The 144,179-nt window shown below is 43.0% G+C and overlaps 2 protein-coding genes across 4 annotated transcripts in view; both read right to left on the bottom strand.

The window, feature by feature from the left end:
* Nucleotides 1-64,598, bottom strand: part of gtf2ird1 (GTF2I repeat domain containing 1) — a 100,875-nt gene extending 36,277 nt beyond the window's left edge. For 2 of the 3 annotated variants that reach the window (XM_083635366.1, XM_083635368.1), the window contains exons 1-6: nt 64,397-64,598; nt 25,543-25,660; nt 23,598-23,739; nt 22,636-22,812; nt 22,150-22,333; nt 10,301-10,620 (exon numbers count right to left, since the gene is read on the bottom strand). In XM_083635366.1, the coding sequence (XP_083491492.1) occupies nt 10,301-10,620; nt 22,150-22,333; nt 22,636-22,812; nt 23,598-23,739; nt 25,543-25,656 (937 nt within the window). In that variant the 5' untranslated portion in view covers nt 25,657-25,660; nt 64,397-64,598. Of the gene's footprint in view, nt 1-10,300; nt 10,621-22,149; nt 22,334-22,635; nt 22,813-23,597; nt 23,740-25,542; nt 25,664-64,396 lie in introns of all 3 variants that reach the window. The other variant, XM_083635367.1, reaches the window with a different exon arrangement.
* A 6,029-nt stretch (nt 64,599-70,627) lies between these two features.
* Nucleotides 70,628-142,575, bottom strand: clip2 (CAP-GLY domain containing linker protein 2; the record flags this gene model as incomplete). The annotated part of the gene is made up of 18 exons (XM_083641112.1): nt 70,628-71,126; nt 71,254-71,313; nt 71,783-71,971; nt 73,615-73,774; nt 83,349-83,505; nt 84,368-84,451; nt 87,194-87,251; nt 87,351-87,932; nt 88,424-88,807; nt 90,891-90,941; nt 94,769-94,873; nt 100,148-100,208; nt 101,936-102,039; nt 103,790-103,987; nt 106,224-106,437; nt 110,190-110,314; nt 120,209-120,708; nt 142,461-142,575. 18 exons carry the CDS (start codon nt 142,573-142,575, stop codon nt 71,118-71,120), a joined length of 3,156 nt encoding a protein of 1,051 aa, XP_083497238.1. The 3' UTR covers nt 70,628-71,117.
* Between the last annotated feature and the right edge of the window lie 1,604 nt (nt 142,576-144,179).

Genomic DNA, 144,179 nt, shown 5'->3' with positions numbered 1-144,179 from the left:
CATGTTTCATTGGTTAATTTCTAGAATCAAGTGTCAAAACAAGCTTTTAAACAATGCATTGGAAACACGAAAGAAAATCTCAAACCACTGACTAACAGATTTGTTCTCACGTGCGCAGTTTGAATTAAGATGTGGTAGTAAGGCTATGTCTACATTAGGCCGTTTTGTATGGATTCACTCTTCATTTGCACACATTATCCACATTGCTCCTATTGTTTTGAGCCTCAAGGCGTTTGCCTAAATGAAGGCTCCGGTCCCCGTCGGCCTATCCCGTCTTCATCTCCAAAATCCCAGGTTGAATGGAAGTGTGGATACGCGCAAGGCAGAGAATAGATTTGACTGCACTCTCTCTCTGCTGCAATATGTCATGATCAACTCCAAGCAGTGTGAAGTCAGCCAGAATAAAACGGAAACTTCCGGTTAGAACTTTCACAATAATGGCTGTTAAATGAAGTAATGGCCTTATTGATGAACGTTGCGCAACATTTGTGTGTGTGTGTGTGTGTGTGTGATCTGAAATACACAGAACACATAGAACACAGACAAATTGGGAGGAATATCTGCTGCCTTCGAAAAGTCGATTTTAAACCTGTAGTGAGTGGACTGTTCTGTTTTTTATCTACCCAGTAATAAATTAGTGGTTTTGTTTTGAAGGTAAAATCACCTAGCTTCCGGGATTCTTCTGTTTATTTCTAGCGGGATTGAGTGTAGGTGAATGAGGTTTTCAGGGGAGCTGTATGGACGGAGAGATAAGGATGGAGACAGAGAGTGTGGACCGACTGCTCCGTTCATGCAAATGCTCTAGTGAGGATGTAGAGTAAATGACAAATAATAATCTGCAATAGTTTTACATAAATAGAAGTCTGCTTTGCTACTCTGTATCACCAAGTGATATACTGTAGGCAGCCTATATCTAGTTCATGAAAGCTTTTACATTTGCTGTTCTAAGCACTCGGTGTGCGTATGATTAGAATTGCTTTATCACTCCAGAGGGTTCTGAGGGTCGATCAGCCCATAACGGCTATCACCTGGAGAGAAACTAGTGAGCCGAGAGATGCTGGTTAATTTAACTTCCACTCAGTCAGTTGAAAAGGTCATTTAGCAGTGTGCCACGAGTCTCCAGCAACACCCTGGTTAAGATGCACGACCACACTGCCACTCTGCAGCATGACTCACTGAGGCGTGGCTCCCTGCTGGCCAGCGGTTGGCGTCACAGACAAATTGCTTGTTTATGTAGCGTTTGCAATGTAAATAAGGAAAGGCTTTTGGAGACAGTGCGTTGATGCGCATTGTGCAGTCTGTTGCTCACATGGTGTTTGACAGGCCAGCAATAGCATGGAAATCTCTTTTATCTGAGACGCTTCTACTGCGGTATATGAGAATTTGATGTATTACGGTGTCATCTGAATGATGCCATCCACCACCTTAGGGAGCAGGCTGGCTGTAATATGCTGGCCTGGTCGCCGGATCGCCCTGTCCTGAGATCAGACAGTGCAGTGCCGTGCCCGTGCTGGGACAGGTGTCCTGAGGGGATCAGACAGAGCAGTGTAGTGCAGTGCTGGGACAGGTGTCCTGAGGGGATCAGACAGAGCAGTGTAGTGCAGTGCTGGGACAAGTGTCCTGAGGAGATCAGACAGAGCAGTGTAGTGCAGTGCTGGGACAGGTGTCCTGAGGGGATCAGACAGAGCAGTGTAGTGCAGTGCTGGGACAGGTGTCCTGAGGAGATCAGACAGAGCAGTGTAGTGCAGTGCTGGGACAGGTGTCCTGAGGGGATCAGACAGAGCAGTGTAGTGCAGTGCTGGGACAAGTGTCCTGAGGAGATCAGACAGAGCAGTGTAGTGCAGTGCTGGGACAGGTGTCCTGAGGGGATCAGACAGAGCAGTGTAGTGCAGTGCTGGGACAAGTGTCCTGAGGAGATCAGACAGAGCAGTGTAGTGCAGTGCTGCGACAGGTGTCCTGAGGAGATCAGACAGAGCAGTGTAGTGCAGTGCTGGGACAGGTGTCCTGAGGGGATCAGACAGAGCAGTGTAGTGCAGTGCTGGGACAAGTGTCCTGAGGAGATCAGACAGAGCAGTGCAGTGCAGTGCTGGGACAGGTGTCCTGAGGAGATCAGACAGTGCAGTGCAGTGGTGGGACAGGTGTCCTGAGGAGATCAGACAGAGCAGTGCAGTGCAGTGCTGGGACAGGTGTCCTGATAGGCCGTGTTGGGACCCATGAAAAAGTGCTTAGAAAATGAGTTTCGTTCCCATGTCATGGGCACTACTCATTCAATGCATTTTTTCATAGACAATGCCCTTCTGGACTTTGGGTTAAAAGTTCTACTCATAATATCCTGCAGTATTTTGTCACCAGCCAGAAATGTATAAACAGTTTATAACCAAAAAACGAAAATCTTGTGCTGCTGTTTTTGCTTGTAAAATGTGTTTTTGGCAACACAAAATCTTTCTCAAATGTCATAAATGCTAAAATGCATATACTTAACATCTGAAACAAGTATTGGTGCCTTTAGTTTACTCATGTGAATTTAGATCATGAAATGTAGCATATTTGTTAAAGAATATGCTTCAACTTAAGTGTTTGCCACACAGTACAATGAAACCTCCACAGTAAATTGTGCCAAAAGCTTATGTTTCATACATAGAAAATGTCTCAACCTACTGTGTAATGAAAGGTAGAAAAGAAAATCAGGGCACCTTGGACCAAAATGGCAGAAAATCTATCAAAATGTTACCACGCCCCCTAAATTGGAATAATGCAAAAAATGGACAAGACTAAAAATTAAAGTACTAGAGGTCAGAATTATTACAACATATGGTATGAAACATTTATTCAAGTACCACAAAGTGTCACAGCATCTGTCATTTGTACACCCCCCCCCCCCCCCCGCCAAGGAAATATATGAAAATACAAAATAGCATACAAATGCATCACAATAAAACCTTCTGTTGGCTGTGTAAGTAGTCTGTGCTGTTTGCATTTATGCATTGCATTTAACTGGATGTAGGCAGTGTGGCAATTCTTTAACAATTTAACAATTTAACAATTAACATGGTCCAGTTCTAGCTGATCAGCAAGTTCAACACTTCGCTTCAGAATAGTGTTAACTGTTGACATCTCTGTCGGTGAAGCCTCAATGACTGGAAGATAATACAGTGCTGACTTAGGTAGAGTGGCATCACTTTGTAGCATTGTGTGGAAACCTGTCCAGCCTGGTACTGTACATGCTTCAGCATCTGTGTTCTTCACTAAAACATATGCCAGTTCTGTTTTGGCAGCAGACACAGTGTTCAACCTGTACGTTTCCACCTGCAATGGAACACTTTCATCCTGAAGCAAGTTCTGTGGCCCTTGTCTTTTAGTCTGTGGATAGTGTTGTAGCGGGATGCTAGGAGGTGCTTTGAATGTGTAAACTGACTTCGGCAGTGGCTGTCTGTCTGGTCTAGACATTGTTTCAACAACAGAACTTTGTACCATAATGCCATTTGTATGGTGAGTAGTTCCACGACCTGACAGTGTCTCCTCCCCAAAATCGATGTTATCCCACACCAGTATGGTTGGTGCCTTCTTTGAGAACCCCTTAGGGATTTTGTCTCTGCCCTCTAGAAGTTGTAGTGACGCTAGGCTAGTGTCTAGACTGACAACTGTGTTCCATGAAGCACAGTGTCCTAATCTGTTCAGTAGTGACAGAACATTGGATGAACCTGTTAAATGGCGAACAGTTAGACCAAGACACAGTGACTTAGGCGTCTGCTTCCGACCTTTAGAAGCAAGATACACAATGTCTTGACAAACAGATAAAACTTTTAGGTTCACATCTTCAGGAATATCAACATAATGGTCTAGTGTTGGTTCCTCTGTTGCACCTATAATCCAGGAAATCACATTGAATAGTTCAACTGGCACAACAGATTTTGCGTCAGAAACATTCAAATCCTCTGCTGTGGGAGGCCAGGGGCATTTCATCCCGTTTCATTCACAAGTCTCTTCAATATCAGTCCTGCACTGTACAGTGTCCTTGTGTGCTCTGTAGTTTGTCCAGATGTGTGTTCATTGTCACTTTCAGCTTGGCTTACCTCGGTTGACTCAGTTGTTGTCGTGTCTGATGGATGCGGTAGCCTGTCTAACAGTGTATCTGCTGATAATGTTTCAACAAAAACCAGTTCGGAGATGTTGCGCGTTGCAGGGCTGTGAAACACCAGCTGGGGGAAATCACGGGCCAACCGCTTTTTCAGTTTATCCTGCCTGCAAAATGAAAATATAGAAAAAGACGAGCACAAATGTATAAATAAAGGGATTTTTTTCACAATGAGAAACAAATACATTAAAACATACTGTCAGCCTTTCTTGTGAGCGAATAAATCAATAAAATGGAAACTTTTCAGTATGAAAGAGGTTCTTTTTTGTTTACTGAACTGTCAAGGACACAGTTACCTGTAGTCTGAAGCATCAATATCCTCATTCTTCTTAACGATGTCTATGAACTTCTTCCTTAGTTGGTTCATTTTCAGGATTTCTTGTTTATCGATAATCCTTTGACGGATGACTCGTTCGCAGAATATCTTGTAGCTGGCAGGAAAGGGTTGTTGTTCATTTCTGAAAACACACACACGCAGACAAAAAAATACTTAACATGTGCAAAGAGGTCTGCTGTCAACATTGTATCTAAAGACAGACAAAATAGTATTTGTTGTAGGTCAAAGCCTTACTTTTGAAATGTGCAGTGTTAATGCAATGTAATAACTCACACTTCATCTGTGGTTGCAGTAGCTATGTGTTGCCGTAGACTTTGACAAGGACCTTGTGTATTCTCTGTAACAGGACCTGTGGTAACGCACTTCCAGAGACACACAGTCTTTGTCTTTGATATGCAAAAGAACGCTAGAGTCTTCCTTCTTCTCAGCAGCCTTCCGCAACTGGCCTGAAAACAAAAAAAAGTTATAATCAGCTTTACTGTCAAATCACACATTTTATAATTAAAAAAAAAGTGGGTGACATTTGTTTTTGTATCTTTTATCCATTGTATTGTTATTACAAGAAAAAAGAGGGGGGGGGGGGGGGGGGCAAGGAGATCAAGGCAATAAAAGAAAATGCTCCCTCTCTCTGTGGGTGTGTGTGTGTGTGTGTGTGTGTGTGTGTGTGTGTGTGTGTGTGTGTGTGTGTGTGTGTGTGTGTGTGTGTGTGTGTGTGTGTGTGTGTGTGTGTGTGAGATAGAGAGAGAGAGGGGGGGGTCGCTTACCTGCAGACACTGTCTCTGCTTGTGAAAGTTGATCCTTCTTCCGTTTTCCACCAACAGTAATATATTTGTCCACCTTTTTACAAATGATGCAGATGGCTGGAAGGACAGGGCCAGCAGAACGGACGGGCAAACCTGTCCGAGACCGAAGTTTCTTTCGGGGGGTTTCAGACGTGGCTCCGTCGGGGCCGATGCTGTCCGAGGCTGCGGCTGCATCTGGTTCTTCTTCTTCTTCCCCCTGCACCATCTGTGTGCAGCGTTTCTCAGCCAAACCCAAACGTCTTTTACAAATAAAGCGACGGTAACGGTGAAATCCAGCGTCCTCGGGAACATGGTCAAAATCCACGTCCACGCAATGTTTAAAAGTTTCAGCGATAACTTTACTATCGCCGTCCAGACAAAGCCACTGTTTGACGACAGACCTGTAAGTGTCCCACCTTGTCTGGGTAAAATCCTGCACGTCCTCATTCTGTACTGACAAAAAGTGCATATAGCATCGTTTGGAGTCCTTTGATTCCCGGCTTTTACGCACTTTTTTCAGCTGTTTTGGTTTCTTTTTCCCCTCTTCGCTGCTTGAACTGGTGGTCGCCATGGCTCTAATGTTATTACGGCAAGGGAATAAAGCGGCTACGCGATTGGTCCACGTGACCAAAACCACACCACTCCCCTTGCACAGATTAGTACGCCTAGTAAGAAATAGTGCCGTCTTTGACCACTGATTATAAAAATACTGCAGGATAACACGAGTAGAACTTTTTTATTTGTACTTTCTACCTATAGATCTCTTTTATGGAGAAAAAAGTGTGTAGTGCCCCTGCCGTGGGAACGGAAGTAAACGAAAATGCTAGTCACAATATGGCCTATGAGGAGATCAGACAAAGCAGTGTAGTGCAGTGCAGTGCTGGGACAGGTGTCCTGAGGAGATCAGACAGTGAGTGCAGTGCTGGGACAGGTGTCCTGAGGAGATCAGACAGTGCAGTGCAGTGCTGGGACAGGTGTCCTGAGGAGATCAGACAGAGCAGTGTAGTGCAGTGCTGGGACAGGTGTCCTGAGGAGATCAGACAGAGCAGTGCAGTGCAGTGCTGGGACAGGTGTCCTGAGGAGATCAGACAGAGCAGTGCAGTACAGTGCTGGGACAGGTGTCCTGAGGAGATCAGACAGAGCAGTGCAGTGCCCGTGCTGGGACGGGTGTCCTGAGGAGATCAGACAGAGCAGTGCAGTGCAGTGCTGGGACAGGTGTCCTGAGGAGATCAGACAGTGCAGTGCATTGCTGGGACAGGTGTCCTGAGGAGATCAGACAGAGCAGTGCAGTGCAGTGCAGTGCAGTGCAGTGCTGGGACAGGTGGATCGACAGGGTGGGACCTTTATAATGTCCTGCTCAGTCATGGCTTCAGGGAGTTGCAGACGTCAAGGAGAATTGTCCTAGGTACTGTAGTCCAAATGTGCCATTCATCAAATGCATTGATACACATGTTAAAACGCTGTCTGCAACAACTTATTACAGTATACAGTATATAGACTGAAACATAAAGTAGAAAGTAGAAAACTTTTCAGCCCTAACCCATCTGCCGTCATGAATGCTTCCATGCCTTTCTGTGTGGAGCTCCCCTGGGGTTTCCTCCATATATGAACCCACATTAAAAACCAGCGACGATGACAGAAGATGGTCCCCGGGAGCTGTACGCTGAAAGCTACCCACTGCTCCTGGCTGCCCCCTGGAGGAAAGGACGTGCCTTGTCTGGGTTAAACAAGCAGAGACTGTATTTCACCAGTCACCGTCAGCATGGGTGTGTGTGTGGCCGGCAGCAGACACGCCTACATTTATTATTAGAATTTTATTTGGTAGCGGCAATGCAATGTTTCATAGTTGCAATATAGAGCAAGACACTGATGTGCTGCAAAGAGAGTTTATACCTGTTGTTTATTTTACAATAATTTTTCCTACGGGGAAGTGGTCCGCTTGCTACAGCGCTTCACAGTAGCAAGCGGACCACTTCCGGGTAGGTCATCAGCTGGCTCTGTAACGTTAGCCTCGGGAGTCGGGCTTATCGCTGGGGGAAAGACCTCTAGCCGCCGGGGCCAGATGAAACACGTCCTATTAACAGGTTATGTTTGTTTCTAAGTGATTAATATGTTTCTCCGCAAACGCGGCAATGTTTTTTTTTTTTTTTTTGCCTTTATTTAACCAGGTTTGTCCCATTGAGATCAAAGATCTCTTTTACAAGAGAGACCTGGCCAAGAAACAGCAGCAACACAAAGTTACAACAAACAAACACATAAACACATACAATTGAATAACATTAAAATGATCAAATAAAACATTTGCATACAGACAGCCTGTTCTCAAGAGATTTTACCATAGCCTTAAAACCATTTAGGGTTACTAAGCTATTAAGTTTAAGATCAGACTGCAGACTGTTCCATGCGGTGGGTGCAGAGAACCTAAAAGCTTTCTTCCCCAATTCAGTTCGGACTTTGGGAACAGAAAATTGTAGAGTGTCCTGAGAACGAAGATTGTAATTCCCACATTTGAAGCTTAAAAGTGACGACAGGTAGGTAGGAACTTTGCCAAGAATGGCTTTGTAAATTAAGACATACCATGGCAATGACTGAGGCGGCGTGTACATAAAGCAGGCCAATTCACTTTTGAATACAATGCACAATGATGAGTAAGAGATCCACAGTTTGTAATGAACCTCAAAGCCCCATGATACACACTGTCCAGCATGTGGAGACACTGAGCAGTGGCATTCATATATAGCACATCGCCATAGTCAAGAACAGGTAGAAAGGTAGACTCCACCAGTTTTCTCTTCACAAAAAAAGAAAAGCAAGACTTGTTTCTAAAGTAAAATCCTAATAAAACTTTCAGCTTCTTTGAAGCATACTGAATATGCGCCTTAAAAGACAAGCGGTCATCAATTAAAAACCCAAGGTAGGGAGACAGTTTTGTAGTTTTGCGAGACACCGGTTCTGCATGAGCGTCACTGCCCCCAGAAAGCAGGCCCGCCCACAACACTCATGATTGGCTCTCCGATGCAAGGCTTCCAACAGCACCACGTAACATTATGAAAAGATTTAAATAGTAATATTCTCAGTCTTACAGTAGTGAAACGGATTAAGACTGAGCGCTGAGTCTAATATTAACTCATTGAGTGCCAAGGACGTGTATGTTCGTCAATTCGTTTAGTAACGTAGAGTGCCAAGGACGAGTATGTTCGTCAATTGCGTTTTTTGACGGTGGGACGTGGATCAAAGCCTCAGGCATCTCCTGTACAAATATTGTAGCTATTGAAGGTGTATAACCTATTTTACGGACTCATTAGGTGGCGACAGTGCTCTCCAGATTAGAGAAAGGTCCGGAAAACAGCAGGAAAAAGCCCCATGATGAAAGAGAAACCGCTCATGCTGCAGCCAGAGCCATATAGATGGCTCTGTCTGCAGCTGACGTTGGCTGCGGACAGCAGTCAATCCGCGCCCACAACTGAGCCTCTCTGTCTCTGTCTGTCTGTCTGCATAGTTTCTCCACACGATTAGCCGCCAGAAAGGCAGCACCCGACGCCGAAGGGCCAAACCTTTCCCTGCAGTCCGGTTTGGCATTTCCGTGTCGCGCTGGGAGCCACCGCACAAAAACGGAGCGCTCCGAAAATAGACTGGGTGCGTGTTAGGCTGCGTGTTAGTGTGGGGAGGAGTTTGCAGCTGAGGGGGGGAGAGGGGGGTGGGGCACGCAGGGCACCACACAACTACACCACGTCACTACATCAGAAAATATTAGCTTCAGACTCAGTGAATGTGCTTGAAATGCTTCATTTCACAAAAGGCGGAATAACTCAGCTTCTAATTTGAAACGTGTCTTTTTGCTCAAAACAACCTATCTTCTCCGGCTCATAACTAAAGAACGGAAAATGGTATCAATAAACTTTTTTTTGCAGATGATAGAAGAGAGTCTCATCGTTCTTTGTGCGTGGTCGGTGTTTACATAGTAATATCACACAATATTCTGTGGGCCTCGAGAAATCACTGAAAACGCTCTGAAACTCTGGCAGTGGGAGCGTCCGTTCTCCAAAAGTGGCTGGCACTCAATGAGTTAATACAAGTTTTAAAGTAAGCAAGAGTCTATGCTTTAACCGTCCATTCTGTAGGTTCATAGAGACAAGACGCTGCTGCTGTGTAACTTATTAACGTTAGCCTGGACGCTCACAGTCATACATGGCTGCATCACAACTCATGGCTGCATCTGACTCGAGACAACTTTTCAGACGCCCGTGGAGACAATCTTTCTCAAAAGAAACTAACATTAGCGTCACATCTGGAGACTTTTTCTGACATGGGATTAACCATACCAGCAAGCAGCAGTAAGTAGGCACTGACTGAATGCTTGTAAGTCCTCCCTCCCGCTAGCATTGATGCTAAGTTAGCATCGACTTTTCGCTGTGGAAAAAAAAGCACATTTGCAGAGATGGCCCGCAGTGACAACAGAATGCACATGCAGGCTTAGCTAAGGGTCTTACCTACATGTGTATGAGGAGGGCATAATTTGTGTTCATAAGATGTATAGCGTTAACTAACGTTAGTTGCTGGTCTAACCAGAACAGTGGAGCCACACTGCAGCCCAGAGGGAGCGCTTGTAATTTACACCGGCGCACGCTGAAACTGCAGAGTTTTCCTTTCAATTCTTCCTCCATAAAAACAAAAGGTGTTACCGGTGGGCACGTTATGTAACCGGTGTATGTCTCGCCACCGGGTAACATCGGGTAACACCTACTACTGCTGCAAGCCTACAGCTGCCCACCCCCCCCCCCCCACACACACACACACACAGACACCCTCCACCCACCCCACACACAGACACCCCAACACCCCCCCTACATCGATATCGGTATTGATATCCATACGGATATCAAACCTTACAAACACAACCCAACACCACAAGGGGCCAGAGTCCCAACAAACTAGTTTTGAAGGCCGCTGATAATCTAGTGTTTAACACACACACACACACACACACACACACACACACACACACACACACACACACACACACACACACACACACACACACCTTACCATTGTTACCACAGTCATTGACAGATGTGCCCTTGTCTGATGCTGCTGTCCAGTTGGCCAGGCGGTCGTTGCCCAGGTTGAGGAGGGACATGGGTTTGAGGTCCAGCTTGCCATCAGGGTGTGGCTTGGAGGACATGGGCATGCCGTACAGGAAGCTCGACAGAACAGAGTTGCTGGAAGAGGCGGGGCTGGACGACGTGACCGCCTGGGCGGGAGGCTTACTCAGACAGTGGCTGCTCACTGTCATGTTTGCTGGAGAGGAGTTGGAGTGGTTGACGTCCGCGCTACACTTGGCCTCTCGTAACAAATCTTCTGTTGGCCTGCACACAGACAAATCCATCAAATGATAAATAAATAAAAAGTCTGAAATGGTTTAACTTTACTCTGACTGTAGCGTGGTGATGTATGAGCCCTGTTCAACCATTTGGGCAATGAATGGCTATTCTACGACAGCTCATGCTATTCAAAACTGTAATTACTGCAATGCTTCTAAAATCCCACTGTGCTTCTGGAAGTAATATCACGTATACTGCATCCAGATAGAGGGAGGGAGAGAGAGAGAGAGAGAGAGAGAGAGAGAGAGCAATGGCCCTCCATTTCCTGTTATAAAAGTGTACGGTGAATGAGGCTTTCAGTTCAGACTGACTGACACTGCCACCCTGCGCCACTTGACTTCTGCTTGTTTTTGCCTTGAATTGCCTCTGCTCTCCTGCTTGTTTTCCTTAGCTTGCAGTGTCTGCCTAACTTCCTCTTGTGTCTGTTGCTCATTTTCCTGCAGTGTCCCTGTCTACTCTCTTTTCCTCTAATATTCCCCTCCCTTAAAGCTTTTCCTTGTCTGTTTCCTTTTCTTGTTTCCCGAATATCAACAAATAATCGGTGATATATTAAATCATACACTTTGGAGGTAATATTTAATAGAAATAACCATGAGAAATACTTCACAAAGCTGCCCACTATTTGACAAATACTACTGAATAGGTCAAGTTCACTTTAGTAGTCAAATAGATAATTGCACCTACAATCCAAATTCTTTGTAAATACTTTATTACCAGCCACAAGAGGATGTAGATGTTATGGTTATCACCTTGTGAGTCTGTGTGTGTGTGTGTGTGTGTGTGTGTGTGTGTGTGTGTGTGTGTGTGTGTGTGTGTGTGTGTGCGCGCGTGTGTGTGTGTGTGTGTGTGTGTGTGTGTGTGTGTGTGTTAGTGATGCACGGGTCACCCAGAATCCGCCGGGTCCCGCGGGCTGGGCCGCCCCGCAGGCGGGCTGGGTTGGCAAATTATGAAAATATCGCGGGTGCGGGCGGGGCAGGCTCAGAACGTGACAAAGCAACATTATTAAATAATTTAGAGCAGTGAAACACGCAGAGTAATTAACCTTAAAGACGTTAACTCTCTCTCACACGTAGGTACACACAATCAGACAGACTCCTGCTGCACTCTCTATAGCCTACATGGAGTAAAGAAACGCTTCAATGAGGTAGCCTATGTGGTCTCAAAACAAACATTTTGGGAGGATTATTTGCTGTAATTATTATTTGAAGTGTCCATATAATGCCACCGCAGATTTTCTGTTGTGGACTCGACTGTGATCTATTTGTCAACTTTACTGCAACGTGAGTAGGCTGTGAACAATTGAGTGCGCATGAGGTAATTAAAAGAAATCAGACAGCGAGTCTGGCCGTATCTGCAAGCCGTGTGCGCACCTGCTGCACTACGTTTAGTAGCCTACTACTGCAACATGGCCAATTGAGAGCGCATGAGGTAATTAAAATAAATCAGACAGCGAGTCTGGCCGTATCTGCAAGCCGTGTGCGCACCTGCTGCACTACTACGTTTAGTAGCCTACTACTGCAACATGGCCAATTGAGAGCGCATGAGGTAATTAAAAGAAATGGGGAAGAATAAGAACCGTTTCTGTAGCCTGCCTAGTGCCTACCTCTACCTGCTACCTCCATTTGAAACACTGCGGTCACGCCATCCGCACTTTGGGTAAGCGTAGTCGGTCGCGCTATCTGAAGACCATGGATTAATTGAAGAAAGACCGACATGAAAGCAGCAGCGCAACTCATCCAGAGCAGTATAGTAGGCCTAGGCTACACAACTGTTGTCGCGCACGGCAGCATATGAGTGTCTGTGTGTGTGTGAGAGAGAGAGAGGGGGAGAGAGACAGAGTTATTAGCTACTTTGCACACCTTGGAAGCTCCACTGTGGTCCTCCTGAGTCCGGAGACATATTACATTAACACGTTCACTGCCGTTGAAGAGTCAACTCGTCAAGCAGAAACCAACGGTTGACTGCCAATGACGAGTCAACTCGTCAAAAAAAAAAAAAAAACAATTTTGACGGTGGGACGTGGATCAAACCCTTTTACATCTCCTATAAAAATATGGGAGCCACCGAACGTGTACAACCCATTCCACCGACCCACTAAGTGGCGACAGTGCTCTCCAGACTAGAGAAAGCGAGCCAAAACTGCAGGGAAAAGCGTGAGGAAACCATTCTCATACTGTAGAATGGTTTGGCGAAAACGCTTTCGCGCTGGCACACAACGGTGGCGCACAACGGTGGCGCACAACGGTGGCGCACAACGGTGGGGCGTTCCAAAAATAGACTGGGTGGAACACACTTTGAAACACGCAGCATAAAGCCCAGAATCGCAAAAGCTTCATCAAAGCTCTCAACCGAAACCCCAAGAAACGAGCGAGCCCCATCCAGGCTCGCCCGACGAGGGGCCGCCAGGCAGCAGACAGGCAGCAGAAACTCGCTTGTGACACACCCGCTGCAGAGCCAAGGAGGGAAGAGGAGAACGCCCACGGAGGGAGGAGTTTGAAGGAGAGGGGGGTGCGGGTGCTGTTATGGAGGAAAATACTGTTCAGAACAAATTGTTTAGATGTCTGATGTCTTTGATGCCAAAAATAAATGGTTAAAGTGACTGTTCTATCGAATTTCACAAAAAGGCATTTTTCTCACCTTCATTTTCAGACGCTGAAACCATGCTGTATTCAACTGCTAATGCCTACATAACTACTAACTCTACAAACTAACTCTTTTAGACAGAGAAAGCACACATTCTATTAGTTCTTTTGACATATTTTGTGTTCACAAAATCCTAACAGAAAAGAATCCTCGGCTCTTGAAAGATGAGCCAGAATCCTCAAAAAAAAACCTTGGCAGAAGCTACCTACAGTAAAAAAAAACTGTTGGCAGTGAATGTGTTAAATTGGCCGTTGCGGGCTGCTGGGTTGGGCTGGGTTGGGAATTTTCAGATATTTCAACGGCTGGGCGGGGCGGGCTGGCTTCAATGACGGGTTGGGTTGGGGCAGGCCTTAAAAAACCCTGACCCGCGCATCACTAGTGTGTGTGTGTGTGTGTGTGTGTGTGTGTGTGTGTGTGTGTGTGTGTGTGTGTGTGTGTGTGTGTGTGTGTGTGTGATTTATGTCTGTGGACAGATTTTGTCAATAGCGTCACAACCATGTAATATACAGTCACATAAGTTTAAAGGTGTGTAGTTGAGATTACAATCAAGGCCGAGTTTGAAGATGGATGTGGTCCGAGCAGGGGGGGCAGAATAGGGCCCGCTTACTTTACACCCCTGGGCTGGCGCACATTCATTTTAAGTTGCGGGCGTCACGGCTGCTGGTGGTGGGGCTGATCTCCAATGACGACAAGACGGCATACAGAAAAGAGGTGAGTGGCCTGGAACAGTGGTGCCAGGCCAGTCACCTCTCCCTGAACGTCTCTAAGACCAAGGAGATCATCGTGGACCACAGGAAGGGAGGCGGCACCACCGCCCCAGTCACCATCTATGAATGTGTTAAATTGGCCGTTGCGGGCTGCTGGGTTGGGCTGGGTTGGGAATTTTCAGATATTTCAACGGCTGGGCGGGGCGGGCTGGCTTCAATGACGGGTTGGGTTGGGGCAGGCCTTAAAAAACCCTGACCCGCGCATCACTAGTGTGTGTGTGTGTGTGTGTGTGTGTGTGTGTGTGTGTGTGTGTGTGTGTGTGTGTGTGTGTGTGTGTGTGTGTGTGTGTGATTTATGTCTGTGGACAGATTTTGTCAATAGCGTCACAACCATGTAATATACAGTCACATAAGTTTAAAGGTGTGTAGTTGAGATTACAATCAAGGCCGAGTTTGAAGATGGATGTGGTCCGAGCAGGGGGGGCAGAATAGGGCCCGCTTACTTTACACCCCTGGGCTGGCGCACATTCATTTTAAGTTGCGGGCGTCACGGCTGCTGGTGGTGGGGCTGATCTCCAATGACGACAAGACGGCATACAGAAAAGAGGTGAGTGGCCTGGAACAGTGGTGCCAGGCCAGTCACCTCTCCCTGAACGTCTCTAAGACCAAGGAGATCATCGTGGACCACAGGAAGGGAGGCGGCACCACCGCCCCAGTCACCATCTACGGGACAGTGGTGGAGAGGGTGGACCACTTCAAACACATGGGAGTTATAATGGTAAATTTTGCCCTCACAGAGTCACCATCCACCAGGACCTGACATGGGCCCACCTCCACCTTCATCAAAAAAGCCCAACAGTGTCTGTACAACCTCAGACTGCTAAAGAAGTGTGGAGTAGGGATGGGCATTTGAGTAAATTTCCATAATCGAAATTCCGCAAAATTAACGATCAATTATCGATTATCGCTACTAATATAATAATGTTGTGTTTTATGCAAAATGCCTATGGCAGAAAATACTAAAGACAACGTGTTTTCCTCAACTGAAATCTTTATTCCTGTTCCTGTCTTTATTCCTGTTCCTGTTCAAGTTTAATGTTTTAACTGTTAAACAAAAAAGATTTGTGTGCTTATGAAGGCAGCTGAGCCAAACCTCTTCAGTTGTGAGAGAGACAGCTGTGGCACTTTTCAATGCACCTGGTGATGCTAGGCTACTTGCTGAGGGAATGTAATATACTGGCTCACATTGATCAGGGTTTGAAAACCGTTGCCGTCCTCAACAATACATATCTGTATCTGGGCAGCATATCAACAATACATATCTGTATCTGGGCAGCATATCAACAATACATATCTGTATCTGGGCAGCATATCCGTCTCGACAAGGCTGCAGATCGCCTGGGTGATCCTGTCTGCTCGCTTTAATCCATTGCTCGCTCTTTCTAGTTATTTTCTCCCCATCCCGAACGTAACAGCAGCACGCATGGTTTCACTGCGACTCTGCATCGATGTAGGTAACCTTAATTGTTACTTTAAAAAGGACCCGCAGCAGTTAAACTGTATCACTGATGGATATAATCCACAGTTCACATGCGTGTGTGTTTGTGTCTGTCTGTCTGGGTGCACTCTTGCATATGGGGGAGGTGTGTGTGTGCGTGCAATGCATGCGTGCATGTGTGTGTGGAAAAAAAACTATAAAAATTCCACATGATCGAAGTGATTCAATTATCGACTTTCGATTATTGATGCACGTCCCTAGTATGGAGTAAGGCCACAAATCCACAGAGACTTCTACAGAGGCACCATAGAAAGCCGGCTGACAGGCAGCTTCACCACCAGTAGCCTGTACTACGAAGCTAGTTTAATGCCTTATCCGAGTAAGTTTGAGTTTAAACCTGGTTTAGCCGTACTACAAAGCAAGTTAACTTTCAATCACCATGGCAACTGACGCTGCAAAGCTAACCTGGTCGCGACCAGGTTAGCTTCAGAGGATAAGATCAAAATCCATGACAGACTCATATAATCGGCTCTCTGGAGTCACTCACCATTCATATAAGATCGCCATATGAAAAATAGATTGCAGTCAACTGAGAATAGAACAAGCAAAACATTCGTGGCTCTGTAGGCTACATAATTAAATTAAGCCTACTTACCACTTTATGTCTTAACAGCTCAACGATGCGTGGAGAAATCACTATTAATCACCGCGGCGCATATCATGAACGGACCCTCAAATGGAGTGAGGGTGATATTCTCCTACATGCCAGAAAAGCCTATACATATAATATACTGTAGATATGGGATAAATATGGGATAGCCCCAATACTAAATATGCAGGCTATTCTTGCATCTTTCAGCTGGAACTGTGTCCTGTAGGCTGTATGCCAATATATGAGCAAAAATAGGCTAGTTTTTATCAATGATAACTATGCCCGCATCGTCTCAATTCAGTTCAGCAGTTTTCTCTTTTATAGTAGGCTATTAGGCTTTATACTAGGCTATTTTATATATGAATTATTCGATCAGTGCAACCACACACATGAGTGATAGAGATCATTATTCATTGAGCATGCGTTTCTAAATCTATGGTCTAAATAGGCTTACAGATTGTGGAAATGTATAGACTGAGATTACACATTTACATTTGTTGCTGCTGTATCAATGCAGCTGTATCAGACAGAAATCGCTGATCAAAGTAAATCAAATGACTGATGTGAATACAAGCTGCTGCTTTAGACAGCCCTTCAGCAGACTATCCAACGCGGATTTTCATTCTGACAATAAATCGCGGATACATTAAATATCCGCTAAAACTCTGATCATGCACTGCGCTTTCATTGAACGAGGAAATGGGTGTGGAAATGGGTGTGGGCGTGGATCAACTCAGCTGTTCATAATGTGATTGGCTAGCGCACCTCTTTCGCGTGGACGCGCGCCTGTGCACGAGCGAAAAACGTGCGCGTGCACAGGCAGATCCCAGCTTCAGTTATCGACTAGAAAACCAGCGTCGTAGTATCCTTAAACTAGATAGCTTTGATCCTGTTCAGTCAAACCAGATCAAAGTGACAGATCGCGGGTCTGTTAAGACAGCTTCGTAGTACAGGGTACTGGTTCAGCAGCTACACCGTCAAGGACCGCAAGGCGGTGGAGAGAGTGGTGCGCTCGGCCGAGCACATCACTAGTGCAGACTGCCCAACCTGCAGGGAACGTCCAATCAGAGGTGCCACCAAAAGCATGCACCAACAGACTGAAGAATAGCTTCTTTCTCAGGCCACAAGACTCCTCAACAAATAAATAACACACAACACACACTCCCACACCCACACCACACTCCCAGTGCAATTAGTTCTGTTGTATTGTATTGCCATTTGCACATTACTGCTACACAACTTGCCTGACTGCACCTTCTACCGACAAACTGTGCTTTTTTTTAATTATTCTATCTTATTCTCTATTACTGTATCTTATTTGTATTCTATTGTGTTTTACACTGTTTACGTCCTTTACATGCATTTTATTGTTTACCTGTCTACTTGATTATGTACCTCCTTACTTGACTAAGTACCTACTGTTTCTTTTTACTTGCACTATGTCCTGTATTGGAGCCCCCTAGCATAAGAATTTCACACGTGCATACTTGTACAATGGAGAGACAATAAGTATCTTGAATCCTGGAGTGATCCCATCACAAGATGGTCTCTAGTTGCAATCTGCCACTATTACACAGAATTCCCATGATGGACCTACACATGTCAATTCATTATTTACCCTCATTATCTCCATGTACTGTTGCAGCTGACACGCTAAAGAATTCCATTTAGCTAAGCTGACAGACATCTTTGTCTTCGTTACCTTGTCAGTTGACCCATGGCTCATGCTAAATGAGCTTGTAGCCGAGCGCTTGCACCGTGTGCAGCTTTTTGACGTGCTCAATATTGGAGGCGCTGTAGCTGAATGAGAAACGAGCCGCATCCTACCTGTCTGAATGACTGTTGTGCCTAGAATGTGCCATGTGCCTGTGTTTACATTAGTTAAACCACAAATTAAATTGTGTGACTTGAATAAAGTCATATTTGTATTCACTTTTTTCTTTCTTTCTTTTTGCAAATACGTCGCAAAAGCCCCCCATTTAGTTGTAGGAGAGGACATGTGACAGCAGATATTAATGGAAGCATGGAGCACACGTGGAGCAGAGCGCCTTCAAACAACTCTGGTGTTCCAAAATGGACGGGGCTCAAATTGAAATAACCCTCAGTCTCTCGTGACTTAAGAGAAGAAGCAGATGGATGTTTGCTGGTTTCTTGGCGGCTAATAGAAGCTGATCCAATTAAGCCTTAATGAGCCGTTCACATCGCTCGGTTTCAAAAAGCCATTGTGCTCAGTCTGGCAGCACATTCTGATGAGCCTGACCAGCTGTAGTTAAATTTATAGACACAACAAACCTTAAATGCGTTCGTAAGTCACAAGACGATGAGACCAAAACTGTTCCCACAAACTAACATAATATCATAAGAGGATCTGTAGTAGCCTGTTGACAGGCTCAGAGTCTGCACTGAACACAGCAGGGGATAACAATATCCACTTGTTCATATAACCTTCTCACAGAACCAACAGGTACAGGAGGGGTATAGCATATAATCTTCTCACAGAACCAACAGGTACAGGAGAGGTATAGCTTATAACCTTCTCACAGAACCAACAGGTACAGGAGGGGTATAGCATATAACCTTCTCACAGAACCAACAGGTACAGGAGGGGTATAGCATATAACCTTCTCACAGAACCAACAGGTACAGGAGGGGTATAGCATATAACCTTCTCACAGAACCAACAGGTACAGGAGGGGTATAGCATATAACCTTCTCACAGAACCAACAGGTACAGGAGGGGTATAGCATATAACCTTCTCACAGAACCAACAGGTACAGGAGGGGTATAGCATATAACCTTCTCACAGAACCAACAGGTACAGGAGGGGTATAGCATATAACCTTCTCACAGAACCAACAGGTACAGGAGGGGTATAGCATATAACCTTCTCACAGAACCAACAGGTACAGGAGGGGTATAGCATATAACCTTCTCACAGAACCAACAGGTACAGGAGGGGTATAGCATATAACCTTCTCACAGAACCAACAGGTACAGGAGGGGTATAGCATATAACCTTCTCACAGAACCAACAGGTACAGGAGGGGTATAGCATATAACCTTCTCACAGAACCAACAGGTACAGGAGGGGTATAGCATATAACCTTCTCACAGAACCAACAGGTACAGGAGGGGTATAGCATATAACCTTCTCACAGAACCAACAGGTACAGGAGGGGTATAGCATATAACCTTCTCACAGAACCAACAGGTACAGGAGGGGTATAGCATATAACCTTCTCACAGAACCAACAGGTACAGGAGAGGTATAGCTTATAACCTTCTCACAGAACCAACAGGTACAGGAGGGGTATAGCATATAACCTTCTCACAGAACCAACAGGTACAGGAGGGGTATAGCATATAACCTTCTCACAGAACCAACAGGTACAGGAGGGGTATAGCATATAACCTTCTCACAGAACCAACAGGTACAGGAGGGGTATAGCATATAACCTTCTCACAGAACCAACAGGTACAGGAGGGATATAGCATATGACCTTCTCCCAGAACCAACAGGTACAGGAGGGGTATAGCATATAACCTTCTCACAGAACCAACAGGTACAGGAGGGATATAGCATATAACCTTCTCACAGAACCAACAGGTACAGGAGGGGTATAGCATATAACCTTCTCACAGAACCAACAGGTACAGGAGGGGTATAGCATATAACCTTCTCACAGAACCAACAGGTACAGGAGGGGTATAGCATATAACCTTCTCACAGAACCAACAGGTACAGGAGGGATATAGCATATGACCTTCTCACAGAACCAACAGGTACAGGAGGGGTATAGCATATAACCTTCTCACAGAACCAACAGGTACAGGAGGGATATAGCATATAACCTTCTCACAGAACCAACAGGTACAGGAGGGGTATAGCATATAACCTTCTCACAGAACCAACAGGTACAGGAGGGGTATAGCATATAACCTTCTCACAGAACCAACAGGTACAGGAGGGATATAGCATATAACCTTCTCACAGAACCAACAGGTACAGGAGGGGTATAGCATATAACCTTCTCACAGAACCAACAGGTACAGGAGGGGTATAGCATATAACCTTCTCACAGAACCAACAGGTACAGGAGGGATATAGCATATAACCTTCTCACAGAACCAACAGGTACAGGAGGGGTATAGCATATAACCTTCTCACAGAACCAACAGGTACAGGAGGGGTATAGCATATAACCTTCTCACAGAACCAACAGGTACAGGAGGGGTATAGCGAGGGGATTGTCCCCTGCTCTGCTCTGCTGCGGGAATCGCAGTGACGGACTTTTGATTACGTTTTTCATTGTAGACTACATCAGAGATATTTTTCAGAAAGCAATTCTTCACTCCATGAAAAAACCTTCAACACATTATTCTGGCGATAGGGTTAGAAAACGTGGGCGAAAATCTTGCGATGTACCAAAAGGTTTAGCACAGGTAACATTAATAGTTTGTAAAAGTGCCATTTAACAATATAACGGGACGCGCATCAGAAGCCATCCCAACGTCATCAACATGCCCACCTGCTCGCTCTGGACAAATGATATCCTGTAGTATTCAAACATGAGCCGCTCTGAGCAGCTTCACACATAAACCCCATCTGAGTAATGTGTGGATATCTTGATGTCTGAAAAGAGCTTTAGTGAGGTATAGCTTTAGTGAGGTATAGCTTTAGTGAGGTATAGCTTTAGTGAGGTATAGCTTTAGTGAGGTATAGCTTTCTGGCTGCACGGTGCCCTTCAGGCCAATCATGGTGCTTAAACATGGCAAACTCCACACTGCCGGGGTTTACTGTCGGGAGGAGCGGAACTGACAGTTTGTGTTGTGAAAAGGAGAAAGTACACATCCTTCCCTAATTTCACCCCAATATGAGTAACTTACAAAGGAATTCAACTCATTTGTTTATATGAAGTAGCAGCACTGAATCACTGCTGAATCCATCACCGCCAGTGGTGGATACACAGCTGACTTTGACGGGCTAGCTTGGTCCGAGAGCAGTAACTGTTATAAACAAGCAGCTAGAAATCCGCTAGATCATGACCACCCCACCTGAATAAATGAACTTTTCATGGGAAATATAATATCCACGCTCGGTGACTACCTTGAAGGCTGCGTCGACAACTGTGCCCACTAGGGTAGTGAACTTTTCGTGGACCAACCAACACACCAACCGACAGAGTGACCTATAGAGATGCTGGTCGCAGCTAAAAAGATATAAACTGACATGAGCACTAGGGCTGGGTTCAAAAAATCCATTCTCCGATTTTTAATCGATTTTTATTTTAATCCTCGATTATCGATTCATATGTCCAGAGATCGATTTTTTTTTTTTTTTTTTTTTAATAAACAGGCTAAAATATTATGCTGTGTGTGGTAGTTGAAACATAGTTTCAAGTTGACGTTTATTTATGTTTGTAGTTGAAACAAAAACATAAATACTGTAGGCTACATGAATGGAAATGTTTGATCATTAATATCTACTTTTAGAAATGATATAGGCTGAAATCAAATCACTGTGCATAATTGTGAAAGTGTCTTTATTGACAGATGAAAAGGCTGTTATTTACCCTTTGTCACCACCTGGTGAGTAAATATATGTGTAACTAAAACCATTAAAATTGACAACAGGTCTGCAACTTTGTTTCCCCATGTATCTACTTGGCGCAAAAAAGGTTGGGAACCCCCTGTGTTACATAACTGGACAGTCATGTAATTCAGGGTACAGCTCAAAAAACACGTTTTGGTATCACTAACCAAATCGATATTGAAATTAATCGAATCGGAATCGAATCGAAATTAATCGATTCGCAACCTTGTGAATCGGAATCAAATCGATTCTTGAAATTTGAACCAATACCCAGCTCTAATGAGCACTCCACAAATGACATGCAGGAAATTCATGATGCTTTTTTAAATAGCGCACACTTTGTTGCTTTTTTCCATTTCACTGCTTACTTGCGTCAGCTGTGGTGCTTCCTCGGGTGTGTTTGTGTTTTAAAAGACTCACCTTTTCACTGTGAACTGGATGCGGTGGCTCTGCTCCAGGATCTTCATTAGTGTCTTGGTGTCGTAGTCGGAGGGCTTCTTCAGGGCGACTCCCTCGGGCAAACCGTGGGCTACCACACAGCTGGGGTCCTTCTGGATCCACTCATAAGGCACAGGGACCAGGCTGCTCTTTCCCACAGCCTCACCTGCATATTGCACAGGAGTTATTAAGTACTTGGCTATACACATCATGTGAATGGCTGTAAATACATAATAATAATTATTCCACAAAATGAATGCTTGCTACACAATTCTAAGCTCTTTTTAGTAGCAGGACTTAGTCAAATATTAATTAATATCGGTTTTAGCACAGGTAGATTTGTCATCATTTGTGATAATAGTGAGTGGAGTAATGAGTGATGTGAGGATAATCATTTTGATAAAGGTACGTTTTTATGGGTTAACGAGGACTTCCTGGGAAAACACACTTTGTTTGGTGACCCCTTACTGTAAAGTACAGTGAAGACTTCCTCCACCATTTTCCTCAGGACGAAGATGTTTGATTGGGCTTCTGACGGAGCTCTCGGTTTCCCGTGCTCACCCTCCTTACTCAACTTGCTGAGCTCGACTTCCTGGACTTTGGTATGTGCATTCGCTGTGGTCAAACTTTGCAGACAGGGCGCCCCTGAAGCCAAAAGACAAAAGTCATATCCTGCCAATTCCAATAGCATTAATGATAAGGGACAATGCATTGTCAACAGAAAACTGAATAAGAGACTGCTTCACATTAAGTACGGTAATGAATATGCCACCTATTGAGAAATGTTGCCCCTTGAATTTGTTATGCCTAAAATGTGCCACTGCTGTACTGAATGGATAAATGTTAAGCATTTTCTAGAACAGGTTATTAAGTAGAAGTTAGTTATGATTTGAGATGGTCCTCCTAATCTCTTTAACTATGACAAATAACAAATTAAACTCTGGTGTAAGAGAAACTCTGGTGTAAGAGGATTTTATTTCCATTTTTTGGGTGAACTTATCCTTTTATTCCACTACAGGAGAGACTTGATGTTCTCTGAACTTAGGTGGGGAGAACGGTATTGGCATTGGCATATCGGATATCGGCAAAAAATCCAATATTGTGCAAAGTGCAAAATGTGTTTGAAGTCGCAACTTAGCACTTTGTTGATTTGATCATTAAGTGGAAATAATATGATAGTGAGCAAATCTGCAAGCTGCTGCAACTATTGAAGGTATGAGCTAAACGGGCGTTTGTGTGATCTTCACACAAATACAAAGTACTAGAGGGACAGCCTGACACATGAGCATAGCATTAAATCTGAGAAGTGTCTATCTAAACTAAGGAATCACTACTATAGCCTGTAGCTCTAATTACAGCCAACAATGCCATTTCAGGGATTAATAATAGAACACAACAGCTTCACCAAGTGCACAGGAGACAGAACTTACGGCAGAACTTGTAGAAGTCTGTTTGGATTTCCCTCCTCGAGTTAAGGAACACCCGTCCCTTTTCTGTGCCCACAGCAATCACACTGTCCTCGTGCACGGTGACACACGCCACCTCAGCGTTCAGCTTAGACATGGCCATGCACTGCAAACAGAAGATACGCTCATCATTTACTCAACAGTCGCTTACCGCAAAGTCTGCGAGCAACAGATGTGTGAAACAAAGGGATCTTATTGCATCGATTGCATTCTGAGTCTGTTGGTATGGGAAATGATACGTAAAGCTAGTCGCTAATTTTCTAAGAAGTCTTGAAGTTACCACAACATAAGCTGCTTAACAGGGTTCCCACACCTATTTAAACATAAAATGCAAGGACTTTAATGACTTTTCAGACACAATTCCCTCAGATTCAAGGAGCCAACACGGCATAGTTTGAAAAACGGATCAAGGTTAATTACCGTTACAACACTGAGAATTTTTATAATGAGAACTAGCAGCTTTACGGAAGCTCACAGACAACCATTAAAAAGAGAGGGAGGCTTGAATGTGTGAACACCTCTCGAGTGTGCTGTGTCAAATGTAACTTGCTGTGATGCTCCAGCAGCATGGCTCGTCACAGCAGCTTCGTCCATGGCGTGAACTTTGACTTGCTGCAGGCTCTGCATCGGGCCATATGGATGTCCCGCAGATCTTTAACAAGCCAGTCTTTTTAAATGTCTTTGGTGAGCTTCAGCTATGAGTCCTGGAATTTACATTTTCCAGACAAAGCTGATGCCGGTTCCCTTCACTTTAGCTTTTTCACTTGCCACTGTTCAACCTGCTGCATCATTCATCTTCAATCACTCATGCACGCAGGTGACCGTCACACTTTCTCTGTTTAACCTGCATCATTAGACTTCAATCCCTCATGCACGCAGGTAGGGCTGGGTTAAAAAAATCGATTCTCCGATTTAGAATCGATTTTTATTTTAATCCTTTGATATCGATTAATATGTCCAAAGATTTTTTTTTTTTTTTTATATATATATATATTTTTATAAACATAGGTTATAATATTATAGGCGTTATATAATATAGTGTGTGGTAGTTGAAACATAGTTTCAAGTTGACATTTATTTATGTTTGTAGTTGAAACAAAAACATAAATACTGTAGGCTACATAAATGGAAATGTTTGATCATTAATATCTACTTTTAGAAATTATATAGGCTGAAATCAAATCACTGTGCATAATTGTGAAAGTGTCTTTATTGACAGATGAAAAGGCTGTTATTTATGTGTAACTAAAACCATTAAAATTGACAACCGGTCCACAACTTTTTTCCCCCATGTACAGTATCTACCGGTCCTTGGCGCAAAAAAGGTTGGGAACCCCTGTGTTACATAACTGGACAGTCATGTAATTCAGGTTACAGCTCAAAAAACATGTTTTAGTATCACTAACCAAATCAATATTGAAATTAATCGAATCGGATCGAATCGGAACCTTGTGAATTCGGAATCGAATCGATTCTTGAAATTTGAACCAATACCCAGCCCTACACGCAGGTGACCGTCACACTTTCTCTGTTTAACCTGCATCATTCATCTTCAATCCCTCATGCACGCACGTGACGTCACACTTTTTCTAGAAGCAGATGGCATGTGAAACAAGATGCACAGACAGCAGGAGACACATGCAGACAGCCGAACATAGCCCATTTACTAATGTTAACCAAAATAAGTAACGAAAGAACTTCAATTTCTATTCTTGCACAAAATATATAAATTCAAGCACTTTCAATGACCCATGTCTATTTTCAAAATCTTTCAAGGCACCCCCCCTCTTAAATTCACAAACTTTGAAGTATTTCAAGGACCCGTGGGAACCCTGGCTTAAGCAACAGCCCTTTTCTCTACACAGTTGGTGTGTCCTTGCAAGTTGGAGAAGGCTGGAGTGGGACATACCACAGAGTCGAGGGCGGACACCAGGCTGGTGAGGATCTCCTGTCTGGCTGACACCAGCGGCACCTGGCAGTTTGTCCTGACGCCTTCACATGGCAGCTTCCTCATCTGAGCCATGCCTCTGCTGGGACCAAAACAACACCATTTAGTCTGCCCGCCAGCCACAGTGTGACAAAGACAACCCCTATGTGTTTGTGCACGGCACATTTAGCAGAGACTACAGGCTGTTTGGTTTGTTTGAGCAAATGATAAACCTGTATTCAGAATTCAGCATCAATGATATTATTGACGGCTAGAAGGAATGGGGCTTTTCTCACCTAAGAGGCTTTGAAAGTGTTGGTAATAGCCTTATTTGATATGCTAATACCCCATTACCCCAATCCCTGTGAAATCAGCTACTTATCATATGCCTTTGTTGGACAATTAAGGCTAAAATGCACTAAGATTATGTTATACAAGTCCCATTATCCTTCATTCACTCTCGCTGAAAGATGCAAAGACATGTAGAGGTGCTCTCAGGAAATGGCAAAAGAAAAAAGAAGAGGAAGAAAAAAAACGGAGGGACAATGACCTCATTTCCTTCCACAGCCATGGCGGGCACATACCATGGACCATACCATGGACCAACCGCATTGTGGATTAAAAAAATACTTCCTACCAAATTCAAATGGCGTTAACTAGAAATAAAGATGTAGCAAACAGATAAGAGTTGTAAAAAAATGAATTGCTAGCCTAAATCCAGGCACTGCGTTCTCATGGCAACTGAAAACCGTCTCCTTGGAAACTAATCTCGGGGCATTTGAACAATGCAGCTCTGGCCTTTAATCTCACCAGACACTGGGAGCCATTATACTAGCCTCCGGCAAGCCCAAACCGCTGCCTCAATAGCGAGAGGAGAGAGAGGTGGAGAGAGGTAGACAGCGAGTGAGTGAGAGAGAGAGGGAGGGAGGGAGATGGCCTGTCTAAATGTGCCTCCCCTAAGGCCACGGTAAACATTAGCCCCCTCCTAAATGATGATGGCCTCAAAATAGATGGCCTCTTTCCCTCACATCTTTTCCAAGCTAGAGGAAGTAGCAAAGAGGAGCAGGGTTGGGACAAATGAAGGCCCAATGCAATGCTGTGTCATTTGTATTCCTGTGATACTGGAGAGTCCAGCCTGGATTTGGGAACATGAGAAAGTCTCTAACAAAGGTAGACAAAAAAGGAGACCCGGGATTCATATGATGCCAGATCATTAAGACACAAATCCTGAAGCCACTCTAGTATTGATAGTCAATGACACGCCAATATACACAGTAGTATTCACTGTGATTTTTGGTGTTTATGGGATTATTACTTTTTTCTGTTTGTAGCTTTTAGCACTATGATGTCATGATTCCTTTTCACAACCAGTGTTGGGCAGTAACCTCAGTAATGCATTGTGTGTGTAAGGGTTTACTATTTCCAAAACAGTCATATTACAGTTACTAATCCAAGTAATTTAAAGTTACTGCATTACTTTGTCCAGCACTGGCACAAGGCTAAACCGAAGTGTGGAGATAGGTCTGGCTATGCGAGACTACTGTGTTGCCAGAATACGATTCATCTCTTGTCCTAGGTAGGCAAATAAATAAAAATGTATGCAGTTTGGCTGATTGTTGACTGCTCCTGTAAGGATAATTATTGTTCCAATAAAGTGGATTCAGTTCTAACAGGAGCTGGCTAAAGAGGATGTACGTCAGTTTTTTTGGTAGGGGGATAGCGAAAGTAATAGTACTGTAATGAGTAGCATAACTAATTAGTTTTGAGTAAAGACATTTTATTACTTTTTAAATTAGTAATAAGTAACTTATAAAAAGTACAAAAAAGGCACGCACATCCAGTGAGGGGTTAAAACCAGGTGCAGGACCGAAGTGCAGATAAGTAATAAAAATAGAGTCCGCACACTGGCAGCTGCTCCCAAATATTTATTTGACCACCAATAAGTAACTTATTACACTTCCATCCTGGGTGTGCCCAACACTGTTCACTTCACAAATAAACATTTTCTGAGCCCACAAAATCAGTCTCAATTTCTTTGTCAAAGTAGGAGTTAGAGGTTTTGTCTCTTGTAGACTTCATGGAGTTTGTCCTTTGGTTTCTGGCTTTGGGACAGAGTTGTTCATAGAGTACTGCACCGCAGGAATGAGTGATAAGACCTGCCTGAGACCCGGATGTTAGCACTTCTGGTTCCTTCATTTCACGTTTTCTGAAAATCGTGTTTTTTTTAAATCACATTTTTGCTTAAAAAATCATAAACATTTTCCTAATTTGCGAAGATTATCTTGCTGAACAGAAAGTTCACCATTTCATAAAAATGTTGTTAACCACAGACCTTATTTCAGGAATTTAACCGAAATTCCCATAATAAGGATATGAGCCACTGTGTGTCAGAAAATAAGCTATTTACAGGACGTAAATAAATACATGCATTACACATGCCCCGTATTCCTGGTTTCCAGGTCGCAGCTCAAACATAACGTTTTAGTGCAGCATGCCATCAATATAAAAACATAGCCTGGTAAACCAGCCCGTCACGTGAACTCACATTTCATTTGGTTCTGCGTGACGGTCTGGCCGTCACGCAGAACGCCACTAGCCACACGGAACGCCACTAGCACTGCACTAACAAAACAGTAATGGCCGCCTCCTTGCCTGATCGTCTCGAGGAGTCATGTCAGCGTTTGTCTAGTTTAAACAGCCATAAAGTGCAGTTATTGCAGAAATAGACTCAATAACAACAATTAAACAAGTACAGGAGTATCGCCGCAACCGCAGTTTCTCGGCGGAAAATAGGTTTTTGCCATTCTCCCGAGTGGATTTGGGTTTGATTGGATCTGACGCTGATTGGCTGAAGGAGTTGTCTGTCAGGCAACTACGCCCGCCCATGCTCCCGCCCCTGCTAAACCTCCCCCATGGCGTCGGGGCCAGACCGTCACGCAGAACCAAATGAAATGTGAGCTCACGTGACGGGCTGGTTTACCAGGCTAATAAAAACACACTTTTCAGGGTGAGTTAAACATCATAATTAAAGTTGGAAATAACATTTAACATTATAACATTATTACTAGGGCTGGGCGATATGACGATATATTTCGTCTAAACGATAGAAAATGTATTTCGTTTGATATGAAGCTCTATCGTTTATATCGCCGTGTCGCAAAACACAGGCTTTGCGGCAATAGTTTACGTCACAACGCTTTGTGTTCTTCCACACTGCACATGCGCAGCACGCACGCTGCTAAAGAACAGCAGAAACAAACATGGAGGGAGAAACTGAACCTCCGCCGGCGGCTCCGACACAACAAGATGACAACGAGAACCAGCCAACGCAAGACGAAGAGCTTGTACCTAAAAGGGGTGCTACTTCGATCGCATGGCTGTGGTTTGGATTTAAAAAGACCGACGTGGAGCAGAAAACCGTACTTTGTAGAGTATGCCGCAGCCCGGTCACAACAACGGACTCAAACACCACTAACCTATTTTACCACCTGCGCAAGAATCACGATAAAGAGTACGGAGAGAGCCAACGTCTGAAAGCCGCAAGACTCAGAGCACAGTCGAGTTCCGTTGTTAGTGTTAGTGCTCAAAAGAAAGAAAATAAGGTCCAGACGTTACAAGAGGCATTTGCCCGTGGCACACCATACAGCAAAGACTCCCGAAGATCCAAGCAGATCACTACTGCCATTGCAAAGCACATCTGCAAAGATATGGCTTCAATTTACACAGTAGAGAAACGGGGGTTTCGTGAGTTGGTGCAAACACTCGATCCAAGATACACAATGCCAAGCCGAAAACACTTCGGCCGAGTCGTCTTGCCTGGCTTATATGACGAGTGCCGGGCCAAAGTGGAGGATGAAATACACCAGGTGATGTACTATGCTACAACAACAGATATGTGGTCGAGCCGAACGACACATCCATATATGAGCCTGACGATCCACTTCATCGACCAGGAGTGGAACCTCCGCAGTCGGTGCTTACAGACTAGCTATTTCCCTGATGACCACACGGGAGAAATGCTGGCCAGAGGTCTCAGGGAAGCTCTCGAGTCGTGGGGACTGCATGAGGATCACATGGTCTGTGTCACCACCGATAACGCCTCCAACAACATCCTTGCCCTTCAGCTGAATGACTGGACACGCCTACAGTGCTTTGGTCACCGTCTTCATCTAGCCATTGGTGAGTGGTCTAACTCTAAACCAATGTAAAATAAATAAATATATATATAGTTTAATATTTATATTTATTTATTTCAGTACAGTAATACCTTAATGTAGTCTATGGAAACATTTTAGTTAGAGTAACAGCCATGCTAACAACAGCCATGAATGGCGAAATACTCCTCCAATTGAGTTTCATTCTGAGCTAAAAAAAAAAGCTAGAAATAAGAATATTCCACCTGCCTTTTTATCATGATTTTTCCCATCCCCTATAGTGTGCACCTCTATAAAAAATGCAATTTTCCCCATCATATACAGTATGTATTATATATATATATATATATATATATATATATATATATATATATATATATATATATATACTTTTTACCTGTCCTGTTGTACAGTGTAAAATATATAAATGTATAGATTAGACGTTACATTTACTTCTCGTTTATTTACACAGGGAAGAGTGTGAAACTAACACAAGTGGACCGAGCAGTCGGCGTCTGCAAGAAGACCGTGGCTGCCTTCTCCAATTCATGGAAGAGAAGACGGGAACTGGCCAAGGCTCAAGCAGAACAAACACCACCCTTGCCCCCTCATCAGCTGATCACAGAAACCCCTACCAGGTGGGGCTCGATGCAAGAGATGGTTGAAAGGGTCATCGAGCAGGAGAAAGCTATCTCACAGGTCCTCCGTGCCGACAAGAAAACACGTCATCTGGCCCTAACTTGGCAGGACATGGACGTTCTGGAGTCCATGAACAAGGCACTGAGTCCTCTCAAGGAGTTTACAGATGCCTTGTCTGGGGAGCTCTACCCAAGTGTTTCCTACCTGAAACCCGTCCTCCATCTGTTCAACAACCAGATACTCAAGCATCAGGATGAGGACACTGCGCTCACCACGACCATCAAAGAGGGCATACTAACCTACTATACCTAAATGAGAAGTATGATGACCAGGCAACCGAGGAGCTGCTCGACATGGCTTCTCTTGTTGACCCTCAGTTCAAAACCACATACATCAAAGAAGAGAGGATCGACTACATGAAGACGAGAGCTGCTGCAGAGATGCAGAGGCTGGTGGCTGAACAAGCAGAGGCTGTCCCCCCCCCCTGCCAACAGCCACAGCTGCCAGAGATGAGGATGAGCCAGAGGTGGTCCCTGCTAAGAAGAAAAAGAAGAGTTTGAGCAGCTACTTTAAACAAGCAGAGAAGCCAAGCCAAGCGGTCCCTCAGTCAAGCAGAGAGTCCATTGAAAAGGAGCTCAACCTCTACCTCCAACTAGATGCTGGTCCAGACACAGACCCACTGGAATGGTGGAGGCAGCATGAGGCACATTTCCCCCTAGTGGCCAAGCTAGCAAGGAAATACTTGTGCATCCCTGCCACAAGTTCCCCATCAGAGCGCGCATTCAGTGCAAGTGGGAACATTGTTACATGTCAGAGGTCAGCACTTAAACCAGCAAGTGTTGACCAGCTTGTATTCCTGGCACTCAACCTGTAGAAGCCTGAGCTTCAGCAACACAATGCTGCCAAGTGCCAAATGTCTTTTTTTTTTTTTGATCGTTGGATGTTTTCATATCCAGGCTACTTGAAGGACTTTTGTTATACTTATTGTATAGTGTATACTATATTGTGATCCTTCAGCTACACTTTAAACTTTGAAGGGATCTATCCATGTTTACATTTTGTATTTTATACAGCAATATTTTTTTTATGGGCTAGGCCTGTATTTATTTTCGTTTGCTCTGCTGCTACCATTCAAAAACTTGGAGTGTTTTTTTTTACTTGTTCTATTTTACATGTATATCATGATCCTGATTTGGCTGCTGCACTTTAAACTAGAAGTTTTACATTTGTATTTCAAACAGTGTTTTAGTTGACTTATATTGTAAGTGTTACTGTTTTCTATGCAGGCTACCTCAGTACCTCTAGACAAAAAAGAATATTTGGAAGTGAAGTACGGTAATGCATGCATATACTGAGAAGTCAGAGAGAGTGGTGTTGTTACCCAGTAGGCTACTGGCTACATGTTCAATCAGAATCAGAACAGAAGTTGTCGACATGACAGAAATGTTGAGCATTTAAAAGTTTGAAAATTTGCACTTTCTAAATAAAAGAAAAATAATCAAATATGAGACTAAGTACCGTAGCTTTATTTGTTGAGTACATCATTTCAAAATGCATTTCCATGAGGTAATTTTATATAAACCATTGAATTTACTGAAAATGTGCTGTATCGTGATATATATCGTAATCGGGATATAAAATGAGCTATATCGGGATATGGGATTTTGGTCATATCGCCCAGCCCTAATTATTACATAATGTTAAATAAATAATATAATACTGTTAAAATGTGCTAAATATGTACTGGGGAAGAGCAAGCGGAAAATAAGTAGTTTTATTTTTTGTAATAATTTTGCATCATCTATCTTGTCAGTAGCGGCCGCCATTGTTGTCATTACTTCTCCTAAGCTCTGGCGCACACCTTGGCAATGCTAGACAACAGCTTGACAATACATTCAGGCGGTGTCTCGTCATAGATGCGTGGTTAATGGGTCAGCGTGGGGGAAATCCTCCTGTTCTTCCCAGCCAGCATAGTTAGCATTTAGCTGCTAGCCCAGCCCAGGCAGACAGGATCGGGGATTCAACCACTGCAGTAAACGCATATCTGAACAGACGTCTATGTACCTGCTGTCGAATCCCCAATCCTGTAGTGTAGAGCCGCAGCACCGAGTCAGCCCATAGAGATGTATGGGTTTTTTCCCCCACCGTCTAGTGTCGCGCGCCAGCCGTAGTAACATTTTGTGCATGTTCCCACACAGACTAGAGATGCTCCGATCAGCTTTTTTGAGGCCGATCACCGATCACTGGAAGCAGTATCTGCCGATCCCGATATGGCCGATCACCGATCACCGCGTCAAATCCATCAATTCAAGCCTTCTATTTATTGTGTCGCATTATTCATATATTTAATTATTCTTAACAACATCGACATTGTATATTAAGTATTAAAATTAGGAGATGAGAAAGTATCATGAATTGACAACCGTTTTATTGCAGGCTAAGGCAACATGCAACTCTCTCTAGAGACACTCTCTTAGAGACAACTTGGAGCTTACAGAGTAGACTGTATACTGTAGCTTTCCTGTGGAAAAATAAATACAGAAAAAATATAATAGGCTACTATGTACACAACATGTGCACCAACACAGCTTGGAACATGTCTGTGAAAGCTGCAGCGATAGCCTCCGCGGTGTGTGACCCAGAAAACTCTTGTGAGTGAAGTACAACTTTGTTCAGGTCGAACTTTTCATCAATAAACTGCGCAGTTAGGCTCAGCATGGACATAGGACAGACACTCGAACTCCAAATGTCAGTCGTGAAGCTGATTTACGTGGTGTTGTCTTTCATAAGGCTCTCGATGTGCTTGTACACAATTTGGTATAATTCCAGCAGGCAAACGTCAGTTAAATATTTACGTCCTGGCAGCGTATAACGTGGATCCAAGCAGGACATGAGGCGTTTGAACCCGAGGTCTTCCACAACAGACAGCGGCTGCTGATCAAGACATATGAATTCCATTAGCTTTGCATTTCTTTTCGTTTCTTGCTGTCGTTGCTGTAGGGTTGCTGTCGTTTCAATGTCTCTGTTACAGTTAGCTGAGTGAGTGGCGTTTGGGTTGCTGCATGCTCTTTCGCTGCCTTAGCGCTCGCCAACTTTGTAAACTCCTCAAATTCCTTGACGTGGGAAACCTTCAAATGTCTTATGAGGTTCGTAGTGTTGAAACTCTTCTGCTGCGTTCCTCCACGCGGTATCTCATTTGAGCACACAATGCAAACGGCAAATTTGTTGTCCTTCTCCAACAAGTTGTAAAATTGCCAGACAGGCGACGCCATGTTAGCTGCTGTGCTGTTTGTTCTCGCCCAAGCTGCTTTCGCTATAGAGAGAGTGCAACTTCCAAACACTTTTTCGCCACTACCACCACGCCCCCTAAGGAAACTTGGGAGCCAATGAAGCTTCATGACACGGAGAGACAACCAATCACAAGCTGCCCTTTAGGAGACCGGAAGAATACTACTTGGCAGCCTGGGAGTGCACTATCTCTATATTGAAACGTCTCTGGTAGTAGTTCTTGCAGATTTTGTGTCATTCTGATCGGCCTTGTTTGATCGGCACTTTTGATAACTCCGATCAAAGCCGAAAAAGGCCAAATCGGCCGATTCCGATCAAGTGCCGATCGATCGGAGCAACTCTAACACAGACCGATTGTATCTATGGTGTTAGTCCTGCCTGTGGCGCTGATTGGCTAATCGTTAGTCCCCCCGGGCGCTCATTGGACCAATCGTCTTTCAACCGAGAACCCGCTGTTGCATGTCACGATGCCAGAGCAGAAGCAGTCAGAGTGGGCGGATTCAAAGGTCTGAACCCAGGCAAATAGGCTGCAGTATCTTCCATCACATCATTTGCTGTACAAAACCACATCAAAATGGCTCTGAAGTCTATTTTAATTTCTTCCAACAACAAAAAGTCACAATGTTGCCGACGTGTCCACCAGTCTTCACTACACACCTGGTATTTCAGTGATTGAACAATGGGTAATGTTTCACTTCCATTATCTGTGACAAAATACAGAAAAGTGCTCTGCGGGGGCATTCATTTTCTCCATAGACATTTGGAAAAATCCTTGCTCCAACTGAATGTTTTATGCTCACTCTATGGAGAAAATGAATGGGGAACTTACTTCCGGGGAAATGACGTCACGAAAAAGTCACATGGCCGTTGAGCTCTATACCGGACATGTATTGGAAATATTTTGTAAGTCTGCTTGTTACACAACACTGTGTTGTCCGATAGTGCTGACCAGCTGGTTACTGAGCTAACGCTAATAGCTGCTGCTGCGTGCTAATGCTAACGTTACAGGTGATGAGTCTCAGTCAGAGACTGCTAATTATTCACCTCCTGTGTGAAACAGGGGCAGTTTGATTAGGTTCAAAGTGAGCTACTGTGTTTCTAGCCTGTGTGTCATTGATCATGGGTAACAGGTCGGGGCGCGGGTCTTATATTAACAGGTCTGGGTGGGGCCGGTTTTGATTTTGAGATAATCACGGGTAATGGGGCGGGCACGGGTCTTATATTGACGGGTCTGGGTGGGCACGGGTTTGCAAAATTGGACCCGTGCAGGACTCTGCCTGGTAGAGCACATACGCATACAACAAAGGCTTAAGCCCCAGACACACCAAGTTGGCCGTCGGCCATGTCTGGGCGTCTGTTGCTCTAGTATTTGTGGTGTGTCCCGCACCGTTGGCTATAGTCTGCTTTGACAGCGGCTTGTCGGTATCTTTTCTGGCCGATTCAACATGTTGAATCACCGTCGGGTCGTTGGTGAGAGAAATCACTCTGATTGGCTGGTCAGGGGTAGTGAAATCACTGATTGGCTGGTCAGGGGTAGTGATGCAGGAGAGAGGGCACACAAAAAGCTCTTGCTCATTTTCCAACTTTCTCTCATCTGATAATTCCAAAACGCGGATATTTTCACGATGACGTGCCTTTGGGAAAGTCCCTTTAAGCTTCTCGCTGCATGATAAAAACCCATTTAATGGAGTTTCTCCTTATTTTTCCACCTCCGCCTCAAGGACCAGACAAGGGCTGACATACGCCAGTGTCATTTGCAACTTTTTATCAGACATATTCTCGATTAGAAGTAGCTGTATTACAAAACTGTTTAAGTGAGCGAAATGATAGACAAACACTACTTTCTATTGAATGTTTCATGAATCAGATCTGACGCAGGGGCAGAACGTACGTGCTACTTGCCGGCTGTCGTGTTTGTGGTGTGTTCAAATGCAACTTTTTGGAACCTACACAGGAGACGTGAGGTGACGTGTGGTCAGGAGACGTGAGGTGACGTGTGGTCAGGAGACGTGAGGTGACGTGTGGTCAGGAGACGTGAGGTGACGTGTGGTCAGGAGACGTGAGGTGACGTGTGGTCAGGAGACGTGAGGTGACGTGTGGTCAGGAGACGTGAGGTGACGTGTGGTCAGGAGACGTGAGGTGACGTGTGGTCAGGAGACGTGAGGTGACGTGTGGTCAGGAGACGTGAGGTGACGTGTGGTCAGGAGAAGTGAGGTGACGTGTGGTCAGGAGACGTGAGGTGACGTGTGGTCAGGAGACGTGAGGTGACGTGTGGTCGGCATCTAGTTGCCGAATAACGCAGTGCAAAGCCCTAATTGTGGGCGTGTCGGGCCGCTGCGCTTCACGTCATCTCAGCGCAAACCCCGAGGACAAAACAAAAAAAAAAGTTCGGTTCCGGTTTCCGACCGACCCGTCAATTTACGTGCGACCCAAATTTATTTTATGATCTTGTTGTTAAAAGGAAAATGGCAGGGAGCATGACGTACATGTGCTTTGTGTCGCTTCTCTGCCCATGCAGCACTAGCGTAGCCTGGGTAAACCCAGCCACTACAGGATATTATTAAGATTATCGGGAGGATAATCTTCTCTGCCCATGCAGCACTAGCGTAGCCTGGGTAAACCCAGCCACCTACAGGATATTATTAAGATTATCGGGAGGATAATCACTTTGACGACCGGCCATACTCTGAACCTGTTTCGATTTTGGAGCGTTTCGCATATGCTCCCCAAACAAATGAATCTCACGGCAGTTTAACAAGCGTGTAAACAACGCAATGTTGAATCACCGTCGGGTCGTTGGTGAGAGAAATCACTCTGATTGGCTGGTCAGGGGTAGTGAAATCACTGATTGGCTGGTCAGGGGTAGTGATGCAGGAGAGAGGGCACACAAAAAGCTCTTGCTCATTTTCCAACTTTCTCTCATCTGATAATTCCAAAACGCGGATATTTTCACGATGACGTGCCTTTGGGAAAGTCCCTTTAAGCTTCTCGCTGCATGATAAAAACCCATTTAATGGAGTTTCTCCTTATTTTTCCACCTCCGCCTCAAGGACCAGACAAGGGCTGACATACGCCAGTGTCATTTGCAACTTTTTATCAGACATATTCTCGATTAGAAGTAGCTGTATTACAAAACTGTTTAAGTGAGCGAAATGATAGACAAACACTACTTTCTATTGAATGTTTCATGAATCAGATCTGACGCAGGGGCAGAACGTACGTGCTACTTGCCGGCTGTCGTGTTTGTGGTGTGTTCAAATGCAACTTTTTGGAACCTACACAGGAGACGTGAGGTGACGTGTGGTCAGGAGACGTGAGGTGACGTGTGGTCAGGAGACGTGAGGTGACGTGTGGTCAGGAGACGTGAGGTGACGTGTGGTCAGGAGACGTGAGGTGACGTGTGGTCAGGAGACGTGAGGTGACGTGTGGTCAGGAGACGTGAGGTGACGTGTGGTCAGGAGACGTGAGGTGACGTGTGGTCGGCATCTAGTTGCCGAATAACGCAGTGCAAAGCCCTAATTGTGGGCGTGTCGGGCCGCTGCGCTTCACGTCATCTCAGCGCAAACCCCGAGGACAAAACAAAAAAAAAAGTTCGGTTCCGGTTTCCGACCGACCCGTCAATTTACGTGCGACCCAAATTTATTTTATGATCTTGTTGTTAAAAGGAAAATGGCAGGGAGCATGACGTACATGTGCTTTGTGTCGCTTCTCTGCCCATGCAGCACTAGCGTAGCCTGGGTAAACCCAGCCACTACAGGATATTATTAAGATTATCGGGAGGATAATCTTCTCTGCCCATGCAGCACTAGCGTAGCCTGGGTAAACCCAGCCACCTACAGGATATTATTAAGATTATCGGGAGGATAATCACTTTGACGACCGGCCATACTCTGAACCTGTTTCGATTTTGGAGCGTTTCGCATATGCTCCCCAAACAAATGAATCTCACGGCAGTTTAACAAGCGTGTAAACAACGCGACTCTATAGCAAGATTGTCTGGACAAGTGAGGACACAAACACATCGGCTACCAAAATATATTTCCCTGCTGCATGTCATGATGAGATCGGCAAAAGTTTTGATAAACTGGATTGCTTCATAGCAGCAATGCCTTTTCCCCCCACACTGCCTGATAGACAGGTAGGAGATTAACAGCCTCTGACTGGCAGGGGCTTTGAAACTACGGTAGGCTATAACAACTTTTTATTCATTGGTCATTCATTGTGATATAAATTAGTGACATTTTCCCCAAAATACTCATGGTTCTGTGCTGTTGGTAGCCTATCTGATGCCTGCAGTGCGGCACCGCGTCAATTAACGATAATGACGGGAGGCTTGCGCAGCAGCAGGATGATGTATTCGTGCAGATTTTCAGTCCTAAATATCAAACATGTTTGATATGAAAGCATTCATATTGACTTAAATATTTTGTTCATATAAAAACGTGTAGGTTATGTTATGAAAAAAGTATCCATCGCTGCTGTAATTTTAAGGAAAAAAAATATATATAGGCTATATATTTCCTATCTATCTAAAAAAAAATAAAAAAATAAAAATCCCTACCGACCATCACCTCAACTGACAACCAACAGGAACCAAACTTTATTTTTTTTAGGCCCGATAGGCATATTTATGCCCATATTAACAGGATTCACCACAAGTTGAGATCACTCCCCTTAACACATTCAGTGCCAGCGACGCCATATGGCGTCATTAGAAATTTACCGTACAGTGCCAGCGACGCCAAATGGCGTCAGTACCTCCAAATTGTTTTTTTGACGGGGGGGTGTCGATCTAAGCTTCTTACGTCGCCTCTAACAATATTGTAGCTATTGGAGGTCGATAACCTATTTTACAAACCCATTAGGTGGCGACAGCACTCTCCTGATCAGAGAAAAAGGAGCCAAACACACAGAAATAGTCACTGGGGAAAATGAGGAAATCGCATCGCATCCGTCCGTATGCATCGACGTGCCTCCATAAACGAGCACAACGCCAGCTGTGCCCCCAGCAGCAGCATCCGCTGTCACAACTGAGCACCTCCATGTACGCTGCAAACAGCACATTCACATAATCAGCCTTATTATTCCGAACTGGAAGCATGCCAGCCCGTGACAAACACACGCGGAACCAAAAAGCTGAATGTCGCGCACCATTCACTGTGTGTGCGCAGCAAACTCAGCAGAGACTGAGAGCCACCAGACACATAAGACACACCCAGGAGGCGTGTGCAGTTGAGGGGGGGGGGGGGGGGAGCACGCAGAGCAGCATACACTTCACCCAGACAGACCCAGACATCAGAAAATTAGCTTCAGAGTCAGTGATGTGCTTGAAATGTTTAATTTCACAAAAGGCTCATTATCTCAGCTCGTAGAAAAAAAGGGATGTTTTTGCTTCAATCAAGCTATCTTCTCCGGCTCATAACTAAAGAACGGAAAATGGGATCAATAAACTTTTTTTTGCAGGTGATAGAAGAGAGTCTCATCGTTATTTGTGCGTGTTCAGTGTTTACATAGTAATTATTAAAAAAATTATATGACTGTTTTAAAATGCATTGCGGCCTATGTGGCACAGCAAGCAACCTTTTGCCCAAGGGCCGTGGCACTGAAAGTGTTAAAAGCCACAGCGTCACCGCCTGCACGTCTGTGACAGGCAGGAGGCAGCAGCTTCTTTCTTGCTTAGTGCAAGCAGAGTGACAGAGTGACAGAGTGAGAGAGAGAAAAAGAAATGAATGATCGGTTTATTTTCGGTCAGAGGGGGGAGAGAACGAGAGAGGGAAGAGAGAATTGGAGGATGAACCAATTTGGATTCATAACGAAAATTGATGCTTTCGTAATTAGTAGCCTTTTAATTAGTCGTTTCGCTCATATAGGCTATAACATACACATTTAAAAATATTATTTTCTTTAATAGGGTAGGGATGTGTGAGATTTTATTTCAATAGCCTATACCAGAATTGTCCGCTCGGGTTAAGCTATTGTTGCATGGTGCAGGGAGAGAGGTTACTGTATACTATCAATGGTTACTTATAGCCTAAGCCTACTGGCCGGTGTTGTGTCAGAAAGTGATTTGCTGCCAGAAACTGATTTCGATCCGCGGGACCACGCACAGCGCAGTCTCGGTAGTGCCTCTATGTGCACCGACCCCCCCGGCCTGCCTACCCAGCCCAGCTCACAACTTATCCGGGGAGACCACAGAGCACCCCTCCCCGCGCTACACACAGACTACAACCCAGACGCTCGTTCCCCTGGTAAGTGTCCCTCCTGATGCACTGGACCTGGCTGCCTGGCTGCAGCTGAAGCGCATTGGCCAAACAATTCAAGCCCTTTTTGCAGCACTTGAGGAAACCGTGAGTTTGCTCGTTGATATACCGTAAATTCCGCACTATAAGCCGCACCGGAGTATAAGCCGCAGCAGCAAAATTGCCTGTTTGTTACATATATAAGCCGCACCGGACTATAAGCCGCAGGTGTTTTAATTTTTTTTTTTTTTTTTTTTTAATTGTGTTTTAATGTTTAATTACCATATGTAAGGGTTCATGCACAGAGGGGATTGTCGGGAAAGAGATGGCTGTTTGAGGAAGCTCCCATTTATTAACATTTCAACAAAACAACATAACACAACACCACCTGTGTTTTTTTTTACAGTGCACACAGTGTCCGTGGTGTGGTGAAAAGAGGGCAAGAGAGGAAATTAAAACAGAAGTGGATTTATAGTTAAAAAGAGTGCTAAAAAAGAGAGATTTTTTTTTTTTTTTTTTTTTGAAAAAATCCATAGATAAGCCGCACCGTTATATAAGCCGCAGGGCCAAAAAACGGGGAAAAAGCCGCGGCTTATAGTCCGAAATTTACGGTAAGCGATTGCCCGAACGATTCATTAATTAACACATTCACTGCCAGCCGTTTTTTCAATACTGTAGGTAAGTTAAGTTATCCTTTATTTATCCCCTTGGGGAAATTCATCCTCTGCATTTGACCCATCCTCTACTAGGAACCTTCCTAGAACTAGGAGCAGTGGGCAGCCACTGTGCAGCGCCCGGGGACCAACTCCAGTTCTTTTGCCAGTACCTTGGTCAGGGGCAGTGACAGGAGTATTAACCCTAACATACATGTCTTTCTTGATTGAGGTAGCTTCTGCCAAGGTTTTTTTTTGAGGATTCTGGCTCATCTTTCAAGAGCCGAGGATTCTTTTCTGCTAAGATTTTGTGAACACAAATTATCTCAAAAGAACTAATAGAATGTGTGCTTTCTCTGTCTAAAAGAGTTAGTTTGTAGAGTCAGTAGTTATGTAGGCATTAGCAGTAGAATACAGCATGGTTTCAGCGTCTGAAAATTTAAGCTGAGATAAATGGCTTTTTGTGAAATTCGATAGAACAGTCACTTTAACCATTTATTTTTGGCGTAAGACGTCAGACATCTAAACAATAGTACAGTAATTTCCTCCATAGCAGCAGGAAACCCCCCTCTCCTTCAAACTCCTCCCTCCATGTGTGTTCTCCTCCCTCCGTGGCTGCAGCGGTACAAGCGAGGCTCTGCCTGTCTGTGCTGCCTGGCTGCTGGCGGCTGCTCTTTGGGCGAGTCTGCATGGGGCTCGTTCGTTTCGGTTGTGAGCTCAGCTGGAATGAAGCTGCGTGCGATTGTGGGCTTTCTGCCGGTGTTTCAAAGTGTGTTGCACCCATAATCTATTATGCAAATTTGCAATCCCCCACCGCCAGCTCCCAGCGCGATAATGCGCGAAAGCGAAAGCGTTTTCGCCAATCCATTTTACAGTATGAGAATGGTTTCCTCGCGCGTTCCCCTGCAGTTTTGGCTCGGCTTTTTCTAGTCTGGAGAGCACTGTCGCCACTTAGTGGGTCGGTGGAATGGGTTGTACACGTTCGGTGGCTCCCATATTTATATAGGAGATGTAAAAGGTTTTTTTTTCTGGTTGCTGGCGGTGGGGGATTGCAAATTTGCATAATAGATTATGGGTGCAACACACTTTGAAACACGCAGCATAAATAAGACCAGAATCGCAAAAGCTTCATCAAAGCTCTCAACCCGAAACCCCAAGAAACGAGCGAGCCCATCCAGACTTGCCCAAAGAGCGGCCGCCAGCAGACAGGAGCAGCAGCAGCAGCAACTCGCTTGTGACACGCCCGCTGCAGCCAAGAAGAACACACACGGAGGGAGGAGTTTGAAAGAGAGGGGGGTTTCCTGCTGTTATGGAGGAAATTACTGTTCAAAACTATTGTTTAGATGTCTGACGTCTTACTGATGCCAAAGATGAATGGTTAAAGTGACTGTTCTATCGACTTTCACAAAAAGCTATTTATCTCAGCTTAAATTTTCAGACGCTGAAACCATGCTGTATTCAAGTGCTAATGCCTACATAACTACTAACTCTACAAACTAACTCTTTTAGACAGAGAAAGCACACATTCTATTAGTTCTTTTGAGATATTTTGTGTTCACAAAATCTTAGCAGAAAAGAATCCTCGGGTCTTGAAAGATGAGCCAGAATCCTCAAAAAAACCCTCTGGCAGAAGCTACCTACAGTAAAAAAAAAACGGCTGGCAGTGAATGTGTTAAGAAGTGGCTTTCGAAAGGGTCCGACGTTTAAAGAATCAAATTGTATATTATCAGCTTTATTTTAGCATTCAAATGTAGCGCGAGCCCCTTCCTGGCTATTCATTAGCTACTGAGTCATTCATTTTGGACCGCCTGCTCTATGACATCACTGATGACATCTTCACTGATGACATCACTGATGACATCATCACTGATGACATCCAGCCAGGAAGGATGACATCACGGTTGCAAGGTGATACCTAGGGAGAAGGATCGAAGGAGGAGGTTGGAGGACAGGGGGGCAGTCGAAGAGGAACAATGTAACAAATGTAATTAAAAAATCCACACAGCTGCTCTTTACACCCCCTGAAAGTTTCAGCCCGATCGCACGTAAAACGGCATAGCTGTGGCCGGACAAAATTCTGCTCACTCACACGCACACGGACACTTCTCAAATTATAATAAGAAGATAAGAAGATGGGAGAGGTGCAGATGGGTGGGGGGAGACTGTCCAGAAATCTCATGGTTTTATTGGGCTAGAAATGTATATTCTCTGCCTACTAGTGCAGCATGAGGTTATGATGGAAGATACTCTGTTTTCTGGTAAGTAAAAGCAATTGGAGTTCAATTCATGGAGACTTTATTTGTTATTGGTATGTTTATCATTATTATGTTTGTTATTAGTGACTCAAGCGAGATTTATTCAATATTTCTGTTCTTGTTTCCACTTTGCCTCATGCCTAACAATGCCTCTTAGTTGTTCTAAATATCACTGGGAAGAACGGCCTTTAAAGTGTAATGCATACACAATAAAACAAGCTCTACTGTATATTGCTTTTATGCAAACACTCACTTATCAAGGCAACATTAAATGGCACTCTTAGCTAACCAGGTTGCCATGTCGGAAGCAAGCTAGTAAAGGGAATAGCATGTTAAAGTACCTAACAAGGCTGCAAATCTTTGATCCTCTCTGTTTTGGCATTGTGTTAAATTCTTTGCCAATGACAAGTAAAACAATGGGGATAGTGACCGACTGTGACGAGATGAGACAACACAGATCTCTGTAATGAACATTTATTTCTCTGTCTACTGAATATTGAAAGTTAGCACAAAATATCTCAACGTTGGTGTTCAGAAGTCAGGGCAGGAATTATACCTACCCAGGCCAAAGGATCAGGGCCATGGATTAGGGCCATATGATTTCCGCAAAACGGAAAAAACGGACGGAATCATGGAATTTGGTAATAAAAATGGAATCAACTGTAAAAGATGGAATATTGCAGAATTTTCCATAATTTGGCGGAAATTGATAAAAGTAGGCCTAATTATCAAAATAAGAAGTAGATCTAATGATCGTAGTAACCTAAAATATTTCATAATTGTAAAATAGGCCTAGAGAAATGATTCAGTTTTCGATTGGGGTGTTTTGAGATGGGGGTCAGCCTGTCTGAGAGAGCCGAGTCGTCAAAAAAGAGAAAATATCGCTCCTAACCCCTAAATTAAAATTAAAATGGAAAAAAATGATTTCATATGGCTCTACCGTGGATGCCCCGGAGTGTGGCCGTAATGGCCCTTCTAACCACACAGCTAGTTTGGCATGCCCTGTTTTCAACTGGCCATTGTGCCTTTAAAAATTAAGTTGCAGATTTAATTTGCAGTCTCTGAGCAATCATTCGCCTTTTTCACTTCCCACGCAATTCACCCATTTTGTGTCTAAAAGGCAGGAAGTAACACAGGTGCAAGCAAAACATTAATGAGGGCTTCCAACTTCCAATCAATTTGGTGATCCAGTGCCAGGGCCCAAACTGCCCTCCCAACTGCCCCCCTTTTAGCCAATTGTCATGAACATAAACACACACCTTCTCTCTCTCACTCACACACACACACACACACACACACACAACCTCCAATGCCAAATTTCAGGCCCCGTTTACACGGCAACGCTCCCCGCATAAAACGCGTTATTGGTGCCTGAAGTGAAAACGCAAAAAAGTTAAAACAGGTCCCAGAGTGGAATTCTTGATAATGCAGCCCCTTACTGTTGCCGTGTAAAGTGGAGAAATGCAATTCAGGTGATGACACAGCCCCCCTTCACCATGGAAGACAATGGTAGGCAATAGGAGCATTGAACTAGCCCAATACTATACAGCAGCGATCTTCAAAGTCCGGACTCCGGTCCGCATCTGGACCCAGACGCCATCCTATCCGGACCGAGCCCTATAACCTACAAATCATTGAATACCGTAAATTCCGGACTATAAGCCGCACCTTTTTTCCCGTTTTTTGGCCTTTTTTGGCCCCTGCGGCTTATATAACGGTGCGGCTTATCTATGGATTTTTTCCAAAAAAAAAAAAAAAAAAGCAAAATCTCTCTTTTTTAGCACTCTTTCTAACTATAAATCCTATATAACTATAATAAGTTTTAATTTCCTCTCTTGCCCTCTTTTCACCACACTGTATGACACTGTATGACACTGTGTGCACTGTAAAAAACAACACAGGTGGTGTTGTGTTATGTTGTTTTGTTGAAATGTTAATAAATGGGAGCTTCCTCAAACAGCCATCTCTTTCCCGACAATCCCCTCTGTGCATGAACCCTTACATATGGTAATTAAACATTAAAACACAAAAAAAAAAAAAAAATACCATTAAAACACCCGCGGCTTATAGTCCGGTGCGGCTTATATAAGAAAAAAATAGTCAACTTTGCAGGTGCGGCTTATACACCGGTGCGGCTTATAGTCCGGAATTTACGGTAGTTAAATTTTCACTGAGCGTTTCTATTTTAACCGGCACATGCTTTTCTAGCCTTTACGGTACTGGTTTATCTGCCAGGATGCTCACAGTTGTCTGTGGAAGCGCCGACACATGAGCAAACACACACACTCAAATCCAGACGGAGGGCACACACACATTCACTGCCCAACGGCATGTGAAGTTTGCATTGTGAACGATTGAGATAGAAAGACAAGCAGGCGGGCAGATAGACAGACAGACAGACAGAGTGGGAGCTCACTTCTATCAAGAGAAAAGGAGGTTGTTTGTTGGCTGAGACTGATAAAATGTGACAAAAGGAAGAAAAGGGGAAACTTATTTTTCTCAAATTAAAGCACTTCATTTTAAGATGCAAACTTTTCCAAAGCACTGTTGTATGTTATTTTTAAAATGCAGTCATTATTTTACTTGAAATGAGAAAAGAACATGTATTTATTATTATAATAGGCTAGTTATTTATAATTAATCCAGTTAAATATGAAAACTATACATTTGTATTTAAATACTGAGAGAAGTACTGATGTGATTTGTTCAGTACCGACATATTTACTGTTATCATATAGATGACTCTGTATAGGTAACTGTTCATTAATGTGCACTGTCCTGACCAAATAAACAAATAAAGTAAAGTAAAGTTCAGTACCTATGAAGCACCACCTGAGAGACACTGCATAAGTAAAACCATAGTTTTGACACAATATGACACGATTCTGCAATAAAATAGGAAATTACAATGTTGTTAATCTGTTTATCAGAACAGGCTGGCTCTTGTGTTCGCTACTGTTGTATCCTTGGACCTGAAGGAGCCTCATTATTTGTGTTTGAGAGGGCTGGTGCCTAGGGACATTTAGTGTTTGACATGAGGCATGAGGTTTGAAGGGAGAGTGAGACACCTGCTGAGGCTCCTAAAAGTTTTGGGGAGAAAATACGAGTCACCGTTCGAGCTCATGACCTTTGAACCATCAGATTCCCATTGACCTCTCTCCCAACCATCCAGGAGACAGCACACAAACGCTGCATATCCAAAGCCCTGAACATCGCCAAAGACCCCACCCACCCCCTCAACAGTCTGTTCACCCTCCTGCCCTCCGGCAAGAGATATCGCAGCATCCGGAGCAGATCAGCCCGGTTCTGCAAGAGCTTTTTCCCATACGCCATCAGGCTCCTTAACCCCCTGTGACCCCCCCCCCCCTCTCTCTCTCTCAAACACACACACACACACACACTCGGACCTGGACTCTTTGATCCCTCACACACTACCATAGTTGGTAAACAGAGACTTTATTATGACCTTCTCTACCATCGTTGGTACTTTTTAATGTTTGTTTTTAATTTAGTTTTTAAATTAGAGTAGGCTATTTTTATTTATTTATGCTGTTTTTAAAAAGCTCTTTAGCATGTGCAATAATTTCCCTACAGCACTTTATTTTTAATTTACTACCTTTATTGTCGGTTGTCAGTACTTCTCTTGAAATTGCACTATTTGTGGGCTAGATGCAATCGTCATTTCGTTTCTGCCGTGCCTTGTGTATTGCTTTAATGACAATAAAGCTGAACTTGAACTTTAACTTTTCCCAGTTTTAAAGGAATGCCCCATTAGACCCAAGGAAACTATTTTATAGATTTATAAGCTAAAGCTGCTAAAGCTAACCAAATCTATTAACCAAAGCTTTGCCAACGAAGGCTGGTGACAGCTGTTGTCAGATCAAACGCGGCTTAACACAGCACAAATGCCTCGGTAGGCGGGAGGACTGGAGGTAACTTCTCCCTGCTCTACTCACCGTCACCGGCTCATTTGTGTGACTCAAAGAAGCAAGGGGCATGTTGACGGAGTCAGGTGCGGTGTGGAGGTGAGCGAAAAAACACGAAAGCAAAGCGTGTGATTTGCAACACAATGATATAAACAACGAATTTCGAATAATCGTTTTTATTATCAAGATCGACTTTTATTATTTAAAGTCGAAAATCGTTTTATTATTATTATTGTAAGAGACTGTTCTGTATGGTGTACTCTTATTGTGAAGTCCGGAAGAGGAAGTGGACTGTTGGTTCACGCTCTCTCTGTGTATCTCTCTTGCCCCTGACCAAGTAAATGGATGGCAGCAGCTCCCAACTAGAAGCGGTCTCCGTGTCATTCTTTCATCATAAATATCAATATAAAGAACCCAAAATGCTCGGTTACATTATTTATATATTTTTACCTGCGCCTGTCTCTTTAAAAATGACACCGTTTGCCATGTGACGTTGCCGTAGGAGCTGCACTGGAGCAGAATGGCTCTAGGCTCAGCTGACAGCAGTTGCAGCACCCAGTAGCTCTAGAAAGGCTAGAAATGGTCTTAAAATGTCTATATTACAGCAACACTCAGCCACAAGGAAAAGGTTTCAAGGCTTGTTACTGCATGAAGAAAAGCTGATATTCTGTCTACTGTTTTTTTTTGTTTTGTTTTTTTACAATTTATTTGGACTTTTCATTTACAACTGTAAGGCAATCATCACAAGTGTATATAACTTCGACAAGCATGAACAGACACATGGCAGCACATTCACACATAATACAGGACAGACAGGGGGAAACACGAAAATAAAAAAATGAAAATACAATTTAAAATAAATAAAACATAAGATGGCTAGAGACTTGTTAAAGATAAATAGAGGTCTTTGGCAAACTTCGATTTAATTAATTTCAGGGACTTCATGTAGAGTTGGGTTTCATTAAAGTAGCAGGTAAAGATGGGTGGAGTTTTGATAAATTTGGCCTTATGAATAAAGAATTTAGCTAAGATTAGTAACACATTGATCATTAGGTCCAATTTTTTGTCTTCTAATATTACACCAAAAACAATACTATTATAATCAAGAACAGGCATTACTGTGTTTTTTCCATTTAACCAATCGATGAATTGTTTCCAGAACAGTTGGGTGTGAGAACATGAAACAAAAAGATGCTCAGTTGTTTCAATATCACCTTTACAGAAAATACACTCATTGCTCTCAAATCCAAATCTTAATCTTAAAAATTCACTGGAAGGGTAGAAGTCATTCATTATTTTGTAATGAATTTCTTTTGTTTTGGGTGGAACTGGATATTTGAAGAATTTTGTTCTCAATCTACATACTGCTGGTTTGTCAAAAATATTCAAAATATTATTCCTACAAGAACAGGCAGTGTATAAATCATTTGTTAGAATAGACCTTGTGAATTGGTTTGAGCACCTTTTATCAAGAAAATGTATTCCATTGATAAAAAGAGTGCAGAGATGAGATGAGGACTGAGAGTGCAATGCTATACTTTTCGCTAGGTTAAGGAATGCTTTGGGAATGGCATTGATAAGCGATTTAAATTCTTTGAGGTTACAATCAAAATCATATTTACAGCAAAATTCGTTATGAGGTAGTAGATTTCCATTTGCATCTAATAGATCCATTACACACCAAATGTTTCTATCCATCCAGTGCTTATAGAACATGGATTTTCTTTTGTGAAGTATATATCGATTGTTCCATAGTGGAGTATTGTGAGGAGTGAAGTTGTGATTGTAAAATAATTTCCAAAAAAGTAAAACCTGTTGGTGATATTTAGAAAGCTTAAGAGGCAATTTGGTGACATTATAATCACATTTTAAAACAAATTCTAGTCCACCTATCTTGTTGAATATTTTTTGAGGGAATATGTGCCAGATACTGTCAGGGGATTTAACACACTGTTTCAACCAATTCACTTTAAGAGTTCCATTCATACATTCAAAGTCTATTGCTTTTAGTCCACCTTCACAAAGGTCTTGAACAGTTATAGCTTTTTTTATATAGTGAGTTCGATTCTTCCATATAAAATTAAAGTTGAGTTGATTTAAGGATTTAACAAAGTCTGAGCTAAGTGCTAAAGAAGATGCAGGATGGACACCTCTGGAGATGCTTTCCATTTTGGTGAGAAACGTTCTACCGAAAATGGATAAATCTCTTTGTAACCACATATTAAGTTTTCGTTTACATTCCACTACTTTGTTTGTCAAATTAAGCAGTTCACGTTCCTTCTGATCTTTTGTTATATAAATACCAAGGTATTTTACCACAGTTTTAACTGGTATGTTATAAATCACATTCTGGTCATGTTCATGAATAGACAGCAGATCACATTTTTGGATATTGAGAAATAGTCCAGAGGCCTTTGAAAAGAGTTCAATATTCTGTAAGGCGACAGGAATCTGATGTTCATCCTGGAGAAACAAGGTTGTGTCGTCCGCGAACTGACTAATTGCGAGCTCTGTTCCAAACATATTCAGTTTTTTTAAGTTCTCACAATTCTTAATCATAATAGCCAACATTTCTGCCGCTAAAATGAACAGTCCAGGGCTTGCCGGACAGCCTTGACGAATTCCTTTCTGTACGTCAAAACGAGGCGAGGTACCATGAGGTAATGAGACACAGCTGTTGATGTTCTTATATAAAGTCTCCATAGCCTTAATGAAAGAGTCCCCAAAACCAAAAGCCTTTAGAGTACGGAACATGAAGGGGTGTTCGATCATGTCGAAGGCTTTTTTGAAATCGAGAAATAGAATGAAACCCTTGTCCTCGATCATTTCACTGTAATCTAGTACATCTAGAATAAGACGGATGTTGTTGTATATAGATCTACCATTTAAAAAACCTGACTGCGTTTCACTTATCACTTGGGATATACCTTCTTTTAGACGAATTGTGTATATATGTGCTAATAATTTATAATCATTGTTCAACAATGTGATAGGTCTTAGATTGTCTATGACTTTGGGATTTTTGCCCGGTTTTGGAATTAACACTATGACCCCTTGCTTCATACTTGTTGGAAGATTATGTTCACCAAGAGCCTCAGTCAACACTTTATACAAGAATTCCTTGATATCACACCAAAAGTGTTTATAAAAGTTGGCTGTCAGACCGTCAGAGCCCGGGGATCTGTCCAAGTGTAAACGCTTAAGTGCATTGTCCATTTCTTCAAGTGTTATTTCTGCATCACAACTATTTTTGAATTCTTGTTCAATCGTGGGAATCTTATCTTTAATAAGCTCAAAAAACGTTGAGCAGTCGTGTTCAGAGTGTGACGTTCTATACAAATGGTTATAGAAGGAGTAGATTTCATTAGAAATTGCTTTAGGATCAGAGCATTCTTCATTTTCAATCAGCAATGTTTTGATTGCATTTCTCTCTTGACGGCTTTTTTCTAGTTTGCAAAAATAGGAAGTGTTCTGTTCTCCTTCTTCTATCCACTTAGCCTTTGAACGGATATAAGCACCCTTGGCTTTGTAAATAAAGATGGAGTCAAGCTTGTTATGTAATTCCATAATTTTCTGTTTGTCCTCCTCCGTGGGATTACTTTTATTACAGTGTGCATTTAACTCTTTAATTAAATCTTTTTCCTCTTTTCTAGCTGTAAGGGCCTTTTCTTTACTAAAGGATATTGAATATTTTCTAACCTTATATTTAAAGAATTCCCATTTGTTTACGTAAGATTGAATATCAGGGTCATTAAAAAACTCCTCCGTCATGGCTCTGATGGTCTGACAGTAACCCTCATCTCTCAAAAGATTTGCATTAAATTTCCAAAACCCTTTGTTATTTTGGCTAGTATTCATTGGCTTCAACTCCAGATGTATAAGACTGTGGTCAGTTAGAGGGGCAATATCCATTGATATATTAGAAACAAATTGTGATAAATTATATGAAAGTAACCAATAATCAATTCTGGACTTACATGTTCTGTCTGGTTTAAACCAAGAGTACTGTAATAACTCTGGATTATTAACTCTCCATACATCCTCTAGATTCAGTGTGTTACAAAAGTCCACCATGGTGTTGTTAAAGTGATGTGCATCAAACCTTGAAGGGCACCTGTCCTTCCATTCATCTGGGGCCATGTTAAAATCTCCTCCCACTAAAATGTTATCAGTAGGATATAACATTTTCATTTCCTCAATCAGAACACTGATATTTGACAGCAAACCCCTGTTTTGTGGGCTATTATTGTAACCATAAAGATTGCAAAGAATGAAAAAGGAATCCTCTATATTCACCACCAGCACAATCCAATGACCATTTTCATCTGCTTTGTAAGATATGACCTTTCCTGGGCAATTGTTGAAAAGAATAGCAACTCCACCTGAATGTGAAGAACCATGGCTAAATATAATTTTATCCCCCCACTGATTGGACCAGAATTTGGCATCATTTTCACTTGAATGTGTTTCTTGCAGAAAGGTGATCTGGGCTTTTTGTCCCTTACAAAATAAAAATATTGCTTTTCTCTTAATCTTGCTTTGTAGACCTCTAGTATTTAGACTATTGAGTGCTAGCTGACACATTAGGGAAGACATGACAATAACAGACAATAAATAAAATAAAAGATAAAGTACTTGTAGTGCTTGTAAACTAGTGTCTTTAACTTGACTAGTTTTGTAAAGGCAGTGTCCCTTAATGAAAAATTCTACTTAAGCTTCCTGAAAAAGAACCCTTTCATTTGTAGCCTAATAAGTAATACAATAAGCATCTTATTATAACAACCTGAGTAAACCAACTTTTGAACAAACAGTTCAATATAACAGTTGATGTAATAAACCAACATAAACACCTTGAGTGTATAATAAACCAGCATCTGACTGAACAGTCATTTAACAGTTGACGTGTGTGGTGGGAAAAGTGTGGCACTGTAGCCTCTTGCTTTTCCATGAATGTTCCATTGAAGAAGAAAAGAAAAAACACGTCTGAACGTTTTTAACAGTTTTCATCAGTAGCCATAGATTATTGTGAAAGTGCGTGGTAACATCTTAGTGAATGTAACCTGGGCTAGTTTTACCTGACGTTACCTATGGCACTGGAATAGGACGGTTGTCGATGAAACCAGTGGGCCCGCGGAAAAAAGCTTTTTTACCGAGTGCTCTGGCTTCTTTTATCTTCGGCCACACTGCGTCTCGCGCCTCCTTGTCAGCCTTCAGCAGATCCTCAGAAAAGCGCATCCCGTTCTCCTTGCAAGCAGCATGATTCTTGGAAGCTCGCCATATTGCATCTCGGTGGATCCTCATGGTGAATTGCAGGATGGTCTGTCGACTTTTGCCCTCCATCTGTCTTCCAAGGCGATGTGCTGAGTCAACGATGCCATCCATCTTCCCCGTCCACTGTGGCTCAATTTTGGTCAAAATCTTGATCACTCTCTCTCTGGTGTTCTCTCCCTCGTTTTCTTTCAGACCGTGGATGCGTAGATTCCAGCGCCGTTTGTATCTCTCGCTCTCCAGTACACGCTCTTTGAGGTCTTTGTTTTCAGCTGTGACTGCAGACACTTTCTTTTCCAAAGTTTTCACTTTATCTTTGCAATCCCCGATTTCTTTGAAGTTGAACTCCAAGCTTTTCGCCAAGTTGGAAATTGCAAGGGTGTTGTCGTTCAGCCGAGAGTTGAAGCTTTCTACCATTTTGGTAAGACTTTTCACCGCCTCGAAAATGGCGGCGTTGGATACTTCTTCCTCGACAGGAGAGGGAGTTTGCTTCGTCTTCAATATCTTACTTGGCACAGGAGGTTTTGTTGGCGAGTTTAGCCCCCGTTTGTTGTTCCCGGCGCTATCATCAGTCTCCATTGTTTCCACGTTTGAAATATCTTTGTTGTAGTCATGCACCGCGAGCGCCTGCTCCGCTCTTGTATTAGGCATTTCCGTGTATTTTTTTCCAGTTAGATAAAGCTCAAAAAGTTCGTAGTTGGTTTATACTCACTTCAAGTTATTTTTCGGTCAGGAAGGATAACTTTAGTTTACATTTTAGGGACTTTGCAAACAGAGCTGAGCGTAGTACGTCTGCTCAGGTCGCCATCTTGCCCCGCCTCCTATTCTGTCTACTGTTCCTTGAGCCATCTCGGTGCTACGCTAATGCTAATGTTGCTAACGGCTAATGTAGGTCTGGCTGCCTATTGACAATAAGAGTGCCAAAGTCACCTCCTCTCCCTGTCCATGGGATTTCATCCGCCATTCATTTTTCCATAGACCTTGCGTAAAATGCTTATAAAAATGTTTTACTTGGTCAAGCCAAGCGATTCAACTATACTTCAGGGGAGACCATGAAAATTGGACTCGCAATTTAAATTTAAAAATAAAATGGGCGAATTTCGACGAAAAGTCGACTTTGGCCCAGCGAATTTCGACTAGTGTTTTTGCTAGAAATGCCCATCCCTAATAAACAATAGAGCACAATATGAAAGTTAAACGATAGACATTTTCTGTCATCAAAATGTTTTTTTTACACCAATTAACTCTGTGGAGAAATGGGCTGTCTCATGTTTCTCACGTGCAGCATGATCGGCAACAATAAAGCAATATCTGCAATCTGCCAAAAGTATATTTGAGGTTAAAATCAACTACGAACCAAGGGACCACTCCACTGCAAAACATACAAAGGAACATTTCCCCATGAAATAAAATTTGCTGATTTAACCATGCAATAGCATCAGAAAGGCTAAATAACAACATAAGGCTACTGCACGCACGCACGCGCGCGCGCGCGCGCGCGCGCGCGCACGCACACACACACACACACACACACACACACACACACACACACACACACACACACACACGCCAACAGTAAGCTGTGAAAAAGAGCATTTTTGCCACCTTCCTGACAAGGATCCTTACATACATACAAGTTAATTTGTCAACTACTGGAACATACTAAAAATAATATATAAGGCTGTCTGAATGATTTGAGTAAAAACCATAACATGATATATCATATCATGTAAATAAAGGAGCTATGATTAAAATAGACAGTCTGTAGTTAATGGGCTTTTCATATGCTCCATATCATTTGTATGTCAGCCAAGAGGTCATTTGTATCTTTACAGAATGTAAACATGTTATCTGTGTGGTGTAAAGGTCAAAGCATCTTTACAGAATGTAAACATGGTCATCTGTGTGGTGTAAAGGTCAAAGCATCTTTACAGAATGTAAACGTGTTATCTGTGTGGTGTAAAGGTCAAAGCATCTTTACAGAATGTAAACATGTTAATCTGTGTGGTGTAAAGGTCAAAGCATTTTACAGAATGTAAACATGTTATCTGTGTGGTGTAAAGGTCAAAGCATCTTTACAGAATGTAAACATGTTAATCTGTGTGGTGTAAAGGTCTTTTGGGTTTGTATGCATTTTTGGTCACATCCTCGATGCATGGCCATTTTTATCAAAGTTTGTTGTTGTTTTAGTGAGCTTTTTCGTAAAACACTGACTCTCAATGTTGTCATACAGGAAGGAACAGCCTAGACACAGCCTACAATATTCTGGGGAAAATATGTTTTTGGGGAAAAGGGAGCTAAGGAAAGGGAAAAGGCTGGTTTAGTTACAGTACTAAGACTTCCTGGCAGAACGTTTTGCTTTCTGGCTAATCATGAATGTCCTGGGACTAGACAAAAACACTGCTATCATTTTGTTGGAATAATAGGTAACATTCCTATTGCATGATAATCTCATGTCATTTATGGGATGGTGATAGTGATGTTCCAGGTTAGTTAGTGGTCCATTACAGGGATTATTTTCAAGATGCATGTCACCGTAAAGCTCACTCCCCGACGCTCTAGTGACAGATGCAGATGCCCATGAGTGTCTACCTCCCATGCCAAAGGTTTCTGGTTCGATTCCCAGCTGCGGGGGTAGTACAGAACGCAGGTTACAAATGGAACACTTTTGTTTTTGTTCTTATTTTTCATGAGTTAAAATAAAAGATCGAAGTCTTTTTCTATGCACACAAAAGGCTTATTTCTCTCAAATTTAGTTCACAAATTAGTTTAAATCCGTGTTAGTGAGCACTTCTCCTTTGACAAGATAATCCATCCATGCTGACTAAACAGCGTAATTATTGCACCAACTGCACTAAAGGCCACTCTAAAATGTGCAGCTTCCACACAATAGTTGGGTTTCATCCAAAAGTATTGCAGATTTTAACTGAATTTTGGTTAAAGTCGGCAAAAGAATATGCAAAATGCGCATTTCCATCCAATGCTATTATGCGAATTATAGAGCTGTCAATCAATCACCTGGTGTTTGAGCCTGTCTGCCTCTGCCGATCTGCTGCAAGGCCCGATACATGTGTCTTCATCTTGCAGGCAAGCAACCAAGCTCTATTAAACACATCTACGTTATTAATTTAAAGTTTCTTGATGATCTACAAAGGTACAGACCATAAAATGCAATTTCTGGATTACCAGGTGCCACTCTTCAACTCGGCAAGCACGTTATAATCCACGGAGCAATTCTAGAATGCTAGATGCTACCATTATGTATGTCTAATGTTTAATTGTATGTTTAATTAGGTATATGCTATTTGCACCTGTAGGTCAAATACGTCGAATTTAAAATGTTTAAGTACGTCCAAAGTATGCACATGACATGTGCACCTATGTGCAGTGAATATGCCACTGTCTCTGACTTGTCTTATCACTCTACTGCCTTATTGCTTGTTGTGTCTCTTGTTGTTTTTGCACTCATATGCCCTGTTATATTTGTACTATGTTGTAAACGGAGTCCACAGCACAAGAATTTCACACGTGATACTTGTACTACAGAGTGACAATAAAAATCTTGAATCTTGAACCTAGAAGTGAGTCGCATTAACATCAATCCCAGCCTTCTTCTGTTTAAACACACCACGATATTTTACTGCTTATTTAGTAGGGGTGGGGGAAAAAATCGATTCACCTAAGTATCGCGATTTTTAATGTCACGATTTTTTGGATCGATCTTTTATTCCAGAATCGATAATCGCAAATTTAAAAAAAAAAAAAAAAAAAAAAAAAAAAAAATTTTTTTTGGGTGCTTGCAGTCAGGCCACTCACTGAACAGCAGGCCAGGCGCCGCCTACTGGTTTACTAGTGGTTTTATTACTTTATTAGTTAGTCTGAAGTAATAATTACACTTCAGGGTTAAAGTGGGTGCATCTCATTGTAAAATTGGACCCAAATCTGGCTTCAAACGGCCCAAATTTCACGCGCATTGGCCCATATCGGCCTGGCCTGCTTGGTATCTAATGCCCGGCCTGAATTATGATCCCAGTCCGCCCCTGTTTTTAACTATATCGCCCAGCCCTACTCATGATATATAATATACAGTCTCTAGTGTATGATTCAACTTTTCCCATGTTCTAATCTAGTGTAAAAAAGCAAACAAACTGAAAAAATAAAAGAAAAAAATAAACAAAAATCGCAATAAATCGTAATATCGAATCGCAATAATCGTAGAATCGCAATAATCGTGAATCGCAATATATATCGAATCGGCACCAAAGTATCGTGATAGTATCGAATCGGGAGATAAGTGAATCGGCACAGCCCTATTATTTAGTTTACCATTACAAGTGTAGCCCTATTTAGTGTAGGCTGTGCAGCAGACATGTCAACATGAAACTGTGTGGTTTTTGAATGCAGAGACGACGGACGATTCACTTAATCTGTTTCCACTGCATTTATCGCAATTTCCTTTTATCGATAAACCCAACTTTTCCACCTCCCCCAAACGTGAACACTTTTTTGCAATATTTTGAGGGTTTTTTGCAGCGTTTCCACTCAGGTTTTTTATGCACAAATTTTAAATTAGCTGTTGCCCATTTATTGACTGTTCATTTCACTACCATAAGCCACTTCCATGTGTTATGCTGCCTTCAAATGGAACTTGTGAGCTTGTGGTTATGACGTGGTAAGTCGTGTACACGATATTGTGAACTTGGAGCTTTCAGAAAATTTCTACTTCCAAATTTGTGAATACCACAGGGTGTGTTCATACGGACTCTTCCCGTGAACACAGTAAACATGACCCCATTTGAAGGCAGCATTATTGTAACCAGCCCAAGGCACACCAGAGGCCTATACCACGAAGCAAGATGAGTTGCTTAGCAAGGTAACTTCAGGTTTAACCCTGGGTTTGCCGTGCTACGACGCTAGTTAACTTCTTACCGAGATATATTTCCATAGCAACTTATGCTTCACATTTAACCTGGTCGAGAGCAGGTTAAGTTGCAAAGATAAGATTAAACCTTAAAAGGCACCGCCCAAGAACCAATGAGCTTCCTGGAAAAGGAGAGAAGAGTCTTTTGCGACCACCAAGACCCAAGATCCTCATGGTGAATTGCAGGATGGTCTGTCGACTTTTGCCCTCCATCTGTCTTCCAAGGCGATGTGCTGAGTCAACGATGCCATCCATCTTCCCCGTCCACTGTGGCTCAATTTTGGTCAAAATCTTGATCACTCTCTCTCTGGTGTTCTCTCCCTCGTTTTCTTTCAGACCGTGGATGCGTAGATTCCAGCGCCGTTTGTATCTCTCGCTCTCCAGTACACGCTCTTTGAGGTCTTTGTTTTCAGCTGTGACTGCAGACACTTTCTTTTCCAAAGTTTTCACTTTATCTTTGCAATCCCCGATTTCTTTGAAGTTGAACTCCAAGCTTTTCGCCAAGTTGGAAATTGCAAGGGTGTTGTCGTTCAGCCGAGAGTTGAAGCTTTCTACCATTTTGGTAAGACTTTTCACCGCCTCGAAAATGGCGGCGTTGGATACTTCTTCCTCGACAGGAGAGGGAGTTTGCTTCGTCTTCAATATCTTACTTGGCACAGGAGGTTTTGTTGGCGAGTTTAGCCCCCGTTTGTTGTTCCCGGCGCTATCATCAGTCTCCATTGTTTCCACGTTTGAAATATCTTTGTTGTAGTCATGCACCGCGAGCGCCTGCTCCGCTCTTGTATTAGGCATTTCCGTGTATTTTTTTCCAGTTAGATAAAGCTCAAAAAGTTCGTAGTTGGTTTATACTCACTTCAAGTTATTTTTCGGTCAGGAAGGATAACTTTAGTTTACATTTTAGGGACTTTGCAAACAGAGCTGAGCGTAGTACGTCTGCTCAGGTCGCCATCTTGCCCCGCCTCCTATTCTGTCTACTGTTCCTTGAGCCATCTCGGTGCTACGCTAATGCTAATGTTGCTAACGGCTAATGTAGGTCTGGCTGCCTATTGACAATAAGAGTGCCAAAGTCACCTCCTCTCCCTGTCCATGGGATTTCATCCGCCATTCATTTTTCCATAGACCTTGCGTAAAATGCTTATAAAAATGTTTTACTTGGTCAAGCCAAGCGATTCAACTATACTTCAGGGGAGACCATGAAAATTGGACTCGCAATTTAAATTTAAAAATAAAATGGGCGAATTTCGACGAAAAGTCGACTTTGGCCCAGCGAATTTCGACTAGTGTTTTTGCTAGAAATGCCCATCCCTAATAAACAATAGAGCACAATATGAAAGTTAAACGATAGACATTTTCTGTCATCAAAATGTTTTTTTTACACCAATTAACTCTGTGGAGAAATGGGCTGTCTCATGTTTCTCACGTGCAGCATGATCGGCAACAATAAAGCAATATCTGCAATCTGCCAAAAGTATATTTGAGGTTAAAATCAACTACGAACCAAGGGACCACTCCACTGCAAAACATACAAAGGAACATTTCCCCATGAAATAAAATTTGCTGATTTAACCATGCAATAGCATCAGAAAGGCTAAATAACAACATAAGGCTACTGCACGCACGCACGCGCGCGCGCGCGCGCACGCACACACACACACACACACACACACACACACACACACACACACACACACACACACGCCAACAGTAAGCTGTGAAAAAGAGCATTTTTGCCACCTTCCTGACAAGGATCCTTACATACATACAAGTTAATTTGTCAACTACTGGAACATACTAAAAATAATATATAAGGCTGTCTGAATGATTTGAGTAAAAACCATAACATGATATATCATATCATGTAAATAAAGGAGCTATGATTAAAATAGACAGTCTGTAGTTAATGGGCTTTTCATATGCTCCATATCATTTGTATGTCAGCCAAGAGGTCATTTGTATCTTTACAGAATGTAAACGTGTTATCTGTGTGGTGTAAAGGTCAAAGCATCTTTACAGAATGTAAACATGGTCATCTGTGTGGTGTAAAGGTCAAAGCATCTTTACAGAATGTAAACGTGTTATCTGTGTGGTGTAAAGGTCAAAGCATCTTTACAGAATGTAAACATGTTAATCTGTGTGGTGTAAAGGTCAAAGCATTTTACAGAATGTAAACATGTTATCTGTGTGGTGTAAAGGTCAAAGCATCTTTACAGAATGTAAACATGTTAATCTGTGTGGTGTAAAGGTCTTTTGGGTTTGTATGCATTTTTGGTCACATCCTCGATGCATGGCCATTTTTATCAAAGTTTGTTGTTGTTTTAGTGAGCTTTTTCGTAAAACACTGACTCTCAATGTTGTCATACAGGAAGGAACAGCCTAGACACAGCCTACAATATTCTGGGGAAAATATGTTTTTGGGGAAAAGGGAGCTAAGGAAAGGGAAAAGGCTGGTTTAGTTACAGTACTAAGACTTCCTGGCAGAACGTTTTGCTTTCTGGCTAATCATGAATGTCCTGGGACTAGACAAAAACACTGCTATCATTTTGTTGGAATAATAGGTAACATTCCTATTGCATGATAATCTCATGTCATTTATGGGATGGTGATAGTGATGTTCCAGGTTAGTTAGTGGTCCATTACAGGGATTATTTTCAAGATGCATGTCACCGTAAAGCTCACTCCCCGACGCTCTAGTGACAGATGCAGATGCCCATGAGTGTCTACCTCCCATGCCAAAGGTTTCTGGTTCGATTCCCAGCTGCGGGGGTAGTACAGAACGCAGGTTACAAATGGAACACTTTTGTTTTTGTTCTTATTTTTCATGAGTTAAAATAAAAGATCGAAGTCTTTTTCTATGCACACAAAAGGCTTATTTCTCTCAAATTTAGTTCACAAATTAGTTTAAATCCGTGTTAGTGAGCACTTCTCCTTTGACAAGATAATCCATCCATGCTGACTAAACAGCGTAATTATTGCACCAACTGCACTAAAGGCCACTCTAAAATGTGCAGCTTCCACACAATAGTTGGGTTTCATCCAAAAGTATTGCAGATTTTAACTGAATTTTGGTTAAAGTCGGCAAAAGAATATGCAAAATGCGCATTTCCATCCAATGCTATTATGCGAATTATAGAGCTGTCAATCAATCACCTGGTGTTTGAGCCTGTCTGCCTCTGCCGATCTGCTGCAAGGCCCGATACATGTGTCTTCATCTTGCAGGCAAGCAACCAAGCTCTATTAAACACATCTACGTTATTAATTTAAAGTTTCTTGATGATCTACAAAGGTACAGACCATAAAATGCAATTTCTGGATTACCAGGTGCCACTCTTCAACTCGGCAAGCACGTTATAATCCACGGAGCAATTCTAGAATGCTAGATGCTACCATTATGTATGTCTAATGTTTAATTGTATGTTTAATTAGGTATATGCTATTTGCACCTGTAGGTCAAATACGTCGAATTTAAAATGTTTAAGTACGTCCAAAGTATGCACATGACATGTGCACCTATGTGCAGTGAATATGCCACTGTCTCTGACTTGTCTTATCACTCTACTGCCTTATTGCTTGTTGTGTCTCTTGTTGTTTTTGCACTCATATGCCCTGTTATATTTGTACTATGTTGTAAACGGAGTCCACAGCACAAGAATTTCACACGTGATACTTGTACTACAGAGTGACAATAAAAATCTTGAATCTTGAACCTAGAAGTGAGTCGCATTAACATCAATCCCAGCCTTCTTCTGTTTAAACACACCACGATATTTTACTGCTTATTTAGTAGGGGTGGGGGAAAAAATCGATTCACCTAAGTATCGCGATTTTTAATGTCACGATTTTTTGGATCGATCTTTTATTCCAGAATCGATAATCGCAAATTTAAAAAAAAAAAAAAAAAAAAAAAAAAAAATTTTTTTTTTTTTTTTTTTTTTTGGGTGCTTGCAGTCAGGCCACTCACTGAACAGCAGGCCAGGCGCCGCCTACTGGTTTACTAGTGGTTTTATTACTTTATTAGTTAGTCTGAAGTAATAATTACACTTCAGGGTTAAAGTGGGTGCATCTCATTGTAAAATTGGACCCAAATCTGGCTTCAAACGGCCCAAATTTCACGCGCATTGGCCCATATCGGCCTGGCCTGCTTGGTATCTAATGCCCGGCCTGAATTATGATCCCAGTCCGCCCCTGTTTTTAACTATATCGCCCAGCCCTACTCATGATATATAATATACAGTCTCTAGTGTATGATTCAACTTTTCCCATGTTCTAATCTAGTGTAAAAAAGCAAACAAACTGAAAAAATAAAAGAAAAAAATAAACAAAAATCGCAATAAATCGTAATATCGAATCGCAATAATCGTAGAATCGCAATAATCGTGAATCGCAATATATATCGAATCGGCACCAAAGTATCGTGATAGTATCGAATCGGGAGATAAGTGAATCGGCACAGCCCTATTATTTAGTTTACCATTACAAGTGTAGCCCTATTTAGTGTAGGCTGTGCAGCAGACATGTCAACATGAAACTGTGTGGTTTTTGAATGCAGAGACGACGGACGATTCACTTAATCTGTTTCCACTGCATTTATCGCAATTTCCTTTTATCGATAAACCCAACTTTTCCACCTCCCCCAAACGTGAACACTTTTTTGCAATATTTTGAGGGTTTTTTGCAGCGTTTCCACTCAGGTTTTTTATGCACAAATTTTAAATTAGCTGTTGCCCATTTATTGACTGTTCATTTCACTACCATAAGCCACTTCCATGTGTTATGCTGCCTTCAAATGGAACTTGTGAGCTTGTGGTTATGACGTGGTAAGTCGTGTACACGATATTGTGAACTTGGAGCTTTCAGAAAATTTCTACTTCCAAATTTGTGAATACCACAGGGTGTGTTCATACGGACTCTTCCCGTGAACACAGTAAACATGACCCCATTTGAAGGCAGCATTATTGTAACCAGCCCAAGGCACACCAGAGGCCTATACCACGAAGCAAGATGAGTTGCTTAGCAAGGTAACTTCAGGTTTAACCCTGGGTTTGCCGTGCTACGACGCTAGTTAACTTCTTACCGAGATATATTTCCATAGCAACTTATGCTTCACATTTAACCTGGTCGAGAGCAGGTTAAGTTGCAAAGATAAGATTAAACCTTAAAAGGCACCGCCCAAGAACCAATGAGCTTCCTGGAAAAGGAGAGAAGAGTCTTTTGCGACCACCAAGACCCATTTAATCATACGTCTCCAAAGCGCACCGTGTGCGCTACGGAGATGCTGAACTTCGGTGGTGAAATCAAGCAAGCTGAATAACTTACGCAACAATCTGCAATTTTTTACAAGCCCTCCTTTCTGTGATTATTATGTGCAGCAGTGTTGCCTTTGGTTTTTATTACATATTTGAATTCTTAAGATTATGGTTTGCTCCTCCAGCGTGAAGTATTCATTTTTATTTGCTCCCAAGCACGTTTGACGCTGTAAAATCTGGAGCTGTCCATATTGCATTGTGATTGGCTAGTTGTTACAAACCACGCCTCTTTTGTGGGCACAAGCTCCTGTTCACGAGCATTTTCAGGTGCACGAGCTCAGAGCTGGATAAAGAAATCCCAAATTGACAGACACAGCTGATAACCGTAACGAATAGCTTGATTGCTTTGATCTGGTTAACCCAAACCAGATCAAGAGACAGATCCTCGATCTGTTTATCCTCCATTTGTGGTATGGGCCTCTGTGCAATAATAATGCTTTTTAATCTGCATCTTGATATGCCACACCTGTCAGGTGGATGGATTATCTTGGCAAAGGAGAAGTGCTCACTAACATGGATTTAATCAAATGTATGCACAACATTTGAGAGAAGCCTAGGAAAAGTCTTAGATATTTTATTTCAACTCGTGACAAAAATGGGAGCAAAAACAAAAGTGTTGTGTTTATATTTTTGGTCAGTATTACATGTTTTCTAGCGGTGGGGGAAATGTCCAGCTGTGTATGTGTTCTGGTCCTGTGACATTCATTAAAAATCCTCAGAAAAGATGCTCAGCATAGACACTGGCATTCTATAATGACATTATCCAAACTTAATCAAGACCAGCCCTGCTGCTCCAAAAGGACAGTGATGATCCAACAAAGAGTAGATCAAGACCATCAAGACCTGTAGAAAGGCTGTGTGTGTGTGTGTGTGTGTGTGTGTGTGTGTGTGTGTGTGTGTGTGCGTGTGCGTGCGTGTGTGTCGATTTAAAAAAATCTGACAACTTTAATTTTGTTTTGCTTTGTTAATCTGAAGACATATTTAACATGTAGAAACAAATCTTTTATGAATAGTTATTATGGTCTTCTGTTAAATCTGTGCATACAGTGAAAGACTGGGAAATACACACACGGGCGCGCGCGCGCACACACACACGCGCACACACACACACACACACACACACACACACACACTTAAAAATAATACGTGCAATTTACCAGTAGAACCTAACGATTCGTAAAAGGTGAACTTTTGCAACATTACAGATTTCTGAATGGAGTTTGGTGTAATGATCTCTCCACACAAGAGCTTTTCCAAAGGAAACGAGCATGTCAGTGTATGTCTATGTGCGTCCATTTCAGAGCTCTGCATCGCCTTGCTGAAGCCAATCTGTCAGGCTGTTACAGCAGGCATGCAGTTATATCCCTGTCAGCTGTTTCCAAACTTTGACGCTACAAATAGTTGTTACTATTAACTTAGCCGAAAGCCAAGTAGAAGACAGCACACTAACGTTATCTGGCTTCAGACTCCGACATTTAGCATTTTTAAATTCGTCTTAATTAGCTATCTGTCAGTATGCCGACACACTTGTCTGATTGTGCTCGTTTGTTTAGTAACGCTACAGGATTAGAATTAGTTGGCAGCCCATTAGTTCGTTAACGTTGAAGGTAGCGTTAGCTTGGTGTTATAGCACGACTGTTGTTGTTCCAAAGCAAGTGTTTTGCTGGACTTGAACAGTGCTCTCTTTTACCGCAGACTGATTCCAGTTAATTTAGCTAATAAGCTAAACGTTAGCCAGCTTTGTTGTACAAGCTAGGTAGCTATAGCTAATGCTAGCAATTTTGTAGCAACTGCAGGGCTAAATTAGCTAGCAGACAAATACTGTATCCCAAACAAAAAATAACCTCGCAATCCACTCGCAAGGTTAAAAGGGAAGAGTCCCTATGGGCAAAGTCATTGTCTTTGTTACGGTCGTAAACATGACACTGTTTAACTATCTAACGCTAGCTAATTAACGTTATTTATTTAACAACGTGTACCTAACTAACGTTAGCTATCTTAAATTGGTTAGCTGTCTCGCGTTAGCAATCTTGCTAGCTAGCATTAGCACTTTGCTTTCATCTCCTCCCCCAGTCCAGAATTAGGTTATAATCTGTAATTTCTAAATGTACAGCCACAAAAAGTCACACGCTCTACGAACGCATACTGCTTCACTGTTCACGAATATAAAAACAAACAGGGAAATCTCACCTTAATTAACGACTAAATATCCTTGTTGCTGCTGTCAATCCCGGAATAGGTTTATTCCCCCGTTTTAATCCATCAGAAACACTCACAATTCCCATCCACGATGTAGCTGTGCCGTCTGCTCAAACATCGTAATCTGAAACATCACAGTGCTAATTTCGATCGCCCGTTTAATTCTCTGTTATTTGTGTGTAATTTCTCAATTTCTTTTGCTCTTTTTGCCTTAACAGAGCAGGGTGTCCCTTTCCCCTTTCTTTGTTCTGTAATCCAGTAAAATTGAAACTCATTCGCCTCCTGCTAATCCCAGCCCAACTCAACAACAGCATCTATTGGCTGCAATTTACATATAGGATTAAGTGAGGAACCTCTGGAAAACCCACAGGGAGGACATTTACCTGGAAAGGAAATATTCCGAGCGGGATTTTTTGTTTTTACAGTATTCCAGCTGTGACTGTTTAAATCACTGTCTGTCACTTGCATGAATAAATCTGTGTGTAGATTTAGCGAAAATAACTATTCCAATAGTGTGTCTGTGGCATTGTGGCATTTTGTTATTATCACCCTATTCCTGTAGGGATTTACAGTCTGTGGTGCGCAATAAATGATTACCTTAGTTTATGGTATTTTGTTTATTGTATGATATCAATAGGATTATACATAATATAACTCATACTTTGCTCATAGTATCCCTGCAAAGTTATTAGATTTGTTATTTTTCCTTAATAGGGTATGACCTCTGGCCTATTAACCAGACATAAACTGTGAACTGTTTTAGTCAATCACATGAGCTGGGCCATAATTGTCACTGCATGTCTATGACATCATGCCTAGCAATCCTGTAATGAATTTTAGATTATTACAACTGAACTATCACACCAAAACCATACACTTTCATACCCTTTAAGTTGATAAGAATATGATAGTGAATGTGATACCATAGATTAAAAAAACAAAGAAAAAAATCGTAAGCAAGATGATATTCACTATAAACTCACTACGGGGGCGGGGCACAACGTCATACATCCTCATAGAGGGGTCCAGGGACCCCCAGGGGTCCTTGAGGGGGTTCCTGGGGGTCCCCAGCAAAAAGGGTAATAATTTATTTTCACTAGAATTCCAACCATAAGTAACACAGTGACAGAATGTATGACTATTTTGGTCATGGGTTTCATATAATTTCTCTAATAAAAGAGAAAGTGGTCTGAAGGTAAAGTCCAATGAGTGCACAGGCCAGGCTCCTGCAAGACAGGGTGATGACTCAGGAGACTGGGAGGGTCATCACAAAAGCTAAAATATTATCAGATGAGGGAGCTTGGGACAAAATATTGTCCCAAATGGGGGGTGGGTCAGTGGTCTAATATGTATCAGTTTAGGGGTCCTTGACGTGAACAAAATTTGAGAACCACATAGGAATATGATGCTGTTTGTTACTTTTGGACTACTTTGCCTTCAAAAGCACTCCAACATATCACATCATCATCATCATCATCATTAAAATTGCCTAGAGCGGGCGGTGTCTGTTAGTCACGATTCTTTTTCATTGTTCAGTGATATCGGTAAGTAGAGAAAGAGTTATGACATCACTGTTGATGTCACTCATGCACAATTTTGGCCACGTTTTCATTGTGACCTCGTCAGTGATGTCACAATGGGTAAGTAGAGAAAGAGTTAAGACATCACTGATGATGTCCCTTATGTATTGATTTATGACATCACTGATGATGTCACAATTGATTTATGAGAATGCTTAAGTAGAGGAGTTATGACATCACTGATAATGTTCCTCATGTCGATTTATGACATCACTGAACATGTCACAATTGATTTATGACATCACGGATGTCACAATGAAAACATCACAATAGGTAAGTAGAGAAAAGAGTTATGACATCACTGATGATGTCACTCGTAACAATGTGACATCATCAGTGACATCATAAATCACACATGTTGCGCCCATGGCGAATCATCTCCAGTCTCCACCCCAGAAATCGAGCGCACGAGATTGCCATCTTCTTAGTTAAAATTGGCTAGGTGGGTGGGCGGCATCCCGGTGTCTGTCTGTCTTCACAATTAGCGGCGGAATTACCTGATTGGTTTTACCGACAATTTGGCAACCATGACAGGAACGTCAAAATTCTCGAAAGTGACGGAAGCGGTGTGGTAAATGGTAAAAATGGACTGCATTTATATAGCGCTTTTATCCAAAGCGCTTTACAATGTGCCTACATTCACCCATTCGCACACCAACCCTCTGATTAGTGGACGACCCGCTCTACCTCCTGAGCTACAACTTGACCGGTGTAAGTCACGTTTTGTGTCACAAAAGTGACAGAAGGGACATCATCACTTCCTGGGCAAAAGTTGGCGGCGCACAGTTGCCAACTGTGATGTCACTCACAGTTGTGATGTCATCAGTGATGTCACTTGAGCAACCGTGATGTAGTATGAGCCGATGGCACACAGTTAGCCAACTTTGAATTGCACAACTGTGATGTCACTCGGACAGTTGTGATGTCATGAGTGATGTCACTCCATCAACTGTGATTGAAGGGCGATGGCGCACAATTGCTGAATTATGGTCACTCGGGCAGTTGTGCAGTTTAGTCATTGCATGCCAATAGAGCAGGTGAGGTCGTGCAGAGGGTGAGTTGTGGGCGGGGCTGCGCATGCGACCGGGCAAGCACGCGTAGCATGCGAGATGCGTCTGCGAGCCCGCGGAGCTTTCTATTTGCTATGGCTGGTTTGCTATGGCTGGTTTATCTTTGATGTGTGATAGCTGCCCCTTTATAAGGAAAAACGGTGCATACGGGGCTGCCGTAGGCATACTTAAAATGGTTGCCGCACCGGCGTCCTAGAGAGCTCAGAGGAGCCAGTGGTGCTCACACAGAAGATGGGGCCATGGCCCCGCTTGGCAGCTTGACAGCCTATGCTAGTTTATACTTTTGTTGTGCACTGTTTACCGTTTTATGTTTTGTCCCGCTTATGGGACTATGTGAGCGCTAGAGGACAATCTAGGATTCCTCACGCGTACAACCGACTAGAGCTGGCCAAGTGTCGGGATGCTTCCGGACTGGAAGGCCACGTCAGCTAAAGACTGAGTGAGCAGTTTACTTGCATGTCAATGGATAAACCAGCCTTTCAGTGTTTATTACTTCATGTTCCAATTATCGCGTGGTAGTGGAAACCCCTAGATAACGAACAATGCCAAGTTGATTAATGAAAATGAATGCCTTCATGCCGACCTGTAACATTAGGTTAGCCCGCCGGTATTGAGCTAATGAACGCCGCTGTGGCTGGATTGCAACAAATGAGGGCTCATGTCCGAGAGATGAACTGTGGCCTAATGCGAATTGTAACAACTGTAACAGGTTACTTACTAGGGCTGGGCAATATAATCGATACGGCTATATATGGCGATATTTTATTTCCCGATACTGTATCGATACTTGGACGCCAAATATCAATATACATTTTATTTTTTTTGCATCTGGTGATTCCCACCCCTAATCGATACTGTATCGATATTTCCCATATCGATGCGTTCAGTAACACACTCAACACTCATTATTCACTCACACATATTATTACACTACCTGGGTGGTACACAGTGTGTTGTATCTTTAGCTCTATTATTTAATTTTGAGTAAATTGTCTAGAGTATTGCAATATATCGTAATATGTATTGTATCGCAATGTATCGTGATACAATCATATCGCGACCCATGTATCGTGATACATATCGTATCGTGAGGTCTTTGCCAATACCCAGCCCTATTACTTACTACTGTATCACACACAGTGACAATGTTTGCATTGTTTCTATTATGGGAGTAAATGGCAAACATAACTATTCTCTGACCTCGGCAAGAAAAATTGGCTTGTATCAGATGTGGAATTTGTCCCCCCCCCCCCCCCCCCACCACATCAGGAAATCATTGTCTGCCATTCAGGTGGTTGCATTGGTTAACACTACAACCTTCCCCCTCCAAAATAAAAGCACAGACTACATGAGTTTAAGGATGGCATCAAATCAACGTAATGGCTTATGTTTGCCTGAGTTGAGTATATTATCGACAAAACAGTTTTGTTGGACCTTGTGTCACTGTGTGTATGTGGGGCCCCGGGCCGGAGAATGGCTATGCACCAATTACTTTATCACATTTCAATTCTATAAGAATAAACTCCACCGCAGCTGTGTAGTCAACCTAATTTACTGTGCTTTGCTCCAAAAACAGACAAGTGTGAAATAAAACACCACAAGTCCTTGCCTACATTGTTAATATTTAATGACTCAATCTCTGAAATCATTGCAGCAATAATCCAAAGAGTATGAATCCTCCAGCTGAAAAGGCCATGTACAATATCCAATTGAAAATTTTCCTTTCATCTTAGCTGACCAGGGCCTGCCCTACACATCTTTGTTCAGGAAACATCACTCTGAGCTATATTTCCACACCACTCACCTCTGTGTAACATCTCCTCTAAAGCAATAGTAACATAGTACTGACTACAGTTAGGAATCTCCTAGTTCAGTTGACAAATGGATAAAACAATATTTGGAAGACTACATACAGTATCAATTCTGTACGTTGGGATAACGTTTTTTTGAAGTGAAGTCCAGATGGTGTCAACCCGAGGGCAGGAGTGGAACATCCGTTGTTTGGGTTTTATCTCCTGTAACAGCCCTTAAGTAGCCCCAATTAAGAAAAGGTCAAAGTAATCCTTGATGCAGCTGTTTCAACATCAAGTCAGGCTGCGATGTCGTACCATATAGGAGTTAATATTAGTGTATGAATGGAGTTTTTGTACCGATTCTTTGCCCACATCAAATAAAATAGTCAATCAGTACTGCTAGGATAAGAAGTGCAATGGCACACAGTTGGACTCACTGAGTATTAGAGAATGCATAAGTCTGGAATAATTCATCATATTCGTTCTATAGACACAACAGCAGTCTGAGCTGAATTCAGCAGGCCTCCCGGTTCATTAATATCAATATTTAGTCTTAGCAAGGAGTCCGATGATGTGGAGTGGCTTAAGGACCCCTCTGACTTTTTGGGGGTTTGGCCCATTGGTCTCCTTACCAAATATGTGACAAGGCGACTGGCATGAAAATCATCTCCGAGTCGGGTGCACAGCTCTTTCCTGTGCACATGCTAACGCTTTAGCACACAGTATGTCAAGTCATTGTTGGAGACTAGCAGTATCCTACAAGTGAGAAAATGTCTAAACCTGTCAGGCTTATTTAATGGATTGATAAATAGACATAGGCCTACAATTTGACAAAAGTAATGAACTTCCAATGGCAGAATTCTCTTCTCTCGATACTTCAAGCATAACTTTTATCGACACAGAAAGTGAGTGAAGTTAGCCAGACAGCTAAAGCTTTTTTCCCTCGTTTCATAATGGACTTCACTAATAATGAAGATTCAGATTTTGTTTTCAAAAGTTCTGAATCTATATAACGGATTTGGATCTAATTCCGGACACTCAGTCACTCATACATAAGGTATTTCAGGAGCTAGGTATAAAATTTCATACATATCTATCCACATTTAAGCATATAAAACACTAAGTTAGGAACTTAGTCACAATCAAGCAGGAAACTTTTGGCGACAATTACTTCATGTAGAGAATGGGTATTGGCTTATAAATGGGAAAATAAGAGCTTTGAGTACATAGCCTGCACTTCTTACAAGTATCTACAACATTGTAAAGGTACAGGAAGGGTTAATATTGAGTATATGAATACACCTACAGTATGGATGAAATGAAGTGTCTGGAATTGGATAGGAATTTTGAATCTATCATCTACGTAATCATCCATTTGTAGGGACTATAAGAAAATCACTTACAAGTTAAGGTAAAAATGATATTAAACTTTAAAAAAGAGATGGAGGATTGTTAATTTTTTAGAAACCTCAGCGATAACAGTACAGGATGAAATATATTGGTATATGATTGTGATTTTTTTGGTCATATGCTGTCCGGAATTGGATACGCTGACGCTAGGTCACAGAATAAAATTAAAAACCAATGACAATTTTGGATTACTAAAAGGTTTATCTGCATACTTTATATAATGCTAACAGCCTACGATTATTTAGCATACTATATGCTAAACTTAGCATGTATACCGGACAGAGTTATCTACTGGAGACATAGATGTGGTTTTGGTGCAAATCCTCTCATCACATTGGGTAAGGAGACCAATGGGCTTAACTCCCAAACAGTTGGAGTAGCCCCTTAAGAGTTGCTCAGAACATCACTGGCCAAGACAGCTCACCCAAAGAGGATTATTACAAAGCGGAGTAGCAAAGTAAAAGCAATAAATAAAACAAAAACAAGGCAGCTGAGACCCAATTCTTCAGTTCTTCAAGGCATCGTCCGCCAGCCGTTTGGCCCTCTGGGTCAAAATTCAAAATTGTCAATAAGTTGCAGTTTGTTCTCAAGAGTCTTACTGATAATATCTCTTCACCTCCAAGTCCCATTTCTCAGTCTGTATTTTTATAATACTTTGAGCTGTCTTTATGATTGGCTAATAGGTGTTTTCTGCGACACATAAATTCACTTGAGATAGAGAATTGTTGTTTTGGTTTTAATTGTAAACTGAAAATTTCTTCAGGAGTCCATCGCAGCATCAGGTGAAATGTCATACTGGCTTTTCCTTTGAAGATGTACCTCTGCATGTCCCAATTCAAGCTTCTCTTTTCTTCTCATATCAGTGTTCCTGGAAGGCCACAGAAAGAGAATTATTTCGCAGCACTGAATGGCATTGTTGTATTATATATCACTAATTTGTGATATATAAGTGGTATAAAAATACAGAGCTATTATTGCAATGAAAGAATACGAACATTTTGAGTACTGTCTGGCTCCTGCTGGTGAATTCCATTGGCTGAATTTGCACCATGCGCCTGAAAAACACCATCACCAAAACATCAATGTTGCTTTCCTCAGTAACTACCCTTCAACGCATACAGTACCCAGTAGTCGATTTGTACGCACATTCCAAGGGGGGTGGCAGGTTCTTTTGGAGACAAACAATTTGATAGTGGTGAAGACGGCATGCACGGTAGGGGATCAGCTGTTTAACATTTTGTTTATATTGTAACAGCACAAATTTAATTCCATATTCAAAAGACTTGCAAGTTAGGGATGTTAGGTTTCAGATACTCCTGCCAATGCTGCAGGTTAAATACAGCTAATACAAACAAAGTGCAACTTAACAAGAGCACATACTACAGCAATTGTGCTGTAAGTCCACTATGTCCTTAGTCATAAAGGGCATTACATAGACAGCGATAGCAATGTATGTATATATATATATATATATATATATATATATATATATATATATACATATATATATATATAAAAATTTACCAGGCTTTTATCTGGACGCTTGCGCATGGCCTGGACCAGCTGGTCCACTTGTTGGTTGTGTTCCATTGCATTCCTCAGGGCTTCTTCAGTGCCGAGCAGCCGCTGGCGCAGGCGGTTCACTTCTGAGTCCAGGGTGGAGGGATCCATCATGGAGTACCGCCGGTGGTCTGGGGAAGAGCGCTCCCGACCCTGAACGCATTCCCAAATAAGGAGTACATTTTAAGTTTCTATGTTTATGAAATTAAGTTCATGAAATGTTTATGAAAATAGTATCCTTTGTAAAAAAAAAAAAAAAAAAAGGCTGTCGTTAATTAAAGATACCGCACTGTGCATGTTGGGTATCTTACCTGAGAACCTAATCATACTCCGGTGACAGGAATTGTGGTGTCGTTAGTGGACGTCAACAATGTTCCCCACGTTTGAGCATTGGCTAGAGCTTAATGTCTAATACTGCTACTTACAATTTTAAAACTGTAAACTGTTTCCATGTATAGCTATTAGCTATGGTCAAGCCTTTTTTTATTATTATTTTTTCTTTATTTCTATGTTTATGCAGATGTGCGTGTGTATCTGTGTATATGAATATATGCATATAGGGATATGTCTTTATGTTTATATGCATTAGGGGTGTGCATCAATAATTGAAAATCGATAATTGATCGTTAAGGAATCACGATCATGTGGAATTTTGATCGAATTATTATTATTATTATTATTGTTTTTTGTGTGGACTAGGGTTGGGGATGGATGATGGAATTCTTTCCTCCTCTCCTCCTCTCCCCTCTCCATGTGCACAGCCAACTAAAGTGAGGTGTAGCTCGTGAGACAGTCTACTGTTTCTAACACAGGGAACTCACACCAGCATGCGCCGTGAGCACAAACGCACCCAGCAGCCAGGCAGCACACATAGACGGTGAGCTGCGGTGTGCGGACCTGATTGATGCCGTCTTGTAAACATGAAACTTCGTACACTTCTTTCCTAATTTTCAACCAAGTGTGAGTAACGTTACAAGTGTTCAAGTGAATTCAATCATTTAATTTGTTTATAACATTATGAAGTAGCAGCAGTCACAGATACACAGCTCTCATTGACAGCGGGTGGGCTCAGCATAACGTTTAACGTTAAGCTGAGCCCACCTGAATCAATTCACATCTCGTGGCAAATAATAATATCCACACGTCAGACTGAGTCTGGAAGTCTGTCTGGAAGAAATTTTAGCCGCGGACGGTGAGCTGAGTCCTACTTTCAAAATGGGAGTACAGTAGCCTACATGTTTGTTCCTCTGTTTGGCTGCATTGTGTTAGTCACAGCGCTACTGTTGTCTGATATTCTTCGAGCCACTACACAGCGGCATCGCCACAGCCGGCCGAGAACGCACAAAGTTATTACCAGAGTTATATATATATGTATGTATGTATCTATGTATGTAAATATATATATATATATATAAATAATCGATAATTGATTGTTAATCTTCCCGAATTTCTATTATGGAAATGTATTCAAATGCACATCCCTAATATGCATGGATGCATGCATATTTGTATGCTAGTTTGTGGTAGCCTGGGTAAACCCAGCCTTCAACGTGAGGTCACAGGCTATGCCTGGAGTGTAAGTCTTCATGACTGATAGTACATAGAGGTCACGTGGAGGCTCGGTTTACCCAGGCTAATTTATAGGTAGTGGGATGGAGGGTATGAGGGAGGGGGGTTTGGCCTTTGTGTACAAATGAAAAAAATATATATATAAAATGTATGAAAACATATTATTATTATTTTTTAATTTAGCTGCCATGTGACACAGATTCTAAATGTATCTGTGTAATCCTCACCAGTAGGAGCAGTTTATCTCGCAGGGTCTTGATGTCATCCTGGAGTTTCTGCTCCTTGACCTTCCACTCGGCCTTGTGCACCTCTCGGCTCAGGTCCCGCTCCATGTCCCGCGAATGGCGATGTGAGTCCAGGAGCAACACCCTCAGCTCATTCAGACTCCTAGCATAAGAAAGATAATACAGCAAATAAAAGGAAAACTGAAAGGATAAGCCACCAGGAAACTAGAATGACCGCACCACAGATTTATGCCTCCGCCATTAGTTCATTCTTGAGTCCAAATCGCCATTTGAGGCAAATTGGAAGAAATACCGTCAAGGCGCTCCTGAGATGTTGTAGTTTGGAAATTGGGTGTATGAGGTCACAGTGACCTTGAACTTTGACCTTTAACCATCAAAGTCTAATCAGTTTATCCTTGAGTGCAAGTGGAGGTTTGAGGCATGATTAAATTAAATTGTGTCAAGGTGTTACTGAGATATGGCGTTACAGAGCTTGAAAATGGCATTTGTTAGGTCACAGTGACCTTGACCAAGTGGACGTTTGAGGCAAATTAGATGAGACTCTGTTAAGGCATTCCTGAGATCTCACGTTAACGAGCATGAAACGAGCGGTCGTGATGTCACAGTAACCTTGAACTTTGACCACCAAAATCGAATCAGTTTATCCTTGAGTCCAAGTGACGTTTGATTCAAGATTCAAGATTTTTATTGTCACTCCGTGGTACAAGTATCACGTGTGAAATTCTTGTGCTGTGGACTCCGTTTACAACATAGTACAAATATAACAGGGCATATGAGTGCAAAAACAACAAGAGACACAACAAGCAATAAGGCAGTAGAGTGATAAGACAAGTCAGAGACAGTGGCATATTCACTGCACATAGGTGCACATCTCATGTGCATACTTTAGACGTGCTTAAACATTTTATATTCGACGTATTTGACGTACAGGTGCAAATAGCATATACCTAATTAAACATACAATTAAACATTAGACATACATAATGGTAGGAGCTACAGTACGCTACAGTACAGCTACTACACTATTTGTGTATGTTAAGGAGTCTCGTGGCTGCGGGAAGAAACTGTCCCTCAAGCGATTTGTGCGTGCTTTTGGGACCCTGTATCTCCTCCCTGAGGGTAACAGGGAGAACAGGCTGTTGTGGGGATGGTTTGTGTCTTTGATGATCTTCAGGGACCTCCTGAGGCACCGCTGGTTATACAGTTCCTGCAGTTCTGGCAGCTCACATCCTGTTACGTGCTGGGCCGCGCCTCTCACTCTCCGTAGCGCCCTGCGGTCCATGGTGGTACAGTTCCCATACCAGGTGGTGAAGCAGCCAGTCAGCAGGCTTTCAATTGTGCCTCTGTAGAAGTCCCTAAGGATTTCTGGCCTTAGCCCAAATGAGGTGGTGGGGAGGAGGAGGGTGGTGGGGGGGGAGGAGGAGAGGAGGAGGGGTGGTGGGGGGATGGAGAGGAGGGGTGATGGGGGGGAGAGGTGGCGGGGGGAGGAGAGGAGGGGGGGAGTGGGGGTGGAGGAGAGAAGGAGGGGTGATGGGGGAGCAGAGGAGGGGGGGTGATGGAGGGGAGGAGAGGAGGAGGGGTGAGGTGGCGGGGAGGGAGGAGAGGAGGTGGAGGGGGGTGGTGGGGAGGAGAGGTGGTGGAGAGGGGGGGGGGGGGGGTGGTGGGGGGAGAGGTGGCGGAGAGGGGTAGGAGAGGAGGGGGGGCGCTCTGGCAGAGGGGTCAAACCTAGCGTAGAACGCGTTGAGTTCGTCCGGCAGGGAGGGTGATGTGTGGGGGGATTGCTGTTTCTCCCCCTTGAAGTCAGTGGCAGCATGGAGTCCTCTCCATAGATGCCTGGGTCCAGTTTGGACTCTAGCATATTGCCATATTCTCTCCGTGCTCTTTTTATAGTGGTTCGGAGGGCATATCTTGTCTGCTTGTATTCCTCTGGTGTTCCAGAGTTGAAGGCGGTGGTCCTGGCGTGGAGGGCAGCCCGGACATCACTGTTGATCCAGGGTTTCTGGTTTGGCATTAGTTTGATTATTTTTGTTGGGATTATATCCTCTGTGCATTTTTTTATGAAGCCTGTTACCGTTTCTGCATAATCGTCCAGGTCCCCTGCAGCCCTGGCCTGAACTCTTCCCATGCTGTTTGGTCGAAGCAGTCCCTCAGGATGTCCTCTGATTGGTTTGACCAGCAGTGGGCGGTTCGGAAGGCCGGGGGATGTTGCTTGAGCTTTTGATGGTACCTGGGAACGAGCAGGATGGAGGCGTGGTCCGATCTGCCGAAGGGGGGGGCGGGGTGTAGCCTTGTAACAGTATCGGATGTTCGAGTGGCACTGGTCCAGTGTGCGTTTTCCCCGTGTGTGGAAATTGATGTGCTGGTGGAGTGTAGGCAATCTCTTCCTCAGGTTAACCCTGTTGAAGTCGCCTGCTAGTATCAGTGCTGTTTCAGGTTGTTTAAGCTCCTGTGCGCTGATCGCGCGGTGCAGTTCCTTGACTGCGTTTGTGGCGTTGGCCTGGGGGGGGATATACACTGCAGCAAGGGTGACTGACATAAATTCTCTCGGCCTGTAATACGGTACACATTGAAGCATTTAGGCATTGCATTGAGGCAAATTCTAAGAAATTCCATCAAGACATTCCTGAGATATCGCGTTAACAAGCTTGAAAATGGCATTAGAGAGGTCAGTGACCTTGACCTTTGTCCTTTGATAACCAAAATGGAATCAGTTCATCCTTGCATCCAAGTCAATGCTTGAGCCAAATCAGAAGAAATTCCATCGAGCCATTCTTGAGATATTGCGTTAACGAATTTGGGAATGGCGTTCGTGAGGTCACAGTGACCTTGAACTTTGACCACCAAAATGTAATCAGTTCATCATTGAGGCCAAGTTAATGTTTCAGGCAAATTTGATGAAATTCTGTCAAGGCATTCCTGAGATATGAATGAATGAATGAATGAATGAATGAATGAAAAAAATGTATTGGTCACCACCAAGCATGTACACTTAGGTCACAACCAAAGGTTAGGGGCAGAAGCATACGCTTATGAAAGGACCCCCCTTTTCTTACGGTTAAAAATGTTCATTCGTCTGACATTTTTGGACATTGTCCTTACTTGCCTTCAAATGTACAACAAAGGATTTCAAGGAGAAATATCCTAAAACAAGAAACAAAGAAAGTAAATAAATAATACAACAGAGACAAAAACAAAAAACTACAATAAGTGAGTAGCAAATAACAAAACAAAAACAATACAATCCATACATGCATATTCCTGCGCATACATTTTTACACATCATTCAGTTACCTGCGAACCAGTCTGTAATTATCCATCATCATGTCTTTGTACCTTTTTTTAAAGGTCAACACATTCTTACTGTATTTTAATTCTTCCGGTAAAGCATTCCACAACTTCACACCACAGACAGATATGCACCTGCTTTTCATAACTGTGTTACTGTGTTATATCGCGTTAACGAACTTGGGAATGGCATTCGTGAGGTCACAGTGACCTTTGACCACGAAAATCAAATCAGTTCATCCTTGAGTCCAAGTCGATGTTTGAGGCAAATTTGATGAAATTCCAGCAAAGCATTCCTGAGATATCGCGTTAACAAGCTTGAAAATGGCGTTCGAGAGGTCACAGTGACCTTGGCCTTTGACCACCAAAATCTAATCAGTTCATCCTTGAGTCCAAGTCGATGTTTGAGGCAAATTTGATGAAATTCCGTCACGGCATTCTTGAGATCTCGCGTTAACAAGCTTGAAAATGGAGTTCGAGAGGTCACAGTGACCTTGACCTTTGACCACCAAAATCAAATCAGTTCATCCTTGAGTCTAAGTCGATGTTTGAGGCAAATTTGATGAAATTCCGTCAAGGCGTTCCTCAGATATCGCGTTAACGAACATCGGACGTACGTACGGACAACCCGGAGGCATAAAAAAGGATTTCATTGTGTCTTTTTTGTGTTGGACTCTGTTATTGTTTGCCTCCTAAAAGTCACCATTAGTAACCCTCCAACTGGAGGCGGAACTCGCCATCTTCGGCTGCTCGGAGTCCTCTTTGCTCCTCCCAACGGCCGTGCAGCAATCTCTGACACAGGGGATGACTGTTGCCAAGAAACTAATTCTGAAGGAATGGAAGTCCTCCTCTCCACCTTTTTTTCAGCTTTGGCTGACAGATATGGGGCCCTATCTTCCCAAAAGCGCTAATTTAGCGTTTGTGCTCATTTAACGCCGTGCGCAATGCAAATTGGGGGCGGGCACAAGTGCATGCCTGTTATAATTGTACTGGCCATAGGCGTGCCACATGCCAAAGCAGGCGTTTCAGCGCTAAAATGTGGGGATAGATGGCATTATCCTATCGTCAGCAGCGCGCAACTATTTCGCGCTAAGAGCTTTGAAAAGGACCTCTTACGTGCAAATACCTCGCCGGGAGCGCACCGTAATCTCCGTGCAGCGCAGCACAGTGCAAAGTAAAATTAATTTTGGATATGTCATTACGCACAGCCTTGCCACGCCAGAACATCAAATTTTGCTGCTAAAATTGGGTATTAGCAGATCATTCAGTGAGGCAATCAACTATAACTCACTGAGAAACTTTTATCACATCGCAAAGAGGGAAATGAATTGAGAAAACTTGTTGGACAATGGACATATGGAGGCTATTTACCTTCATAACCCGGAGGGTCGTTGGCACCACAGACGATCTGTCAATAAGCTTGCACGAGTGAGTACACTCTATTACGCATGGAGAGAATTACAGCCTATTGCATGCCTCATGCAAACAGCCATTGTGAGGCGGCAATCTGATTGGTTTTGATTGACGTAATGCCCAGCATTGCCTGGCCACACCCGTGAATAATTCTGGTACTTAAGACCGCCCAAATGTCGTTTGCGCTGACATTTTGGGGCGCAGATGATTTTGGCACGGCTCGAATCTGCGGCTGCGACGCGTGCCGTGATCGCTTCCGCATCCCCGCCGAGAATTGCATCCCCAACATATTTCGGGGCTATTTTAACTTCATGGCGGTCACGTCTACCAGACAATTATATCACTTTTAAACAGTTACATTTCTGCATAAATCATTACAATATGCTCCCGTGAGGTGGGGATGCTGCCGGCGCTGGGGTGCAAAACTCGGCATAACACCTGGACAGTGGACTGCAATCTTCCCTGCTTTAAGGCACGCACAAACAGGTGCGCAAGCGCAAATAGGGGATATCGCCTGTCGGAAGATAGGGCCCATGCTCTCAATTCTACGTATGGAGAGACTCAGGTTCCAGAGGACCAATTCATTGAGGAAAGTTTTTGTTATCTGGGACCCGTTCCTGATCTATTTTGATCAGGCTAAAAACGATAATTGAGTTTCTTTTGGACCACTTGTAGTGGATCCCTTGCACATGCACAGTATTGTATTTTTTATTTTTGTAAGCACACAAGCATTTTATATGACTGGTAGCACCACTTTGTAGCATTGTAATGTTGAATGTATGTACAGTATACAGCAGGGGTCGGCAACCTATGACACATGTGCCACCTCTGGCACGCGAAGGGTTAGCCAGTGACACGCCAGTGCACAGCAGCATTTGAGTGTTTTTGTAGAAATGTTGACACGCCTTGCAAAATTACCTATTTCACAACCATTTGCAGTTGCGCAGCCTGTTATTTAGGGTCTTTACGGTAGCGCCACAGCCTCTGATTGGCAGGTTGCCTCCTTGCATTCCATACATTCCAGATACACAGCTGACCAGCAGCAGAACTCAGATAGTGCTACGCGCTAAAGACAAACAATGGCAGGTCCTCTGGCTAAAAGATCCAGGCCTTTCTAGCCATCGTGGACAGAGGACAAGGGGTTTGTGCATACAGTATGAATGACCGTGCTGTGTGCACCTTATGTCTGGAAAGTGTTGTGTGCCGAACGCCAAGTGTTAAACGCCACTTTGACACGAAACACGAGAACGTCTCCAAGGATGAGACAGACAGGGCTGAATCTGTAAAACGCTCCGTGTCCAGGTACGGGAAACAAACACCCTCAAAACCTTTGTCACTGCTAAAAACCACCACTGCTCATTGCATTGCAAAACATGACAAACTGTTCACCGATGGCGAATACATTAAGGAGGTTTTTCCGTCCGAAATTGACGCACGAAAAAAAAAGAATACGACCTCATTTGTGTCAATCATCATTGACACAGCGAGTCCGACAATTACGTCCGTCATTTAGGTTTTCGGACGAGGTTCGATTTTCTGCATTTTGTGTGTGTGTGCGTGTGTGTGTGTGTGTGTGTGTTTGGGGGGGGGGACACTTTGTAAGAGAGTGGATTTCATTGAAAAACTGTATGGGAGCTGTGCATATATTCTATCTACTTTTGTTTTAGGTTACAGTTGAAGATCAATAATTCAGTACAGTTTTGACCTTTGCTGGTATTTGCAAACACTCTGCAATGGCAACTGTGTATATAATCTTTTGAATATATATTTTTTAGATTATTACTGAAGTTCAAGTCAGATGTGACATTTGAATGTCCTGATTTTTTGGATGGAATAAAATTGCAAATCTGTTGGCAATTTAAATGTTGATGTGTGAGTCATTAATCTTGGTGTGGCACACTGATGGACAAGACATTTTGAAAGTGGCACTTCATACCAAAAAGGTTGCTGACCCCTGGTATACAGTATATGTATTTTTTTCTTCTTTTTTTCCTGTTCTTGTTTTTTTTATGTTCTGAAAATGTAAAATAAAATATTGGAAAAAAATAAAAAGTCGCCATAGTAGGTTCTTCTTGTGATATGGCTTTTCTTCATTATCTTGTAAAGTTCCTGAGCTGGAAAGGTGTAAAAATAGTCAAAGTTGACTAAAAACCTTATTTGAATATATTTAGATGGTTGTCCAATCAAACTAACTCAAGGTAAGACACTACATTTTTTAATGTATGGTATATACTTTTACTGTATATTAAATTACTGTTGCACTGATCCCGCATAGGAGAAGAGTGTGTTATGTTCAAAGGTATTCATTCACATTGAGTTGTCATTCATTAATACTCACTATTAGTGAATAACCCTAGTAATAATAACCTGATAATAACCCTCAACAATATAAGATCTGCACACAAATTAACTGTTAGACAGGCATAAAAGTAAAAGTCAGCCAATAATGTAATGAAACAAGTCTGATCTGTAGAGTAACTACAGGAAAATACATTGTGTGAATGTGTGCAATTTGTGAAACGGGGTCAGTGACAACTTTGCCTTTCTCTTTTACCCTGTGTGGGGAAAATGATGACTTTAATTATTATCAGTTTTATTGAATTGGTAAACTCTTATACCGTAGCCAGATTTGGCAGCTTAAGCAATAGAGTTAGTGGTGTGAATCGGCCACAGCGAGCTGAAATCACAGGTGTGTGGTGAGGAAGGCCAATGACATTCTTCACTGGTCACCAACTCAGAGGGCAGTTTGAGCTGCAGCTCTCTGGGTGCAACTTTAGAGTACTTAACACTCCAGGGGAAAACACCCAGGGACTCATTCATCCCAGCTACAATTACATTTCTTAATTAGCACATGAAATCATGCAGTATCTTATGCCTGGGCCAGAAGCTTTCATTTTGTACTAATGAGCAGCATTTTACTGCACTCTATCAACCTATTGACTCCTTGTCTGGTCGTAACAACTCATGCTTATCTATATGGGGATATGTCATGGTGATTTATGTGTTGTACTGCGTTTTTATGTTAAGTGCTTTGATTTTTTAATGTGTTTTGTTACACGGCAAACCCTGTATGCAGACCAAATTTCTCTTAAGGGCAATGGCGGATTCAGGCTGTTGGAAGGGCAGGGGCGAAAAAATAAAAAGGTCACCTACTGCTGATCATGGGGCCCTGCCAGCGCTGGAAAAGCTATGATGCATCATGTATGATGCAGGGCTTTCCACAAGGATATGGCGTAGCCAGGCACTGAGAAAGAATTTATAACTAGGGGGGTCCGGGGGCATGCTGCCCCAGAGATTTTTTTGTTGTTGCCTTAAAAGCACAAATTTGGTGGCCTCTGGCACATTCTAGCCACTATTCCATCATATGCACTGATCTTAATTATTGCATATTTTAATGAGTTTCCCTCCCTGATTGTAAACGTATAGTGAATTATTGTAAAGGTCAATTAAAAATCTTATTAAAGTGAGGTGAGGGCCTGTGTCCACCTAGCGTCTTTTCATCAGCTCCGGCGTCTATTTTCAATTGTTTCCAATGCGGGGAGAGCGTATGCGAGCGCACACGGACGTGTAGAGAAAGTGCAGAGCGCCCAGCGTCTTTTTTCGGCGTTTTTGTGCGCCGACTCCCAGCGCTTCCAGCTGAAAATATTTTAACTTTTCAGAAAGACGCTGGTGTCGGCTGCTCCTTTTCTGGTAACTAATCATATGGAAAAACTATCGCAACAGAGACAGAACGGCTCAATTGTGGGAGCAGATCGGCTAGACACTTAATATTTCTGGTGAGTGTTGTGCTTACTGCTTTTAATAGCGTAGCCTACCTGTGTTGTTAGCTTGCTAGCTGTCAGCTATCAAGCTGAACTAACGTTACTTGCAGACTGCTTCCTTGTATATTGTGCGCTGGGATCAGCATTCCCCAGCGCATTCCCAGCGTTTAACGTCGGAAAAAAACGCTAGGTGGACACAGGCCCTAAGGCAAAGTTTACTTGTATAGCACATTTAAAACAACCGCAGTTGACCAAAGTGCTCAACATGTGAGCACAAATATAAAATAGCACAATTAATAAATGGTAAAACAATAAACATAGAGATAAACACAATAAGATCGAAATGACAACTCAGCTCGAGTTGAAAGCCAGAGAGTAAAGGTGAGTCTTTAGTAGCGAAAGACTCTATGGACTCAGCAGTTCGTATGTGGACAGGTAAATTGTTCCACAGATTAGGGGCAGCCACCATGAACTGAAAAGGGCACCCTTTCAGACACTGACATGTAGGGGTGGCATAGAGGGCACTTCATAACGGCACCCTTTTCCATTGTAAGGGCACCTTATAGGGCACTGTATCACATCTCCACTAGAAGGGCACTGATTAAGACATCAAATTTTCTTGGTCTAGAGGGCGCATCATCATAATTTATTGTATGAAGTGGGACCCTAGGGTGTACAAAAAAAATCCCATGTGAATGGCAGCCAATAGGGCACTTCCTCTCGTTTTCACCAATCTAGAGGACACTTTACCAATGCTTTTTCAACCATGGGGGCACCAGCTCACCCCTGAATCCGCCATTTGGGAACTAATCTCTACATGTACTATATATATATATACATATATATATGAAGAGTTCATTTGCAAAAACAGGTAAACGCCATGTTTTAGTTATGATTGACAATAACAATTTCCCCAAAATAAATAAATTACAGTATAAATACATCAATATATAAAATAAAATGATAAAAAAATCCAATACCTGTTTTTGCAAATGAACTCTTCATATATATATATATATATATATATATATATATATATATATATATATATAGTACTAGTATCTAAACCATATAATAGTATACAGTATACATACACAGAATATATGTGCCAAACATCAGATCATAAACAAATCCACAGCCTTTCTTTTTAACACCAGCGTGTGTGGTGGTGATATCATTTTTCATCCTCGTTACCCAATAGAAGCACTGAGACAAGTCAGAAAATCAATATGGGCTTTTGTTTCCATGTGCAATTACCTCTCTTTCTTCAGCAGTTCCTGACTGATGATGACCAGCTGCCCAGAGGCATCATGGGACTTCCTGGTCATAGACTCCAAGTCTGCCTCCACACGGATCTTCTCCCTGGCGAGGGCTTCTGCTTTCTTTTCCCCTGAGCGAACCTTGCCCTCCAACCCTGGTGTGAGAATCAGAAGCAATACTTTTAATGTGAGTTTTAACGAATAATCTGGAATACATCAAGTTCTTGTATTAGTGTACTTAGGCCCCAATCAAATTGGATTAGTTGTGCTCGGGGAGGTCATGTATGGCATCTGTAATTTCAATCGAATAAAAATCTGCTATGTTCAAACTGTGCGTTTGCACTTTATTCTCCTGCTTCATTTTCACTTGTGTTTTATAATCTAAAACTGTGTACAAGTTTCTGTGATGAGGTCTTCGCCATATGAATTGCATTTATTCTAATTCCCTTGCTGCTAATTATAATACTGCTTTCCACTGGCATATTCCATCATGTTTTCTGCTGCTTTTGAGATGTAACTTACATATCTACTACATTCATTATTAAGTAAATGAAAACTATCAAATTCGACCATAACTAGTGTCTCTGAAAATTAGTCTAGGGACCCCCCCCATGTTAGAATGTTCTAATTTCACAAAAATATACTAAAGAGAAAATCAAAAATAGAATAATACATTCGTTTTTTCTTTGGCTCTTAGTTCCATCACTACATGTGCATTCTGCATGGCCTACGGTCCATTTTTCATTTCATTTTGATGTGCTGGACGTTATGGTCTTCAGAAGACAGCGACTCAACACATTTCATGCTGAAGACCAAAGGACAATATGGCATATCAAACAATCCACTGCATGGGGAAATCAGAGTAAGAGAACAAGGCTGCAGTCCTTCAGTCACCAATCACTTTATTGTCATTTGGAACATGCATGTGCTGCTTTCATCATAGGTCATGAAAAAGGGGGTGCAGCCACTGAAGTAGTACACTGAGTGCTGTCAGAGATGCTCCTTTAAGACACTTACCTGTGATCTGTGATTTGAGGGTGTCAACCTGTGACGTGAGAGTAGAGACCTCTTTTTCCCTTTTCAACAACTTCTCCATTGTTTCTAAAGAAAAAACACAACCACAGTTAGTGTCTTTTTCACTTTCAAAACAGATGCGGTCAATGCTCCAACCGCAGAAGTGTCTTGATAAACATTTGACAGAATTAACAGAATCCACCTAGCACTTTGGAAAGTAATAGTAGTCTGAAATTGTATTGTAGGTGAAGAGTTGGGTGAATGAACAGAAAACAGAAAATACAAACAAAAACAATTACTGTACATATGAAATGACATCTCAAAGGGTTAATCCTAATAAAAATTTGAACTTAAACAGGAATGCAATTCATGAATTTTTCATTCTTGTGTGTGATAAACAGCAAAAAAAATATTTTTTGTTTGTTTTTCAAATTTTCAGAACAGAACAGAACAGGCTCAAACAAAGACAAAAACAAAAACATACATATATCAACTTTTCAACATGCATGGTGATACCAGCCACGTAAAGTGTCAATGTGCACACTCAGCTAAAAAAAGGGTGTACATGACATCTTTTCAAGTCAACTTGGCATCTCAGGGCTTGTGGAGACTTGGATTATGCCAGGTGAGCAGTATGGAAGCACTTCATGTATTTTTTCTGTTGTTTTTTACGTTTTTGCTCATGGCCCCCTTCACACTCAGCAGACAGCTCTCTGTGCCTGCCGCAGCTGGAGTGCAGTTCTCCTATCTCGGTGCGTGATGCGTCCAGAGTGCTTTACCCAGTGCACTGACTGTATGAGAGTACCTCATAGGACCCAACTTCAAACAAACAGAACTATCCCTTTAAGCTATCGTCTCCCTCCACCGTCCAGTTTTGCGCTGGAATGACACCGGTGTAGGCGTGGCCCAGGCGTGTCCGTGGGCCTCTAGCCTATCATGTGTCTCGCGCAAGTGTCATTTAGAGGTTTGGGCGTTGCCCGTTCCAAAATAGGCGTTCCAGCGCAATGTGGTAGAAAAAGGGGCCTTGGGTCCTCTCAATTTTAACGCCAGCAAATAGCTGGTCTTAGCGCAAACAACCCCACTACACCAGGCGTATGCCTGAGCACAGACAGTATTCTCCGTGCAGTGCAGGAAATCCTCGCTTGGATAGGCCCATTACGCACGGCTCGCACGCGGACACACTTCCCTCCTCAGAATGCCACATTGATTTTCAACTAACCTACACTGCAGAAATAAACACACCTTGATTTAACAATGAGAATTCGTTTGTCATGGTTTTGTGCGAAAAAGTGATTTGTGTTTTGAATTGGATTACCAGGGGAACGAGGGTCTGGCGGGGCGGGAGTCTGTGTGTAGCGCGGGGAGAGGTGCTTTGTGTTCGGCTAGTGTGCCATGTCCTGAAGGGGGGTTTTCCCGGAGTAGGTGTGAGCTGGGCCGGGTAGGCAGGCCGGGGGGGTTGGTGCACAGGGTGGGTAGAGGCACTGCCGAGGCAGCGCTGTGCATGGTCCCGCGGATTGAAATCACTTTCTGACACAACACCGGCCAGTAGGCTATACAGTAACCATTGATAGTATACAGTAACCTCTCTCCCTGCACCATTGCACCATGCAACAATAGCTTAATCCGAGTGGACAATTCTGGTATAGGCTATTGAAATAACATCTCACACATCCCTACCCTATTAAAGAAACAAATATTTTTAAATGTGTATGTTATAGCCTATATGAGCGAAATGACTAATTAAAAGGCTACTAATTACAAAAGCATACATTTTCGTTACAAATCCGAACTGGTTCATCCTCCAATTATCTCTTCCCTCTCTCGTTCTCTCCCCCCTCTCTCTCTCTCCCTCTCTCTTTTATCTCTCTCTCTCACTCTGTCACTCTGCTTGCACTGAGCAAGAAAGAAGCTGCTGCCTGTCACAGACGTGATGGCGATGACGCTGTGGCTTTTAAGGGGAGTGATCTCACCTTGTGAATCCTGTTAATATGGCCATAAACACGCCTATCGGGGTTTGCGCTGAGATGACGTGAAGCGCAGAGGCCCGACACTCCCACAATTAGGGCTTTGCACGGCGCTATTCCAGCGCAAAACGTGCGCTAATGCAAAATTACCGCCATTGGGAAGATAGGGCCCTAAGTCTCTTGGCGACAGTCGTCCCCTGTGTCAGGGACTGCTGCACAGCCATAGGGAGGAACAGCGAGGATTCTGAGCAGCCGAAGATGGCGACTTCTGCCTCTGGCTGAAGGGCTACTTTGTAGGCCTTAGAATACCAGTCAAATATCTTGGCCCAGAATCCGGAAAGTAAAGGGCAAAACCAAAAAGCATGGGATAGTGTACCCTCTAACACCTGACACCTGTCACATAGTTGCGAGACGGAAGGATAGATCTTATGCAGTCTAGCCTTGGAATAATGAAGACGATGAGTGACTTTAAATTGGATCAGCTGGTGTCTGCTGTTAACCGAGCAGAGTTGGACCAAAGACAAACTCCTGTCCCATATAATTCCAGACAAGTCAACACCAAGCTCCTCCTGCCACGCCTCTCTAATCCTCTCAGTGGGGACCTTGATGTGATCATCAAACAGACACACACATCTGGAAATAAGATGCCTAGAGTGAGGGGGGCTTAACAAAACATAAAAAAAAACATGTTCACTTCGGAGAGCCTCAAAATCCCGAATCTTGGATCTAATGTAGTGTCTGACTTGTAGGTATCTAAGCCAGTGTGTGTTGGGCAACTCAAATTTCCTTCTCAGAAGATCAAAGGATGCAAAATTACCATCTATGTACAGGAAACAGCAAATATTCAACTTGTGAAATGTGATACCTTCAATGTTCTGTTTTAGCTTCATCTTTTCATCTGAAATGTCATTATCTTCTATTACCTAAGAAAGGGACATGATAGAGGATTTGTTTGTTACTTGTTTGCCACATGAAAGCACAAAAATACAGCTGCATGACATGCACAAATCCCCTCTCCTCACGTTTGCATCATGGGATGTGTAGCGGTCTGCCTGGATGGCCTGTAGCCGGTTTGCCGTCACCCTCAGCTTCTCCTCCAGGGTCTGGATCTCCTCTCTGCTCTCTGCCTGGGCCTTCTGCAGGGCCTGGTAGTCCGTTATCTTCTTCTCAGACAGCTCCAGCCTCTCTCTCAGCTCCTCCCTGTTTCTGTCCTGGTCCAGCCGGAGCTTCTCCGACTCGGCCAGCCTCTGCTCGGCTCTCTGCAGCTTCTCGGCGGCCTCCTTCAGCTCCAGGGCCTGCACGTTGCTCTTGGCCTCGACCTGGCTCCTCCACGTCTGGCTGCCCTCGGCCAGCTGCTCTCTGGCCTCCTGCAGGCGAGCACCCAGGTCCTCGTGCTCCTTGGTCAGGATGGCCGCCTCGATCTTGTGCTTGGCCTTCAGGTTCTCTACCTCCAGTTGGTGCTCCATCTTCAGGCTCTCCAGAGTGCTTCTCAGCTCATGGGGGTCTGGCTCTTGGCCTGCCGGAGCAGTGTGCTCACTAATCAACGAGGCTTTCAGCTCCCCCAAAGAACGCTGGTGGTTGCTGGCTAAAGTGTCCAATTTAGCCTGCAGAAAATAATTAAATTATCCATTTACACAATTACACAAATATATAGGGCCAATATCTGCCTTTTTTTAAGAAAAAGAAAAGAAGAAGATATTTGCCAGCCATTGTCCTCCATCTTCGATGCAGTTTGATTGATTACATGTTTATTGTAGCACTGATCAGCACCACAATGGTTGTCTATGGGAAATCCTTAACCTTGAGTGATTCTATTGTGGCCTTTTGATTGAATTCCACATCTTTTTGGACTTTTTTGGCATGAAAATGGTCAAATCAAAAAAGATTCATGAATATGCCAGTAATTGGCAGCTTCAATCCAAAATTACTGCTAATTGGCCTTCAAAAGCCCATATTGGTTGAAATGACACTTGCACTACTCACATACAGAGAATTAAGAGAAGAGAACAGAAAATGACCCCATTGTCTTCATTGAAGTTCTTTGATATCCAACTCTTTTGGATAAAACGGATTCTATTTGGATCAAACAGAATACCTTCCAGGTGTCCATCATCTCCATGTTCTCCTTGGTGGCCTGTTGGACCTTCTGCTTCAGATCACTGATCTCCTGGTTCTGTTTGTCCATGGTGGCCTTCAGCGAGTCCGTCTCCTGCTGGTTCGCCGCTAGGGCCACCTCGTACTTCTCCTTCAGCTCGCTGCTCTCCCTGTAGTGCTCATGGCCCACCGACATCAGCTGCTCCCGGAGCAGGAGGGTCTCAGGCTGGGCGCCCTGCCCGGCGTGTGCCTCGGCATCACCGGCTCGCTGCGAGTCGGAGTCGGGCCCTCTGAGCTGAGCCTGCAGGTTCTGGATCTCGGCTCGCCTGAGGCCAAGCTCCTCCTCCAGCTGCACGATACGACTCTGCTCTTCCACTGTGGTTTGCTGATGAGAAAGATGGAACAGCTGTCATTTGACTCACGGGTTCGACAGCTGAAATATGCCCGCCTTCCAAATGAATGACCTTATTTCCCTAACAAAGTGAGCTCCTGCAACAGAATGTCATTCGAAAGAAAAGCCGTCATCGACAAAGCGTCACACACAATGATTGAGTGCTTATGTGCAGAAATCAGGCCTCGGGGAACAACTCACAAGCACTAAAGCTGTGCCTGTAAACCATTAAGCATTCAAACTCACAAGCACTAAAGCTGTGCCTGTAAACCATTAAGCATTCAAAGAGAAATCCTAAATTAACAGGTCCGCTGCAATCCACGGTGAGATCCCCAAGCATCCAGACAGCCACACATTGCTTACTGTTTTATCACAGATGAGTCCAGACTGTCTGCTTTGATTTCAGGGCATTTTTAAATACTATCAGATGAAATGATTAGAGAACTAAAAATATTTTTCTTTGTGGTCACCTAATATCACGGTACACAAGAACATTTGGGCAGACTAAGATTATTTTGATAAAGTAGACATTTCAGTTATGTACTCCAAAAAATGTTCATGGTACTTTTATTTTTTAAGTAGATTTGATATCCCATCACCAATTTACAGTATGTTCTCAGATTAATTTATAGTCAGTGTAATTACAGCTAAATCCTCATAGACATGAATGTAGTGGAGGGTAAATCCACAGAAACAAATGAGGTGGCCAAATACTTTTGGCCACCTTGAAAAGGGGGGGCATGAGTAGGGTTTGTTTTGTTGGATTTGTTGACTCTAGGGCTCCAGTTAGTCTTTTTCTACTAGTCCTACAATGCCATGTGAATCATATTGATACATGGGCCTCTAGAACAGCGTGATGTTTTTTTCCTGAACCAAAACAACAAAACAAAAAACAACAACAACAAAAACAATTAGAGTCAGCCGTGTCTAATCCTATCCATCAGGGGGCAGAAGGCACGCACCAGAAGACCTTCAATTGAGACATCCAAAATGGACGTTGTCAATCATGTGACCAATATGTGGTTTTGCATGGATGTTTATGAATATTTTTGCCAATTTTGAAAAAGTCAAGGTAAAAAAATATATTCAAATTGTTTGATAATTCAGTAGAAATATACTTGATTGATGCGATGTATAAATACTTAATATGTTGTAACTTATTGTATAGTAAAATCGTGTTGAAAATGTGTGTATCAGATTATATAGATAATTGTAAAAAGTGTAATTTATAAGGTAATCCACTATTAAATCTGCCACTGACAATCGGCCATTGTTTTTTTGTTAATTTGTCATCTAGGTCCAATAAACACTCCAGTTTCCTTTTTTTATTATTATTATTTCTGGTAATTATTTGATTGTTCAGGCTTTACAGGGCTAGGAGGAGGCCAAAGGTATCATTTTAATTGGAGAACTCTCAATGTATTGAGAGCGCTCAGAGTGAGTAATTCACAAGACCTAGAGTCAAAAAGTCCAAACAAACCATTATACTGACACTGTCCATCATATAGTGTTTCCCTCATATTAAAGCTGACAGTCAGCACTTGCATATTACAGTTGTGTCATTTCTCATCCAAAGTAATAACGGTAAGGAGCAGAAGGATCAAACAACGTGACACTGTCCAAACATTTGTGCAGCTCACTATATGTGCAAAGAAGTGGAAGATGAGAGCATAGGACAGCCATTCTTTGTCTAGAAGCAGCCAAGCAAATAGAGTAAAGCCAATAGCAAATCTCATGACATAGTGACACTACATACAGACATCTGCAAACACCCGACCCGCCACATATCCATCCCATTGCAATCAAATGGAGATTAAGAAAGAGGACCTGTTGCGCAGTGCGTAGATGTTAATTTCAACCATCTGGGCAAACAATCTACCAGACGTCAGAAATGATAGTTGATTGATATAAAAGAAAATAAGAAATTGCCTCAGATTATGGCAAAACACACAAGAGTCAAATATTTTCTATGCGAGGTTAATGTCCTTGACAGAATCTGAAGTCAAACTGAAGTCAAGAATTGACGTAGATAGCTTAGCAGAGGATCAAAGCCAAAACAAGATCATATCTTTTTCACCTTGGTTCTCTTACCCAACCTCAAGGACACTGCATCATGTGTGCATCTTCCCTGTTGGCAAAAGCAGACCTTACTGCATATAGGAATCCAACATTGTAAAGCCTTGCGCTGCCTTAAAATCAAGCACATGTCTGTACGTACTAATGTACCGATTTTTGTTAGCCTGGTCTATTATTTAGGTGTCTCTGGTGTGTAAGAGGCGTGAAATGCATATTTCCGTCCTTTAGTCTATAGTCAAGCATTGCCACAATTGTTTATCTGAAAACTATTAACTTCAAACATGCAGGTACAAAAATTTGGTCTATTAATCTAGCAAGTTGTCTAAAAATAATCGATAAATGGTTACGTATATACATTAATCAGTGATTAATAATGCATGACTGTTTACTTTCTCATGGAATGGAAAGTAATCTAAAAATAAATCAATGAGTGATTCCATTGAAATTACGGCGATTGCTAATTTTGTTACTGATTATACTGTACACGAAAGACTATTGATGTTACCAACAAAAGAGACGTGAAAAGCTTCCGGTGCCAAGACAATATTACTATTATCGAGGGGCAAATATAAAAAGTAATAAACATAACCATCATGTCATGTATGTATGTGATGTCAGACAGTGTGAAGTGGCACAAATCAGAAATGTTTATGTGATCCGCAAATGTAAATGTTGTTGGCATTTCTGCCCTTCTGCCTACCACAACACATTCTGTAGGACTTTGAAAAGGGTTCCTTCCTGGAGTCACCTGTTGCTAAGTCAATAGATAAACACAAGAACAAGAACATGTGCACCTACTATATATCTGAAATATATTTCAAATTAGTCATATTTTGTATATTCAAGATTTAAGATTCATTTTAATAGCCATAGTGAGTAATTAGATTACAAACGAGGAATTTGACTTAGTTCAAGTATGCAGTGCAGCGATCACATCAACAGCAGAATATGGAGCAAAACAGAAAACAATCTCAAATGATAAATTATAACCTCAAATTATAACTTAAAAAGTGCAAAGTAAAAGTCCTTTAAAGTGACATATCATGGGGGGAGGGTGGGGGGGAGGGAGGTTAGTGTCCATGGGGAAATGTCCATGGGGGGACCCCAGCCCGTTGCAGAGCCGGTTGTGCTCCGGGGGCATCAGGGGGTTATTGTGAAACATGTGAAATGTGTATTCATTCTATACAGGGTTGATGGTGGTTTTTCATGGTTGATAATTCATTTTCATGGTGTGCTACAAGTCAGGGTTTTTCCTGGCTCAAAATGAGGCGGGGATGGTAGTAGAGGCCGACCGATATGGGATGTGGGACACAGATACAGATTTTTGTGGGGAAAATTCATTGCGGCCGGTATGATTATTTTGAGTTGGAATGAAAAGAGACATTGTCTATGTTGATGTAATGCTGCAATTACAAATGACAGAAATCCACCGAGAACAACGCTTGGTAGAAAAGAGTGTTTTCCATTAAGACACCTGTCAGAGTTTTGTCAAGAGCTGGATGTGGCATGAAATTTGATGGAGGTGGCTGCCTCCGAATACTCTATGCAGGAAAAACTCTGCAAGTGTTATACCAAAATGAAACACTGTCTTGAACTTGATTCTGAAAGTTGAGATGGGCATCGTTTTAAGTGGGTTTTCCCAAGCTTGTCCCCATGCAGCACATGCCTGACAGCCAGGCAGCCTGACACCCAGGGCAGACTGACAGCCAGGGCAGACTGACAGCCAGGGCAGACTGACAGCCAGGGCAGACTGACAGCCAGGGCAGACTGACAGCCAGACGAGACTGACACCCAGGGCAGACTGACACCCAGGGCAGACTGACAGCCAGACGAGACTGACACCCAGGGCAGACTGACACCCAGGGCAGACTGACAGCCAGACGAGACTGACACCCAGAGCAGACTGACAGCCAGGGCAGACTGACAGCCAGGCCAGACTGACAGCCAGGCCAGACTGACAGCCAGGCCAGACTGACAGCCAGGCCAGACTGACACCCAGGGCAGACTGACAGCCAGACGAGACTGACACCCAGAGCAGACTGACAGCCAGGGCAGACTGACAGCCAGGGCAGACTGACAGCCAGACGAGACTGACAGCCAGGCCAGACTGACAGCCAGGCCAGACTGACAGCCAGGCCAGACTGACAGCCAGGCCAGACTGACAGCCAGGCCAGACTGACAGCCAGGCCAGACTGACAGCCAGGCCAGACTGACAGCCAGGCCAGACTGACAGCCAGACGAGACTGACAGCCAGGCCAGACTGACAGCCAGGGCAGACTGACAGCCAGACGAGACTGACACCCAGGGCAGACTGACAGCCAGGCCAGACTGACAGCCAGGCCAGACTGACAGCCAGACGAGACTGACAGCCAGGCCAGACTGACAGCCAGGGCAGACTGACAGCCAGGCCAGACTGACAGCCAGGGCAGACTGACAGCCAGGGCAGACTGACAGCCAGGCCAGACTGACAGCCAGGCCAGACTGACAGCCAGGCCAGACTGACAGCCAGGGCAGACTGACAGCCAGGCCAGACTGACAGCCAGGGCAGACTGACAGCCAGGCCAGACTGACAGCCAGACGAGACTGACAGCCAGGGCAGACTGACAGCCAGGGCAGACCTTAAAGCACACAGGCTGAACCTGAATCTCACCAGCTGCAACTCAAACCTTTTCTCACTTCTGTAGCTTAAACATGGGTTTGATCTTTCCATGTTGTTGTCTTGATGAATCTTCCCAAAAGACATAATACTAAAGGGATAGTTCTGATTTTTGGATATTTGCTACTTACCAATGCTGATGTTGATTGGTAGATTACTTTCTCAGCACAATCCATGCTGTTCCTCATACTAGCTCCAGATAGTTGGCCACAAACCAATACAAGGTCAATGGGGTCACGCTCCTGTCTTTGCAAGCTGACTGAGAGGCTCACTGAAATGTACTATGTGTGAAGTGTGTGTGTGTGTGTGTGTGTGTGTGTGTGTGTGTGTGTGTGTGTGTGTGTGTGAAGTGTGGAGGACATTTCAGTGAGCCTCAGTCATATATATATATATATAAATGTACTATGTGTGAAGTGTGGAGGACATTTCAGTGAGCCTCAGTGAGCCTCAGTCATATATATATATATATATATATATATATAAATGTACTATGTGTGAAGTGTGGAGGACATTTCAGTGAGCCTCAGTCAGCTTGCACCGACAGGAGCGTGACCCCATTGACCTTGTATTGGTTTGTAGCTATTACTATCTGGAGCTACTATGAGGAACAGCATGGATCGTGCTGAGAAAGGAATCTACCAATCAACATAATCATTGGTAAGTAGCAAATAGGGCTAGGGTTAAAAAAAATCTGAACTAAACCTTTAAATTTTGAGTTAAGAGAGATGCACTGATAGCAGCTGTAGTATTGTGATTGCTGTTGCTCTAGCTAGCTCGTTTCCAACTTCTTTGACCAGAGTTAATAAAAAGAGAAATGTGACATCCTCTAGCCTAAGTTATGTAGCCTATTTTCAATTTTATAATGATATATATTAAATTTTTATGTATCACTATTGTATTTTTTATTTATATTTCTTAGGATGAAATAAATGCAGTTGATGCACTTGTAACTGCCTTATAATAGGTGGACAATAAATTGAGTGCTAGTCAAATCAGTACTCATATTGATCAAGTAGTCACTCATATCAATTCTGAAGTATTGCTATCGGTGCACCTCTAATCTGAGTGAATGCAAGTTTGGACACTGAAAACAGGTGGAGTATGACTGAGACTTGTGCAGCCGTGAGTCCCACTGCCATCAACCACAAGCATAACAGGCGGAGAACCACACAAAACAGCGGCTACAGGCAAAAAGGGCTCGCCATTTGATTTGATTTTTTTACCCTCTTCTTCTCTAAGTCTTTGTGAAGCGCCTCTGCTCTCGACTTTTCGAGGAGCAGGCTCTGCTCAAGCTGACGAATATGAGCATGTTCCAATTTTGTCTGAGTCTACGGAAAGAGAGAGTGAGAGAGACAGGAAAAAGGACAAAATGGTCGTAGAGAAGGGAGAAACAGCAAGACTGGCAGGGGGAAGAGAGACCCAGAGCCACAGGCAGAAGGGGAATTGATCATAAAAAGCAGTGAACAGATACAGTATGTAGACAGCGGCACTGAAAAGTTCTGAAAAGTGAGTTGATGAGTGGATCACATGATGGCGAGCCACGAGGAGGAGGGGGCTGGGGATTTAGGACAGACGTCCCCGCAATAGTTTACATATTAGGCCGTTATTCTCAATGCTGATGTTGGGACTAAGCTTGCAGAAAAGTATTTTTTAGACAGACAGATGGATACAGATAGATAGATAGTTAAACTTTATTAGGTACACCTGTCTTGTAGCGTCTGGCCATCTGCTGCTATAGCCCATTTATCATATGGGACAATGACTTGTGTGTGTCCTAAGACAGCTGCTATTGGAGCATTTGTGGCCTTTCTGATAGCTTGAACAAGTCAGCCCATTCTCATCCAACAAGGCGTTTTCACTCACTGGATGCGTTTAGTTTCTCGCAGCGTTCTCTGTGAATTCTACTGTGTGAAAATTCACATGATTTGCTGTGTTGAGGAGCGGGCTGTTTGCGTTAATGAGCAGGTGCACCTAATAAAGTGGCCGGCGAGTGTATAGGCTATTCTCAATAGTTTTCCACTGCAATTCAAATAAATGTATTCTCATCAAGGAATATTTGTTTCTGAAAGCTGAAAATATGTCTTCTTAGTTATGCAATAGTCTACTACTATTATGATGTAAACGATCATCGCGCATTAATTTGGTCAAGCGAGGATGGCTTTATTTTGAGTCAGAATTAAGTGGGCTTACTGTAGTGTAGAGCTGTGGCTTTACAGGCAATGTACACCAGATACGTTACGGCTGCGTTGCAGATCCGGCAAAACTGCTGGATCGACTCTCACCCATGTTAATTGATGGGCGATACATGCAGTACGGAAAAATTACGCACCTGTTCTATTTTTGTCGGATCTCGCATACGTCTGACAGATTACATGAGTGTGGGTCTGTTCGCAGCCGTACCGGAGCCATACCGCATCTGTTCTGGAGGCAGTGTACATTAGCCCTTAGACTAGAGTTTGCCCGAAAATTCCAAAATTCGACCACTAGGAGGTGCTGGTGTGCATAACTGCATGCTCAGACAATATCATACGATAAATGTTTAGACATCATGTTAACACATTCACTGCCAGACGTTTTTTTTTTACTGTAGGTAGGTTCTGCCAGAGGGTTTTTTTGAGGATTCTGGCTCATCTTTCAAGACCCGAGGATTCTTTTCTGCTAAGATTTTGTGAACACACAATATCTCAAAAGAACTAATAGAATGTGTGCTTTCTCTGTCTAAAAGAGTTAGTTTGTAGAGTTAGTAGTTATGTAAGCATTAGCAGTTGAATACAGCATGGTTTCAGCGTCAGAAAAATTATTCAGAGATAAACGGCTTTTTGTGAAATTCGATAGAACAGTCACTTTAACCATTCATTTTTGGCATCAGTAAGACGTCAGACATCTAAACAATAGTTTTGAACAGTAATTTCCTCCATAACAGCAGGAAACCCCCCTCTGCTTCCAACTCCTCCCTCCGTGGGCGTTCTTCTTGGCTGCAGCGGCCGTGTCACAAGCTTGTCACCAGTCTCACTGCTTTGCTGCTGCTGCTGCCTGTCTGCGCGGCCGCTGTTTGAGGAAGTCTGGATGGACTCGCTCGCTTCTTGGAGTTTTGGTTGAGAGCTTTGATGAAGCTTTTGCGATTCGGGTCATATTTATGCTGCGTGTTTCAAAGTGTGTTCCACCTGTAATCTATTATGCAAATTTGCAATCCCGCATCGCCAGCAATCAGCGCGAAAACGAAAGCGTTTTCGCCAATCCATTTTCATGAGAATGGCTGCTTTTTGCTTGCCTTCCTCTAGTCAGGAGAGCACTGTCGCCACTTAGTGGGTCGGTGGAATGGGTTGTAAACGTTCGGTGGCTCCAATAATTATATAAGAGATGTAAAAGGGTTAGATGCACATCCCACGGTCAAAAAAAAAAAAATCATTTTTTTGACGGAGTAATACGTCAGTGGCAGTCAACCGTTGGATTTTTTTTGACGGAGTAATACGTCGTTGGCAGTGAACGTGTTAAAGAGGAGAATGTGTACTTTCAGATAGGATAAATCATGTTATACTTAGTTGTAGTCAATCTTTTACACTAATAGAAAACCTCTAAAATGTTAAGTGAAAAAAATTGTCACCATACGCCAAAGCAACGCTCAAGCAATGCTGAAGCTACGCTGAAGCCACAAGTTTCATTCCGGCGTCCTTGTTAACAGTTAACAGCCGTTCACACCAGCTGCGCGGATGCCACGCTCAAGCCACGTTGAAGCTGCGCTGAAGCGATCGTTCAGGATTCAGTTCTATTTTCCAAGCGTGTTGTGGGCGGGGTCAAGGAGTGCCGAGCGAGGCGCTGAGGAAAAGAGAGTGCTTCTTGTGTGACCGGTTTAGCGTGAGCTCAGCTTCAGCGTGGCTTTAGCTTCAGCTGGTGTGAACAAACGCTTAAAGTGTAACTAACCCCCAAAACACTTTTTTTCAGCTTTTAACCAATATATATGGCTTTTAGGGTGGTGTGTGAAGGATTCTGGTCAAAATTTCCACATTTGAGACCAAACTGTTACATATTGTACAAAATGCATCATTTTCACCAGGAAAAGTGTCCTCTAAAATGGCTGATTTGGTTGCATCCTATGCCTAGGCCAACTCCCGCCTTTCCCACTCATGTGAAAAATGTTTTTTTCATGTGATTATTATTACTGTAGTTCACGCCAGGAGATTTGCAACATCTCCATTCACTCCAATGGACCCGGTTTTAGCGCCAGCCCTTTAACAACGCAAGGCATCATGGGTAATTGCTACTTACTGTGGCTAATGTTAGCGGCTAGTTAGTTATGTTACATGGCAGTAAAACGCCACTGAATGACCAAATTGATATATAACTTTTAACCATTTCGAGTAATACTGTTTCCATATGGATCACCAGCGTTAGTTAGTTGTGTATAACGTGGCTATATTTTGGACGTTCTCTATCTGATACACTGAAAATACTGCAGAAAGAGGGGTTGGGAAGCGGGCCATAGCGTCTGTCGATGATTTTATTTGACAGTTTTGGGCACTGGCGTTGGCCAATCCTGGCGTGTTCCGCCCCCAAATCGAGTGTGTTCTGGCTCAAAGCGAGTGGGCTCTGGGACAACCAGCCTCTCTGAGCCACCCGCCAGTTATGCTAACTTTAGAAGCATTGCAGTAAATACAATATTCCTGGAATGCGAGTTTAACGAACCAGTTACATGTCCTCTGCATTCTACATCAAATGAAGACATTACGGTTTGTTTTATTTTGTATGTTACATACTTATTGGCCAAGTTAGTTAGTTTATGGGCTAGGAATTCTGCCAGGGTACAGGGGACTATAGGCGACCATCTTGCCTGCAGAGTTTTCAAATCAAGTAGAATATCGTTTTGCCAGAAATCTGGGGGGGTAAGTCCCCCTTTAAAGTCAGTTCTCTCAGAAAGACTTGCCTTTTTCACCATTTTATGTTCAAATTAGAGAGAAACCTCGAGTGTATGAACTCTCCAACATGTTGTGGGCAATACAGAACAGAAATCAGAATGGATCATTTTCTGTCCAAAAGCTAAAAAAGCGAGGTCCTGAGCATGAGCTGTGTGCTGGTGTTTTGTGTCTCCGCTCCTCCAGTATTGTGCTGCCTTCAAAAGGGCTCGTGTTTACCGTGAATACGAGACCGGAAGTCGTGTACACGACATGCTTAGCATTCAAAGGGTCACCTCCTGAACATGCGCAGTTGACTAGAAGCCACCGATGCTAACAATTTAGCTACCACTAGCTAGCGAGTGGCTAACTACGTTAATGCAGGAAATGCAAAGGCATAATGACAGAGGAAACAATATGAGACTGTTGAGAATATCAACATGTTCCTCAGACATATTATAAAATGACTATGAAAAGCTCTATACAGCTAAAATGTCAATATATTTACTTTCCATCAACGTCCATGGCCGTCATTTTGTGAAAACGAGCGTCACAAGTCGTGAGCTTCGAAGCTTTCAGAAAATTTCCACATACCAAGTCGTGAATAGCACATGAGGTGGGCGTTCAAGTGGATTTATGTCATATTCACGGTAAACACGAGACCTCTTGAACGCACCATTAGAACGTTTCTCCTTGGTTCCTTTTATCAGCGTTTTCAGGAAAGAGGCGATGACGTCATCTACATGCGATCATGTGAAACGCTCCTTGTCTTTAAATAGAATTGAGGATTTCCCTGGGGTTGGAACATTGTTGGAAACATTTAAGATAATGTAAGTAGACAACAACAAAAGTATGACATAGGTCTACTCATTTTTAGATAATTGAATGTAATAATCTTACAGAAGTTTACATATTGTAAGGCTGGCACATAAGTTTCCATCGCTGTCAATTACTGCTCTGCACACCCAGGGAGATTAACTGATATGAGCTTTGACAAACTCATATTTAGAGTTGGCCTTTCCTAGTAGATACCCTTTTAATTGCACTGTCTTATCCTATTAGACATTAAGCCTATTGTCTTCTTATCCTCTTTGCGTCAATATGGCTTCCATGCAGCATCGGAACATTATGTTGGAATATTATAAAGTTAGGCGACATTTGCACAAAGATTGGCGCATAGAGATTAAGAATGTGATTGTGGTATTATACGACTTTTTAAAAACCAGTATCCTCAAGTCTGTTTGGAGTCTGTCATCTCAAACCGTACATCCCACAGTTATTTATCTCATTTTAGAGCTGTAGGGTGAAAGATTAAAGAAAAATAACACTTCAGTCATCCGTGTAATTACAAATGTGTTTCTACGTGTTTCCGTTTGGAGTGTGAGTGCAGGGTCAGTCAGCAGCGCTGTCATATTCACTCATGTGTGACTATGCACTATGCAGAATGGGAATATATTAGATTTCCCTACCATTCAGGTTCAAATACAAAACATTCTCAAGTTTGCTTGTATAGATCCCAAACTTTGTGTGGACATATACACAAATACGCGTCCATGAGGATTAAAGGTACACTGAATATCAATATTCGGCTGGCTTTCATACTTTTCTGTTGCTCAAACGTCACAGATAACTCTGGTTTGTACATCCAAACAAACTGCTCGTACATTTTATGATTCATACAAGATGAGAGTATTGATATGTGCTGATAGATACCTCCAGGTCTCCTTTGGTGATGGATTCCTCCTCCACTCTGAACTGGAGGTCCTCCACTTTCCTGTAGGAACAAAGTTGTATGGGATGTGGTGTAGAAGAAAAAACATCAAAGGAACATGGACCCACCAGTGAATAGTATTTGAGTTGCTCTAAGAATGATCGTGATGGTAAATGGCCTGCATTTATACAGCGCTTTTATCCAAAGCGCTTTACAGTCAGTAGGTACATTCACCCATTCACACACCGATGGCGGCAGGTTACCACGCAGGGTGCTGGCACACCAATGGGAGCAATTTGGGGTTCATTATCTTGCCCAAGGACACTTCGACATGCAGACTGGAGGAGCCGGGAATCGAACCACCGACCTCTTTTATCCAAAGCGATTAGTGGACGACCCGCTCTACCTCCTGAGCTACAGCCGCCCCGGCGTGATGAGCAAAGCATTTGTGACTACTACAGCAGAATAAAATGTAACTAATATCATGAATAATTTTTCTGCATCACTATTAGGGTCAGGTACTGAAACTCGGTAGCAATATGACACTGGTTCCTTTATGACAGCCAGGTACCTACTGTATCAAACAAAATTGCAACGCAGATTTCGGTGCCTAATTTCAGTGCCGTGCCCAAGCTTAAAATCATTTGGAGCATGCCGCTTCTGTATGTTCCAACAATTTCTCTTCTAAATGGAATTTTAGAAGAATGAATTCTTTTCTGTTTTGCTTTCAGTATGACTTTAACACATTCAGTGCCACAGCGCTTCAGTAAAATTGTCTGGAGCCTGTGCCAGATTCACTTCCATTCAGTTGAAAACAGCTATAGAATTTTTTCTATTATGGCTATATTAACGGGGCTGGACTTTAATGAAAGATTGAACACTCCTGCTTCTTCCAAAGAAGAAATTTTGTTTCTAGACAGTTCCATTATGAAATTACAGCCTCTCAAAAAAGTGCACTTTCATGGGTTTTCTGTCGTTTTTTTTTTCTTTCCAAGTTATAGCCCCTTTTATGAATACCTTTTGCACTCTAATTTCGAGCACAGATCGGGTGGACTCTGGCTGGTGTTTTCTGATGTGGTGGCGTGTGGTGTGGTTTCTGTGCAGCCTGTGTGTGTCACACACCCCTCTCCCCCCCCCCCCCCCCCCCCTCCCCCTCTCCACCTCTGAGCTGCGGGCTCCTCCCACACGCAGAGTTTGCTTTCTCGACTCGTTTTTGCCCCGGACAGATCCCAGCTTTGCTGCGCGCATCATTTCCTTGATGGGCATCAAGGAAATGATGCGCGCTGGCAAACGCGACTGAACGAAAAGGCTTGGCCCGTTCGGCTTCGGATGCTGCCTTTCTAGGAAATCGTGTGGAGATAGATAGAAGCATAAGAGCTCAGTTGTGAGCGCGGATGCAGCCGAGCCCACTCTCGCTGTAGACGGAGCAATATATAGGCTCTGGCAGAAAGCATGCATCGGTTTCCACGGCTTTCTCCGCTGTCTCCTGTACAAAGTAAAGGATCTGAGGTGGGTGGAGCAGCTCCTGTGACGATGTTTAAGGTGGCGCCGTGTGATCCCTTGAAGGGATTCATGCTCACTGGCTGGGTACGACCTTAAACAGCAGAATTATGGAATAATATGAATTATGATTTTAGGACGTCCACAGACGTCCTTGGCACTGAACGTTACTTTTTTTTAGGACGTGCACAGACGTCCTTGGCACTGAATGTGTTAACAGAGGCGTGCTCTCATCTTGCATGAACAAATGTGTAAATAATATGTAATAAAGTAGTGACAAGTGACATTACCTTTTCTCTTCTTCAAGCTGATTGGCCAGTTCCACTTTATCTTTCTGTGTGCTGGCCAACATGGTCTTGACTTGCTGCAGGGTGTCCTCATTCTCCGATATGTACTGCGGTCAGCAATAAAAAAGGTGCTTGTGTGAGAAGATTCGACCAAATGTACTCAACAGCAGTTCATTGTTGCATTCCATGATTGCTGCTTTAACAGATGCTGGTTTATGTTGAACAGCATATAAACAATATACATGTATAATGGTGACCTTTAAATGCATGAGCAGTCCAGCTTTTGGCCATACTCTGGCTAACCTTTCAATATGAATAATCGATAGCCTGTGATTGCCCGGAGTTATTGTATTATGATGATGGTTGTTATTGTCGGTGTCTTTTGTCCTGTTGTGTCCTAATGCCTGGTGCAAACCAAATTTCCTTCGGGATATCAATAAAGTTGAAGTTGATTGAGTCTCCCTAATGCCATGAATAAACCAACTTCTAATACAGGGAAACAATATTATGATTCCAATAGTAATAAATAATTGGCGGAAACTTTACCCTTAAAGGGACAGCTCACCCTAAAATCCAAAATACATTCTTCCTCTCACCTATAGTGCTATTTATCCGTTTAGATTGTTTTGTGTTAGTAGTTTACATTTTGGAGATATCAGCCGTAGAGATTTCTGCCTTCTCTCCAATACAATGGAACCAGATGGCACTTGGCTTGTGATGCTCAAAGCGCCCAAAAAAATACAATTGAAAAACTCAACAGTAGACGTCTCTTTCCAGAAATCATGACCCGATTACTCAAGATAACCCACAGACTTGTTATGAGCAGTTTTATGTAGGACCTATTTTCGACCGAACTACACCTGCTAGCTAGCTGCTGCTAGTTTCAAGTAGCAACTAGCTAGCAGCTAGTGAGTGTAGTTTGGTTGAAAGTAGTAACAGATGCGGAAAAGCAAAGCGGAAGTGACGGAAGAGCCACCGTCACTTCCTTTTCCGCGTCCATTTCGGCTATTTGCTAATAACGTTAACGCAGAAATACACTGCATAGAAGACGTCAACTCGTCTTACAACAACAGTGGAAAATTACTGGAAAGTTGCGGTGCAAGTTGCTATTTAGACTGTAAACAGTGGAGCACGGACGCGGAAAAGGAAGTGACGGTGGCAGGAGAGGTGCGCTGTACAGGAAGCTGGGAAAAACGGTAGGGCTGTCCCAGAGTCTATTTTTCAAATAAAAATAGACTCTGGGTTCCCAGATTGCTCATAATCAAACTATGACATACTGTTGACCCAAAACCAGGCTGCAGTTAATCACACACTCAGAACCACACAGAATCAGGTCTGGAGTCACTAATACAGTATAATTTCATTTATAGATGACAGGAGAATTTCTCCTGCACTGCCTGAAGCATACAGGGTTCCTACACATTTTCAATTTAAAAAAGTCAATACTTTTCCCAGACCTTGATTTGTTTTGAAGATTTTGTCTGGCATTCGATATGATTTACGCAGATAGCCATATTGCCCCTGCTAACTAGGTCATATCACTGTATAGATGAAGATTGTTCTTCACACCCACAAATCTCAGAATAGACGAAAATCTCTGGTACAGTGCTGAAGCAGGAAGTGACATACCACTTTGCCTCTCTATAATTATGCGTGTATCGGACCTGAACCACAACATTTTGCATACTTTTCCAGACTTTTTTTTTAAATTCCCAAACAATTCCAGACCTGGAATGGATCAAATTAACTTTTTCTAGACTTTCGAGACCTGTGTAGGAACCCTGAATAAGATATTGCCATCTATTTAGCCTACCATTTGACAGATCATCACTTTGTTTGCTTGTGTCCATATTATACCTGCATGTGCTGGGCCTTGAAGGCGTCGAGATCCTTCTCCACCTCACAGATGTGACTGTTGGCTTTGGCCATCTCGGCCCGCTCCATGTCCCTCTCGGTCAGCAGCTGCTCGATGTGCTGCTGCTTCTCCTTCAGTGCCTCCTGCAGCGCAGTGGTGCCCGAGATCTTACGAGCGTAGCGTGACGACGTCTCCGTTAGCTTTCAGACGGGAGGAAAGAAATATCCGGAGTAAACGGTAAGAGATGAGATGGAGGAGCAGCCTGGTCGCAAGATTTGTCTTTGGCATTGTATGTTTCTGCAGTCAACGAATACCTAGAATATCAACGTTTCTGAACCAAAAATATGCTGCATATCACATTTCTAGATACGTGTATCAATGTAATAGAGTCTGCCCCTGAAATAGCGTGGTAGCCAAGGGCGCTGTGGTCAGGGTGGGTGGAGGGCGTAAACACTTGCCTTTCACACCGGAGGGCTGCGTTTATGTCCCATGTTATTTAAGCCTAAACCAAAACCATACTCCTAACTTTACCAAGTTGTTTTACTTGCCTGAACATAACCAAAGTTGTTTTTGAGTATCCCGTGATCTCAATGAGGCTTTTCCATCCTGACATGACTAGAAATTCAGGGGGAATCAGTGAATCCTTGTCACTGTGGGGATTCTGTTGGCATGAAACTGATCAAATTTGATGGCATTCAATACTGGCACAAACCATTGGCTAATGGTAGGTTAAAAAAATATCTGTATCAGCCTTCAAAATTCCATATAACTCTAACTCTAACTCTACATAAGATGTTTTTTTTTTATATTTACATTGGAAATGTGACTGCATTTCCAAAAGTACCATCAACCTTCAGATCATAAATGTATTACCGGAATGTAAGAAAAGACTGTGGGATGCTGTCAAACAAGTTCTGACTGCTGCAAAATTAGTGGAAAATGCACCATTTTCTTTGACCACTAGAGTGTGCTCTAGGAAAGGATTCCTTCCCTGCCTATGAATTCAATTCAATAAGCTTACAGTACAGGGTAACACTGAGAAGAATGGAGCTCTCTCTAACAGGGACATGCTGGAGTGGATACAAGGCCAAAAAGCTGCAAGTAGCATTGAGGATGGGAAATTAGATGGTTGAGATGACAATACAATAGATAAATAGAAAAAGCGGACAAAAAAATAGATTATTGTTATGACAGTAACGGCAGCAACCTAAGATCAACTGACAGAGATGACAGTGACACAGGACTTGAATGCAGTCTCAGATGTTTAGCTTTATATGGTATCTGTAAGGCATTGGATGATTACTGAAGGTCACCAAGGTCTTGCATTCATGGTTAAATTTGGTTTAGACCCAGTATTGCATCAAGGACTGCAGTCATTCGCCAGGTGTTCAATGATCACACCTTGATGGATTGGCATTGTATGGGTTCTGCAGAGAAACCCTCAATGTACAAACATCTCTCATGACAAAATCTCTCACTATCTTTGTTTTTACAGCCATATATTGATATATATCACACCTATGCATTGCCTCATTGACTGAGGGGTTACGCTGTGTTAAGTGTGTGCACTACACCTCTGAACTGACCACATTTGAATGACAGGTTATTCACAAACCATGCATGAATAATAGCGATGTGAAGGGGAAAAACATACAGTCATATTTTGCATTTGTGCTTGGGATGCTAGTGCACATACTAATTTACCTATTACAGAGGCTATGCAAATGAGGCAGTACCCATGTGCTACCACTTAGCCAAATTAATTGTGGCACACCTGATCAGCACGGAAATTCAGAGTGGCCGCCATCCTTGGTGTCAGACGCAGGCACTGTTGCCAACAATTTAGCAAATTAACAGAGAGGGTATTCCATCCAAGATCTTGCTCCCAATTACCAAAAGCTGAAATCACTGAAATACCCTAACGTCCCATTCATTTGAGTCTGTTGCCAGCAATCCAGTAAACTAGTCTTATAGATTCAGAGAATATTGATAGGGGCTGTTTGGGTGGGTGGGAGCACCAGTCTGTGGCAGTTTGATTTGCAACAGAGGAGCGAAATGCACTCTCATTGAATCATGTCCTCAGTGTATACACTAACAACTAAATTAAAATTACTAACGGCTTAGTAAGACAATCTAACTCAACATTCAATTCAATTTAAATCATTTTACACACTTTAACAAACTTAGATTCCAAACCAAGATGCGGGGATTGAGGTTGTAAAACTGTATAGGTGTAACTTGTGATATTATTGTTCACACACAAAAAACAAGCTTGCTTAGCATTTCAGAGAACTTGACAGGTCTCTTAAAGTTTGGGGCATTACTTTTCCTGGTTTTAGAACACATTCATGCCATTTCAAGCCACTTCTCTTTATTCTACATATGAACACTCTCCCTGAGTGTATTCAGGATGTCACGCTAGAGTTTCTGTCTTACCAGGCCAGCTCGGCTCGGTCGTCCGCCCACGGAGGAGGCCACGGAGCTGACTGAGCTGATGGAGGAGCTGCTGGGGCTGTGGACCAGGGAGGAAACCCCCATGGCCATCCGCTTGCTCTTCTTAGCCTTGGCCGGGCTGGTGGAGGGGAAGCCGATGCGGATCACCTTGTGGATGGGGGCAAACAGGCCAAACTTTGGAAGACACTGAAAGTATCTACAGGAAGGATGGGAGAAGGATAAGGTTAGGAATTCTACTTAGCAGTTACAGATGACGTTCCCCAAGCCCCGGTAGCCAGTGATTTCTCCGCCTACTGGCCTCTGGCCTACCGGTTACTTTATGGATTGATAAAAAAAAAAAAAACTTTTACAGTGCACGATACAAGATACCTGCTGAATAAGTGTCCAAATGTTCATGTCATTCTGGCCAATACTCCACTTCTGTTATAACATTTCAGTCTGGAATATGGAATATCTTTCAATAATCTTTATGACTAAAAGGCTAAAAGTAATCTCATGTGTCAGAAATGACTGTTCTACATTGAAGTAAAAATGTAAATAATTAACTTGTTGGTTTTGGATTTATTTAACTTCAAGAGTGCATTTTTGTTCGTGTCACCCTCAACACATTCGTGTGACCCTCAACACAGGCTTTGAGAATCCCGGGCCACTTACTGATACTTATGCTTAAATTAACCCACTCATATTCTGGTTTATTTCAAGAAAAACATTTTGGCTAGTGGAAATTCTAATTGGCTGGTAACTTCTAGCAGCCATATTGGCAGGTGGTAAAAAAAAGTTAATTTCAAGCCCTGCAGGGAGAGCAAGTGGTGACATAGGAGTGAGTGAGAAAAGGATCAATTATTGTGGTTTAAGACTGAATAGAACTGTTAATTTAAAATTAGTTATTCCTCTAAACCTGACGTCAAATGCCCCAAATCTTTCCACACCAGCGCCATTCGTCCCCCAACCCTCAGCAAAATCTGGCCCTCTGGTAGCAAGGACTTTTTTTGTGGTCCTCTCTATCATCAAAGTTCCTGGGTTACGGCATGACAATATTTGTTCGGCCCCCGGCAAAAATCTGGGTTTCTCATGTGGCGCCCCATGAAAAATAATTGCCCACCCCTGATCTAGCCTCTTAAATTGGTTCTCAAAGTGAACCAGATTCATGCGTTTTAGTTTAAAATGTAAAAAAAAATCTTACAGGGGGCATGGCCCCCCGAACCCCCCAAGAGGGTCCAAGCAAGGTCCACCCACCACAATCTCTCCAAATCCTGTCGGAAACATACAGTTATTAGTATTTTCTTTGTTCTTAAAAATACATTGCCTGTTTGTGTTTTGCAATATGGATATTGTTTTATTTATAATTAAATTGAGCATTGGGTCTTTATAAGAATGTTTATTTGTATTATTTCAATTGTCACACTCATGGATATTTGAGGTTTGTTTATTAATTGGGAAAAGGACCACTGGAACAAATGCCGCAAACATGATCCGGCTACGTTTTCAATCTGACTGGCTACTCAAAAGTTTGGGGAACTCTCTGGACGTGGGATTATGAAGACTTACTTATACAAATATATGAGGGTGAATGGATAGCATGTCTCGTCTATGTTTCACAGCGGTTATTACTGCTGATCATTGTGTTCAGAAGGAAAGAGAACAAGGGAGGGCAGTGTAAGCCTGCAGTCCAGGACATGACATGTCAATTGTCCTGGCATTGTCTTTCTTGGCTTTTGAATAAGTAAAACAACAGACATCTAAATGTATTGCTAAACAGTAGCAATAAACAGATTTTTGTTTGATCTAAAGAGATATCAATATTGATGTTTGTGCACTAGAAGACATACACATTTTAGAAGAAATGTGAAGCAAAAAAAGAAAGAAAGATGCAGCACTGCTACCTGACTGCAAACCATCATCACTAAAAGTATTAAAAGCGTAATATATACAATGCCATGCATTATGATTTGTGATAAGCTTGGATTAAAAGATCACAGCTACTTTAGAGGATTTCAGAAGGTGTTATAAGGCATGGAGAATGATCTAAGAACTATAATAGTCATGATCCTTTTTCAAAACATAAATTACAATATTTTGATTTAGTCAAGCTGAGGAGGAATTTGAACATCAAACATCATTGTAGCTTTGCTCCATGGTTGCTTCATCAAACGTTAACTACTGTAGGCCTGCAGAATTAATTCTATAGGCTATCTCTATTTCTTGTTTTTCCAATTAATAATTACACAATTCATTAATTTCTGCCATGTTAAGCTCAGGTAAGAATAGATGGGCCCACTGATGATAGTCTGAACAGTTTTTGTCACTAAAAATGGATAATTTTATTCATTCAGAAATGTTATATCATCATCAGTATATACGTAAATGGGAGCTGGGGCTCTGTGTCTCTGTCTGTCCCACTCTGTCTGTCCCACTGATGACATCATCATACATACATACAACATAAATTCACTCACACACACAAGGCTGTAGTTCAGTGATGATGTCATCAGTGACATGCGAGCTGCGGGGCAGGCAAGGCTTCGAGCCCGCGTAGCGGGCGAGCCTAGGAGTCTCACGCGCTATGCGCGCGAGATTCCTAGTTATACAAACTACCAATGCAAACTTTGGCACTACACCCCAGTAATACGGTATTATAAGTGATGTGGCTAATTGTACAAAAAGAAATCCAGTATAAGTACAAGAAGGCCGAGCATGCTGCAGCATCAGGTCTTCTTCCTGCACAACACAAACATCCATAACAGGAACACTGTTAGTGTTTCTCCAAGTTAAAGTACACCATTGTTGGTGTTTAGATTTAGAGACTTCCTTTCTGCTACTGTCAGAAGTTAATACTGAACTGATTCAGAAGTTAATACTGAACTGATTCAGAAGTTAATACTGAACTGATTCAGAAGTTAATACTGAACTGATTCAGAAGTTAATACTGAACTGATTCAGAAGTTAATACTGAACTGATTCAGAAGGCCAGAAACAACAAGTTGAAAATAGTCTTTGTGGATGTAATATGCTAAAAAGATCATGATCATATTTCAGAAGTGCTGGGTTGAGAGACATTCATGGATTGTAAAAACAGTGGATGAATGCAAATGATAAACAAGGTTACAGTCAACAAAAAGATGCAGATCTGGGTGTGGGCCAATCAGTAAGAAATATACCATCTTGTTTTGGCCTATAATGTAGCTTTCCCCTCAGACCAATCAGTGAAATTCTGAAAATGCTGGAACACGGCAGTTCGCCCAAGCTTTGTCGAAATTCGATGAGCCATGTCTGACGCCTTCAAAGCCCAGCACATGCAGGTATAATATGGACACAAGCAAACAAAGTGATGATGGACGGATAGATGAACCGATAATGAAGAAATGAATCAACAAATGAACAGATGGAAACCATTCAGTCCTCTCCCTGATTTCGTGGTGAGGGAATTTTGGGGAGCTCGGAGCAGCGAGAGCAAACAAACAAGAAAGACAGTGACTGCATTTACATGGACTGCAATAATCCACCTATTGATCTTCATCTACAGTGTAAATAAGACAATATTTCTGATTAAGGTGTTTACATGAGTTGCTTATAAATTAGAATATTCCATATTCCCATTTACATTTTCCCTCCTGAATTTAACCTGAAACCCTTTCTGTCTTCTATGTTCTATGTTTCTACCATTAGTGACAGGACGTCTTCTTTACTTCTGTAAACAAGTTGCGAAACAATCAAGCAGTTGGACTGCCGTACATGTAGCAATATGTAGTGAAAGTCTTCATTCGACTATTGCTTACTCCGACCTATGACCTTATTCGGGTTAAGGTAATCAGAAAATGCTGGCAGTGTCTTAGTCAGAGTATTGTCTTCTTAATCAGGTTAATATCAGAATATTGCAGTCCATGTAAACGTAGTCAGTGTGTGTGTGTGTGTGTGTGTGTGTGTGCGTGTGTGTGTGCGTGTCTGTACCTTGTCCCGGCTACTGCGCCATCGTTCTTCCCCAGGGGCTCGTCCAGTTCGACCCCACACCATTCACCCTTTGCAAAGTCAGTCTCCCCCATATAGCGCACCGCTCCCATCTTAGTGCCTCCCACCTGACAACACAAAGCACAAATGCTCAGACAAATTACATTGCAACTGAGGTGAAATGAATGGAATATTAATACTAATAATGGTCATTGTTTTTTAAAGGTGCCATGTGCAACACTTTTTAAGCATCAGTATATCATCATTGTGATACCTTGGTATGATTACGGTAAACACATGAGACAATCATTGACACAATTGGTAGTATTACTCAAAATGAAAACTGCATTTCCCATAAAGCCCATTACTGTAACAAAGAGGATGTTGCTACTTGTCACCCCTCAGTCTCCCTGGTGCTGCTCTGATAAACATCTTGGAAGTGATTTTCCATGGGCTTTTCCAACCCGATCTAAAAGAAAAATTGTAAAATAGCAACGTTTGTAGAGCAACGTTGCTATTTTACAATTTCAGCTCCGAAATAGTAAAATGGTAACGTACGTGTCTACAGGGGTGGGCATGGTTTGGGCGTGGTTTACGGAGATTTTCTGTTTCTAACCCCTCCCCCTACCCTAACCCTAAGATCTCAGAACGTTACCATTTTACAATTTTCGAGCCGAAATTGTAACATAGCAACGTTGCTCCAAAACGTTTCTATTTTACAATTTTCTGTGAGACTGTGTTGGCTTTTCACTCCTTCCACCATCTGCTAGAACCAGAAAGCAAACTACTGTTTGCGCAGTAAGATCAGGAATCTTCCTGTTTTGTGCCGTAAAGCAATCCAGCAGATTCCCCGGCAAATCCGACCAGGTGGCGCCAAGCGGCAAGTTCCGTCTTCGTAAATTGAAGCCAACATGGGAAATAGCAAAAACTGCAGTTCCTTGAATGGCCACTTGAGGCTGGCTACAAAAGGGAGTCATTCCCCATTCATCTTTGTTCCCCAGATCTCGGAAAAGACTAATTAATTGGTATATACTCACTGTACCTGAATTAATTTATAAGTTGAAGCAACAGCTCCATGTTGCTTTGGCTTGTAGAGTACATTATACTTAGACAACATTTTGGTTTATGGAAATCAGTCAATATACTATACATACATGTTCTCTTCTTCACCCTGCACATAAACAAAACGATGAAAACCAAAAACACGTGTATATTTTCATTTGATTTCAGTTAGTTTTACAAGATACAACCCCTACATTAAAACCTGTCTTTCAGGCATCTTTCACAATCAAAACATGGTTAGTGCCATGAGAATTAGCAGAAAGCTAGAAACATCAAGTCAAGAGACAGCGTTTGTCTGTGGCACATATGGTGACCACATGTATGAGACACAAAAAGCCCCATCAGCATGTACAAATATGCTGTCACTTTCTACAGTACAGTATGTGCTGTGTCACCAGCCAGCCAGCAAAACAGCTAAACACCCACCACCAGGCCAAGAAGAACATACCGCAGCAAAACTTGTCAACACATAAATAACATCTAGTAAGTAGCTGTCTAATGTTACTTTCAAAATATAATGCAGATAGATATACATAGATATGTCAATTAAGTTAAACTCGTAACCAGTCATCTAATCCACCGGATTACTCAATCAGTAGATCTGATCGCATCAAGTCCCTTTTAGGTTACTTTGCTATTCAAATCCATAGAAGAATAAACATGCTTATGCCTACTCAGGCATTTTGCTGTGTGGGTTACATCTGCGAGGAGGCTCCTGTGGGGCGAGTTTTCGCCTGGCCGTGCACAACCCAAATTTTCTAACCATGCGGACGCAAAGTCGAGGTTTAAAAAATAACGTCATTTCCCCAAGGAGAAACCGCAAGACGGGTAAAGCTCAAAACGTTTTCTCGTGTCTCTCATCTCCGTGCAACAGTCCATACGTCTAGCAGAATTCTGACTTTAAGGGTGCTTTCCCACTGGCACCCCGGTACCGTTCCCGAGCACGCTTGTCCCCAAATTGACCCCAGTTTTGGAACATTTGACGAGCGTAAACGTTGTGTTCCGTTCCGCGCCGCGCCCGGCCGCGCAACAGGGAACTGTGACAGGATGCACTTGAAAAGGTGGTCTGGGGAGCGCTTTGGCGTGCCCGGGGACGCAACACTCCGTTCCGTATCCCAATGCGGAAGAAATATTAAATGTGAAAGCTGACCACCGGGGGAGAGGGGAGGGGGGGCAATCGTTCCACAGAACGAAAGCAATCATTCCCAGTTAGAAAGCAACCTAAATCTCAGAATTCTTTTTTTCTGAATTTTGACATTAAACTCAGACAACGGCCTGCATGTTTAGAAACAATTAGCTGCCTTATGCACACTCCCGCGAGTGCGGATCATGACCATCTGAGCCCCTAGTACAGATCCACATTATTGGAAAAACGGCTGTTGTTTAACACCGGCAGCTCATGTTCCGGATCATGTATGTCTGAGTGGGCGGGTGGTTATATGGCACTTTAGAAACCATTAATGTCCCGGTGATCATATCTTCATTAATGGATGTAGTTAGGTGGCTGGATTATTTGGAAGAGAGCCAAATTAGGTGAGTAAACAAGTAAAAGTTGAATCGTTTCTTTCTCCCCCATCTGCCAGTTTAAAAATGCAACAAGGAGATGCCTACTATTTAGCCTACTGCATAGGCTAAAGTACCCGCTAACGTTCACGTAGCCTATTCATTAATTAATCGTTCGGCAATCGCTTATATCAACGAATTAAACGAGCAAACTCACGGTTTCCTCAAGTGCTGCAAACAGCTTGAATGGTTTATTTTCCTCCCGACCTGTCTGTCTTGTAGGCTATGTAAAAATGCAAGAGTTGCATCAGCCTATATCGAGACATATAGCCTAACTTTTGTGGGGAGAAATAAATTGAAAACTATAGTCAGATATGACTTGAATGCCACTTGTAAAATCATCCACAGTGTAATGTTAGTGCGACGGTGCGACCACTATTTTGACTGGCGGCTTTTGAGCAATGTAACAAAGGCAAGCGCTCACTTTTTCTGGCACATTGCCACCCCACGTTATCGCCTGAATGCGTCGGAATGCATCTTCCGTTAAAACGGCATGTTTTTTTATCGAGTTTGGTTACGGATTCGCTAAAGCTGTTTCCACATCACATTTCTTTTTATCGATAAACCCTACCGCACCCCGTTCCCCCGCCCACTCTACTCGCCATCGGCAGAGAATACGGACCATTCCCAGCTGTTTCCAAACAAAAGACTCCTCATGTCTAGAAAGGTAAAACCGGAAAATATCCTGCTCTGGCTAGCCGGACATGGTCCAGACTTCATGTTTAGAAGTGGCTCTAGAGACTACTGTTACACCCACCCCCCCTCCCCCCCAGGCGACCCCAAGGTTGGGAACCACTGATAAACTACCGTAAATTCCGGACTATAAGCCGCACCGGTGTATAAGCCGCACCTGCAAAGTTGACTGTTTTTTACATATATAAGCCGCACTGGACTATAAGCCGCGGGTGTTTTAATGTTTTTTTTTTTTTTTTTTTTTTTGTGTTTTAATGTTTAATTACCATATGTAAGGGTTCATGCACAGAGGGGATTGTCGGGAAAGAGATGGCTGTTTGAGGAAGCTCCCATTTATTAACATTTCAACAAAACAACATAACACAACACCACCTGTGTTTCTTTTTTACAGTGCACACAGTGTCATACAGTGTCATACAGTGTGGTGAAAAGAGGGCAAGAGAGGAAATTAAAACAGAAGTGGATTGGTAGTTAGAAAGAGTGCTAAAAAAGAGAGATTTTTTTTTTTTTTTTTTTTTGGGGGGGAAAAAATCCATAGATAAGCCGCACCGTTATATAAGCCGCAGGGGCCAAAAAAGGCCAAAAAACGGGAAAAAAGGTGCGGCTTATAGTCCGGAATTTACGGTACATTTCCCAGGAGGTGTGGCCTCTCGCACCAGTGTGCTCACACAAGTGTTCTGCATACAGCCAAGTGGGGCTAAGAGAACTGCAGGAATTAATCTGGAAGTATACTTCCGGATTCGTCAGCAAAAAAGTGAATGGGTTTTAGAATGGGGATTTCACTTAAATGCATAAAATAAGGTCTGTGGTTAACAAAAGTTTAGGGGGCACGGTGGCGCAGTGGTAGCGCTGTCGGCTGTGAGTGCTGAAGGAATGCGTGCCCGTCCGCATGTCCTCGAGTGCCCACCACCCGGGTGGGGTCATCAAAAGGGCCTTTCTGTGTGGAGTTTGCATGTTCTCCCCGTGCCCCCTGGGGGTTTCCTTCATATAGGAACCCCTCACCAAAAACATGCAATATCCTGGTTGCTGATGTGGTGCCTCCTCTGGTCGTTCGGGGCGCCTGTTCGGAGGGAAGGGAACTCGTTGGAATAGCGTAACCCCCCACGTGCTATGTCCTACCGGTGAAGCTTCCCCTGTCAGGTGAAAAGAAGCGGCTGGCTACTGCCCATGTCTCGGAGGAAGCATGGAGCCAGTTTCGGCTTTCCCCAGATCGGCAGAGGGTGGAGCAGCAACCAGGATAAAAAAAATTAAATTAGCACTAATGGGGGATAAAAATGGGATAAAAAAATCAGGGGGAACAGTTCATGGGAATGCGAATTTGGGTTCAGCATGATAATCTTCATAAACTGAATAACTTTGATGACTTTTGGAACGTAACGCGATTTTTAGAAAACGCTCCAAAAGGCATAAAAGTTATTAACGTTTGTGAAGAGTATCATGAAGCCAAATTCCCATAGACTTTTCCACTGACGAATGAAATGGCGGCGATTTCTGGATAAAGCCTACAAAAAGACCTCATCCCTGCAGTACTCTATTGCCTTTTATCCTGCCTGAAAACATTAACCTCGATTTGATTGGCCCTTCACACAGACAGACGACACACACACACACAGAAAATAGCTGTTTTTGACAGCATTGGAATCACGTGGTTGCAAACAAGCTACAGGGGTTCCCAAACTTTTCCGACCAAGTACCACTACGTACCAAACCAAATTTCGCAGGGACCACTTCCACTGCGTATACCACCCCCTCCCCCATAAAATAAAATGTGCTGATTTAACCATGCAATAGCAGCAGAAAGGCTAAATAACAATATAAGACTACTAGCTGGTTCAAAATGGACACACACACACACACACACACACACAAAACACAAAACACAAAACACAAACTTCACTCTGGCTTTAAAACTGAACCTGCTGCAGCCTCTGAAAGTAAATGTTCAAAATTGTGATGTTTCCCAAATATCGCGATATTTCCGAAAATCAGCCCAATCTGGCAACTGCTCAGGGTTAATGTGTATGTAAAAACTGTTGTCTGTAAAAAAAAAAAAAAATCTCTCGCGGACCACCAGGCGTGGTCCGCGGACCACAGTTTGGGAACCAATGAGCTATGTAATCCCTATGTCACCCTCCCCCCTCCGGTGGGGCGAGACAAAAAAGGGGGGGGAACCACTGTGGAGTCAGAAGACATTACCTCGGCTTGCAGTCAGTATGATGTCTCAGTGATTACAGCCACTGGTGCCAAAACAGCCAGTCAGCATAAGCCCCATCTTGACTGCTGTTGCAGCAGATCTCATCTTGAAGTTGTACTCAAAGGTCGTGAAGATGGAATAAACAGTACGACAAGCGCTAATTCCCTATCTCAACATGGTGGAGGTCGATACTTTTTTTTTACTATGAATTCCAACTTCATCTGCACAATTCCCTATTCATACCAACAAGTTCTTATGTAATAATCATGCCCAAAACCTTACACTTACACTAACCTTAACCTAATTGTTTAATTGCTAAACCTTACTTAACTGAAGTTCTTTTACTTGCCTAAACTTATGGCGTTTTCTCATCAGGGACCTGGGCCCGGATCCGAGCACAGTGCACACTTGATCCCAATTTCCAGTTCATTTGACTACGGTAGTGTGAACACTGTGTACCATACCCAGGCATGGATTAATGAACTGTTCCCGGGTCCACTTGAAAAGCTGGTTCAAGTATGCCCGGGGATGGTTCACATCAAATGTGAACACAACTGTACTAAAATACAGAGTGGACTGCGATTTATTTACAGTGTGACAACCAATTATCCTTTGTGATCTACAAGAGGTAAATACGAGTTTGTGTATTGTTTTCTATATTGTGATTAAATGTTATCTTCTTATTAAAATAGGCTAATGGGTGGGTGGGCGGTGTCTGTCAGTCACGGAAATGACATCATCAGTGAAATTGCCTAAGTTAGGCTAAGTCATGAAAGTGACGGAAGTGATATTATCAGGGGCGGCTGTAGAGAGCGGGTCGTCCACTCGCTTTGGATAGAAGAGGTCGGTGGTTCCCGCCTCCTCCAGTCTGCATGTCGAAGTGCCCTTGGGCAAGATACTGAACGCCAAATGCTTGCTTCTGATGGTGTGCCAGCACCCTGTGTGGTGGCCTGCCGCCATCGGTGTATGAATGGGTGAATGTACCTACTGATTGTAAAGCGCTTTGGATAAAAGCGCTATAGAAATGCAGGCCATTTACCTTTTTTTTTACCATATCAGTAACGTCATAGTCTCCACCCTAGAACTAATACAGTAATATAATTGGGCAAAGTTTGGCAGGGCACACAATTGCTCAAATGTGATGTCACGCAGGCAGTTGTGATGTCATCATCAGTGATGTCACTCGAGCAACTGTGAATACTATAATTGGAGAGCTGATGGCGCACAGTTGCCCAACTGTGAATTGCCCAACTGTGATGCCACTCAAGCAGTTGTGATGTCATCAGTGATGTCACTCGAGCAGTTGTGATGTCATTAGTGATGTCACTCGAGCAACTAAATGCACAGTTGGGCAGAAATTGTGCGATGTGCATGCCAATATAGCAGGCGAGGCTGCACAGCAGCCGCGCAGTGGGCAAGGTCGTGCTGCGTCTACGACCCCTGCGGAACGGGCGATTTCCATAGCTGCAGCCATGGCGCATTATCTCCAGAGTCCCCACCATAGGAGTTCTAGTAGTGTAAAAGCGAATTGTGTTGCTAATGCGGGTAGCCATTAGCATAATAGCCATTAGCTTTGCTTTCATACCGTTAGCTTCGCATTTGAATCAATTGGCAAGCTATTGCAAAGATGTCAATTGTTTCATTTGACGCGATTAGCTCGGCATTAAAAGCCATGGTAAAAGAAGGGGGGATTGGTTTCATCCAGCTGATTTCAGCACTACTGTAGCTGCAGTGCGTACCAACAACCAGTAGATCGCAATGAAATAGTTTATGGACTTATTCCTGTTGCTGAGCTGATTTATCTGATTCAGGAGACAGACATTTGCAACGCAAGTGTAACCAACTCTTCTTCTTTTTCTTTGTGTTTATTGGTGGATCGCAACCCAACTAGGTGCATACTGCCACCTACAGTACTGTATCGATATGTGTAGATACATAGGTGTACTGTACGGAACATTACTAATGTGAAAGCTGAGCAGTGGGGGAGTGGGGAGGGCAATGGGTTGTATTTCCAACAGCAGGAGTAGCATGTGACGACTGGATACTGTAGCTCCACGGTCAGCCACTGCAGTGAGATGGATTACACTGGAGAAGCTTGGAAATAGATGGATAGCACTGATCAATGTGTCAGCAGAGGTCTGTCCTCTCTTAAGTGCTGAAAGTAATCCGGAGTGATTTACAATATTGACCAGTAGGAAGGCCTCCAGTGCTACCCATTTCCCACTATGCAGCATCTGATGTAACTATCCCTTGTGCCCCCTTGTGTGTACGGTATATGGAAAGCAACTATCCTTGGCTGATAATTATATGCAGAGAATATAAGGGCTGGATGAGAAGATGTGCAGAAAGTGAGGTTGTCAAAAGTATCGATAGTATTTATTGTATCAATAGCAAAAGTTTGAAACTGATACAATACTCATTTGCAACAGAATCGATACCAGCAGTGCTTTAAAAATAAAACATATTACAGATTTTTTAGATGAAGACGACGAAGAAGAAGAGGGGTAATCTGCTGTGTAAGAGCAAAGGTTTTATCAGGTGTAGCTTATACATCAGATCGGCAATATGGTCCCGCCCCCTTTTAGGGGGAAAACAAGCCACTCGCCGTTGACTTCAATGTAAAATAGCAGTACCAAAAAAAATCATAGAAAAATAACAGAATTAATTTTGTGTTTTCAAGACCCAAAGACACCATGACATGACATGACAATATATTACAACTCGTCTGGCCATAGAATGCACAAGATACACCGGAAATATTACTTTGACCCATCTAAAATCATGTGACTTGTCACATGTTACGGCAGTCTAGCCTGAAGCAAGTAGCCTACAACGACGCTGGGCTTCACTACAACTGCATTTAATGTAGGAAGACTCAATTAGAAACAGGCGGACACCAGAACTAGGTCACAGACGGGACATGAGTCACATGATTTTACATGGGTCAAAGTCATATTTCCGATCTATCTTGCAAAGTGTGGCCGGCTGAGTTGTAATATATTGTCATGTCATGGTGTCTTTGTGTCATTAATAAACAAGATTAATTCTGTTATTTTTCTATAATTTTTTTAGTACTGCTATTTTACATTGAAGTCAATGGTGAGTGGCTTGTGTTTTCCCCCTAAAAGGGGGCGAGACCATGAGCCGCCTACAAAATGACGTATTGCCGAACTGATGTTTATGGAGAAGCATGTGTCTGTCCGTCCATCTGTCTTCATTTATTTTTATGCCTCTTCATGTGTTGCCATTTCCTCTCCGTGGTATCGAGTATCGATATTCTCCTGGGTATCAGTATGAATATTCTCCTGGGTATCAGTATGAATATTCTCCTGGGTATCAGTATGAATATTCTCCTGGGTATCAGTATCGATATTCTCCTGGGTATCAGTATCGATATTCTCCTGGGTATCAGTATCGATATTCTCCTGGGTATCAGTATCGATATTCTCCTGGGTATCAGTATCAATATTCTCCTGGGTATCAGTATCAATATTCTCCTGGGTATCAGTATCAATATTCTCAGTATCAGTATCGAAGTTAGGAATTCTAGTATCAAGCAGAGAAAACAACTCTGTGGAAATGACTTCCTCTGCAGGTATACTTTTCAACAAGCTATGTGATTCCTGGAAACATCTGAACATCACTTGATTCCTGGAGACATCTGAACATCACTTGAAATGCTGAAAGCACCATTTTTGTCTCATAATAAATGGTTACACCCATCAGAAGGAGTTGTCCAGGGGTCGGATAAAGGAAAAGCGTACAATAGAGGATGAATAAAGGCCCGATACTGTTACTAGATGAAATAAAGCAAAAAGAGAATTCCCCTAATGGGATCAAAGAAGTATCACATTACATTACATGAATCCATTTTTTAGTACCTGCATAACATTGTGATGATCAGCCACCCACTAGGCCTGAGCATGGACAGTGTTTTTTTGTTTTTTTTTACCTTTAGCACAATATTTGAATTGACCAAGGCAAGGAATCACCTACTTTTGCAATCTGATGGAAAGTTCATTACTAATATTAATGGCGGAAAGTTACGATTACTTTAATAAGAATACTATAATCCACTCAAACTCTTATTTCTAGATACAGTCGGTCACGTTACTTCCAGTAACGTGTGTGTGTGCATGGCCATGGGGGAAAACGGGAGGATTTCCCCCATGCTGACCCATTGACCATGCGTCTATGACGAGACACAGCCTGAATGTATATGGGTGGGATCTGCCTCATTTCAGGAAATTGTGCTTTTATAAAAATTCTCAAATAATTAATTTACGAGTGAACAATTTTAAGAAAAATAAGAGGCGATCGGTGCAACGGTGCGCCAACTCCAGCCGAACAAACTGACAGACAGCTCTCCAATTATAGTAGTAAGATAGATAGTATTAGCTATAATTCACCTCTCAAAATTCCATGATACTCCAGAAATGCCATGACCAGTGGGAATCCTCTTATCAAACCACTTGTGATGCAACAGAAAGTTAGGGACATAAAAACTCACCAAGACGCGATCCCCAACTCGAAGATCCTTATCCCCGCCTTTCTTTACAGAGCCGCTGTCGGACATGTTGGACCCCGATTCATTTCCCGTTTTCACGGCACTGTTGAGCAGGCCCTCTCTGAGCGGCACTACCACCCGCTGGCCAGGGGGGGCACCACCGCTGTTGTGCTGGGTCTGGTTTTGGGCTGAGTCGATAGAGTGGCTGTCGCTCCCCTCGCCGACCAGCTGGCGGGTGAGCTTGGAGGGTCGTGTGAAGATGCCCTGGAGGGGCTGGCACTCGAAGTAGTGTACGCCACCCACCGAACCATCGTTTTTGCCAACTGGGTCATTCAGTACCACCCCGGCCCACTGTCCCGGGGCAAACTGGGTCTCCCCTAGGTAGGCGATGACTCCCGGCTTCACCCCGTTAACCCAGACCTGTTCGCCCACTGTGTAATCCCCCAAAACGTCGTCGCCCACTTCAGAGAGTTTAGTTGGCGTGGTGGGCTTGAGCGGAGCATCTGGAAAGAAAGGGCAGAAACAGGTCAAGTGTTGCAATTACTTCCATCTGACTGTACATTTTTTGCCATGGTTATAAAGATAATTAGGACATAAGCAGCTGCACAAAAGTAACAAAAAAAAAGTCTATAAGTGAAATAAGAGCACTGATCAATATGGCATCATGTCAGGCAGGTTAGCATCCAGTACGGTGATGCAAGGAACATGAACAGAACAACTGAAATACAACACATACAGTTTATGGAAATTAAATCAATACTATCATGATAGCAATCACATTCCCTCAGCCGAAGCCTTCCTCATAGGAGGGTCAAGTTGTTTACACTGCTTACAATGTGACAGCATCCTCATTTACACTGCTTACAATGTGACAGCATCCTCATTTACACTGCTTACAATGTGACAGCATCCTCATTTACACTGCTTACAATGTGACAGCATCCTCATTTACACTGCTTACAATGTGACATCATCCTCATTTACACTGCTTACAATGTGGCAGCATCCTCATTTACACTGCTTACAATGTGACAGCATCCTCATTTACACTGCTTACAATGTGACAGCATCCTCATTTACACTGCTTACAATGTGACAGCATCCTCATTTACACTGCTTACAATGTGACAGCATCCTCATTTACACTGCTTACAATGTGACAGCATCCTCATTTACACTGCTTACAATGTGACAGCATCCTCATTTACACTGCTTACAATGTGACAGCATCCTCATTTACACTGCTTACAATGTGACAGCATCCTCATTTACACTGCTTACAATGTGACAGCATCCTCATTTACACTGCTTACAATGTGACAGCATCCTCATTTACACTGCTTACAATGTGACAGCATCCTCATTTACACTGCTTACAATGTGACAGCATCCTCATTTACACTGCTTACAATGTGACAGCATCCTCAATTACACTGCTTACAATGTGACAGCATCCTCATTTACACTGCTTACAATGTGGCAGCATCCTCATTTACACTGCTTACAATGTGACAGCATCCTCATTTACACTGCTTACAATGTGACAGCATCCTCATTTACACTGCTTACAATGTGACAGCATCCTCATTTACACTGCTTACAATGTGACAGCATCCTCATTTACACTGCTTACAATGTGACAGCATCCTCATTTACACTGCTTACAATGTGACAGCATCCTCATTTACACTGCTTACAATGTGACAGCATCCTCATTTACACTGCTTACAATGTGACATCATCCTCATTTACACTGCTTACAATGTGACAGCATCCTCATTTACACTGCTTACAATGTGACAGCATCCTCATTTACACTGCTTACAATGTGACAGCATCCTCATTTACACTGCTTACAATGTGACAGCATCCTCATTTACACTGCTTACAATGTGACAGCATCCTCAATTACACTGCTTACAATGTGACAGCATCCTCATTTACACTGCTTACAATGTGGCAGCATCCTCATTTACACTGCTTACAATGTGACAGCATCCTCATTTACACTGCTTACAATGTGACAGCATCCTCATTTACACTGCTTACAATGTGACAGCATCCTCATTTACACTGCTTACAATGTGACAGCATCCTCATTTACACTGCTTACAATGTGACAGCATCCTCATTTACACTGCTTACAATGTGACAGCATCCTCATTTACACTGCTTACAATGTGACAGCATCCTCATTTACACTGCTTACAATGTGACAGCATCCTCAATTACACTGCTTACAATGTGACAGCATCCTCATTTACACTGCTTACAATGTGGCAGCATCCTCATTTACACTGCTTACAATGTGACAGCATCCTCATTTACACTGCTTACAATGTGACAGCATCCTCATTTACACTGCTTACAATGTGACAGCATCCTCATTTACACTGCTTACAATGTGACAGCATCCTCATTTACACTGCTTACAATGTGACAGCATCCTCATTTACACTGCTTACAATGTGACAGCATCCTCATTTGCAGTCCGGCAGAATCGCCCTTGAAACTATTAATCCGCCGCAGCGCACGGCGGTGCAGTTTGTGCTAGATTAGGCATTACTCTAACTCCTGAAAAGCGGTTCAGAAAGACGGCGTAGACACACTGGGGGAGGGGGGTGTTTTCCCCCGTTTTGGGCGTGGTTTCTGAATGATGATGATGCGCTCCGCAGTGTCTCTATCTGACTTGGATGTGCCGTGATTAACCTGGCGATGCGGCCCTGTGACAGCGGCCGGTTTTGACAAATAGATGATCTCCGTTTGTTCCACAGCAGCCTGTAAACTGAGCGGGGCACCATTAGCACGCAGTCCGCTGCACTGCCAGTAAAAGTGTGTGGTGTGTGTGTGTACTGTGTAATATGCGTACAAGCATGGTTGGTGCCAGGACTGTCTCCCTGACACTCTGAGAGTGGGCCTTGGGCTTTGTGAGAACCAATGGCTGTGCTTTATGCCCCAATTGCTCCCATATGTTGTGATGTGAGACTCGGTCGACGTGAATGCAAATGTGTACAACTTCAAACGCTTTGTAAGGTTGATGATGCATTTTGTAAGGGTGTAGGAATGTGCTGCCTCCAGGGGATGTTTGTTTTTAGGAACATTGTTGCCAACATTGTTGCTACTCGCCTACTGATCATCATCCGAGTTGTTGCTTTACTGCATTTAAGCACTGGTTCAGCTACATTTTACACCAAAATTTCAAGCTGGCCATAATGTATCAACAAAAGTCATGTGGAAGCTATCATTTCCTTTATTGCCAGGGGACTAAAACCAACATTGAGTATCAGCATCACCCGTAGTGAATGCTGTGTTTAATGTATAAGTAGTCCAAACAAAGCTTGAGGGTTGGTCTGAAAAGAAAACCAAGACACCCGACGTTTCTGGTCCAGATTTGAGAGCAATTGCTGTGTTCTCACATGGCGAAATTAACCCAACTACAAGAAAAGAAGCTCCAGGGTTAAAAATAGAATGGTCCTCAGATAAACAAGTGTGATTTTCAGTCCGGTGGCAGGGGACAGCACAGATTTATGACAGACATTATAGAATAGAAATAGGAAAAACACACACACACACATATATATATACAGTATATATAAATTTCTTTCCTACCCCCCTTAAAACCAAGAAGACATAGCGACCCCCTGTGAAGCTTTGGTGCGACCCCCAGGTTGTTTTTTTAGTTAAACACACCAAAGTATAAAAGGTTAGTCACTACTTACACACTACAGACACACTTTAACGTTAGATTATATGTGTATGACGTGTTAGTGTTAGTAACATGTGATTTTTATTGGGGAAACACTGGAGCCACCACTGCAAAATGTGACCCCGACCACGGCAGGCAGCAGACCAAGTGTACTGGTTAAGACTTGAGCTAGCCCATGATCTGGGTTGCTCCGGCAACAGAAGAGTGAGGCTAAAAGGATCCTTGGCAGCAGCAGGAAGACTGGAAACACAGCGCTTACTTTCACTATTGTGCCTGGCCACCTCCCACCACCATCTGAATCCCACTATTCATCTGCTCCCAGCACACAATGAGACCTCCACAGCTCCACTGCTTCCTCCCACCCACCACCCCCCTCGTTATCTCCCCCCATCTCTCCCTACTTTGGTTACATACACCTCTTTCTTGTCTTTCATACTCTGACCTCGTTAGCTCTGGATTTATATTCATCTCTTTTTCCAGTGGTGGAAAGTAACTCAGTACATTTACTCAAATACTTTACTTATGTACAATTTTGAGGAACTAATAGGAAGTATTTTGAGGAGTATTTCCATTTTATGCTTTGTAGTTATACCCCACTACATGTTTTTTCCAATATTTTATTTTCAATTTTTTGCAGAACAATAAACAAACAAGACAAACAAGCTCAGACACAGGGGAAAAAAACAAACAAAAAAAACATCTTTGACATTTAGGCCATGTCCACACGGAGACGAGTTAGGTGTATCCGCTAAAGTTTTTTCTCGTATGGACGTTTCGTCCAGATGGAACCAGTGTTCTGGGAGTATACGTTCTGGGAGAATACGCTCATTTTTGAAACCGGGTCCCAGAGTGACCCGATGACGACATAGCCCCCCCCTCTCTCTGCCAGCAACGCTAGCCTCAGGGCTCTACAGCTGCCTCTTCCCATCCACCCCTCCCCTCCCTTCATCGGATATTTCCCAAAAGGCTTAGCGGCGGCTAAGGTTTTACAATAACACAAACAAAATCAGGCTAAACGTGTTAGATAGAAATAATATTTATTTTTAATACAACATGCAATTCTGGAATATTTGAATATTGGACAAAATGAAATGAAATGTAAACCCTGAGTGTAACAGACATACTCGGGATGCTCTATATATAACCCTCGCAAATACAACGTGAATAGTGAAGTGAGAGGTTTGACGACCACACGGTTGCACTCTGATGTCCGCACTCCGCTCGTGTCCACTCCAACAAGACTTTAGCTTACTTGACGCCACTTTTTCATTAAAAACACATTTATGCCATGAGTTTATATAATGTATATTTATGTTGCATCATTTAGCCTGTGCTGTGATGTGCAGGAGCGGCCAATACGCTGGGATGTGTTTGCAACATATGTCTAAAGATCATGGAAGTGGATGATATCAGGAATGTTACCGATAGTTAACGTTCTATATTGTAGGCTACAGGGAGACCATCAGCCCTGCTGAACAGCTCTGCATTTGCCAGTATAGGTTTAATCATTTTATTCATCGACATGGCAAACCTCCCCGCAAAGCCAAGAGTTCAAGCTGCTCGCTACAGTAAGATACACATTATAGACTGTGTATGTATAGACTGTGTATGCTATACAAACATCCCCCATTCTTACAAGGCGACACCCCGACCCCCCTTCGGCAAATCGGACCACGCCTCCATCTTCCTCGTTCCCAGGCACAAACAAAAACTCAAGCGACACCCCCCGGCCCTCCGAACCGCCCACTGCTGGTCTGACCAATCAGACGACATCCTGAGAGACTGCTTTGGCCAAGTAGCATGGGAGGAGTTCAACACAGGAGGCTTGGAAGAATATGCAGAAACGGTGTCATGCTTCATAAAAAAATGCACCGAGGACATAGTCCCAACAAAAATAGTAAAAATAATGCCAAATCAGAAACCCTGGATCAACAGCGATGTTCGGGCTGCCCTTCACGCCAGGACCACCGCCTTCAAGTCCGGAACGCCTGAAGAATACAAGCAGACACGATACGCCCTCCGAGTCTCAATCAAAAAAGCACGGAGAGAATACGGAAAGCAGCTGGAGTCCAAACTGGACACTAACAACTAGGGATGTTCATCAGTTATCGAAAATCGATAATTGATCGTTAAGGAATGGAATCGATCATGTGGAATTTTTATTGATTTTGTTATTATTAAAAAAAAAAAAAAAAAAAAAAAATTGCGGACTAGGTTTGGGTGGAATTCGTTCCTCCTCGCCCCACTCCATTGCACAGCCGACTAACGTGAGGTGGAGCTTCATATAGTCTCTAGTTTTCTGGCTGGGCACGGGCCTTTGTGCCAACAAAACTGTTTTAAACATGGGGAATTCACACCGGCATGCGCCGGGGACAGCAGAGTGTTGGAGAGGAGACACATTGAAATAAAGAGTTCATTGAGGAGAACACGTTGTCTTTCGTATTTTCTGCCATAGGCATTCATTTTGTTAAAAAAAATATATATATATTAAAAAAATATTATTATTAATATGATCGATAATCGATAATTGATCGTAAATTTTCCCCGATTTTCGATTATGGAAATTTTGCAAAATGAACATCCCTACTAACAACCCCAGACATCTGTGGAGTGGACTCCATGCTGCTACAGACTTCAAAGGGGAAAAACAACAAAACCCAAACATATCACCCACCCTGCCGGACGAACTCAACGCGTTCTACGCAAGGTTTGACCCCTCTGCCACCTCTCCCCCCTACCACCCTTCCTCCCCCTCACCTCTCCCCCCTCTCCGCCACCTCTATCCCCCACCACCCCCCCCCTCCTCTCCTCCCCCTCCCCCCTACCTCCCACCCCCCACAGATCCAGACCGCCCTCTCACCATCACTAAGGATGAGGTGCGCCGGTGGTTCTTGCGTATCAACCCGCGCAAGGCGGCCGGCCCGGACGGCATCCCCGGGCGTGTCCTCAAGGCCTGCGCCCACCAGCTGGCAAGCGTATTCACAGACATTTTCAACCAGTCCCTCTCCCTCCGACAAGTTCCCTTCTGCTTCAAATCAGCAACAATCATCCCCATCCCCAAACAGCAGAAAGTGACCAGCCTCAACGACTGGCGCCATATAGCCCTCACACCCATAGCCAGCAAGTGCTTCGAAAAGCTGGTCATATCACAGATCCGCCCCACACTCCCCTCGGACCACGACCCGCTCCAATTTGCATACCGCCCCAACAGGAGCACAGCGGATGCAGTGGCACACGTGCTCCACACCGCCCTCTCGCACCTGGAGGGGAAGGACACCTATGTGAGAATGCTGTTTGTGGACTACAGCTCAGCATTCAACACCATAGTACCCTCCAGGCTGGTAAGCAAGCTCAAGGATCTGGGACTAAACACAGCAATGTGTGACTGGATCCTGGACTTTCTGACAGACTGACGCCAGGTGGTGAGAGTGGGCAACCTCACCTCCTCCCCACTGACCATCAGCATAGGAGCGCCCCAGGGATGCGTCTCCAGCCCCTTCTGGTACGACCTCTACACCCACGACTGCGTGGCAACTCAAACCTCGAACACCATCGTGAAGTTTGCAGACGACACAGCGGTCGTGGGGCTGATCTCCAGGAGCGATGAGACGGCCTACAGAAAGGAGGTGGAGGCCCTGGAACAATGGTGCCAGGACAACCACCTCTCTCTAAACGTCTCCAAGACCAAGGAGATCATTGTAGACTACAGGAGGGGGGGGGGGGCGCACACCCCCCAATCACCATCAATGGCACAGTGGTGGAAAAGGTGGACAGCTTCAAGTAAAAATCCTCAGGGAGACGCGCGCGGCCCAGCACGTAACAGGATGTGAGCTACCAGAACTGCAGGAACTGTACAATCAGCGGTGCCTCAGGAGGTCCCTGAAGATCATCAAGGACACATACCACCCCCACAACAGCCTGTTCTCCCTGTTACCCTCAGGGAGGAGATACAGGGTCCCAAAAGCACGAACAAATCGCCTGAGGGACAGTTTCTTCCCGCAGGCCACGAGACTCCTTAACACACACAAATAAACAATCATGTAGCAGCTGCTACCATTACATATGATAATTATGCCTATGTTATTTGCACCTGTGCAAACAGAATGTTTAATCATGTTTTAAGGTGTCTACGCTAGGAAAGAAAAGGAAAAGTTTACTGTTATTGCTTGTTGTTCTCTTGTTTTACTGCATCTATATGCCCTGTTTTTGCACTGTTATACTGTTATTTGCACTATGTTGTAACGGAGCCTACAGCACAAGAATTTCACACGTGATACTTGTACTACGGAGTGATAATAAAAATCTTGAATCTTGACTGTGCGCCCCTAGTGGTTGAATGGCATTATTGACGAGATTGTCTTATTCTCTGTTTTTGGTGTACTTTGTGGCAGCATTACAGTGCCACTTACCGGCCCGGCATATATACTACAGCGATTTCAGTGGTATTCAGTGGTTTCATGTGGATACACACATTTCTTGAAACGATTCTGTGTTTATGGAAAACTTTTTTTTTTTTTTTTTTTCATATTTTATGGAAAACTTTTCTTAAAGGAACACTCCGCCCATTTTCAACCAGCTTTGTATCATTAGAAGATCATTAGTATCAGAAAACTGTAAACGGTTTTGAAGTCCGTCATTTAATTTGACAGTTATTGAGTGTTAAAGTGTGGACCAGTGACATCACTGGTCCACACTAACTCAAATTAATAACTCATTAACTCAAATCAACTCTCAATAACTGTCAAACTATTCATCATTCATCTAGTTTGACAGTTATTGAGAGTTGATTTGAGTTAATGAGTTATTAATTTCAGTTAGTGTGGACCAGTGATGTCACTGGTCCACACTCTAACACTCAATAACTGTCAAATTAAATGACAGACTTCAAAACAGTTTACAGTTTTCTGATATACTACTGATGTTCTAATGATACAAAGCTGGTTGAAAATGGGCAGAGTGTTCCTTTAAACGGAAAAAAAAAAGATTGGTTCCGTCTCCGTGTGGACATGGCCTTAGTATTGTAACGTGGTGACCGTGCTACCAGCCCCATAAGGTGCTTATGTGCTTGTACAAGATATTATGCATTGGATCCTACGAAAGGGGTCCATGGAAAACCATCCAGGTAAGCTGTCTATCACCCCTAACCTCAGTCACTAGTCAAAGTACTTCGTCAAAGTAAGCCAAAAAGGGGTCCCAGATATTTGAGAACCTTTTATGCGAGTTGGCTCTCAGGAACCTCAGCCTCTCCATCTGTATAACAGAGATCATGTCCATCAGCCACACCTGAAAAGAAGGTGAAGAAGAGGACTTCCATTCCTTTAAAAGTAGTCTTTTAGCAACAGTTGTCCCAAGCGTCAGAGATTGCTGCACAGCTGTAGGGGGGTTCAGAGAGGACTCCGAGCAGCCAAAGATGGCGAGTTCTGCCTCCGGGTGCAGGGTTACTTTGTAGGTCTTAGAGCACCAGTCAAATATTTGGCCCAGAATCCTGTTAGTGAGGGGCAGAACCAAAAGGCGTGAGATACTGTGCCCTCTGACACCTGACACCTGTCACACAGTGGCGAGACAGAAGGGAAGATCTTGTGTAATTTATACTTGGAGTAATGAAGACGGTGAGCAACTTTAAATTGGATCAGCTGATGTCTGCTATTAACTGAGCAGAGCTGTACCACAGACTCCTTTCCCATATAATGTCAGATAAATCAATACCAAGTTCCCCCTGCCACGCTTCTCTAATCCTCTCAGTAGGAGCTGTATTGCGGTTATCAAATAGACACAAATCTAGAGATAAGGTGCTTGGAGTGAGTAGGGCTCAGCAATACATCGAAAGAAACATGCTCATTTGGGAGTGCTTCAAATGCACGAAGCTTGGAACTAATGTCATCTCTGGTTTGCAGGTATCTAAGCCAGTTTGTGCCGGGCAACTCAAACTTCCTCTTCAGTACATCAAAAGATGCAAAATGACCATCTATGTATTATAGGTCTCTGATGGAGACCAGCCCCTTCTCACTCCAGGCATGGTAGTTTTTGTCTGACCATGGAGGCAAAAAAAGAGTGATTGAAACAAATCGGTGTATGGACAGAAACATCTGGTACATTCAAAACATTCCTAACTTGGTTTAGAATTCTGACAGAATTTCTTATAACAAAACTTAAATTTTGCAAAGTCCCAGGCTTCTCTAGCTTAGAAAATAACATGGCACAGAGGAGCTGGCAATAGAGTTGGCCTCCATCTTCAGCCACAGGGGCGCCTCAGGAGTGAAATTGCCAGGAGTCCCTTGCCGCCAAAACATTAGAGCCCTAACATTGGCTATACCGCACTACATGTTAAAGGGTAATATCATACTTTTTACTCCAATATATTTATTTCACAGCTATAGTTATAGTTACGGTATATCACCCCATCAAGAGGCTGAAGCTGTACATGTTCATAGCCATGTAAAGACAGTATATCACCCCATCAAGAGGCTGAAGCTGTACATGTTCATAGCCATGTAAAGACAGTATATCACCCCATCAGGAAGACGCTGAAGCTGTACATGTTCATAGCCATGTAAAGACAGTATATCACCCCATCAAGACACTGAAGCTGTACATGTTCATAGCCATGTAAAGACAGTATATCACCCCATCAGGAAGACGCTGAAGCTGTACATGTTCATAGCCATGTAAAGACAGTATATCACCCCATCAAGAAGACGCTGAAGCTGTACATGTTCATAGCCATGTAAAGACAGTATATCACCCCATCAAGAAGACGCTGAAGCTGTACATGTTCATAGCCATGTAAAGACAGTATATCACCCCATCAAGAAGACGCTGAAGCTGTACATGTTCATAGCCATGTAAAGACAGTATATCACCCCATCAGGAAGACGCTGAAGCTGTACATGTTCATAGCCATGTAAAGACAGTATATCACCCCATCAAGACGCTGAAGCTGTACATGTTCATAGCCATGTAAAGACAGTATATCACCCCATCAAGACACTGAAGCTGTACATGTTCATAGCCATGTAAAGACAGTATATCACCCCATCAAGACGCTGAAGCTGTACATGTTCATAGCCATGTAAAGACAGTATATCACCCCATCAGGAAGACGCTGAAGCTGTACATGTTCATAGCCATGTAAAGACAGTATATCACCCCATCAAGAAGACGCTGAAGCTGTACATGTTCATAGCCACGTAAAGACAGTATATCACCCCATCAAGAGGCTGAAGCTGTACATGTTCATAGCCATGTAAAGACAGTATATCACCCCATCAGGAAGACGCTGAAGCTGTACATGTTCATAGCCATGTAAAGACAGTATATCACCCCATCAAGAGGCTGAAGCTGTACATGTTCATAGCCATGTAAAGACAGTATATCACCCCATCAAGAGGCTGAAGCTGTACATGTTCATAGCCATGTAAAGACAGTATATCACCCCATCAGGAAGACGCTGAAGCTGTACATGTTCATAGCCATGTAAAGACAGTATATCACCCCATCAAGAGGCTGAAGCTGTACATTTTCATAATAATAATAATAATAATAATAATACATATGACTTATATAGTGCTTTTCTAATTACTCAAAGACGCTTTACATAGGCCTACAGTATAACATAAAACGTATTTACGTAAATATGGGGGTTGAAAAATGAAAAAGGATGGTAGAAGTCAGATATTGTAGGCTTTCTTGAAAAGGTGGGATTTGAGTTGGTTTTTGAAAGAAGTGAGTGTGTCAGAGTTTCGGATGTTAAGGGGCAGGGAATTCCAGAGGGTTGCGGCAGCACTGATGATGTCATCAGTGGAATTTATGACATCACTGATGTCATCAGTGACATCATCACTGAACTATAGCCTTGTGTGTGTGTGTGAGAGCGAATTTATGACATCACTGATGATGTCATCAGTGGGATTTATGACATCACTGAAGATGTCATCAGTGGAATTTATGACATCGCTGAAGATGTCATCACTGGGACAGACAGAGAAACAGACAGAGCCCTAGCTCCCATTTATATACTGATGATAGTGTAAAGTGTGTTTATTCTTTTTTCCTATGAAGTAGCATTGTTATGAACAAAGCTTTACTTTCCTGTACTTCTGCCTCGCCCACCATGTTGACGTTCCAAAACAAACCAACAGACAGAAATCTATCCGTCAATAATTCTGTTTTCTGATGGATCAGTGTGGGCTCTACCTTACTGTTGCAGCCATTGATAGGCTCAGCTAGAACAGGGGTTCCCAAACTTTTCTGACCAAGTACCACTACGTACCAAACCAAATTTCGCAGGGCCCACTCCCACTGCGTATACCCCCCCCCCCCCCCCATAAAATAAAATTAGCTGATTTAACCATGCAATAGCAGCAGATGAACTAAATAACAATATAAAATGCTACTAGCTGGTTAAAAATGGACACACACGACACGGACACTCACACACACACACACACATACATACATACAAACACCTGCCAACATTAGGCTGTGAAAAAGAGGACCCATTTGAAAAAAGTTTTTTCACCTCGTCAAAATTTAGCCTAACTTTGGAGTGTTATTTAGCTACCTTCCTGACAAGCTAGCATGACATGGTTGATACAAATTTCTTAAGATTTCTTAAGTCTTCTAGTTGCATATGATACCAGAAACCACTCCTGCTGCAGCCTCTGAAAGTAAATGTTCAAAATTGTGATGTTTCCCAAATATCGCAATATTTTAAATCGGCCCAATCTGGCAACTGCTCAGGGTTAATGTGTATGTAAAAACTGTTGTTTGTAAAAAAAAAAAAAAAAAAAAAAAAAAAAATTGCAATTCTCAGGCGGAGCCCCACGGACCACCATTTGGGAACCGATGAGCTAGAAGATTTGTGAACTGTAGATTGATGATGTGGCACATACTGCAAGATTTGCATTGAACAGAGCAGAGGTTATTTTTTCCTAGGAAGTGGGTGCTGGCGCACTTCTCTGTGGATAATAGGAGTGTGGAAAGTTTCCTTCCAATGGTGCTGCTGAAAGAGCAGCACTGAAGCCATTATTACAGGATTGTTTGTCTTTTATTTTTCTTGTCAGGTCACCCAAGTGGCGAACCATGATGTCAGCAAAACTGTTTAGGCCATGCAAAGTCTGCTTGATCACTCAAGTGGTAAAAACCACAGGGTACGATCTATAATAATTAAATTGATTTGATCAGCACTAGTCATTTAGCGACAGCAGCTAGCAGTTGACTAGCCCAGGACAGCAGGCAACATTAAAGGCTTCATTATTTGGAGCTGGTAAGGAACACGTTCAGGATGATTTCCAAACACACTTTGAGCTGTTTGACTTTTCCTAAAAGAGAGAGGAGATGTTCTCTATGGCCAAACATACAGTTAGGTTAGGAAGGATGAATGCAAGCCATTCTTCTCACTATCTCTAACATAAAAAAGTGGAAGTTAATAGGGCTCCCAAAAAAGGCCACAGGCAAAAACATGGATCTATATCATAGCAGTGATACATGAGTGAGCACATTAACCTATGTGTATGACCTATGTTATTCACTCTCATTGTACTGTGGGGTGAAAAAACTGCAAAGGCGTTCTCAAATATGGGTCTCTTTTTAAGGGTCCTACCCATCTAAGAATTTACATTGACAACAGTGCAGACCTGGACAAAGATATATTTGCATACACTAGTCCTTCAACACTTGAGAATTCACTGGGGCTTGGCTTGAGCTTTAAAGGGACAGTTCACCCCAAAATAAAAAATATTATCCCACTCTTAGCTGTTGAGCTATTTATCCATCTAGATCAGGGATAGGCAACTTTGATGATAGAGAGGGCCACAAAAAATGTCCTCGCTACCAGAGGGCCAGATTTTGCTGAGGGCTGGGGGCCGAACGGCGCCAGCCCGAAAAATTTGGGACATTTGAAGCCAGGTTTAGAGGAATAACTCATTTTAAATGAACAATTGTGATGTCATTATTCAGTCTTAACCACCAATATTTGATCCTTTTCTCACTCACTCCTATGTCACCACCTGCTCTCCCTGCAGGGCTTGAAATTAACTTTTTTGCCCACCTGCCAATATGGCTGCTAGATATTAAAGTTACCAGCCAATTAGAATTTCCACCAGCCAAAATGTTTTTCTTGAAATAAACCAGAATATGAGTGGGTTAATTTAAATATAAGTATCAGTAAGTGGCCCGGGATTCTCAAAGCCTGTGTTGAGGGTCACACGAACAAAAATGCACTCTTGAAGCTAAATAAATGCAAAACAGGGTTAATTATTTAAATGTTTACTTCAATGTAGAACAGTCATTTCTTACACATGAGATTACTTTTAGCCTTTTAGTTTTAGTCATAAAGATTATTGAAAGATATTCCAAATTCCAGACTGAAATGTTATAACAGAAGTGGAGTATTGGCCAGAATGACATGAACATTTGGGCACTACTATCTTGCATGTTGAGTTCAGGTGCACTGTAAAAAAAATAATAATAATGCAATTCCAGTGCTCATGCGGCCCGCGGGCCGCCAGTTGCCCACCCCTGATCTAGATCATTGGTTCCCAAAATGTGGTCCGCGGGGCTCTGACTGGTGGTCCGCCATAGAATTGCAAAAAAAAAGAAAATCTATACTATAATGACGATAGCGTCTGTCTCTCTGTCTCTCTAGCCGCTTTCACACACAGATCATGCAAAATTGCAGTTCAGAAGGCCCGCAAAGCTGGCAGCCTCGCCACAGAAATTGCTTTCACACACAGCCAAGCAGCACCGCCACATTCCCGTCCTGGGGTGTGCTTTCAGGTGACAGCCACCCCTCTCGGATTGAAAGCGAGCGGAGGCATTTCCACCTAGCTCCTCCTAGCCCAAATTAATATTTTCATAGGTTAGTGTAGCCTAGGCTACTGTATGATGAACAAATTCATTCAACAACCAAACATCACCAGCCAACGACGTGCAGCTGCGGTCATTAAGGATCAAAGTGATAAAACACAAAATTGTCCACATGCAGCATGGTAACAAAGCTTTCAATATTTATCTGATCGACTTTATGGAGGATCACAGATGCACCATCATGTAGCCTATTAGCTACAAGGCTAATTCTTATCTTTTGGTTCCAGTTTTTTGTAAAGCAAATTATTCCCATGAAGTAGCCTAATTAGCGTCCGTTCTTGAAAGACGACGCCCACATATCAAACAGCTGCAGTCTGCATAACGTTACTTGTCGTCGGGAGAACAGTATAGGCTATAAATGCACATGACTACGTTAGTAGTTTTTGTAAGGGAATGCACAACTGGCTAGCTAGACAGATTGCAGTTCTGGAGCTGGTTTCCAGAGGGAATATCCTCAGACCAACTCGCCACAGACAGCTATAGACGGTTTTCACCAGAGCGCAACCCCACAGCACTTCCTTTTTCTCAGCATTCGGCAAACTGCAGAAATATTCACTCGACATCGTTACTTTTGTTTTCGCTGCTCAGCTGTATAGACGGTTTTCACGGAATGGTCAGTCCTGCACTTGAATGTTTTTTTTTCGTTTATGTCCATAGCAAACACTGCAACAGGAAGTGAGCGGGGGTTCAATTTAGAATGTTTTTGTTGTCAAGTTAAAACCGTCTATAGTCCTCTGAAGCTTATTATTATATCCGTTAATTTTACCTACTAATGTCAACATCATTTGAGCATAAAGCCTAACCTACTTACTAGGCACGGAGCATTCCTCCTGGCCGAATTTTTTTACTTTTACTTATGCTTTTCTTGCTGCATGAGGTGCTTCCCCCTGTATTTTTTTTTATTAATGAGCTGACCATTCGCACCGTTGCCACTCCGACGCTTTCAGGTGGAGGCGGGTTGCAGGGTAACCCGGCGCTGTGACTAGGTCCACTGGCGGAACGAAAGGCGTACAACAACTACCCATCAACCCGCTTTCAGAACTTTCACATCGGAGGCGCGGATCCCATTTTCCGTGCATTTTCCGGCTTTCAAGGCCGGTGTGAAAGCGGCTTCTGTCTCTCTGTCTGTCTGTCTGTCTGTTTTTCGCGTATCTCGAGAACCGTTGGTCGGATGGACTTGAAACTCGGGGGGTGCGCTGATGGCGACCTGACGGAGTGCAGTGCCCTGTTTCCGTGCGATTCGGACACGAAACACGTTCGATAGTTTAATATTTGTCTTCAGTTCTGCGCTCCTTCAAGCTCCAACTGATCTGGCAGTAGGGTTGTTGAAAGGAGGTGAGAACAGTCAATGCAGGGTCGTTAACTAAGTCAACATCGAGTCCTTGAGATTGAATGGGGGGGGGGGTGTTAAGTAAACATGAGAGAGAGGGCAGTATGAAAGGAGGAGAGAACATGTATTTGTAAGCTGAATAAGCAGCATTAATATTCAAGTCGGTCATGAATAAAATCAAGGGGAAATAATCAGTAGAGCTCAGTGATCTTAGTTAAGTGAGATTTCTAAGAGATTTTTATGTGGCTATAATGGTAGGCTATAATGAGTCATGCATTCAGAAATAATATCCTCTTTGGCATAGCGCCACCTACTGGCAACACAAAAAGCAGTTTATCTCGATAGCCATTCATCTGATCGACTTCAAACTTGGTAAATGTGCTGCTGGGAACCTGAAATAGAGCAGTGCTGAATTTTGTGCAATTCGGCACAGCGCCACCTACTGGCTACACAAAAACTGGTTTATCTTGAGAACCGTTCATCCGATTGACATCAAACTTGGGGAGTGTGCTCCTGGGAACTCGAAGTAGTGCTGTGCTGAATTTCTTGCAATTTGACATAGTGCCACCTGCTGGCAACACAAAAAGCAGTTTATCTCGAGAAACATTTGTCCGATTGTGACTTCAAACTTGGGGAGTGCGCTGCTCAGACCCCGATGGAGTGCGGTGCCGCATTTCATGCAATTTGGACTTATTCCAGGACTGTCTGCATGTCTGTCCTTCGCGTATCTCGAGAACCGTTTGTCGGATCGACTTCAAACTTGACCTGACAGAGTGCAGTGTGTGTGCGGGGGGGAAGCGCCCACAGGGTGGTGCATGGGGGAATGGGCACTGCACTAGTAATTTAAATACAGACAACAGTTTTTACATAATATACATTAACCCTGAGGAGTAGCCGGATTGGGCCGATTTTCGGAAATATTGCGATATTTGGGAAATATCACAATTTTGAACATTTACTTTCAGAGGCTGCAGCAGGCTCAGTCTTAAAGCCAGAGTGAGGTTTCTGGCATCATATGAAACTAGAAGACCTAAGGAATCGATTTGTACCAACCATGTCATGCTAGTCCAGTGGTTCCCAAACTTAGGGTCGCCTGGAATTCAAATAGGGTCGCCTGACATTTCTTACAAAAAATTAAAAATTAAAAATTAAATACACCACACACAATTTAATATTACCGAAGATGATTAGGGTAATTTGCATTTTTTGTTTTAGTTTTGAGTTTAAAGTGATAATCTCTAAGATTTCAGTTTTGTTCTCTTGGGTGACACCTATGGTGGTGGGTGGTGATTGCAGATGAGATCCAAACTGTAATGTCACATAATGTCACTATATACAGTACTGTAGTGCAAAGGCTTCATCCAAATGGACATAGCCTCAATCAACATTGTGAGTGACTCTTTTTTTTAGATGAAAATCTTTTAGATTATAAATTTAAATCAGGATTCTGAGAATAAAGTCAGAATTCTGAGATTAAAGTCAGAATTTGAAATTACTGTCAGAATTTTGAGAAAAAAGTCAGAATTCTCAGATTCTGCGGGGGGAAAGAAGCATACTGTATGTGACATCACTGACGATGTCACTGATGATATTATCGATGGTCTACCGGAATTTGAAATGTCTAGGGGCCCTAGATTTTTGTGACGTCAAAATAGGGTCACAAGCCAAAAAAGTTTGGGAACCCCCGCTGTAAGTGTTCACACTTTGAATAAATTGTATTATATTGCTGAGGTCAGTGCCGTGGTTCTCAAAGTGGGGTCCAGGGACCCCCAGGGGTCCTTAATGGGGTTCCAGTGGGTCCCCAGCAAAAAGGGGAATAATTATTTTTCACTATGACTCTATCCATACGTAACACAATGAAAGAACATATGGCTATTTTGGTCATGGGTTTCTTACACTTTCTGTAATAAAACATCTAAAAGCTAAAACCCTGGGACAAAATCTTATCAAAGGGGGTCCATGGTCTAATTTATGTCAGTTTAGTGGTCGTTGACATGAAAAGGCTTGAACCACTGGCTTAGATAGTCAAAAATAGGAAAGCCATTATAATGTAACTTTGTAACGTTCAGCAAATGAAGCACTTCCTGTTTGGAACGGCTTGTCTAGTATGAGTACTACTCTGTTTTTCCTTTCCAACACCTACCCCCCCCCCCCCCCACCCCTGTTGGAATTCCACAGTAAACATGAACCATGACAGTTCTAGCTGCCTCTGATAAAAGACCTCCCATATATTGACTAATGCTGATGACAAAAGCATGCTATCACCCAGAGAAGGCTGGCTATGCCTCTGTCCACTTCAGTTCAGCTGGGAGTGGAGCTGTCATTTAGCAGGAACAGCAGTAATTTGCCAGTCTGAAGTCCAGGAAATGGGACTGTCATGTGATCCCAAACTGGGAAAGATAAACAGTGTGGCTACACTTAAAGGCGAGAGCAGCTGTGATTACGTTTAGACAGGGTTTGTTTGTGGTACTTTTAGTGTCCATTTTTCAGAAATGCAGATGCTTTTGATTTGCGTCAGACTTTGAGTAATTGCATAATCACAGCTGTATAGAATCTTCCTGAAATAAGCATTTTATGTGTCCTTTGACTAAATTACTAAAACTGAAAGTAACGCGAACATTTTCTTAGTTCAGCCACTATAGCTTATGGTTACTTTTCCATCTGTGCATTTTGGTTTACTATTAGATGTTTTTTCCAGCCCTACCCCCTAGCTTGAGCTTTGTTTTACCTACCTGTAATTGTTGTATTCCCAGCAATCCTTTGCACTACTGCATTATTGTTATTTGAGAAAAATGGTCACAGACTGGGGCGTACTAAGGCAGTAAAATGTGTTTCCTTAAAAAGACCACGTGAAGAAAGTCATCCTCAAATATTTAGAAGTCACTTTTTAAAAGTAGTACTTATATATATAAAAGAGAGAGAAAATTAAAAATGTTATGTTTTGGCTTGATGTCTGATGAAAGCTTCCTTGGATGAAATGCCATGTTTTTAAAGGTCCGATCCGTAAGTTTGGGGGGGGGAATAAATGTTCACAAAGTGTTTTTTATTACCAATGAGTGAATACTCCGTTACCTAACTTAACAAATGAGCCCAGCCGCATCTCTCTGCATTCACCCATTCCAAAGCTATGCCTGTGTGATTCTGCTCCTCTCGGGTCACAATTTCACGGAAAATCTGGCAGATGTGACGTTCTGCACGTTCATGAGCCTGCCTCTTGTACTGGCTCCGGCCGGAAATACACCAACGAAGAAGAAGGTTAACAGGCTAACATTACGTTCGCTAGCTAATGCAGTCAATGAATTTCAGCAAATAACCAACAACACAGAGTCCAGTAAAAGAAAAAGAAAAAAGATGTATCTAGTGAAGCTCGTCTGGCCAAACAGCAGCAATGTGACCAATGTCGGGAGGAAACTAGAGTCGGGGCTGTGTTTTCGGACCTTGTTGTATTAGCTTGTTGTATTAGCTGCTCTGATAATGTGGTTTTGGCCGGGTATAGATAACGTTAGCTGGTTGCTAACGCGGAGCTAATGGATTTACCACCCAGTGAGAAGCTCCGCCAATAACATTACCGTCTTGTGTGGATAATGCAACAGTCGCAAATATGCCTAACGTTGCTACCGTTATGCTTATGGTCATGGAACATTGTTTGACTGACTGCAGTTAGCTGCTGTGAGGCTGCCTATTATAACATTAGCTTGATGCTAAACACGGCTAACTAATATAGATAATAGTGATGCCCGGGCTACCCAAAACCCGCAGGGTCCCACAGGCTGACCCGCCCTGCGGGCGGGCTGGGTTGGCAAATTTGGAAAATATTCTGGGTGCGGGTGGGGCAGGCTCAGAATGTGACAAAGCAACATTACTAAGTAACTTAGAGTTAGAGAAGTGAAACACGCAGAGTCGCAGACTAAGGGGTCCTTACACATCAAGAGCGATGCAATCACAGCCGCAGATGTGTACACGTCGGAAGCGAATTTGTGAAAATCGACCGTGGTTCGAAAAAATAAATGCTGCAATAACGCTCAGCGAAACTTCGCCGTTGGTATGCACGGTTGCATTGACTGATATAGGTTCGGAAAATATTATTGACGTGCGAATTAATCGCACGAAAAAAACGCTCCCAATGTGTAAGGACCTTAACCCTTTATAAAACGTGAACTCTCTCTCACAAACGCAGATGCACATGTACACACAGTCAGACAGACAAGGCGAGTCTTCGAGTCTGAAGCCGTCTGCACCTGCTGCACTCTACTATAGCCTACATGGTGGAGTGAAGGAACGCTTCAAATGAGGTAGCCTATGTGCCTAGGATTATTCGTTGTAATTATTATTTGAAGTGTCCATAAACGAATCCCACCGCAAATTTTCTGTTAATGGCCTGTGATCTATTTGTCAACTTTATTGCAACATGACCAACTGAGAGCGCATGAGGTAATTAAAAGAAATTGGAAAGAACAAGAACACTGTTTCTGTAGCCTAGGCCTACCTGCTACCTCCTTTTAAAGACCTTGGATTAATTGAAGAAAGACAGATAATAGCTATTTAGAGTTTGTAACGCTGACGAAGCAGAAAGAACTCCAAATGACATGAAAGAAGCAGCCGCGCAACGCATGCAGCAATAACACTGCCGCACACATGATGCGCGTGTCTGTGTATGTGTGTCTGTGTGAGAGAGAGACAGAGAGAGAGAGGGGGACAGAGTTTGGATACCTTGGAGAGCTCTGCATATACATACATATACATACATATAGACATATTTCATTAAATTGGCCGTTTGCGGGCTGCTGGGTTGGGTTGGGTTGGGAATTTTCAGATATTTTAACGGGTCGGGCGGTGCGGACTGGCTCTGACGACGTGTTGGGTTGGTGTGGGCCTTAAAAAACCGTGACCCGCGCATCACTAATAGGTTATAGATTACCACCCAGCTCCACTAATAACATTACTGTCCTGTGGATAATGTAACAGTCATAACTATGCCTACCGTTACTACTGTTATGCTTATAGAACATTGTTTGACTGTTCAGTTTGGTCGTGTCCAGCTCACATCAACCCCAGGCATTAGACTGTACCATATAATATAGGGGGAGCAGGCTATTTCCTGGCTCATGCTAACGTGAGTATCCACTTCCCCGCAGCCAACACAAGCCAAAACACAGCCAAACATGCCACAATAATGTCCGCTAATTCATGCAGAATCCTTCCTGGGCATCTCGAGGCTGATCTGGGCAATAAATTGTCCAGGTTGCCATTTTCAAGTGACTTTTATCAGCTAAGGTTACAAAGCATAAAGCAACCAACACCCCTGCTGTTGCCAGGCAGCTGCTTGGGCGTGTGCGAGTATGGTGCACGCGCACCAGCTCGTGCACATGCTGCCTGCAGTTACTCCAACGGCCACTGATGTCAGTAATAGTTAGAACTTATGGATTGGACCTTTAAAGGTCCCATTCCGTGCAAAAGCTGTTTTTACTTGTAAATGCATATATACTGCTGTCAGCCCTCCCTGTAATGAGTGGTCACACGCTCAGAACTGCCACAGTTGGATTTGTCCCTATCCAGCGTCCCCCTGCAGTCTCCTCCAAGCCACACCCCCAAACGCGTCGTTTGCCCAGAGAGGAATCTGGAGAGAATATCGACGTCACTAGCCTCCTCCTGCATACTGCGCGGGTCCCTCTCACACAAGCTACCTGCACGATTTAGTCTATAGCCACAAAATTAACACTTCTAGCTGGAGCGACGCCAACTGTACGTGATCCAGCAACTGCAGATGTGCATTCGGTAAGTCTAGGCATTTTGAGATGTCCTCTTTAGCGTAGTACCGTTAAGTTAACGATAACTCGCAACCTAGCGTGCTGGTCCACAGACGCTAATCTGATTGGCCGCTGGGAGCCTGGGGCGGGCTCTCCCTCAGCGGCCAATGGGAACTGTTAGTTCTGAATATATTATAGAAACAGGCCATTCTTGGGAAGCGACCAGATGAGGAAGTGAGAACTCCGTCACAACAAACGGGCTTGCTATATTTTCGACAGATTAATCCAGAATCATGGTTTATGGACCAGAGACACACGTTTTTAAGAGGTTACAGCTGCACGAATTGGGACCTTTAATATTCTCTAGAGATAAATAAGCATAGTTTTAATTAAGAGAATGCGGCACCCCTCCATTTTGTACTTAGCAAGCAAACAAATGAGCAAAAAACACTCCTGTCTGAAAACCGTGTGCATGTATTCTAATATATCTGTGTTCTAGTCAGTTATAAATGCAAATAAACAGTCACTTCCGGTGATGACAGGAAATGACTGACACATAGATCCCTTTTCTTTCCCACAGGGTCGGGAGATGGGGGAGTAACTTACTGTCTTTGGGGACAACAGGGCTGGAAGTTCCCCCCACCGAGGTCCTTCCCACTGGGCTGGAATGCTTGGGCCCCCGGCCAGGGATTTTCAGTCCACTGGACTTGAGCATATTCATTCTACAGTAGCAGGGAGATGGCCAGGAGCTGAGAGCTTCTCCCCGGGTGTTGAAGGCTTGTGGATCAGGCACTAGATGTGGGAACGTCAGCTCTCTCTCTCCATGTTCAGCTGTTGGGATGAGTGCGGAGGGATGCAGGAACAGTTAAGCTATAGCATGACATATATAATGAGAGGTGATTTATGTTATGCCTGCGAGAAACAGCTGGATCTAGGACAGTTAGGCAAAGTTGCTGCATCGAATGTCATATGCACCCAAAACTTCCAAACTTCTTAAAAACAGACAAAATGTCTAGGGATAAGTGGAGCAACGTATGACGAAAGGCAAGATATTATTACTTGGTCAATGACAGGGTGAGAATTACATGGAGGCCATGGTCTCCGTTCCCTCTGGCCGTGATTCCCTGAGATCCCCAAGGCCACTTTGGCAGTGCCCTGCCCTGCTACCAGCCTGCTACTGTCAGTTGCTTTAAAAGTGTCAGTGCTCTCAGTTTAATGTAGCCTGCCCTGTGCAAAGGATGTGTAATTGGCTCATTTCAGAAAAACCACTCTTCACGATGTCAATAGAGCAATTGCCATTGTGCCCTGGCATGTTGCCTTGTGCCCTTTTTTTTTTTTTTTGCAATGACGAAGGCCAGATGGTCTTGCCCCTAAAATGTCAAAATTCCCAGCCTGGTCAATGAGGGAAAATGATCTGGATTCCGACACAATTCAATTTCAAAATCCCACATGGGATGCTATCTGGTTGCATTCTCTCCTAATACTGTGTCCAGGCCTTAATGTTGTGATTTGATTTCAAGATTTTTGTGTTTGTTTATAATTTACACAGATTGCCTAAAGTAACTAGATGATGATTATTTTTCACTGTGGCAATTATCAGAATACATCATTGGAAAGCCACAGAAAATGTGTAGCCGCACGTCTACTGTATATTGGGAAAGTGCAACAATAGTTTCCCATGCTTTAACCCATATATTCTTTCCTAGACTCTACCTCACCACCTACTACCTCCTCCACCTACTACCTCACCAAACTATCATATAAGATCAAATCAGACTCACCACCCAATTGACACCCATTATCTAGGACAGTGGTGCTCAACCCGGGGGTCGCGAGATTATTTTGGGGGGTCACGGGTTGATTGTCCCAAAAAAATTACAATTATTTTTCTCTCATGATGATTAAATCTCCCATACCAATTATTTAATGTTCCGGTATTCTATATAAAGCTAAGTCAACTATAAAGTATTAAAAAGATTTCAGTGAGTGTATGAAATCAGTGTGTGAATGCATGCGCACCGGGAAGTTGGTTTGGTTGGGCAGTGGCGGGGGGTGAACTCAAGCCTATCCACCTTATTTTTTAATGTCCCGCTGTAAAATGATTATGGGTGCAAGGTCCGGTCTAAAACGTGACTGATTGTTGCAGCTGGTTAACGTAGCCTACTTGGCCGAGGGTCTGCCTGCGGCGCTCGTACTCAGTGCATTTCCTCATCAAACTCTGTGAGAAAAAAAAGTTGCTTCTCAGAAAGAAATAACACTTGTTTGATGAGTTATTTGAGGGAATGTAATAATGTTATCTATCACATCCGCTAACCTGTTGCTCTT

This window comes from Poromitra crassiceps (genome assembly GCF_964638095.1).
Source record: "Poromitra crassiceps genome assembly, chromosome: 1".
NCBI lineage: Eukaryota > Metazoa > Chordata > Actinopteri > Beryciformes > Melamphaidae > Poromitra > Poromitra crassiceps.
Note: the sequence above shows the minus strand (reverse complement) of the source record. Positions and strands in the feature narration are given on the sequence as shown.